General features: G+C 40.4%; 5 protein-coding genes and 3 pseudogenes across 9 annotated transcripts; 5 read left to right on the forward strand and 3 right to left on the reverse strand.

Annotated features, from left to right (window-relative positions):
• Positions 1-8,796: 8,796 nt before the first annotated feature.
• On the forward strand, positions 8,797-12,973 carry LOC136386487 (zinc finger protein 449-like). Its single transcript, XM_066357885.1, has 3 exons — positions 8,797-9,150; positions 11,239-11,443; positions 12,921-12,973. The coding sequence occupies exons 1-3, from the start codon at positions 8,797-8,799 to the stop codon at positions 12,971-12,973; spliced, it is 612 nt and encodes a 203-aa protein (XP_066213982.1).
• Positions 12,974-14,391: 1,418 nt separating this feature from the next.
• On the forward strand, positions 14,392-17,535 carry LOC136386488 (zinc finger protein 449-like). The gene is made up of 3 exons (XM_066357886.1): positions 14,392-14,575; positions 15,967-16,068; positions 16,802-17,535. Exons 1-3 carry the CDS (start codon positions 14,392-14,394, stop codon positions 17,533-17,535), a joined length of 1,020 nt encoding a protein of 339 aa, XP_066213983.1.
• Positions 17,536-20,723: 3,188 nt separating this feature from the next.
• LOC136386489 (zinc finger protein 75D-like) lies at positions 20,724-51,684 on the reverse strand (annotated as a pseudogene).
• On the forward strand, positions 51,683-55,591 carry LOC136386491 (zinc finger protein 75D-like; annotated as a pseudogene).
• A 3,188-nt stretch (positions 55,592-58,779) lies between these two features.
• LOC136386492 (zinc finger protein 449-like) lies at positions 58,780-61,920 on the reverse strand. The gene is made up of 3 exons (XM_066357887.1): positions 61,737-61,920; positions 60,245-60,346; positions 58,780-59,513 (listed from the first exon to the last, which is right to left on the reverse strand). Exons 1-3 carry the CDS (start codon positions 61,918-61,920, stop codon positions 58,780-58,782), a joined length of 1,020 nt encoding a protein of 339 aa, XP_066213984.1.
• A 1,418-nt stretch (positions 61,921-63,338) lies between these two features.
• LOC136386493 (zinc finger protein 449-like) lies at positions 63,339-67,515 on the reverse strand. The gene is made up of 3 exons (XM_066357888.1): positions 67,162-67,515; positions 64,869-65,073; positions 63,339-63,391 (listed from the first exon to the last, which is right to left on the reverse strand). Exons 1-3 carry the CDS (start codon positions 67,513-67,515, stop codon positions 63,339-63,341), a joined length of 612 nt encoding a protein of 203 aa, XP_066213985.1.
• A 33,031-nt stretch (positions 67,516-100,546) lies between these two features.
• ZNF449 (zinc finger protein 449) lies at positions 100,547-120,176 on the forward strand. 5 transcript variants are annotated; one of them, XM_066357190.1, is made up of 5 exons: positions 100,547-100,614; positions 102,637-103,082; positions 104,693-104,897; positions 116,691-116,804; positions 116,991-120,176. In XM_066357190.1, exons 2-5 carry the CDS (start codon positions 102,729-102,731, stop codon positions 117,872-117,874), a joined length of 1,557 nt encoding a protein of 518 aa, XP_066213287.1. In that variant the 5' UTR covers positions 100,547-100,614; positions 102,637-102,728; the 3' UTR covers positions 117,875-120,176. The 5 variants fall into 5 exon arrangements, with proteins under 5 accessions (XP_066213287.1, XP_066213290.1, XP_066213291.1 ...); XM_066357193.1 differs by lacking the exon at positions 100,547-100,614 and adding an exon at positions 100,712-101,107; XM_066357194.1 differs by lacking the exon at positions 100,547-100,614 and adding an exon at positions 101,308-101,364.
• A 12,375-nt stretch (positions 120,177-132,551) lies between these two features.
• Positions 132,552-133,117, forward strand: LOC136386494 (cAMP-responsive element modulator-like; annotated as a pseudogene).
• The last annotated feature ends 11,062 nt before the right edge of the window (positions 133,118-144,179 follow it).

The raw sequence follows: 144,179 nt of genomic DNA on the forward strand, positions 1-144,179 counted from the left end.
CCTCTCCCCTTCTCCTTCCTCTCCGACTCTCTCTTCCCCTCTCGCAGCGGAGGCTCCATTGGAGCAAAGTTGGCCCGGGCACTGAGGATGGCTCCATGGCCTCTGCCTCAGGCGCTAGAATGGCTCTGGTCACAAAAGAGCAATGCCCCAGATGGGCAGAGCATCGCCCCCTGCTGGGCATGCCGGGTGGATCTTGGTCGGGCGCATGTGGGAGTCTGTCTCCCTGCCTCCCCGTTTCCAACTTAAGAAAAATACAAACAACAACAAAAAAAAGGAGGATATGTTGAAATAGCAGATACTTTTTCAAAGAAGAGCAATTATGATCTAGGGCACTTTATTTATTTATTCAGAGACAAAATTAACATATCACAAATTTCTCCTTCTGAAATGTAAAATTTTGTTGTTGTTGTTTTTAGTATATTCACAAAGCATATTCATGTGCAAGCATGAATCCAGAATCTTTTCATCACAACCGAAAGAAAACAGATACCCAACAGTAATCATCACCATTATCTTCAACCTCACCAGCCCTGAAAACGACCAATCTGAGTTTTGGCTTTACGGGTTTGACTATTTCATACATGTCCTACACCTGGAGTCATACAATGTATAGAAGAACTTTGTGACGGGCTTCTTTCAGGTAGCAGAATGTTTTCAAAATTCACCCATGTTGTAGGAGGCATCACTACTTTATTCTTTTATTTGGCCAAGTATTCCTCGCTTGCATGGATCTACCATTTTATCAAGGAATCAATGGATGGACATATGTGTTGTTCTTCCATTTGGCTTTGATGAATAAAGGTGCCATGACTATTTGGGTAAGATTACTTGTGTCAAGATATGTTTTGAGTTGTCTTGGATATGTACTAGGGAGTGGAATTGCTGGTTCACATGGTAACTATTTAAATTTTTGAGACATTTGAATAAATATTTTGAATAACTTAATAATTCTTTCGCGTCCTATATTTCTCTCAGGTTTCAGGTCTCTCGTGTTTCGTAAGGCATAAAGTCCAAAAGAGCCGAAACACAAATTTTAGAAAAACAACGGAGCAGTCAATTCTCGCCAACACTTATTCAAGTGCCTTCATCAGAGCCCGTGCGAGTGTCAGGTTTCGAGGTGTGGCCCAGAAATTGGAGTTTTTAACGAGCTCCCCTGTGAAATTCTCCCACCACACGGGGTAGAGAATCTAAAGCCCTGCCACAGGAAATTCTCAAGCGGTCCCACCCCTACACGCACCACTGACCTCCCTGGGCTGAACTTGCCCTGGAGGCGGACCTGCTCGCCCCTCCCCCAGAGCCACGAGGAAGAAAATGTCCGTCTGCTTTAGTGGCATGTGGTTAGGCTGAAGCCTCGCGGTCTGTACGTCCACTGCAGCCGGCACCAGGGCCTGCCAACGGCATCAGACGGGAAGGGAGTCCGAGATAGCCGGGGGTGCGTCCTCCAGTGGGTGTGAGGAGCGGAGCGGGCTGCAGAGGGTCGCCTCCCGCACCTGCCTGGCCGAGGGCCTGGGAGCAGCACCCGCACCGGGTCTCTGTTCCTCCACCAGGTCGCTGTTCCTCCACCGGGTCGCTGTTCCTCCACGTGTGCAGGAAGGTAAGCAACCGCGAGTGAGCGCCGGTTCCTGTCCCAGCGTAAGCGCGGGTATGGATGTCGCGCTGGGTGACCAGCACAAAGGCTACTACTGCCCCGTCGCGGGTGCCGACCACGGAAGGAGCAGTGGGCACCTGCCCTGGCCCCTGAGTGGAAGGGAAACGAAGGAGCGCCAGGTGGCGGCCACCAGGCGACTGTCCCTTCACTGGTGGGGGGCATGGAGAGAGCAGCCGGCGGGCACACGCCCCCGACCCTCAACCGGGGCTGGAAGAGAAGGAGTGGCGGGCATCAGACCCCATATCTCCAAGCGGGACGAAACATGGAAGGAGCCGCCGGCTTCCTTCGCACCCAGAAGCCGCAGCGACCACAGACGACCACCCCTGGTCCACGTGGTTCCAGAGCGCGAGGGAGAGAAGGCCGTGCGTCCCGGAATTCCTTCCGCTCAGCGCAGGCGGGTAGGAACGAAAGGTGGCGGGTCCCTGTCCCGCCCGCATCCCCGACTTTACTCCTTGTCCCCGCCGGGGCCTTCCGGGGGTCTTCCGGGCTGGGCGGTGCCCCTCCAGAGAGCCGGACATTTTCACCACGGGACAGCGCTGCGGATTCCGACTTGAAACCAGCTTCTAGGCGGTGTGAGACTTGTCCCCTTGCCTTTCCCCTAGTGCCCTCTTTCCTCGACGCCCGGTGCCTGTTTCCCCACGGGCCCTGGGAGCGCGCGTTCATTCAGGCGGGTTTGGAGAGAAGCCATCAGCCCCGAGGGGAAGTGAAGTTTTCTTCCGGAAGGGCGAATGGAAGGAAATCTGGCGAGTCAGTTCCGTGGGAGACGGGGGTAACGTGTGGGTCAGTATGGGGAGAGCGGCCACCTGTGAGGCTGGAGTAGGGGAAGGTGGGGCCCAGCCTAAACCATGGATGCCCTCCAGCGACCCTTAGGTGCCTAGACAGGGGAATAGAAGCTCCCTAGGAATGAGTTCTTGCGAGCAGAGCCGCCTCTGAGCTGGGCACACTGCTGTTCCCTTTCCGTGCGACTGGATCCGCCAGACGCATTTTATGAAGAGGATGTTACAGAGACAGGCACTAGGTGTCATTGAACAAATGAGGTGGGAACACTGTGTCGTTTTTTGGTGACTGGACAGGAAGACAGGCATAAGTATTTTTTCTCCCCTTGATACCGTCCAGAGAAAAAGGCAAGTATATGAGTTGTGTGGGCAAATGCAGAGAGGACTCAGCACATGGGCAGGTACCGGTCTTCACACGTATGGACACATGTAGGTGACCGCCCATGTGACCTCAGAGATTGCTCTTAGAACAGTTGGCTGTTTTTAGACTATGTGATCACTGCGTGAGTCTGTGGTTTCAAACTTCATCACCATTTCCCTCTGGCGTTTGCTATGGGTCCCGGGACATGTTAGGCAGCCCTCCTGAGCCTCAAGCTTAAGTGCCCTCATCTGTATTTAAAGCACAATACTAGTACCCACCTCCTCACACTGGGTGAGGGCTAAATTACCTAATCTATGGAGGAGGCTTGAAACAGCACCTGGCTTATAGTGTGCTGAACGTGATAGCGCACTTTGTTATTAAGGCCGACCAGATCCCTGATGGCCTTCCCTGTGCGGTGTGTTTTTCTCATGAGAAAGCCATTGGAATGTCACTGCACGGTGAGGTTCATCGTGAAGCTGGCTGAACTGCACATACCCGGAGTGCAGAAGAATGAGGGATGTTGTAGAGCATGGCTCTCACTGAGATAGCCATGATTGAAGGTGGCTGAATGTTCCTAAAAGCTAGATGGCCTTTCAGGGTTACGCACTAGTATAGTAAGTATATTCCTCTCCTACTTCTTCTGGGACCTGCCTATGTTAAGACATACAAGAAGGTGTGTATATATATATATATATATATATATATATATATATATATATATATATATATATATATATATATATATATATATATTAGACTGGGAGTGGAGATACAGGCTAGCACATCTATGGAGAGTTCTCAAAACTGGCAGTGTTCTTAGCCCTGCTCAATGGAACGCTATAGCAGAGCTGTCCGGTACAGCTCTCCTCTCTGCACTTGTGGTTGTTGAGCACTTTAATGTAGCTAGGAGCTGAGTTTATTTTTTTTCTTTGTTTGTTTGTTTTTTTATAAAGTGTGATGTCAATGTCCACATGGCTCTAGTGCCCACTATGTTGGACAGCACAGATGTAGAGGATTTGTGGATGGGTTCGGACATTTTATACAGTTTTTTGGCAAATTGGATGCAGAATTGGAAGTGTATGTGTATTTTTCTAGGAAGTGAGTCCTTGGCTTTCATCCGGTTCTTTTTTGTTGTTGCTTTATGTTGTAAGATGTCTCACCATAAGTCAAAATTTTCCTACGTATAAATAGGCAGACTTCAAGCAATGTGAATGATTTTTAAACAACTTGTCTAAAATTTTCAGCCAAGGGAAGCTCTTTTCTTTACCAAGGACACTTTTATTTAAATTAATTGCATTTACAGTTTTTACATTCCTTCCTTTTTCTTTTTACTACTGTTTACATTTAATATTATTTTGTATTCCTTTCAGGTGTAGAGCTTAGTTGTTAGAAAATCATGTACTTTACAAAGCGTTCCCCCTAATACTTCCAGTACCCACTTAGCACCATACACAGTTATTAAAGTATTATTGATTATTTTTTTATGCTGTACTCTACATCCCTGTGATTATTTTGTAATTACCAATCTGGACTTCTCAGTCCATTCCCAGTTTTCACCCAGTCCCGCAGCCTTCCTTCCTTCTGGTAAACGTTAGTCTGTTCTCAGCATCTATGTGTCTCTTTGTATTTTGTTTGTTTGTTTATACTGTTCTTTAGTTTCCACACATGAGTGAAATCATATGGTATTTGTCTTTCTCTGACTTATTTCACTTAGCATAATAACCTTTATGTCCATCTATGCTGTCGCAAATGGTAAGCTTTCGTTCGTTTTTACGGTTGGGTAATATTCCATTGTATAGATAGATAGCAACACTTTTTTATCCACTCTTCTATTAATGGGCACTGGGTTGCTTCTGTATTTTGGTTGTTGTAAATAATGCTGCAGTGGACATAGGGGTGCATATAATCTTTCAAATTAGTGTTTTGGGTTTCTTCGGATATATACCCAGAAGTGGAAATGCTGGGTCATAAGGCTATGGTACCATCTTTGATTTTCTTGAGAAACCTCCAGACTGTTTTCTTTTAATTTTTTATTTAATTTATTGGGGCGACATTGGCTAATAAAATTCTATACGGTTCATGTTTACAAATCTATAATACATTATCTATATAGTGTATTTACTGTTTTCCGTCCTGAGAGCCATCCTGTCAGGTGTGAGGTGGTATCTCATTGAGGTTTTCTTTTGTGTTTCTCAGGTGATTAGTGACACTGAGCAATTGTTCCTATGTCTTTTGGCCATCTGTCTGGACTCTTAGGGGTTTTTAAACAGAGTTTGGATATGAACCCCTTATCGGATATATCACGGGGGAATATCTTTCCCCATTCAGTAGATGGTCGTTTTGGTTTGTTTATAGCTTTCTTCACCATGAAAAAACTTTTTGGTTTGATTGAATCTCATTTGTTTATTATTATTGTTTATTATTACTACTATTATTTTGGTTTCCCTTGTCCGAGAAAATATATCAGAAACAAATACTGCTAAGAGAAATGTCCAAGATTTTATTGCCTATATTTTCTTGTAGGAGTTTTGTGGTTTCGAGTCTTAATTTAAGTCTTGAATCCACTTAGAGTTTATTCTTGTCTATGGTGTTAGGAGGTGGTGTAATTTCATTTTCCGCATGTATCTGTCCAGATTCCCCAGTACCGTTATTGAATAGACTGTCTTAACCTCATTGCATGTTCTTGCCTCCTTTGTCAAGTGGTAACTGACCATATAGGTGTGGGTTTATTTCTGGGCTGTCTATTATGTTCCATTGATCTCTGTGTGTGTTTTTATGCTGGTCCCATGCTGATCTGATTACTTAGCTTGGTAGTATAGTTTGATGTCAAGTGACGTGAGACCTCCAACTTGGTTCTTTCTTTCTGCCGCGGGGACAATGAACTACTCGGAGGCCAGATAACACGCTCCGCGGGGCCCGGGGGAGGCAGCAGGTCCAAGGACTGAAGCCCCGTCCACAGCCTTGCTCAGATATTTATTAGCCAGTACAAATAACTCAAGGAAGTGGACACCAGAAGTTTTCAGGGGGTGAAGTAAAGGACAAGGAACATGCTGACTTTTAATCTCTGTTCCTAGAGGCTAAACTATATCTGTTGCTGAATCCTATCCCGCTGTTTTGCGTTTGCAGTACGGGATCAGAGAGGCCCCTGGACTCTCGTCTGCTCCGGGCTTTTGCCCTAGGATGCCTCTGTCTCTGATTGTTTACCCTAACTCTGCAAGTCTTCACAGCATATTCCTACATTTGCCCCCAAATTACTGCATTGTTTGGGGATTTTGTGGTTGCAGATACATTTCTGTATTATTTGTTCCAGTTCTGTGAAATGCACAATTGGTATTTCGATAGGAATTGTATTGAATCCATAATGCTTCGAGTAGTATGGACATTTTAAAGATGCCAATTCTTCTTATCCATGAGTACCATATGTGTTTCCATTTATTTGTGTCTTCTTCAATTTCTTTCTATTTCTTCCTTCAGTGTCTTATCATTTTCCAAGTATAAGTCTTTTACTTTATTCCTCAAATTTATTCCTAGGTATTTTGTTTGGTGCCACTGTAAATGGGATTGTTAGTTTCCCTTTCTGTTAGTTAATTATTGGTGTATAAAAATGCAACCAGTTTCTTGGTGTTTATTTTGTATCCTGCTTTACTGAATTCATTTATCAGTTCTAATATGTATATTTTGGTGGATGCTGTAGGGTGCTCTATGTACAGTATTATGACAGTTTTACTTCCCCCTTTCCAATTTGGGTGCCTTTTATTTCTTCTCCTTTCCTGATTGCAGTGGCTAGGATTTCCAGTACTATGTTGAATAAGAGTGGGGAAAGTGGGTATCCCTGTCTTGTTCCTGATCTTAAGGGAAATGATTCTATTTTTCCCATTGAGTATGATGGTAGATGTGGGTTTTTCATATATGACCTTCATGATGTTGAGGTATCTTCCTTCTTTTCTCACTTTACTGAGATTTTTGTTTTGTTTTATCGTAAATGGGTGCTGGATTTTGTCAAGCTTTTCTGCATCTGCTGCTATAATCATGATTTTTATACTTTATGTTTATGTGGTCTATCATGTTAATGGGTGAGGATATTGTACCAGCCTTGCATCCCAGGAATAAATCCTATCTGATCATGGTGTGTGAGCTTTTTTTTTTTTTTTTTTTTTTTTTTTTGTGTGTGTGTGTGTGTGTGTGTGTGTGTGTGTGTGTGTGAGCTTTTTAACGTATTGCAGGATTCTATTTGCTAATACTTTGTTGAGGATTTTTGCATGCATATTCAACAGGGATGTTGCCCCATAATTTTCTTTCTTTGCGGTGTCTTTATCTGGTTTTGGAATGAAGATAATGCTGGCCTTGTAAATGTGCGTTGGAGTCTTCCCTCCTCTTGAAGTTTATGGAATGGTGCTTGTTTTCCTTTGAATGTTTGGTAAATTTTACCAGTGGACTTATCTGGTCCAGGCCTTTTGTTTGTTGGAAGTTTTTTGATTACTGTTTCAGTTTCATTAGTTATAATCCTTCTCTTCAAATTTCCGGTTTCTCCTCAATTCAGTGGTAGAAAACTATGTTTCTAGGAATTTATCCATTTCTTCTAGATTATCCAATTTGTTGGCACGTAGTTGTTCATAATATTCTCTTAAAATCTTTTGTGTTTCTGTGGTTTCAGTTTTTACTTCTCCTCTGATATTCATTTCTGATATTATTTATTTGGGTCATCTCTCTTTTGTTTTTGCTGAGTCTGATTAAAGGTTTGTCAATCTTGTTTATCTTTTCAGTGAACCAGGTGTTGGTTTCATTGACCTCCTGTATTGTTTTATAGACTCTTTCATTATTTCTGTTCTGTTCTTTATCATTTTCCTTCTTTTATTCACCTTGGGCTTTGGTTGCTGTTCTTTTCCTACTTCCTTTAGGGGAAAGATCAGATTTTTTGAAATTTTTCTTGTTTCTTGAGGTAGCCGTATAAAGCTATGAATTCCATCTTAGGACTGCTTTCGGTGTGTTCACCAGATTTTGGTTTGTTTTATTCCCATTTTCATTTGCCTCAAGGTATCTTTTGATTTCTTCCTGATCTCATTGTTAACCCGTTTATTGTTCAGAAACATGTAATTTAGCCTCTATTAGTGTGTTTTTCTGTTTTGTTTTATTTCCTTGTAATTGATTTCTAGTTTCACACCATTGTGGGTCAGAGAAGATGCTTGATATTATTTCAAACTCCTTTAATCTACTGAAACTTGTAGAGTTTCCTAACATGTGGTCTACCCCAGAAAACCTTCCATGTGTACTTGAAAAGGAAGTATAGTCCTGCTTTGGGGTAAAATGACCTGATAATGCCAATTAAATCTATCTGATCCAGTGTGTCATTTAAGGCCACTGTTTCTTTGTTGATTTTCTGTCTGGAAGGCCTACCCATTGACCCTTTTATCATTATGTAGTGTCTTTATTATCTCTTACTATATATAGTCTTCGTTTTAAAAAGTGTATTATTTAAGATATAAGTATTGCTGCCTCAGGTCTTTTTTAAAAAATTCTATTTGCATGAAATACCTTTTGCCATCTCTTTACTGTCAGTCTGTGAGTTTCTTTTCTTCTGTGGTGGGTCTCTTGTAGACAGAATATATACTGGACTTGCTTTTTTACTGATTCAGCTACCTTAATGTCATTTTATAGGAGCATTTAAACCATTTTCATTTAAAATGATAGTTGATAGGTATGCATTTATTGCTATTTTATTCTTTATAACGATGATTCTCTTTTTCTTTCTTTCTTCTTCTTGAAGAATTCTCCTTAACATTTTCATCAGATCCTAAAAACCATCCAAACGATGACAACTGCTACTTTAGGGCTTTGCTGGAAAGCAAGCAGTTAATGGAGATAAGGATGACCTCTGGTAACCACTGCTGTTTCTCCTTTCTCACTTGCCTTGTCCTCTGCTGTAGGTGTCTCCCGCAAGAAGTACACAAAGAAACAAATTGGAATCTGAGACTTCAGCTGCCAGGAACCTTGTACACTGCTGGAAGGGGGCAATGGATACTGTCTTCCGTTGTGCAATGCAGGCCGCCTTGAATCTGGGCTCGACGTTTCCAGAGTATGATATTGACTCGGAAGTCTTCCGTCAGCGCTTCAGGCAGTTCCGTTTCAAAGAAGCAGCTGGGCCTCATGAAGTTTTCAACAAACTCCGGGAGCTTTGCTATCAGTGGCTGAAGCCAAAGCTGCGATCTAAGGAACAAATCCTGGAGCTTCTAGTGTTGGAGCAATTCCTAACAATTCTGCCCCGGGAGCTAGAGACCTGGGTGACAGAACAACGCCCAGAGACTACAGAAAGAGCAGTGTCACTATTAGAAGACTTACAGACTGAATTTGAGCTACCAGAGCCACAGGTGAGAAAAGAGTCAGGGATCTGGGTAATTAGACTAAAGGGTACCAGAGACAGGTGGGATTGGATCGGACATTTGCCCCGTGTCTTTCTTCAGCCCCACGATTTCACCACACTTCTTTTCATCTCTCTCTTCCAGTGGAGAAAACATGTGGGTCAGTGGTTTTCAACCTCCTCAGACTCAATCCCCCTCTGTAACAAGTATTTTCTAATGTCCCAGTAAATGTACCTAGATGAAATTCATAGATAATAGAACCTACCTACAAGCACTCATCAGAAACACCAATATTACACTCTAGTGTCTGCAGACCAAATCTGGCTGCAACCCATTTTGTATGTGAGCTAGTCATGGTTTGGACCTGTTAAAGCATTGTTAGAAAACCAAAGAGGAAGAAGGTGAGTAAATCGCATTCTGAATGTGGCACACAAAGCGTAAAATATTTACTGTCTGGCTCTTTGCAAACAAAGTAGGCCAACTTTGAGTCAAGTAGAGTCTCGGAGGAATTTAAATAAAAGGAACAGAGTTGACTAGAAACCAAAAAGCATTTCAGCGTGCACATGTCCTGGCTTGAGTGGCTTCAGAAGACCTTATGAAGTTGTCAGACGCTTGCCTCTACTCAGACTCCCTGTGAAGGCTACAGGCAGTAATTCAGGCCAGCAGAGCTCAAACACTATGAGCAGTGTTACTGCTGGTCATGTGATTTTCCAGAGTGGCAAAGAAATCTTGGTGAACCTGAACAATTAGTAGTATAGTCTTTCTTTGAAAAGAAAAGAAAGAAAGAAAAAGTAAGAACACTTTTTTTTTTAAATTTACACCTTACATTCAGTATTACTTTTTATTAGCTCTAGGCACACAGCATAGTGGTTAGACAGTCATAGAGTTTACGAAGGGTTCCCCCGATAATCCCAGTACCCACTGGGCACCATACATAGTTATTACAGTATTGACCATATTCCCTATACTGTACTTTACATCCTCACCATGACTTTCATTTCCAAAGCAGTGCTTGCCTAGAAAAGTTAAGTCATGCTAAGGTGTGCAATAACGTTTTGAGATTATATGACGAACAATGTGAGGGTGTCGATTGGTTCTTTTTACCTATGTCAGTGGTCGGCAAACTCATTAGTCAACAGAGCCAAATATCAACAGAACAACGATTGAAATTTCTTTTGAGAGCCAAGTTCTTTAAACTTAATCTATATAGGTAGGTACATTCCTTATTGAGGTAGCAGCCGCACGTGGTATTTTGTGGAAGAGCCACACTCAAGGGGCCAAAGAGCTCGTGAGCCACAGTTTGCCGACCACTGACCTATGTGGATATTTGAGGGGGACAGTCCAAAGTTGGTAGGGACCTGGAGTTCTGCACTGTGCATTATCTATACTCCCATCTCTGCCCACTCAATTGTGATAGCCACCACCTGCCACCGTATTCTAGACACCTAGGGGCGGTGGCCTGGCCCTCTGCTCAGAACCCCCGAGGAAAACCTGTTGGAGGCTTGCGATAGCTGAGCACAGGCCGTCATCTTTGGAGAAGGGAGGAAGTGTTTCTAGTTGGGCATGAGGGGCGCTGCAGTCTTGTGTGTTGATGGGATTTGGTAGTTAGCCTGTACGGACAGGACTCTGTTCCAAAGTTTCCTGCCTCCAAGATGGAATGCCTTTATGGTTTCCCTTCCCTTCTGTGTCTCTTTGTTTGGCTTATGCATGAGATTTTTTTTCTTCGTGTGGTCTTATCCTGCATTGTCAGTATGACAGGCACCAGCCAAGTGTGGCTCTGGAGCACTAGAAGTGTGGCTGGTCCAGATTGGGTAGGCTGCGAGGATAAATGCATACAGCACTCAGAAGACTTAGGGTGAACAATGAGGTAGATGACATAGCTCATTAATAATTTTGAATGCTGTTTACATTATGAAATTATGCTATTTAGATATATGTTGTTAAATAATGGATATTGTTAAGATTGACTTTACCTATTTCTTCTATTTTTCATATGACTGCTGGAAAATTTAAAATGACTTTGGTGGCTTGCATTTTATTGCTACTGGGCACAGCTGGTCTAGACTTTAGAGTGATGGGCTCTGGCATTTCCTCCAGATCTTTACCCCGGACATGCTTTTGGATGACCTGGCAGCAGTTGGAATGGCAGACATACCACCAAACATCCACGTGGAGGTACCCCCTCTCCAAGCAGTGGGACCTGTCTCCGAGGCCCCAGTGGCAGAGGCGTGGATCCCACCGGCAGGGTTGCAGGAGCTGAGCTATGGTGCTGCTGGGGAAGGCCAGCCCCTTCTGGACCCTGGTAAGACACGGGTTTTATTTCCTTTCCTTGATTTCTGTTTTTGGAGCTCAGAAGCTCTCCAGGGTTGAGGTTGTTTAGAAACACCGAATATCCAATGAAAATGGACCACTCTGTTAAAGACTAGGAGGAGGAAATTAGATTGAACACATTAGATTGAACAAGATTCAACATCCCTTAAGCTAATGAGCCTGCTCATGAAAGAGGCATCGGCCGAGAATGTTGCACAGGAAATCGATGGGAATTTTGGTAGTACGAATAAAGATGAATTTCCCCCAGCAAGTTTTTGTCAATGACATCTGTGGCGGTGTGAGTCCCAAGGGCCTTGGTTGCTCTTATGGCTTAAGAGCCACATTCAAACATGATACCTTATTAATGTACTCGCTTCAGATCCTTTAAGAGGATTTAATTGATTACTACAATAAAATGAATATGTATCTTATCCCTAAAAAGCTAGAGCAGTGTTTCTGCAAGTATAGCAAGCAGCTTCTCCTATCAGGATCACACAGGCTGGGTTCATTTTTCACAAGCTCTCCAGGTGAGTGCTGTGCATACTATGGTTTCAGGACCACTGCCCCAGACAGCACAGGAGTTAGTCCCAGGAGAGAAATTCCAGGGTAAGAAAGGTTCATAGAAGTTCGTGGAAGTCTCAAAGGTGATCAGGGACTTTCCAAAACTGTACAGAAGGAGAAACCACAGGGTTCTCCGGCCAGGCCCTGGGAGATACCATGTTAGAAAATATTGTCGTACATGAATTCAAAAATCTTGTGAACTTTTAGGTACCTTGCCTGGGTTCCTTGCTTTTCCGTGTCCTGACTAGGTGCGTGAGAATGGATATCCAGACACTTGGACCCATTTGCTCTTGAAGCCAATAGAAATTCCAGCTCTAGTGCTTCCTGTACCCCTCTCTTGTGGTTTCTATTCCGAGTGCTCTCTCTCTTCTCGGGGTGTCGGGCAGACAATGAAGAAGGGTACATGTGAGACTACACTGTCTTTTTGGAAAGGATGATTTGGTCCATTCCAAGCACACCTGTACGACCATATGTTATTTATATGTGCAATGCTACCCACCCTTACACAGTTCATCTCATAATGTCACAGTGTGGTTATTTGGTCCTGAACTTGTCTCCTTTTCTGTATTCATCCTGTTTGTCTGGTACCAAATCTTGAACTTTGCTCTGGCAAGTGCTGGGCATATAGAAGACACGGGCTTGGTCTTGTTTGCAATAGCGGTGGGTGACCAGGAGGAAACACCCAAAAGGAGAGATATATAACCATTAAGGTCAAAACCAAACTATATAGAATATTGTCGTTTATACTCCAGTCTTTATTTTGCCTACATCTCTTATCTGTTAACAAGCTTTTACAAACCTGTGTTTCTGTTTATGCCTGCAACAAGTGGCAGAACCTTGCCAGTCGTGTTGAATTATGAATCATTCTGCATGAGTTCCCATCACATGTGCGGATTTGCTCCTCTTAGCGGCAGTGCTGGGTGCAGAGAGCAGCACTGTTGCTCTTGATTTGCGTACTTGAGTCTCTAAAGCACAGGAACGTCCGGTATGTTCAACAAGGGAGAGAGAGAATGATGTAACAAGTGAAGTATATCTGTTAGGAGGAGAGGAACCTACTCCTTTCTCAACACTGTTTAAAGTGATATAATATGCTTTGTCTTCCGGACTGGGAGGTCTCCATGTCTACTTCCTGGTCACCAAAGTCTCATCCTCTTTACCACTTGTAGAGGGCCCAAGGGGTCTGCAAGCAGAGCTAGGAGAGAGATATGACCAGCAGGTAGGTGGCAGGAGTACGCACAAGCTTTGCTGGGCAACTCTGTCAGGTGTGCCTGTGTAGGAAGTCAGGAGGAGGACCAGGGAACTCCACAGGGAGTAAGGGCTCGAGAGGGGGCTTGCCTGTCTAGGTGAGGATGTAGCCCATTAGCAAGCACACTGGGAGTCTCCAGGTCATAGAATGCCAATGGGCAGCAGCAGCTTGGGGTCATATAACCACAAGGCTCCACCTTTTCAGTGCCTAACAGATGTGGGGTGATAGTTTCTGGGCTATGCAAAGGAGGCCGGCTCTAAGTGGCTAAAAATCTGCTTCTGGGAGCTGATATTTGAATGCTTGGATGTGTGAGAATTTGAGTTTGCAGCATGCAAGCTTTTGAGTAAGGAGTCCCAGTGAGAGTGAAGAAATGAGCAGACTAGAGCCCAATACAAAGAAGGCTCGTCCATACCCTTAGGCTCGTTTCCAGCACAACCTCTTGGGTCCTCTCTGTGGCGTTTAAAGGTAAAGAAAAGAGCCCTGTCCACAGAAGGTGGCATAGAGGCATGACTTCTGACTGACTGATGTTCAGTGTCGGCCAAAATATCGTGGAGCCAAGCTATAAAACACACAGTGAGCATCCTTCTATGTGCATGTGCCAGCAGGACAGATTTCTAGGTTAGGAACGATTGGTTAGGGAGCCTATGCATTTAAAACTTGAATAGATATGGACAAATGTGCTGCAAAATTATTGCACCAATTTACCCTCCCACCACAGCATGTGAGTGCGAGTGTCTGCTTGCCTCCACTCACAGCCGTGCTTTGTGATGAGCACCAGGGCTGTTCTCCCTTTATTGGCAGACAGATGGAGGGCTGATACCTGTGAAAATCCTTTCAATCATTGTCCAGTTCATGCCGCATTTGTGGTAGCATTTTATGGAATGGGTGACTAGAGGGTGGCAACTGAAATCCGAAGGGTGGGAGATGGCTCAGAGGAGGATGGTTAGCGGCCTTAGCTGACACGGGCTGTGAGCTTAAGCTGGGGAATACAAGCTCAGAGTAGTGGCAGGAGCAGACCCTTGAGAGTCCAGAAAGTGGAGGCTGAGTGCACCTGAGCCAAAAAAAAAAAAAATCAGAATGTCACACAGGAGAGAGGTGGGTGGCGGTAGGCTTGGTGCACAGTGAAGAAGTACATGACGTTGACATCCAGCAAGGTGCTCCAGATTGGGCCAGCTTCTTTGAAGGCTGGCACTGGCACCAAGGAGTACTGTGCCAGGCTGAGGAAGCAAGGGGACAGTTCTCAGTCTCTTTCGGTTTGGTGCTACACAAAAAGGGGCAGCTGGACTGACGATGATACTCCTGGCCTTGTTCTCATGGGTGCTAGATTCTGCTCCCGGGGCTGCTTCAGTCCTTGACTAGTCACATCTCTAGCTCCCTACTTTCACCCAAGGGGCACATGTCTGGGTTGCTTTCATGGTGACCTGCGATGAATCTACAGCCTGAAGAGTTTCAAGTCCATGCTTTATGTATCAGATGGGAACTGCCATATGAACATATCCTGCCATTCTGAACTTGTTTTCATGTCTCTCTTATGGGGAAATTCTCCGCCTTCAGGTTTCTGCCACCCTAAGGCTGTGCTGCTGTCCGCTCCACCCCCCCACCCCCGCCATGACCTTTCACATTGCTCACACTTTTGCTTGATGGCAACTATCCTTTGACCCATGACATCCAGTTTTATTTGACCCGGGGCTTATACGCTCTCATCCCAACCTTACCTTTGAAGTGGAAGCATAACCAAAATGAAGAGTTGTATTTTGAATCCCTTCATTTGAAATATATGGTATTTTAGTCGACTTCCTATGCTTCTCAATATATGTTCTAAAAGCTCAATTTTCTTTCGGGTTAACATTAGTCAAACCAACTTCCTAATGTCTGTTTACTAATTCTGATATTTAAGCATTGCCCTGTATTTCATTCTGAAATGAGCCACTTCCAACTCACACTTGATTGCAGACCCGTCAACTTGGCCAGAACTGAGGTGGGGGTTGGAAAGAGGACCGAGCCACTGTGGCCTTCACTGAGGAGAGGCGTGGTAGAACACAAGGGGACAGCGAGTTTAGAAACTTCTCCTGGTTGTCCTTACATAGACACCGAGAAACATTGTTTGGTGATTATTTCGGTTTGCTTCAAGAGACTCTACTTCTAGACTTCAGCTGAAACAAACAGATTATTTGTTGCCCATTGCCGACCTACCTCAGTTGCCATTTTAATTTGAATATCTCTTTAAAAAATTCTTCCGGTAACCATTTTCCTAACCCCCACTTTGGCCTCTCATTTTCTTCACTTGGCAGTCAATAAAACAGTGTTTCTCAGCTTTAATCTGCCAACACTTTAGGAAGGTTGAGTTCGTGTTCTGGCCCTCACCTACGTAATTCCATTCTCAAAACAGATGTGGAATTCATTCAGTGCATTGATTTTGCACCAGTATTGATTCACTTCCTTCTGTAAATTGGAGGAGAGTAGCTTTGAACTGAGCACAATAGGATCTCCCCTCCGCCCTGCCATTTGGCTTTCTTCTTATCTTGAAAGCGCGTGCGCGCGCACACACAGACACGCACACACAACTTGTCAGAGGCTCCTGGAGAAGCACTGCTGAGAAGGGTAGTAGGCAGATATTGAGAGGCCACGTGTCCAAGAAAGAGACCTGGACTCTGAAAAATCCGGTGTGGATTCAAACTATCCTTCCTCCAATCTCTCCTTATGGCCAGGACACCCACAATCAGAGCCTGACCCTGCAGCGGCCTCGGAGAGAGACCTACAGGATTGCAAGGAAGTGCAACAACTGTTGGAATTGCTTGACTTCAAGATAGGTAGGTGAGGGTTTGTGAAATGTTTGGGAAGAAATGAAAGTAAAATTCGTCCTGACTCCCAGGATAAAGAGATTTGGGATATACACTTGGAATTATTTCCATCTTCCCACTAGCTATTGATTAGAAACCTTCTCAGTCTGTCTCTTCATTCCCCTTGGGACATGGTGACACTTGAAATTCCTATCCACGTTCCTGATTTTGATATTGGGAGAAAAGAAAAATGTCAAATCACAGAAAAACTGAAAAGTATATAACCATTTTCTGGGTTTTTGTTTGTTTGTATTTTACTGATAGAAACACACACACAGAGAGAGAGAGAGAGAGAGAGAGAGAGAGAGAGAGAGAGGCAGGCAGACAGGAAGGGAGAGAGATGAGAAGCATCAATTCTTCGTTGCAGCAGTCCAGTTGTTCACTGATTGCTTTCACATATGTGCCTTGACCAGGGGGCTACAGCAGAGAGAGTGACCCCATGCTCAAGCCAGTGACCTTGGGCTCAAGCCAGGGGCCTTGGGCTTCAAGCCTTTGGGTTCAATCCAGTGACCATGGGGTCATGTCTGTGATCCCCCACTCAAGCTGGCGACCCTGTGCTCAAGCTCGTGAGCCTGCACACAAACCGGATGAGCCCTTGCTCAGACCGGAGACCTCAGGGCTTCGAACCTGGATCCTCAGCATCCCAAGCCAACACTCTATCTGCTGCACCACTACCTGGTCATCCTATTTTCTCTTTCTTTAGACAGAAATGCACTTCTTGGTCCCAGTTCACCAGAAGACTCTGAAGAGCCAAAAACTCAACTGGAAAATCACACAGAGCAGCTACCCGGAGACCACGCATTGCCTGTTGATGACTGGAACCCCTTTCCAGGAGACAGAGCTCAGAGATCCAACAAGGAACAACCCCTCAGCTCCAGTGCCCTTGAGCAAAACAGTGTCCAAAAGCAAGCACACCGATGTATTCAGTGTGGGAAATGTTTTGTTTCCAAGAAGGTACTTAAAGGGCACCTAAGAATTCATTCAGGAGAGCTCCCTCATGAGTGCCTTGAATGTGGGAAAAGATTCCTTCGTAAGTCCAACCTACAACGGCACCTCCGAGTTCATTCAAGGGAGGCACCCTATAAGTGCAGTGCGTGTGAGAAGCGATTCACTCGGGCGTCACAACTCATGGAACACCAGGAAACCTCTTCTCCTCAAGGAGTGTACACTTGCCCTGACTGTAGGTCGCAATTTTGTGTTAGAAAATATTTTATGCAACACCAAAAAAGCCACACAACTGTAAAACCCCATAAATGTCACAGTTGTGGGAAGAGATTTAGTCAAAAAAGAGACCTTCATGTGCACCACATGGCACACACTGCAGAGAGACCGTTTGTGTGTGAGCAGTGTGGGAAAAGCTATAGACAGAAATCAAGCCTTGCTTTTCATTTAAGAAACCATCCTAGGGGAGAAGCCATTGTTCTACAAGCTTCTTAAAGATAGCACACTATCATATGCACCAAGCTACTCACTTTAGGGAAGAATGCTTTGAGAATTTGTTGAGGGAAACAGCTCTTTCACAAACTGACACTCCTATATCAGAGCTTTAACCTGCAGTAGGCTATCTTGGAAGAACAGTGTTCAGGCTTATTTATAAGAACAGCTTTCTGTTTTGCGATGCTTAAAATGCATCTTCTGCGTCATACACATTCTAGAGTATTCACTAACTCTTGCTACTGTCCTAGACGTGAGTTTTCTTTCTGTTTAGGCAAGTTTTGTTTAATCCTTATGATGAAAGTGTCTTTGTCCCAAGCCAACCACAGCATAGGTGTAAGTAAGGAGCATATCAAGGTCGGCATTCCTTTGGCATCTAGGGTCAACATTCCTGTAGACGGGTACGTGCCCAGTTGACCTGTATCTGTGCACTGTTTTACTCACATGGACATAGATACGCTGTTCTTGTTGGATTGCCACTGACTAGTAATTGGAGAAACATGCAGATGCTTCCCTGATGGTGCCAACGAGCACTTCCCTTGACTCTCTCTTCCACCATGTGTCAGAATCTCTTGTACACCCACTGCTGTGTTTATACATCATCTGAGCCTTGAACACAGTTCGTTTTTGAAATGGGGAGCACTTCCAAAAGATAGGGGTAAGGGAAAATGTCCAATCCTAAGGTTCTGTGCAGGGCAGAGAACAGTGCCCACCTCACAAGTACTAGCAAGAGTGAGTGGATTATATAAATGTCAAAACCCTACCTGCAGTGGACTTCCAGTAAATACCGTATTTTCTTTCTTTGTTCTGTGAAATGATGAAAGCGTTGAAGGCCACAAACTTAACTTTAAGTCTAGCTTCGGTCACCTCCCACACATCTTATGCAATGTTCTTATTTGTGATGTTGCAAGTGTTCGTTATTGCAGTTTTCATTTTATTTCTGTTCTTCCCTAAGAGTCAGACATTGTTGATAATTTCCTGCCAACTTTTGGTTATAATGCAAAGTTTGTTAAGTAACATGGCTCATTCTTGTTCTGCTTTGAAGTGTATTTACATTTCCTTGAAGACTTAGGTTCTCCGACCATACAGACTAAGGGTTCCACTGTAGGGAACACCCTAGGAAAGGAATGGTTGTGCCATTGGATTATAGCTACTCACCTTTCTAAATACTTCGAAATTGTACGACACATATGTTTTCCCACGCCTTGGCTTGCGGTTTCACTCACTTAATGGTGTCCCTTGATGAAGAGAATTTCCCAGGAGATACATGGTTGAATTGATCATTTCCCCTTTATTATTCGTGCTGTTTGAATCCTGGTGGTGAAGAAAATTTTTGTCTACACCAAGATCATAAACATATTTTCTATGTTTTGATTTAAAAGTTGTATTATTTTCCCTTACACATTGTGACACATTTCACCTGGAGTTGATTTCTTTTACAAACGGTATGAGGTGTAAGGTTCAAGAAAACTTTTTTTACTTATTATTTATTTATTTGTTTGTTTACCTATTTATTTATTTTTAAATTTTAAATTTTATTTAGAAAATTAACTTTAAGAGGGTAGCATTGATCAATAAGAGTACATAGGTTTCAGGTAAGAATTCTAGAGCATTGAACTGTTGATTATGTTGTATACCCATCACCAAAAGTCAGATCATTTTCTGTCACTTTATATTTGTCTCTCCTTCCCCCCTTCCCCACACCCCTTCCCCCTGGTAACTGCTTCAGTTTTATCTATGTCCATGACTCTCAGTTTTATATCCCACCTATGTGTGAAATCATACAGTTCTTAGCTTTTTCAGATTCACTTATTTCACTCATTATAATGTTCTCAAGGTCCATGCATGTTATCATAAATGTCACTATGTCATCATTGCTAATGGCTGAGAAGTATTACATTTTATATATATACAGAAAACATCTTCTATAAGCAATCTTCTATCGTGGGACACTTTGGTTGTTTCCATGTCTTGGCCACTGTGATTAATGCTGTGATGAACATGGTGGTGCCTGTGTCTTTACGTACCAATGTTTTCAAGTTTTGGGGCATAGATACCCAGTAGAGGGACTGCTGGGTCATATGGTTATTCTATTCTTAATTTTTTTGAGGAACCACCATACTTTCTTCCATAATGGTTGTGCTAATTTGCATTCCCACAAGTAGTGAATAAGGGCTCCTTTTTCACCACAGCCTCCCCAACACTTGTTATTACCTGTCTTGTGAGGTGGTATTTCATTGTAGTTTTGATTTGCATTTCTCGAATAACTAGAGAAGAGGAACATCTTTTCATATATCTGTTGGCCATTTGTATGTCTTCTTAGAAGAAGCATCTGTTCAGGTACTCTCCCCTTTTCTTAATTGGATTGTTTGCTTGTTTGTGGCTGAGCTTTACGAGTTCTTTCTATATTTTGAGTATCACACCCTTATCGGAGCTGCTGTTTGCAAATATCATCTCCCACTTAGTTGGCTGCCTATCTGTTTTGTTGTCAGTTTCCTTTGCTGGGCATAAGCTTTTTAGTTTGATACAGTCCCATTCATTTATTTTTGCCTTTACTTCCCTTGCCTTTGGGGTCAAATTCATAAATGTTCTCTATGGCCAAGGTCCATGAGCTTAGTACCTATGTTTTCTTCAATGTAATTTATTGTTTTGGATCTTATATTTAGGTCTTTGTTCCATTCTGAATTAATTTTTGTGCAGGGGGACAAAGTGTAGTCAAGTTTCATTCTTTTGCATGTGGCTTTCCAATTTTCCCAGCACCACTTATTGAAGAGGCTTTCTCTTCTCCATTGTGTGTTTTTGACTCCTTTGCTGAAGATGATTTGTCCATATAAATGTGGTTTTATTTCTGGGATCTCAATTCTTTTCCATTGGCCTATGTGTGTGTTTTTCTGCCAATACCATGCTGTTTTGATTATCGAGGCTCTATGTTATCATTTGAAGTCAGGCAGTGTGATATCTTCTGGCTGTATTTTCAGTTTTTTATTTATAAAATACCCATCATGTATCTTTCTCCTGCTTGGCACTGAAGATACAATGCTGAATAAGAGACAGTTCAGATTCCTTTATGTAAAGCATGGCACGTATCCCCCATCCAATTCTCTATTGATGACAGAACCTTGTCATTAGGTGCCTCATACTTTTGTATTATTTCATCACTTCCAGGGTCAAGCTCCATATGGTGACTTTCTTCAGACTGGAGATCCTAGATGTGATTCCCTTCTCCTATGGAGCTTCTGGTGACTAAGAAGGCTTGACGGCCTGCTGAAGTTTGTCCTGCATATGCTACAGGAATAAGGCTGCTCACCTGTGTGGGTTCTTTGGTGTTTAATAAGGTGTGAGTTCTGAATGAATCTTTTTCCACATTCATGACATTTAAAGGGCTTATCTCCTTTCTGAATTCTTACGTGACACGTGTGTGTAGGTTTGTGTTATGACTGAAGCTTTTTCCCACACCATGAGCATCTATATGGTTTTATTCCTTGGTGTGCCATTAGGTGCTTATTTAGATCTGAACTCCATCTAAACCTCTTATCACATTGTTGACATTTATAGGGTTTCTCTTCAATGTGAATTCTCTGATGCTTAATAAGGTCAGAGCTGACTCTGAAACCTTTCCCACATTCCTGACACTTAAAAGGTTTCTGTCCTGCATGGCTTTTCCCTGAAAATCCATACGTTTTGGGAGCTCTTGTTTACAAGTTGAATGTTTCTTTCTCTTCTTCCCTAGAAAAGCTTGAGGCTGTTTCTGTACCCTGTGTGTACCACCATGATTTTCTTTGCCTGTTTTTTTTTCTGGGCAACTGTCACTCTGGCCTTTCTTAATATTTTTCATCCTGATGCTTGTATTTCTAATGTAGAAGTAGATATAGGTGGGTCATTTTCAGTGTCACTTTTGAGCTTTGACCTTGTTGGAATAAACAGAAGAATCAGCCATCTGTATCCCAGAACAAGAAAACTAGGAATGGAACAACAACAACAAGAATTCAATTATGACTGCTTTTAAAATACAGGAACAAGTGATTTTTGGTCCAGTCACAACAAAAATGCATGGGTCCACTTCTCCCTGAGTCTCCCTGCTAGCCCTCCCCCCCCCTAAAACCCATTAAAGAATGCAAGGCAACACAGAGAATTTTAAAAAGTGGTAAAAAGAATGGAAAATAGTTTGTGACCCCAGAATTAGGAGAATAACATAGCAAGATGTCTTACACCCCCACACCCAACAGAAGAAGGCAACCCAGATCTAATGTTTTCTAAGTGTCAACCTAGCAACAGAAGGCTTCCTGGATAGGTTTATTCCTTCCCCAGTCTGAACGGGAAACCTTATGACACATTTAGAACCCATTAGAAGACACCAAGTGGGCAGGCAGGACTAGCAAGAGGTACCTAGGCACAAGTGGCATGACCCAGGAAGCCTGTTTATCTCTGTTGGTCTGAGACTCCCCATTCCCACTGAGAGACACTCGAGCCTAGGAGAAATACCTTTCTTACCCTCAGGGAGCACCTGCAGGGACACATGGGTTCCCTAGCAGTACCACATAAACCAAGGAAATACCAAAAGCTCTCTGAAAATTAAGCTGTCACCAGAAGCATACCCCACAAAAGTAGGAAGGACTCTATGTGCTAAAATAAAGCACGGTGACTTCCCATTGAGTTAAGATATTTAAATATTATCCAGACTTTCCTAATATAATGTGCAAAATGATCAAGGCATAATAATAATAAAAGTCACCCATCAGACTAAGAACTTATAAAAATCACAACGTGAGTGAGAAAAATGCAATCTGACAAAAATGAAATCAGATGAGAATTTAAAAAGAAACAAAAATCAAAAACAAAAATAAAACATAAAATTAAACTATACTTCAAAATAATCCATGGTTTAAAGAGAAGGTCTCAAAGAAAATTTGAAAATACATGGATGAATGAAAATGAAATTACAATATATCAAAATATGTGCCACAAAGCTAAAGAAGTGCTCACAGGAAAATGTATAGACGAAAATGTTTACAATAGAAAAGGGGAAGGGTCTGAAATCAATAATCTAAGGTTTCTACACCAAGGAACTAAAAAAAAAAAAAAAAAAATCCAAAGCAAACTGAAGAAAGCAAATAAATATCAGAGCAGAAATCACAAACAAATGCTTGTACTTAAATATAAATAAATAAATAAATTGATAAGCCTCTACCACAACCGACAAAAATAAAAGAAGACACAAATCACCAATATCAGGAAGGAAATTGGGTATATGACTACACATTCAGCAAATATTACAAAGATTATAAGGGAGTACTATAAACAACTTTATGTTCATAAATTTAAATTTAGGTAGAAATGGACCAATTCCTCAAAAACTATAAACTATGAGAATTCAACCAATATGAGATACATATTCTGAATAGCAATATTACCATTAGAGAAATTGAATTCATCATTAAAAAACTTCCAGAAAAAAAAGAAATCTCCAGGTCCATAAGGTGTTACTGGAAGAAGGTGTTACTGGAAGATTCTACCAAATATTTAAAGAATTTCCACCAATTGTATGCAATCTCTTTCAGAAAAGAGAAGAGGAAATACTACCCAACCCCTAGGGCCAGCAGTACCCTGATAGCAAAATCATACAAACATAGTACACTAAAAATGAAAACTACAGACTAACACCTCCCATGAACTTAAATGCAAAGTTCCTCAGCAAGATATAGGTAAACTGAAATGTAACAGTATGTAAGAATTACATACCATGATCAAGTAGGATTTATTGCAGGTATGCTAGCTGGTTCTACATTTGAAATCGACCAACATAACCCACCATATCAATAAGCTTTGAAAGATCACAACCCTATCAACTGACACAGTAAATTATTTGACAAATCTCACATCCACTCGTGATAAAAAACACTAAGAAACTTAAGAATTATATAGACTTGATAAAGACCGTGAACAACAAACCCTGTACTAGTATCACAGGTAATGTTGAAAGACTTAGTGTTTTCATGAAAATGGGAAACAAGTCAAGGATGTGTACTCTCATCACTCCTTCTCAACATAGTCCTGGATGTTTTGTCTACTGCAATAAGGTAAGACAAAAAAATAAATAAATAAAGGTGACTTCTGGGCAAGATGGAGGCATAAGTAAATGTACTCACCTTCTCCCACAAGCACATCAAACTGACAAACTACGGGACCACCATCATTCAGAACCATCTGAAATTGGGATAAACGGAAGTGCTACAAGTAGGTAATTAAAGAGAAGCCACGTCAAGACTAGCAGGAGGGGTGGATATGCAGAGAGCTGGTCTCACCCATGCGCAGCAGATACAAGTAGGGAGGGTATCTCAGCTGTAGTGGTCTCCTCTGATGAGCAAAGGGTCCCAGCCTCAGTCCAGGTTCCCCTTTCAGGGTTTCAGTGTCAGAAAAAGAAGTCCCCATAACTTACAGCAGCATAAACCTGTGGGAATTTAGGCTGAGGGAGATGGAAGCCTTCTGGAGTCCCAGGCAGTTCCTCTTAAAGGGCCCACCCACAGACTTACTCAGACTTACACCTCTGAGCTATAGCACTGGGGTAGCAGCTTGAAAGGCACCAGAGACATATAGGGAGGAAATTGAGACCTGGGTAGGCCACTTTCTCCCAGACAGAAGTGCTGGCAGAGGCCATTTTTCCTTTGATGAGCCCTCCCCCACAGAGCCTGCAGGTGAGCCCTATATATGAGTCTCCAGCAACCTGGCTCACACTGTTTGCCTCACCCTGGTGATTCCCTGAGACCCCACTCTACCCAACTTTCCAGGAAATACCCAAGCTATTTGCAGTGGTTTTTCCAAACCAATGGCCTGTCTTGGCTCATGCTTTACACTTTCCTAAAATCTCTCAAACAAGCAGCATCTGTACTCAATGTGCCCTATACTCTCACTAAGTGTCCCCAGGCCTGGCACTAGCAACAGCCGGTCTTGGTACGCAGTTTAGCCTCACCTGGGCACCTCCAGCCTAGAGCAAGTAGCAGCCGCCTGCAAGTCACGGAACTCATGCCAGGTGGTCCCAGGCAGAACACAGGCAGCAGCTAACTATGACTTACACATCCAGGAGGCCCCAGAGCCAGCCCACCATGTCGATAGCTTTAGACCATGTCGAAGCGCTACCATCCAACTACTTCAACAAGCAACACACTCAAAGGTTGGACTCAGTGGGCACCAGATCCCCACTAAAGTAAGTCTTGCCCTGTGGGGGTGGGTCCATGAACAGTTGATCCTCCATGGTACTCAGAGGTTAGTGGTTGGTGGTCACAACAATCCTTGCAGCTGATCAGCCTGGGGGTAAATTCCTCCCACTGATGTGCCAACAGCAATCAAGGCTCAGCTACAAGAGGAGGGTATGTACACAGCCCACTTGGGGGAGGAAGCACATCGAGTGCCCAGCTTGGGTCTACGGCCATACCACTCTGAACGCGCCCGATCTCGTCTGATCTCGGAAGCTAAGCAGGGTCGGGCCTGGTTAGTACTTGGATGAGAGTGCCCAGCTTGGGTGATCAGGAAGACTGTGCCACAGGACCCTACAGAACACTGACTACATTAGGCCACCCTACCAAGCCTGGGAGAAGTAGCAGCTTTACCTAACACATAGAAGCAAAACACAAGGAAGCTGCAAAAATGAGTCGACAATCATGTACCAAATGAAAAAAACAGTACAAAACTCTAGAAAAAGAACTCTACAAAATGGAGACAAGCAATCTACTAGATGCAGAGTTCAAAAACACTGGTAATTAGGATAGTCAATGAACTTAGAACCTCAATGGCATAGAAAAGGACAAGTCAGAAATGAAGGATACACTAACCGAAACGAAGAAGAATAATTTACAGGGAATCAACAGTAAATGAATACAAGAATCAAATCAGAAATTTGGAATATAAGGAAGCAAACAAACAAACACCAAATCAGAATAGCAAAAAGGAAAAAAGGATAGTCTAAGGAGCCTCTGGAACAACTTCAACCATACCAATATTGACATCATGGTGGTGTCAGAAGGAGAAGAGAGCAAGAAATTGAAAACCCATTTGAAAAAATGACAGAAAATTTCCCTAAATTGGTGAAAGAAATAGACATACATGTCCAGGAAGCACAGAGTCCCAAAGAGGCCCACACCAAGGTACAACATAATTAAAATGCCAAGGGTTAAAGACAAAGAGAGAATCTTAAAAGCAGCAATAGAAAAGCAGTTAGATACCTACAAGGGAACTCCCATAAAACTGTCAGCTGATTTCTCAACAGAAACTCTGCAATCCCAGAAGAGATTGGCAAGAAATACTCCAAATGATGAAAAGCAAGGACCTACAGCCAAGATCACTCTACCCAGTAAAACTATCATTTAGAATCAAAGGACATAAAAAGAGCTTCCCAGACAAGGAAAAGCTAAAGGAGTTCATCACCACCAAACCAGTATTATATGAAATGTTAAAGGGTCTTCTTTAAGAAAAGAAGAAAAAAGATTGAAAAATATGAACAGTAAAATTACAATAAATACATATGTACACAACAGAGTTTAAACAACAAAATAAATGAACCAGTAGAACAGAAACAGACTCAGTAGATAATAGAGATCATTTTGATGGTTGCCAAATGGGTGGGGGGTTTGTGGGGATGGGTGACAAAAATGATGAGAGTAAGAAGTTCAAATTGATTGTTTTCAAATACTGATGGGGATGTAAAATACAGCCTAGGGTATATAGTCAATAATATTCTAATAACTATAGTGTTAAATGGTGCGAGATTTATGGCATAATCAGTAAGTTACACAATGTCTATTTACTGGAGTGTACACCTGAAACTAACATAATAATGTATGTCACTGTTAATTTAAAAATAAAATGATCTAAAAGTGAAAAAGTAACAAAAGGCATTGCATATTATGATTGCCCATATAGAGAAAGCTCAATGAATCTACGAATACTCTTAGAACTAATAAGTGATTTCAGTAGGGTTAAAGGATACCAAACCAAATCAAAATCAATGAAATTATTATATAAACAGAATGAACATGGTACAACCAAAATTTAAAATAATACCATTTACAATTGCTCTAATAAATTAAATGCTTTGGCATATACTTAAGAAAACGTGGAGGATTTTACACTGAAAATGACAAAAAGTTGATGAACGAATTCAAAGACCTAAATAGAAAGACATACTGTGATCACTGACTGAAAAAATCAACCTAGTAAAAATATTAATCTTCTTCAAACTAATATATATTTAAAGTAATTTTTATCAAAATCCCAACATAGTTTCTTATAAACATAGAAAGCTTATTCTAATTGTACATGGAAAGGAACAGATCGTAGAATAGCTAAAATGAAATTTTATATTGACAAAAAAAGAATAAATTAGGAAGAATCACTCTACCTGATAGGTATTAAGGTTTATTATATTATATAGCTACAATAATCAAGATAGTGCCTGACCAGGTGGTGGCACAGTGGATAGAGTGTAGGACTGGGATGCGGAGGACCCAGATTTGAGACCCCGAGTTGCCAGCTTGAACGCAGGCTCATCTGGTTTGAGCAAGGCTCAGCAGCTTGAGCCCAAGGTTGCTGGCTTGAGTAAGTGTCATTCAGTCTGCTGTAGCCCCCCAATCAAGGCACATATGAGAAAGCAATCAATGAACAACTAAGGTGCCGCAACAAAGAGTTGATGATTCTCATCTCTCTCCCTTCCTGCCTGTCTGTCCCTATATGTCCCTCTCTCTGTCTCTGTCACACACGCACACACACACACACTTGCACACACAAGTAGTGTGGTATTGGCAGAGGGACAGACACAGCTCGATGGAACAGAACAGTTGCATACAAATATGCACAACTGATCTTTCACAAAAGTACAAAAACTGTTCAATGGTGGTAGGATAGCCTTTACAACAAATATTGCCGAAACAATTATACCTCCACAGGCAAGAAAAGTGAGCCTTGACCTAATCATCATACTTTTTATAATAACTGAAAATGGATCATAGAGTGAAATGTAAAACTATAAAACTTTTGTGAAAAAACATAGGAGATAATTTTAGGGATCTAAGCTCCTCACAGTTGTAACATTGACACACAAAACAAACAATCTACAAATGGAAAAAATGAAAAATTGGTTCTTATCAAAATTAAAAACTTTCACTGTGTAATCTTATAGGCAAAGGATAAAAAAAAACTATGCAGACTTGTAGAAACTATTTGCCGACCATATTGTCACAAAGTACTGGAATCTAGAACACAAAAAGAACTCTCAAAACTCAACAGTTAAAATCAATTTCATTAAAATATGGGCAAAAGACATTCCACTGAAGGAAATATAGAGATGGGAAACAACACATGAAAAAGTAACACAACATCATTTGCCATTAGGGAAATACAAATCCAAACCACAAGGAGATAATACCACATATCTATTAGAATGAGGTGGGGAAAAAAGATGGCAGGAACTGAATCATTCACCCATTGCTGGTGGGAATGTAAAATAGTAGTCACTATAAAAACAATTTAGCAGGTTCTTATAAAACTAAACATGCAATTATCATATGTAACCAGCAAATGCATTTTTAAGGCATTTATCCAGAGAAAACTTATCTCTACATGAAACTGTATACACAAATGTTCATGGCAGCTTTATCCACAATAGCCAAAAACTGTAGAAAACAAAGATATTTTTCAGTAGGTGAATGGTTAAATGAACTTGACGTATCAATAACGTGGAATGCTACTCAGCAGTAAAAAGTGGTGAACTGCTAATACACACAATTTGAAAAATTCCTGGAAATAAGTCCAATAGAAAAGTGAATCCCAAAAGGTTACATTAAATTCTATTCATATAACATTAAATGGAAAAATTATATAAATGTAAAACAGATTAGAGCTTGACATGGGTAGGTAATGAGGTGAGGTATGGGAGGGAAGTGTATGCGGTTATAAAAGGGCAACAGGCGGAATCCTTGTGGTAATGTGACTGTCTAGTATCTTGACTTGGTAGTAAACACAAACACCCACACATATGATAAACCTTTGAAGAACTAAATACAGGCACACATTAACAAGTATAAGTAAAAGGAAAAATAAATAAGGTCAGTGGATTATATCAGTATCAATATCCTAATTGTGATATCATAAACTTTCACAAAGGGTATCATTGAGGGAAACTGGACAAAGTATACATGGATTTCCTTTGTATTACACTTTAAATCTGTATGTGAATCTAATTATTTCAATTAAATGTTCAATCAAAAACATAGTAGCAGAATCTTAAAAATATTAAGCCTTTGTAAATGTTTATATCAAGGAACATTTCTCCTCTTCAAATGCATATATTTACCTGTATGGGACTCTCCAAATTTGTCCTTGAATTATTGGGACCTTGGACCTAAGGTTATTTTTTTTGTGTGTGTATTTTTCTGAAGTGAGAAGGTGGGAGGCAGAGAGACAGATTCCCGCATGCGTCCAACCAGGATCCACCTGGCAAACCCACTAGAGGGCAATGTTCTGCCCATCTGGGATGTTGCTCCATTGCAATCGGAGCCATTCTAGCACCTGAGGTGGGGGCCATAGAGCCATCCTCAGTGCCCATGCCAACTTTGCTCCAATGGAGCCTTGGCTGCGGGAGGGGAAGAGAGACATAGAGAGAAAGGAAAAGGGGAAGGGTAGAGAAGAAGATAGGTACGTCTCCTGTGTGCCCTGGCTGGGAATTGAGCCCGGGACTTCCAGGCGCTGGGCCGACGCTCTACCACTGAGCCAACCGGCTAGGGCTGGGTCTATGGTTCTTATACTTGTTCTAACAGATCACTTTAAGTTTACATGTAACAATAATATTCTCAGAATAAAACCTTGACGTCATGGACTCCCATCTTAATTCTAGACTATTTTCAGGAAGAGTGAAGAATTCTTATACTTTCATTTACTGCATATGTTTAAATGGGCAAGAATCTTTGATTCTTTATACTATACTGTGTTTTGGGGTGAATATGCAGTGAGGAAGCTAAGAAGAAAACCTAAGGAGAATCTATCAAAACAATATGGGAAATGAGAATCCAGTGCTATTGAAGTAGACTTGGTTAGTGATAACAGAAGCTTAGACTAGGATGATAAAGGTGGAAGAAGGTTGAGAATATTATGCTAAGTGAAGTAAGTCAGAAAAAGCTAAATTGTTGGGATGATGTCAGAGTAATGGCAGTGTGAGAGATACTCCTGATCTCTCTCCTTGAAATTTCAACAAACTGAACAACTATAACATGGTGAAGTAACCCCATATGGGCTCACAGCCATGCCTCAAAGATACATGCACCAAATGGACTAAAGATGGGACAGGTTAGGAAAGGGGGCAAAAGATAAAACACATTTGCACTGGGCTTTGGGAAGGAGCCAACCCTAATGTGACTGGGTTTTTTTTTCCCCTCTACTGGACTATGGGGAGGAGAGAAGCTCAGACTGTCTGGATTTGGTCTGAGGGGTACAGAAAGGGAAACCTGGAGTGACTTGGTCTCCTTCTGCCTTGAGGAGCAGTGAGACAGAGGGGAAGAGGGGGAGAAACAAAACCAAAGTAGCCAGAGAGCAGGATCACTGCCAGTGTTCCCATGGTCTGCTTGCAGCCTGCACTTGGCAGAGGCAGAGAAAACTAAACTGCAGCTCCCCAGATTCTGCCTTCATCTCCTCACAGTACAGAGAGTGGCAGAGACAAACCCCACATCTAGCTCTCTAGAGCCACTCTCTCCCCTGTAAAACAACAGAGCTCCATGTCCAATCCTGGAGTCTGTTGAGAAATGGGGAGGAGCACCAGGAAGCCTGAGATTGCCATTGCTAGAGCCATAAAGCCCAAAAGCCAAAACCAGAAAGCTGAAGCCATAAAGCCCTCAAAACAACCCTACCACCAACGTGACTATGGCCCTGCCTACATCATTGCAGCAGCAACATCTCAGTGGAGGACAACCCCAGAATTTCATGAACTAAAACTTGTAATGCTGTGATATCTACTGGAAGAAACCAATCAAAGACGAAATTTTTCCGTTTAAAATTTGGGTTTTTTTTTTTAATCTTCTGAATTTTGTTTGCTTTAATTTTTATAGTTCTTATTATCTTTTTGTGGATGTTTTCTTTTTTATTTTATTTTATTTTGGGGTTTTTTGATCTTTGCTGTGATTTCTCTTAATTATATTTTTATTGTATTTTTAAATTTAAATTTTTCATTTTTAGTTGTTCTTTTTAACTTTTCTTAATTTTTAAATTTTATGTAGAAAATTTAAGAGGGTGACATTGATCAATAAGAGTACATAGGTTTCAGGTGAACATTTTTATAGCATTTGAAATGATCATTACATTGTATACTCATCACCCAAAGTCAAATCATTTTTTGTCCCCTTATACTTGTCCCTCTTTACACCCTTAGCCTTCCCCTCTCCACTCCCCTACATTCCCTTCTTCCATGAACCCTTCCCCCTGATAACTACTTCACTTTTATTTGTGTCCATAAGTTTCAGTTTTATATCTCCCCTATGTATGGAATCATACAGTTCTAAGCTTTTTCGGATTTACATATTTCACTCAGCATAATGCTCTCAAGATCCATGCATGTTGTATTAAATGTCACTATATCATTTCTTATGGCTGAGTAGTATTCCATTGTATATATATACCACCTTTTCTTTTTTTTTTTTTTTTTTTTTTGTAAATTCACATAATTGACATGCCTGGAAGGCTGTCATGGGTGCTAATTCATCTTTTTTTTTTTATTAAATTTAATGCAGTGACATTGATAAATCAGGGTACATATGTTGAGAGAAAATATCTCTAGATTATTTTGACATTTGATTGTGCTGTATACCCCTCCCCCAAAGTTAAATTGTCTTCTGTCACCTTCTATCTGGTTTTCTTTGTGCCTCTCCCCTCCCCTAACCCCTCTCTCCTTCTTCACCCCCTCCCTCCTCCCCCAACCTCTCGCCCCTGTTGCCATCACATTCTTGTTCATGTCTCTGAGTCTCATTTTTATGTCCCTTCTATGTATGGATTCATCTTAGTTTTTTTTTTTTTTCTGATTTACTTATTTCACTCTGTATAATGTTGTCAAGGTCCAGCCATGTTATTGTAAATGATCCGATGTCATCATTTCTTATGGCTGAGTAGTATTCCATAGTATATATGTACCAAAGCTTTTTAATCCACTCATCCTCTGACGGACACTTGGGCTGTTTCCAGATCTTCGCTATTGTGAACAATGCTGCCACAAACATGCGGGTGCATTTCTCCTTTTTGAGCCGTTCTATGGTGTCCTTGGGGTATATTCCTAAAAGTGGGATAGCTGGGTCAAAAGGCAGTTCGATTTTCAGATTTTTGAGGAATCTCCATACTGTTTTCCACAGTGGCTGCACCAGTCTGCATTCCCACCAGCAGTGCAGGAGGGTTCCCTTTTCTCCACATCCTCGCCAACACTTATTCTGTGTTGTTTTGTTGATAAGCGCCATTCTGACTGGTGTGAGGTGATATCTCATTGTGGTTTTAATTTGCATTTCTCTAATGATTAGTGATGTTGAGCATTTTTTCATATGCCTATTGGCCATCTGTATATCCTCTTTGGAGAAGTGTCTATTCATCTCTTTTGCCCATTTTTAGATTGGGTTGTTTGTCTTCCTGGTGTTGAGATTTACAAGTTCTTTATAAATTTTGGTTATTAACCCCTTATCAGACGTATTGTCAAATATGTTCTCCCATTGTGTAGTTTGTCTTTTTATTCTGTTCTTGTTGTCTTTAGCTGTGCAAAAGCTTTTTAGTTTGATATAGTCCCATTTGTTTATCCTGTCTTTTATTTCACTTCCCCGTGGAGATAAATCAGCAAATATATTGCTCCGAGAGATGTCCGAGAGCTTACTGCCTATGTTTTCTTCTAAGATGCTTATGGTTTCATGGCCTACATTTAAGTCTTTTATCCATTTTGAGTTTATTTTTGTGAGTGGTGTAAGCTGGTGATCTAGTTTCATTTTTTTGCAGGTAGCTGTCCAATTTTCCCAACACCATTTGTTAAAGAGGCTGTCTTTACTCCATTGTATTTCCTTACCTCCTTTGTCAAATATCAGTTGTCCATAGAACTGTGGGTTTATTTCTGGGTTCTCTGTTCTGTTCCATTGATCTATATGCCTGTTCTTATGCCAGTACCAGGCTGTTTTGAGTACAACGGCCTTGTAGTATAACTTGATATCAGGAAGTGTGATACCTCCCACTTTATTCTTCTTTTTTAAGATTGCTGAGGCTATTCGTGTCCTCTTTTGGTTCCATATAAATTTTTGGAATATGTGTTCTATATCTTTGAAGTATGTCATTGGTATTTTAATTGGCATTTCGTTGAATTTATAGATTGCTTTGGGTAATATAGACATTTTAATGATGTTTATTCTTCCTAACCATGAGCACGGTATATGCTTCCACTTGTTTGTATCTTCCTTGATTTCTTTTATCAATGCTTTGTAATTTTCCGAGTACAAGTCTTTAGTCTCCTTGGTTAAGTTTACTCCTAGGTACTTTATTTTTTTGGTTGTAATTGTGAAGGGGATTGTTTCCTTAATTTCTCTTTCTGACTGTTCATTGTTGGTGTATAAAAATGCTTCTGATTTCTTATACCACCTTTTCTTTATCCAATCCGCTATCGAGAGACAATTTGGTTGTTTCCATGTCTTGGCCACTGTTAATAATGCTGTGATGAACAAGGGGGTGCATGTGTCTTTACATGCTGATATCGAGTTTTGGGGTTAGATACCCAGCAGAGAGATTGATGGGTCATATTGTAATTTTATTCTAAATATTTTGAGGAATCATCATATGTTCTTCCATAATGGTGGTTCTAATTTCCATTCCCACCAGCAGTGAATAAGTGTTCCTTTTCCTCCACAGCCTATCCAACACTTATATTATCTGTCTTGTTGAAAATAGCCAATCTAACAGGTGTGAGGTAGTATTTCATTATAGTTTTGCTTGCATCTTTTGAATAGCTAGTGAAGATGATCAGCATCTTTTCATATACCTGTTGGCCATTTATATGTCTTCTTGGGAGAAGTGTCTGTTCATGTCCTGTCCCCATTCTTTAATGGGATTTTTTGCTTATTTGTTGCTGAGCTTTGATCATTCTTTATATATTTTGCAAATTAACACTTTATCACAGCTGTTCTTTGCAAATATCATCTATTTATTTAGCTGCCTATTTTCTTTTATGAGAGTTTCCTTTGCTGTGCAGAAGCTTTTTAGTTTGATATAGTGCCACTCACTTATTTTTGCTTTTAATTCCCTTACCTTTGGGGTCAAATTCATAAATTGTTTTCTACAGCCAATGTCCATGAGCTTAGCACTTATGTTTTCTTCAATATAATTTATTGTTTCAGGGCTTATATTTAGATCTGTGATACATTTTGAATTAACTTTTCTACAGGGGGACAAACTGTAGTCAAGTTTTATTCTTTTGCATGTGGTTTTCCTACTTACCCATGACCATTTATTGAAGAGGTTTTCTCTTCCTGATTATGTGTTTTTGGCTTCTTAGTTGAAGATGATTTGTCCATACATATATGGTTTTATTTCTGGGCTCTCGATTCTGTTCCATTGGTCTGTATATCTGTTTTTCTGCAAATACCATGCTGTCTTGATTATCGAGGCTCTCTAGTATAATTTGAAGTCAAGTACTGTAATACCTCAGGTTTCATTCTTTTCCCTCAGGATTTCATTGGCTATTCAGGTTTTTTTATGATTCCATACAAACCTGGTAAATTTTGTTCTATTTCTTTTAAGCAGGGGTCAGGAACTATTTTGGCTGAGAGAGCCATGAATGCCACATATTTTAAAATGTAATTCTGTAAGAGCCATACAATATGTTTAACACTAAATACATTGTATGTAAGACCAACACTTTTAAAGTACAATAAGTCTCTGAATTCTTTTTAATAATGTTGTTATGCTTTTGCAAACCAATGATGAATAAAGTACTTCTTACCATTAATGTGACTTCTGGTGCTGCATGGTTTTGCTGATGGCTTTGTAGTCTGGTTGATACATGGTGAGGTTAAGCTTCATGCAGGCGTTGAGACTTCCATCCATTAAACGTGACTGTAGGTTGGTCTTAACATTTTTTGATGTGAGAAAGACTGTTCACATGCATATGTAGAGCCAAACATTGCTAGTACAACAATACTCACACGCTGCAGTGTGTGGTATATGACGGGAAGTTCATTCCAAGTTTTGACAATCAGCTAGTCCACGGGTTGAAGTTTTTTCATTTCTCCCCACTGTGTTTGCTCACCAACTCTGCTTGCTGTCGTGCAAGTCTTTCCAAATCTTCATTCCATGACTTGAACTTATTCACCCCCATGTCTGAGGCCTTCAGGTCAGCAGCTTGTAGCTCAAAACCTCTGACGGAGACACTGGGGATGTAACTCAGGTCAGCGCTGTTCACTGCACACTTGTGTGGATGGGTGATGAACTTAAAAAAAACAAGAGCACTCACGAAATTCTCCAAAGCATGCTTTGAATGACTGCAGGAGGCTAGATGTGAAGCCCACTAACTGCTGGAAATCAAGATGTTGAGCAGGGTCACTTGCTGTGCATGCATCTTTAAACTCTCCCAGTTTTTCAAAGTGTAGTAAATGACCTGTTTCAATGTCGGTGATGAAGAGTTCCAGCTTGTTTTCAAATGCAAGCACTGCTTGTTGAAGAGATAAGACTGTATTTCCAATGCCTTGCATTTTCACATTGAGCTGGCTCAGATATTCAGTCATGTCCACGAGATAGTAGAACTTTGGGAGCCACTCAGTATTAGCTAACTCAGGATGCCCGATGTTTTTCATTTCAAGAAAAGTCTGGATGTCACTCAGACAAGCCACGAAATGACTGAGCATCTTCCCTCTTGACAACCAACATGCATTGCTGTGCAGAAGCAGACCAGGATAATTATTCCCAACTTCATCCAGCAGTGTTTTAAACTGGCGATCATTTAAAGCTCAGGCAACAATAAATTTGACCACCCGAATGACCAGCAACATCACCTCAACAAGCTGCTCACCACACATCTGAGCACAAAGCGCCTCTTGATGTAGGATGCAGTGAAAACTTAGGATGGGTCTCTTTTCATGTTCACGAAGAAGCGCTATGAATCCTCTGTTTTTCCCCACCATGCACAGAGCAACATCAGTACACACCAAAATATGTTTATCCATCAGCAGATTTTTTTTTCTTTAGCAAACTCAGTGAAAGACTTGAATAAATCCTCCCCTCTTGTTGTCTCTTTCATAGGCAAAACAGCAAGACTTTCCTCACATAGTGTGTCACCAACATCATACCTTGCAATCACACTGAACTGGGATAAATGGCTTACGTCTGTTGACTCATCCAAAGCGAGAGAAAAGAATGGTGTTGCATTTATGTCCTTCACTTGTGTTGCCTCAATTTGATTTGCCATCATGATGGTACGATCATGAACAGTTCTTGCCAACAGAGGCATGTCTTTTATTCGTTTGATTATCTTGTCTTTATCCAAAAAGTCATCAAAAAGTTCATTAGCAACATCAAGCATGAATGTTTTGGCATACTCCCCATCTGTGAATGGCTTTCCGTTTCTCACAATTGCTAAAGCACCAGCAAAGCTAGCTGAATTCCAGTCACCTTGTTGGGTCCAAACATGGAGTTGCTGCTGACTAGCTTGCACTCTGCACAGTAGCTCTTGATGTGCTTTCTTCCTGCTGTCCCCCGCTGGATATTTCTATGCAAATGTAGTATGGCATGTGCCGAAGTGCCGCTTTACATTTGACCGTTTCAGCGATGCAGTTTTATCAATGCATATTAGACACACTGCAGAACCTGCTCTCTCCACAAAGGCGAATTCCTCTGTCCATTCCTGCTGAAAAGTACGATACTCCTCATCTTTTTTTTTTTTTTTTCTGAAGCTGGAAACGGGGAGACAGTCAGACAGAATCCTGCATGCACCCGACCAGGATCCACCCAGCACGCCCACCAGGGGTGACGCTCTGCCCACCAGGGGGCGATGCTCTGCCCCTCCGGGGCGTCGCTCTGCCAAGACCAGAGCCATTCTAGCACCTGAGGCAGAGGCCAAGGAGCCATTCCCAGCGCCCGGGCCATCTTTTCTCCAATGGAGCCTTGGCTGCGGGAGGGGAAGAGAGAGACAGAGAGGAAGGAGGGGGGCGTCGAGAAGCAAATGGGCGCTTCTCCTATGTGCCCTGGCCGGGAATCGAACCCAGGTCCCCCGCACGCCAGGCTGACGCTCTACCGCTGAGCCAACTGGCCAGGGCCCATCTTTTTTTCTTTTTGCCATCTTCTTCGTCAAAAGGGTTTCTGCAATTAGCTAGCTGACTACCTGATTAAAAGGAGGGATGTTTACTTCCTGACCTCACAACAACCCGTGTACATTATGCATCATCCAGTAAAAATTTTGTGTTGTCCTGGAGGACATCTGTGATCGGCTCCAGCCACCCGCGACCATGAACATGAGCATTAGGAAATGAATAGATTACAATGCATGAGAATGTTTTACATTTTTAACATTTTTTATTAAAGATATATCTGTGAGTCAGATGCAGCTATAAAAAGAGCCACATCTGGGCCCTGGCCGGTTGGCTCAGTGGTAGAGTGTCAGCCTGGCATGCAGGAATCCTGGGTTCGATTCCCGGCCAGGGCACACAGGAGAAGCACCCATCTGCTTCTCCACTCCTCCCCCTCTCCTTCCTCTCTGTCTCTCTCTTCCCCTCCCGCAGCTGAGGCTCCATTGGAGCAAAGTTGGCCCGGGCGCTGAGGATGGCTCTGTGGCCTCTGCCTCAGGTGCTAGAATGGCTCTGATTGTGGCAGAGCAACGCCCCAGAGGGGCAGAGCATCGCCCCCTGGTGGGCATGCTGGGTGGATCCCGGTCGGGCGCATGCGGGAGTCAGTCTGACTGCCTCCCCATTTCCAACTTAAGAAAAATACCAAAAAAAAAAAAAAAAAAAGCCACATCTGGCTCGCAAGCCATAGGTTCCCAACCCCTGCTTTAAAGAATGACATTGGGATTTTGATGGGGATTGCATTAAATTTGTGTATTACTTTGGGTAACATGGCTATTTTAATTTTAACTATGTTGATTTTTACAATCCATGAACATGGAATACTTTTCCATTTATTCCTTTTTCAACTAATTTCAATAATGTTTTTAGTTTTCAAGATATAGGTCCTTCACATCCTTTGTTAAGTTTATTCCTACGTACTTTTTTAATGGTGCAATTGTAAAAGAAATTGATTTTCTGAGTTTATTTCCCATATTTCATTGTTGGTTTACATAAGAGCAGTGGACTTTTGTATATTGATTTTGTATTCTGTGACTTTACTGTATTTTGGTGCAGGCTTTGTCGTTTTCTCTATACAGGATCATGTCATCTGCAAAAAGTGACACCTTTACTTCTTTCCTGATAAGAATGTCTTTTCTTTCATTCTCTTGCCTGATCTCTCTGGCTAAAATGTCCAGAACTATGTTGAATAAGAGTAGTGAGAGAGGTAGCTCTGTCTTGTTGCTGAGTTTACAGGAATACTCTTCATCCCCCCCCCCCCATTTAGTATAGTATTAGCTGATGGTTTTCATATATGGACTTTATTATCTTGAGGTACTTTCTACTCCAATTTTATTGAGTGTTTTAAATGTAAACAGATGTTGTATCTTATCGGATGGCTTTTCGGTATCTGTTGATAAGATCATATGGTTTTTGTTCTTTGTTTTGTTGTGGTGGTGTACTATGTTGATCAATTTCTGGATGCTGAATCATCCTTGTGCTCCAAGATGAATCCCACTTGATAATGATGTATTATTTTTTTAATGTGTTGCTGTATTCAATTTGCTAGTATTTTGTTTAGGATTGTTGCATCTGTATTCATTACAGGTATTGGCCAGCAGTTTTATTTTTTTGTGTTGTACTTGCCAGATTTTGGTATGAGGGTTATGTTGGTCTCATAAAATGTGTTGGGGAGTGTTTCTTCTTCTATTTTTTGAAGACTTTGAGAAGGATTAGGAACCAATCTTCTTTGAATGTTTGGTAGAATTCACTTGTACAGCCATGTGGTCCTGGACTTCTCATTTTGAGGAAGTTTTTGATAGTTGTTTCAATTTCCTACCTGCTTATAGGTCTATTAATGTTTTCCACTTCTTCATGACTCAGTCTAGGAAGAATGTATAGTTCTAGGAATTTATCCATTTCCCCTAGGTTGTTGAATTTGGTGGCATATGATCTTTCATAATGTTCTACTATGATCCTTTATATATCTATGATGTCTGTGTTGATTTCTCCTTTTTTATTTAAGATTTTGTTTATATGAATCCTACCTCTTTTTTCCTTTGTGAGTCTAGCCAGTGGTTTGTCGATTTTATTGATCTTTTCAAAGATCCAGCTCTTTGTTTTATTATTTTCTATAGTTTCTTTGTCCTCTATTTCATTTAGTTCTGCTCAAATTTTTACTATTTCCTTTATTCTGCTAACTTTGGGTTTTCTTTGTTCTTCTTTCTCTAGTTCCCTAAGATGTGATGTTAGGTTGTTTACATAGGATCTTTTTCTTAATAAAAGCCTATAATGATATAAATTTCTCTGTTATTACTTCTTTCACTGCATCCAAGAAATTTTGATATGTCATGTTGTCATTTTTATTTGTCTACATATTTTTTATGTCATTTACTTCTTTGCCCCATTCATTATTTAGTAGTATGCTGTTTAATTTCCACATTCTTGTTGATTTCTTTACTACCTTTTTACAGCTGAATTCCAATATCAAAGGCTTGTAATCATAAAATATGCTTGGTGTAATTTCAATCTTCCTGAATTTGTTGATGTTAGTTTTGTGGCCCAACATATGGTCTATACTCAAGCATGTTCCATGTACCCTGGAGAAGAATGTGTCATCTGATGTTTTAGGATGAAATGTCCTATAATTGTATATTATGTCTGTTTGTCCCAGAGTGTCATTTAAGGCCAATATTTTTTTTTTGTGACAGAGACACATAGAGTCAGAGAGAAGGACAGAAAAACAGGAAGGGAGAGAGATTAGAAGCATCAATTCTTCATTGAGGTATCTTAGTTGTTCATTGATTGATTTCTCATATGTGCCTTGACCAGGCGGCTGCCACACTGAGTGGCCCCTTGCTCAATCCAGTGACCTTGGGCTCAAACTGGTGAGCTTTGCTCAAACCAGATGAGCCTACGCTCAAGCTGGTGACCTCAGGGTTTCGAACCTGGGTCCTCCACGTCCCAGTCCAACACTCTATCCTCTGTACCACTGCCTGGTCAGTCTAAGGCCAATATTTCTTTATTAATTTCCTGTTTGGATGATCTATCTAAAGCTGTTAATATTGTGCTAAAATTTCCAAGTATGATTAGGTTTTTGTCTGCTTCTATTTTTAGGTCTGTTGGTAGATGTCTTAAATATTTTGGTGCTCCTAGTTCAGGGCGTGTATATTAAGAAGTGTTATGTCTTCTTGATACAATGTCCCTTTTATCATTATGAAATGTCCATCATTGTCTCTGGTTACTTTTGTTCTCTTGAAGTCAGTATTGTCTGATATGAGTGTGGCTACAACTGAGTTTCTTTGGATATTTAGTTGCTTGGAAAATCATTTTCCAACCTATCACTTTAAGTCTAGTTTTGTCCTTGCAGCTTATGTGTGTCTCCTGAAGGCCTCATATGGTTGTGTTTTGCTTTTTGATCCAATCTCCTACTCTGTTCCTCTTTATTGGTGAGTTCAATTTATTTTCACTTAGGTTAATTATTGACACTTGAGGATTTTCTATAGCCATTTTATGTTTTGTTTACTGGTAGCTCTGTGTCTTTTTCCTCTCCTTTTTGTTTTACTCAGTTGTTTCTGTTTGGTGATATTCCATAGTTCTTTCCCTCGTGTCCTCCTTTTTTAAACTGTGTGTTTCAGAAGTGGCTTTTTCACAGCTGGTTACCATTAAGTTAAGAAAAATATGTTCATATGTATAAGATTCCTTTGTCTTATAAGTGCCTTTGCATTCTATCCTCCTTTGCTACTGGAGATCTTTATCCTCTCCCCTTTTATGTTATTTTTTGTCACAAATTATCCTTGCTTTTATTGTGATCTTGTTGGAGATTTTACTTATACGTTTTATTTGTTGTATATTTGTGTCTGATTGAATAATTGCCTTCTGTTATTTCCTGCAGTGGGAGTTTTCTAGTGACAAATTCCCTCAATTTCTGTATGTGTCTGAAAGTTTTTATTTCTCCTTCACATTTGAAGGATAACTATGTTGGATACAGTATTCCTGGCTGGTAATTCCTCCCTTTCAGTACTTTGAATGTTGGGCTAAACTTGCTACCTCAGTTTTCAATTCATGTATTGAATTCTTCACCTCTGTTATTAAAGTTTCCATCTCCATTCTGAATTTATTAAGTTGCCTATTGGTGTTTCTTCACATTTCACTGAGTATTTTCACAACTTCAATTTTGAATTCTCTATTATCTAGCTCCAAGGTTTTTATATGATTCATATTTTTTCTAGTGGTTTTTTATTTTCTTTCTGAACTAGGTCTCTGTCTTGTGTAGTCATGCTATTCGATTTCTTCTTCCTTGATGGCACCAAATAAAAGGAAAACTCTCTCAGTTTCATACCTATTCAGTGCAGTTTGATGTGGGCTCACGCACAGATTTTTTAGGGCTCCTTAGGTAGCTATCCCGTATAGCCTCTACAGACTCTTCACTGACTGATGGCCTACCAGAATGGGTTTCTCCACCAAACTGCCGGTTTCCTTCAACTGCTTATCCCACCGAGTAATGTTATTCCTATGTGGTGGCACTTCGTTATAAATGCGCCGATATTCACATTGCACTTTGGTCACAGATTCGAATTTAGCGAGCCACAGAACACACTGAACTTTCCTCTGTACCGTCTACATCTTGACTGGCATGGATGTGGGCTGCTCCGCTATATACACGGTGTTACGTCATCATCTGTGCATGTGCACATGCTGCCACATCATCCTACAGAAACTGGGAGGGTTTTCCTTTTATTTGGTGCAGATTTCACATTTCTATCGTCTTTTGTTGCTTTCCTGTGACCGGTCAAAAGTGCACCATGACTTTACAGACACACTGTATTTGTCCCTCTCTGCACTGTTCCCTCCTCCCCAGCCCCCACACCCCAATTCACCGGGTAACCACTTCAATTTTATCTATGTCCATGTTTTATATCCCATCTGTGTGTGAAATCATACAGTTGTTAGCTTTTCCTGATTTACTTATTTCACACAATATAGTGTTCTCAAGATCCATCCATGTTGTCGTCAATGGCACTGTGTCATCATTTCTGATGGCTAAGTCGTATTCCATTTCATATATACATATGTACCACATTTTCTGTAGCCAGTCCTCTGTAGAGGGATTCTTTTTGTTTGTTTGTTTGTTTGTTTGTTTTTGTTTGTTTTTTTTGGTATCTTGGCCACTGTGAATAACACTGCAGTGAACATGGGGGTACATTTGTCTTTAAGTACCAATGTTTTGGTTGGGTTTTTTTTTTTGGTTTTCTTTTTGTATTTTTCTGAAGTTAGAAGCAAGGAGGCAGTCAGACAGACTCCCGTATGCACCTGACTGGGATCCACCAGGCATGCCCACCAGGGGTCGATGCTCTGCTCATCTGGGGCATTGCTTCTTTGAGGCCAGAGCCATTCTATAGCCTGAGGACAGCCATGGAGCCTCAGTCCCCGGGCCAACTTTGCTCCAATGGAGCCTTGGCTGTGGAATGAGAAGAGAGAGATAGAGAGGAAGGAGAGGGGGAAGGGTGGAGAAGCAGATGGGCGCTTCTTTTGTGTGCCCTGACTGGGAATTGAACCCGGGATCTCCACATGCTGTATCAACTCTCTACCATTGAGCCAATAGGCCAGGGCCTAAGTACCAATGTTTTTGATTTTTTGGGTTAGATACCCAGTACAGGGCTTGATGGGTCATATTGTATTACTAGTCTTAATTTTTTGAGGAACCACCAAACTTCCATATGGTTGTACTAATTTACATTTCCACCAGCAGTGAACGAGTGTTCCTTTTTATCCACAGCCTATCCAACACTTATTATTATTTTTTTTTCTTTTTTCTTTCTGAAGCTGGAAACGGGGAGAGACAGTCAGACAGACACCCGCATGCGCCCGACCGGGATCCACCCGGCACGCCCACCAGGGGCGAGGCTCTGCCCACCAGGGGGCGATGCTCTGCCCCTCCGGGGCATCGCTCTGCCAAGACCAGAGCCACTCTAGCACCTGGGGCAGAGGCCAAGGAGCCATCCCCAGCACCTGGGCCATCCTTGCTCCAATGGAGCCTTGGCTGCGGGAGGGGAAGAGAGAGACAGAGAGGAAGGGGGGGCGGTGGAGAAGCAAATGGGCGCTTCTCCTGTGTGCCCTGGCCGGGAATCAAACCCGGGTCCCCCGCACGCCAGGCCGATGCTCTACTGCTGAGCCAACCGGCCAGGGCCCCAACACTTATTATTACCTGTCTTGTTGATAATAGCCAATCTACCTGGTATGAGGTGATATCATTGTATTCTTGATTTGCATTTCTCTCATAGCTAGTGAAGAGGAGTGCTTTTTCATATATCTGTTGGCTATTTGTTTTCATTTTGTTTGTTTTTTTGTGTCAGACACAGAGAGAGAGAGACAGAGAGAGAGGGACAGATAGGGACAGAGAGGCAGGAAGGGAGGGAGATGAGAAGCATCAATTCTTCCTTTCAGTTCCTTAGTCTCCTTAGTTATTCACTGATTGCTTTCTCATATGTGCCTTGACTTGAGGCTACAGTAGAGCAAGTGACCCCTTGCTCAAGCCAGCATCCATTGGGCTCATCAAGCCAGTGACCATGGGGTCATGTCTATTATCCCATGATCACACCAGGTACCCCACACTCAAGCTGGTGAGCCAGTGCTGAAGCCAGATGAGCCTACACTCAAGCCAGTGACTTTGGGGTTTTGAACCATGGTCCTCTGTATCCCAGTCTGACACTCTATCCACTGCACAACCCTAGTCAGGCTGTTGGCTATGTGTATGTCTTCTTGAGAGACGTGTCCTCTTCCACTTTTTAATTAGATTGTTTGCTTGTTTGTTGCTGAGTTTTGTAAATTCTTTATATATTTTGCTTATTAACCCCTTATTGAAGCTGTTGTTTGCAAATATCCTCTTCAATTTGGTTGGCTGCCTATTTGTTTTGTTGTCAGTTTCTTTTGCTGTGCAACTTTTTAGTTTGATATAGTCCCATTCATTTACTTTTGCCTTTATTTCTCTTGCCTTTGAGGTCAAATTCATAAATTGTTCTCTACAGCCAAGGTCCAAGAGTTTAGTATCTATGTTTTCTTATATGTGGTTTATTTTTTTGGATTTTATATTTAGATCTTTGTTCCATTTTGAATTAATTTTTGTGCAAGGGAACAAAGTGTAGTCAAGTTTCATTCTTTTGCATGTGGCTTTCCAATTTTCCCAGCACCATAAATTGAAGAGGCTTTCTTTTCTCCATTATGTTTTTGGCTCCTTGTCAAAGATGATTTGTCCAAATATATGTGATTTTATTTCTGGGCTCTCAATTCTGTTCCATTGGTCTGCATGCCTGTTATTCTGCCAATACCATATTGTTTTGATTACTGTGGCTCTATAGTATAACTTGAAGTCAGTTAGTATGATACCTCTGGTTTCATTCTTCTTCATCAGGATTGCTTTATCTATTTGAGTTTTTGATGATTCCATACAAACTGGGTAATTTTTTGTTCTATTCATATAAAAAATGACACTGCCATTTTGATGGGGATTGCATTAAATTTGTCTATTGCCTTGGGTAATATAGCCATTGTAACTGTTGATTCTTCCAATCCATAAACACGGAATGTTTTCCCATTTCACTGTTCTTTTTCAATTTCCTTTAGTAATGTTTTATAGTTTTCAGTATATAGGTCTTTCATATCCTTCATTAAGTTTATTCTTAGGTATTTTCTTTTTTGTTGTAATTTTGAAAGGAATTCTTTTTAGTTCAGTTTCTGAAGTTTCATTGTTGGTGTATAGAAAAGCAGTACACTTTTCTATATTAAATAAGTATTCTGCAATTTTACTGTATTGGTTAATTGTTTCTAATAGTTTTTTGGTGTAGACTTTAGGGTGTTCTGTAAAGAGGCTTATTTCATCTGCAAAAATGATACCTTTACTTCTTCTTTCCCAATATGATGCCTTTTATTTCTTTTTTTGCCTGATTACTCTTGCTAAACTGTCAGAAGTATGTTGATTAAGAGTGGAGAGAGTGGGTAGACTTGTCTTGTTCCTTACTTTAGAGGAAAAGCCTTCATTTTTTCCCCATTTAGTTTGATAATAGCTATTGCTTTGTCATCTATGGCCATTATTATGTTTTAGTTTTGATTTGTTTTGTTCCTTGTGTTTGGTCAAATAACCCCCTTGAGAATTTCCTATAGTCAGGGTTTTCTGGTGATAAATTCCCTCAGCTTCTCTATGTCTGAAAAAGTTTTTATTTCTCCTTCATATTTAAAGAAGTAACTTTCTTTTAGTACTTTGAATGATTGGGTCTGCTCTCTTCTGGCTTGAAGATTTTCTGCTGAGTACTCTGATAATAACCTAATGGGTTCTCCTTTATATGTTATGTTCTTTTCCTTAGCTGCCTTGAGGATTCCTTCTTTGTCATTGATTTTTGACAGTTTTATTATGATGTGCCTTGGAGTAGATCTGTTTGGGTTGTGGTAACTTGGCATTCTGTTTGCTTTTTGGATTTCCAGCTTCTAACTTCTTTCATAGGCTTGAGAAACTCTCATCCATTATTTGTTTGAATAAGCTCTACATTTTCTTCTCCCTCTCTTCTTCTTCTCATATACTCATTATTCTTATCTTGGCCTTTCTGATAAAGTCATGCAATTCTTGTAGAGCTCTCTCAGTTTTTTTAATTTGTGAATCTCTCTCCTTTCTGTAAGCATCTCTAGTTGCCTGTCTTCAATGTCACTGATTATTTCCTCTATCTGGATTGTTTTATTAGCTAAACTTGCTACCTCAGTCTTTAAGTCGTGTATTGAGTTCTTCGTCTCTGTTTTAAAAGTTTCACTCTCCTTGGTGAGGTATTTGTTTTGTTTATTTATTTGTTTTCTGAGCACATTAAGTTGCTTATTGGTGTATTCTAGCATGTTGTTGAATATTTTCAGAACTTCAATTTTGAACTATCATTTAAATCCAAAGTTTCCATGTGATTGAATTATTTTCTGGATATTTTTCATTTTATTTCTGAACTATGTCTCTGTCTTGTGTAGCTATGGTATTCACTTTCTTTTTCCTTGATGGCATTTGAGAGTGGTATTGTTAAGAACCCTAACAGAAAAACAACTAAAAATATTGAATAACTATAAAAATATATACAAAAAATCAATTAGGCATTAACAATATTGAAGTATGCCTCCCTTTTTCAATAGTGGATCGAAAGGAGCAGGAGTCAGATACATGGGACATCTTGTAATTGTATCCAAAGTGAGAAGTTATGACTTCCATAGGAGGGTGATAAATGCAGTGAAAATATAAAACTGGTCAAACAGCACAAACTTGTTGAAGAATCTGACCAGTAAGATAGGTTCCTAGATCACTGTGGACTTCGAGCAGAGTTCCCCAAATAGGGACTTGAACAACGGAAAAAGCAGTAGTTGTCTACAAGGCAAAATTTCATTCCTGTGATGGGGCATTCCTTTCCTTCACAAAAAGGAACAAGGGAACCTAATCATTGGGAAATATAGAGCAGATGGGTTTACTAAACTCCCCTTTAAGGCTTTAAAGGCTATGTTTTTCCGTTCTTCCCAAACATTGGTCAAGACTGTCATTCTTAAGTAAAACACATAGAAGTTTTACCATAAGGGAAAGATTTGGGATCCAATTTCAGCAATATCCAACAAGCCCAAGAAAGCCTCACAATTGATGCTTAGTTTTGGAAAAATTAGGTCTCCATGAAGCCTATCTGGAATCAGGCATAGTCCATGTTCCAATATCAGATGTCTCAAATATGGGAGCTGAGTTTGGACAAACTGTAATATTTCTTTAGAAACCTTATGTCCCTTTAAGGCCAGAATTTCTAACAGATGGATCCTGTCTTCCTATGAGGGGACCTAAGAACATGAGCAAACAAGTAAATAATCCACACATTTCAATGTAGAGCTTTTTAGGGAAAGTTATATAGAGCCTGACCTGTGGTGGTGCAGTGGATAGGGGCGTCAACCTGGAACGCTGAGGTCGCCAGTTCAAAACCCTGGGCTTGCCTGGTGAGAGCACATATGGGAGTTAATACTCTCTGCTAATCATTGGGAAATATAGAGCAGATGGGTTTACTAAATTCTCCCTTTCTCTTTCTGTCTCTCTCCTCTCTCTAAAAATGAATAAATAAAATCTTTAAAAAAGGAAAGTTATATCATCCAAAGCAGCCTTCAGGATTTGTGAGAAATAAGAAAGGCTTTTAGTAAAACCCTGAAGTGTTACTGTTCAAGTAAATTGTTTCCTTTTTCAAGTGAAGGTGCAAAGATATTAGCTAGCTTCATCCACTGGAGTGGTAAAAAAATGCACTGTGTACATTAATTATAATGAATAATTTACTTCCAGTTGGGATAGATTCCAGCAGCAGGAGGGCTAAGAACTGCAGGGTGTCAGGGGATAATAATGTTGTTTATTTCTCAGAGGTCCTGAACAAATAACCATCCTTGTGCCTTAGGCTTTCTCACAGGTAAAAGGGAAATATTGCATGGACTAGTGCAAGGAATAATAAGGCTTTGAAGGGCCTCTTTACTTATAAGAGTATTGATTAATTCTGGGAAGAAGTTTTCAAGAATATATTTTCATTTTAATAGGAGGTACACGGTGGAGTTCTGCAAATATCAATAGATTTTATCTAAAAGAGAATGATGGTTGACCCACTAGGGATAATTAATCAGCGCTCCTAGATTAAGCTAAAGTGCTATCAGAAATTGAGAAAAAATAAAGTTGAAAAGTTATTTAATTCACCTGATGGGATGTTCTGATAGCTACTGCCAAATTCTAGTATTATTTCCCCATTTTAGGAAAAATAATTTCTGGCATGATACTTCTCTGGAAGTCTTGGCTTAATTAATGATTAGTGGCATAATAACAAAGGAGAAACGTCTGTGTATCTCTTAAAGGGCCTAAGAAAAAAGTAATAGGTGCAGAGACAGGAACTTGTTGAATTTTATTTGAAATCCCCACCATTTAAACTATTTTATTACTCTGAGGCAGAGACTATTTTATATCTGTGGGTTAGAACACCAAGAATGTAGCACCAGTGTCAGTAAGGACTGATTGATTCATTACCAATTTGAAGAAAAGTTTCTCCAAGATGATTAAGGAGGACTGGGTATAGCTCCGGTAGTTTCTTGGAATCCCATCACTGGGGACCAGAAGGATATTTGAGAGGCTGGTTAGAAATCTGAGAGTGCCTGAAGTGCTTAAACTTGCAACAACCCTTTTTCTAATGCCCCAGATCTTTGCAATAAAAGTAGAAGCTTGGAGTCTTTTGGTTTCATATAGGGCCTTCATTGAGCAGGGCTGCAAATTTAAAATCTTGGCAATCTTACCTCTAGGCAGCTCAGGTAGAGTACAAGCAAGCTTATGGGACAGTTTAACCAAATCTAGGCTGGAAATCTAGGGCAAGATCTCAGTTCACCCCATAACACACAAAGAGTTAAAGGTTAAGCAAGTGGAATAAGTGTCTGAAGGAAGACCAAAATTTTCCTTTAAGATGAACTGAAATTGATTATGATAGTCATAAATGAATTTGTGAGACTTTTGTGAGAAACTCTGAATTTTGCTCCAGTCAACAGACTTTGGGATTGCTACTGTAATTACTCAAAGCTAATCTTTTAGCTTCTTCCCCAAAATTAGAGCTTTGTTTTTCTAAACCCCCTTTGAGATATTCCCATCAGGAAATTGTCATCCAATGGCAAGCCTGGCCTTCATCAACTAGCATACGAATTAGCGGCTATAAATCAGAAAACTCAGTCTGAGAAGTCTGAATAACAATATCAAATTCTTCAGCAAACTTGTGAGGATCCTCACTTACTTAGGAAATGTTTAACAATGACTCATAATTCAGCTTTAGTCTAGGAAACAAATTAAACTTGAAGTCTGTTAGGATTCTCAGAGAGGTTAACATTAAATGGAAAAATACTGATAGGTTCAGAAGAGGAAGGAGTGAGAGAATTCAGGGGTATAAGCAGAGGCAGATTAAGGTCAGTTGAGGGCCCAGGTGCAGGAGAATATATTGGGCCCCTTATAAAAAAGAGACAGGGAAAATAAAAACAGATGTTAATCACATTTTTAAATAAATAAAAATATTATGTACCATTAAAATTGCACATATGAAACCAAACTTGGTGTCATTAGCAAATAGTGTGAAGTTGGGGCTTGGCAGGACCCTTCAGAAGTCAGGTCCCAGGGCACACACCTGGTGCACCCACCATTAAATCTACCTCTGGGAATATGGCACCAGAGTCAGTGGTAGGGATAACAATCCCATTTATAAAATATTACTGAAATAATAAAATTATAAAATGTGAGAACAGATTAGTGGTTGCCAGAAGTGAGGAATCTTGGAATGGGTAGGAGAGAGGTATATGGGAAGGAGAGGATGTGGGTGAGTCTATAAAAGAGCAACAGAGGGATCCCTGTGGTGATGAACTTTTCTGAATCTAGAATGTATGAATGTCAGTATCCTGATTGTATATTGTACTATAGTTTTGAAAGATGTTACCACTGGAGAAACAAGGTGAAGGGAAAATGAAGACCCCTCTTTTTCTTTCAAATGCATGTTAATCTACAATGTCAAAATTAAACGTTTAATTTAAAAAAGGACACTACTAAGAGATTTCCCCTCCTCCAGAAAAATCCAAATCACCATTTCTGAGGTCTTTCACTCCATAATAAAACCTTAACTTCAAGATGACATTAGATTAATGGCAGCATGAGAGATAATCCTGATCTCCCCCCTTGAAATGTCAACAAATTGAACTACAATAACATAGCAAAGGAACCCCAGCTGAGCTCATGAGTGCACCCGAAAGATACACAAACTGAATGGACTAAGGGTGGGATGGGGTGAAAAGGGGGTGAAAGATAAAACACATTCATGGTGGGCTTTGGAGAGGACAGGGGATAAACCTGGAGTGATTAGGTTTGTTTCTTTTTTTCTTTGCTGGACTATAGGAAGGAGGGAAACTCAGGCTCTCTGGATTTTGTCTGAGGAGTTCAGAGAGGGAAACGCAGAGTGACTGGGTCTCCTACTGATGGGAGGAGCAGTAAGATAAAAGGGTACAGGGAGACATAAACGAAAGCAGCAGGTGTGAGGGGTCATGGCCAGTGTTCCCATGGTCTGCCTGAAGCCCACAACTGGCAGAGACAGAGAAAGCTAAACTGCAGCCCTTCAGCCTCCCAGATGCAACCTCCCTCACCTTGTAGTACCCCAGAATGACAGAGACAAACCCCACAGCTGGCTCTCCAGAGCCACTCTCTCCCCTGAAGAACAGACGTGTTCCAAGTCAGGTCCACAGATCTGTGAAGATGTGGGAGGAGTACGCAGAATATTAAGATCACCAATATTGCAGCCAAATATTTGGCAACCATCAAAATGATCTCTATTATCTACTGAGTCTGTTTCTGTTCTACTGGTTCATTTATTTTGTTGTTTAAACTCTGTTGTGTACATATGTATTTATTGTAATTTTACTGTTCATATTTTTCAATCTTTTTTCTTCTTTTCTTAAAGAAGACCCTTTAACATTTCATATAATACTGGTTTGGGGGTGATGAACTCCTTTAGCTTTTCCTTGTCTGGGAAGCTCTTTTTATGTCCTTTGATTCTAAATGATAGTTTTACTGGGTAGAGTGATCTTGGCTGTAGGTCCTTGCTTTTCATCATTTGGAGTATTTCTTGCCAATCTCTTCTGGGATTGCAGAGTTTCTGTTGAGAAATCAGCTGACAGTTTTATGGGAGTTCCCTTGTAGGTATCTAACTGCTTTTCTATTGCTGCTTTTAAGATTCTCTCTTTGTCTTTAACCCTTGGCATTTTAATTATGTTGTACCTTGGTGTGGGCCTCTTTGGGACTCTGTGCTTCCTGGACATGTATGTCTATTTCTTTCACCAATTTAGGGAAATTTTCTGTCATTTTTTCAAATGGGTTTTCAATTTCTTGCTCTCTTCTCCTTCTGACACCACCATGATGTCAATATTGGTATGGTTGAAGTTGTTCCAGAGGCTCCTTAGACTATCCTTTTTTCCTTTTTGCTATTCTGATTTGGTGTTTGTTTGTTTGCTTCCTTATATTCCAAATTTCTGATTTGATTCTTGTATTCATTTACTGTTGATTCCCTGTAAATTATTCTTCTTCGTTTCGGTTAGTGTATCCTTCATTTCTGACTTGTCCTTTTCTATGCCATTGAGGTTCTAAGTTCATTGACCATCCTAATTACCAGTGTTTTTGAACTCTGCATCTAGTAGATTGCTTGTCTCCATTTTGTAGAGTTCTTTTTCTAGAGTTTTGTACTGATTTTTTCATTTGGTACATGATTGTCGACTCATTTTTGCAGCTTCCTTGTGTTTTGCTTCTATGTGTTAGGTAAAGCTGCTACTTCTCCCAGGCTTGGTAGGGTGGCCTAATGTAGTCAGTGTTCTGTAGGGTCCTGTGGCACAGTCTTCCTGATCACCCAAGCTGGGCACTCTCATCCAAGTACTAACCAGGCCCGACCCTGCTTAGCTTCCGAGATCAGACGAGATCGGGCGCGTTCAGAGTGGTATGGCCGTAGACCCAAGCTGGGCACTCGATGTGCTTCCTCCCCCAAGTGGGCTGTGTACATACCCTCCTCTTGTAGCTGAGCCTTGATTGCTGTTGGCACATCAGTGGGAGGAATTTACCCCCAGGCTGATCAGCTGCAAGGATTGTTGTGACCACCAACCACTGACCTCTGAGTACCATGGAGGATCAACTGTTCATGGACCCACCCCCACAGGGCAAGACTTACTTTAGTGGGGATCTGGTGCCCACTGAGTCCAACCTTTGAGTGTGTTGCTTGTTGAAGTAGTTGGATGGTAGCGCTTCGACATGGTCTAAAGCTATCGACATGGTGGGCTGGCTCTGGGGCCTCCTGGATGTGTAAGTCATAGTTAGCTGCTGCCTGTGTTCTGCCTGGGACCACCTGGCATGAGTTCCGTGACTTGCAGGCGGCTGCTACTTGCTCTAGGCTGGAGGTGCCCAGGTGAGGCTAAACTGCGTACCAAGACCGGCTGTTGCTAGTGCCAGGCCTGGGGACACTTAGTGAGAGTATAGGGCACATTGAGTACAGATGCTGCTTGTTTGAGAGATTTTAGGAAAGTGTAAAGCATGAGCCAAGACAGGCCATTGGTTTGGAAAAACCACTGCAAATAGCTTGGGTATTTCCTGGAAAGTTGGGTAGAGTGGGGTCTCAGGGAATCACCAGGGTGAGGCAAACAGTGTGAGCCAGGTTGCTGGAGACTCATATATAGGGCTCACCTGCAGGCTCTGTGGGGGAGGGCTCATCAAAGGAAAAATGGCCTCTGCCAGCACTTCTGTCTGGGAGAAAGTGGCCTACCCAGGTCTCAATTTCCTCCCTATATGTCTCTGGTGCCTTTCAAGCTGCTACCCCAGTGCTATAGCTCAGAGGTGTAAGTCTGAGTAAGTCTGTGGGTGGGCCCTTTAAGAGGAACTGCCTGGGACTCCAGAAGGCTTCCATCTCCCTCAGCCTAAATTCCCACAGGTTTATGCTGCTGTAAGTTATGGGGACTTCTTTTTCTGACACTGAAACCCTGAAAGGGGAACCTGGACTGAGGCTGGGACCCTTTGCTCATCAGAGGAGACCACTACAGCTGAGATACCCTCCCTACTTGTATCTGCTGCGCATGGGTGAGACCAGCTCTCTGCATATCCACCCCTCCTGCTAGTCTTGACGTGGCTTCTCTTTAATTACCTACTTGTAGCACTTCCGTTTATCCCAATTTCAGATGGTTCTGAATGATGGTGGTCCCGTAGTTTGTCAGTTTGATGTGCTTGTGGGAGAAGGTGAGTACATTTACTTATGCCTCCATCTTGCCCAGAAGTCACCTTTATTTATTTATTTTTTTGTCTTACCTTATTGCAGTAGACAAAACATCCAGGACTATGTTGAGAAGGAGTGATGAGAGTACACATCCTTGACTTGTTTCCCATTTTCATGAAAACACTAAGTCTTTCAACATTACCTGTGATACTAGTACAGGGTTTGTTGTTCACGGTCTTTATCAAGTCTATATAATTCTTAAGTTTCTTAGTGTTTTTTATCACGAGTGGATGTGAGATTTGTCAAATAATTTACTGTGTCAGTTGATAGGGTTGTGATCTTTCAAAGCTTATTGATATGGTGGGTTATGTTGGTCGATTTCAAATGTAGAACCAGCTAGCATACCTGCAATAAATCCTACTTGATCATGGTATGTAATTCTTACATACTGTTACATTTCAGTTTACCTATATCTTGCTGAGGAACTTTGCATTTAAGTTCATGGGAGGTGTTAGTCTGTAGTTTTCATTTTTAGTGTACTATGTTTGTATGATTTTGCTATCAGGGTACTGCTGGCCCTAGGGGTTGGGTAGTATTTCCTCTTCTCTTTTCTGAAAGAGATTGCATACAATTGGTGGAAATTCTTTAAATATTTGGTAGAATCTTCCAGTAACACCTTCTTCCAGTAACACCTTATGGACCTGGAGATTTCTTTTTTTTCTGGAAGTTTTTTAATGATGAATTCAATTTCTCTAATGGTAATATTGCTATTCAGAATATGTATCTCATATTGGTTGAATTCTCATAGTTTATAGTTTTTGAGGAATTGGTCCATTTCTACCTAAATTTAAATTTATGAACATAAAGTTGTTTATAGTACTCCCTTATAATCTTTGTAATATTTGCTGAATGTGTAGTCATATACCCAATTTCCTTCCTGATATTGGTGATTTGTGTCTTCTTTTATTTTTGTCGGTTGTGGTAGAGGCTTATCAATTTATTTATTTATTTATATTTAAGTACAAGCATTTGTTTGTGATTTCTGCTCTGATATTTATTTGCTTTCTTCAGTTTGCTTTGGATTTTTTTTTTTTTTTTTTAGTTCCTTGGTGTAGAAACCTTAGATTATTGATTTCAGACCCTTCCCCTTTTCTATTGTAAACATTTTCGTCTATACATTTTCCTGTGAGCACTTCTTTAGCTTTGTGGCACATATTTTGATATATTGTAATTTCATTTTCATTCATCCATGTATTTTCAAATTTTCTTTGAGACCTTCTCTTTAAACCATGGATTATTTTGAAGTATAGTTTAATTTTATGTTTTATTTTTGTTTTTGATTTTTGTTTCTTTTTAAATTCTCATCTGATTTCATTTTTGTCAGATTGCATTTTTCTCACTCACGTTGTGATTTTTATAAGTTCTTAGTCTGATGGGTGACTTTTATTATTATTATGCCTTGATCATTTTGCACATTATATTAGGAAAGTCTGGATAATATTTAAATATCTTAACTCAATGGGAAGTCACCGTGCTTTATTTTAGCACATAGAGTCCTTCCTACTTTTGTGGGGTATGCTTCTGGTGACAGCTTAATTTTCAGAGAGCTTTTGGTATTTCCTTGGTTTATGTGGTACTGCTAGGGAACCCATGTGTCCCTGCAGGTGCTCCCTGAGGGTAAGAAAGGTATTTCTCCTAGGCTCGAGTGTCTCTCAGTGGGAATGGGGAGTCTCAGACCAACAGAGATAAACAGGCTTCCTGGGTCATGCCACTTGTGCCTAGGTACCTCTTGCTAGTCCTGCCTGCCCACTTGGTGTCTTCTAATGGGTTCTAAATGTGTCATAAGGTTTCCCGTTCAGACTGGGGAAGGAATAAACCTATCCAGGAAGCCTTCTGTTGCTAGGTTGACACTTAGAAAACATTAGATCTGGGTTGCCTTCTTCTGTTGGGTGTGGGGGTGTAAGACATCTTGCTATGTTATTCTCCTAATTCTGGGGTCACAAACTATTTTCCATTCTTTTTACCACTTTTTAAAATTCTCTGTGTTGCCTTGCATTCTTTAATGGGTTTTAGGGGGGGGGAGGGCTAGCAGGGAGACTCAGGGAGAAGTGGACCCATGCATTTTTGTTGTGACTGGACCAAAAATCACTTGTTCCTGTATTTTAAAAGCAGTCATAATTGAATTCTTGTTGTTGTTGTTCCATTCCTAGTTTTCTTGTTCTGGGATACAGATGGCTGATTCTTCTGTTTATTCCAACAAGGTCAAAGCTCAAAAGTGACACTGAAAATGACCCACCTATATCTACTTCTACATTAGAAATACAAGCATCAGGATGAAAAATATTAAGAAAGGCCAGAGTGACAGTTGCCCAGAAAAAAAACAGGCAAAGAAAATCATGGTGGTACACACAGGGTACAGAAACAGCCTCAAGCTTTTCTAGGGAAGAAGAGAAAGAAACATTCAACTTGTAAACAAGAGCTCCCAAAACGTATGGATTTTCAGGGAAAAGCCATGCAGGACAGAAACCTTTTAAGTGTCAGGAATGTGGGAAAGGTTTCAGAGTCAGCTCTGACCTTATTAAGCATCAGAGAATTCACATTGAAGAGAAACCCTATAAATGTCAACAATGTGATAAGAGGTTTAGATGGAGTTCAGATCTAAATAAGCACCTAATGGCACACCAAGGAATAAAACCATATAGATGCTCATGGTGTGGGAAAAAGCTTCAGTCATAACACAAACCTACACACACGTGTCACGTAAGAATTCAGAAAGGAGATAAGCCCTTTAAATGTCATGAATGTGGAAAAAGATTCATTCAGAACTCACACCTTATTAAACACCAAAGAACCCACACAGGTGAGCAGCCTTATTCCTGTAGCATATGCAGGACAAACTTCAGCAGGCCGTCAAGCCTTCTTAGTCACCAGAAGCTCCATAGGAGAAGGGAATCACATCTAGGATCTCCAGTCTGAAGAAAGTCACCATATGGAGCTTGACCCTGGAAGTGATGAAATAATACAAAAGTATGAGGCACCTAATGACAAGGTTCTGTCATCAATAGAGAATTGGATGGGGGATACGTGCCATGCTTTACATAAAGGAATCTGAACTGTCTCTTATTCAGCATTGTATCTTCAGTGCCAAGCAGGAGAAAGATACATGATGGGTATTTTATAAATAAAAAACTGAAAATACAGCCAGAAGATATCACACTGCCTGACTTCAAATGATAACATAGAGCCTCGATAATCAAAACAGCATGGTATTGGCAGAAAAACACACACATAGGCCAATGGAAAAGAATTGAGATCCCAGAAATAAAACCACATTTATATGGACAAATCATCTTCAGCAAAGGAGTCAAAAACACACAATGGAGAAGAGAAAGCCTCTTCAATAAGTGGTGCTGGGAAAATTGGAAAGCCACATGCAAAAGAATGAAACTTGACTACACTTTGTCCCCCTGCACAAAAATTAATTCAGAATGGAACAAAGACCTAAATATAAGATCCAAAACAATAAATTACATTGAAGAAAACATAGGTACTAAGCTCATGGACCTTGGCCATAGAGAACATTTATGAATTTGACCCCAAAGGCAAGGGAAGTAAAGGCAAAAATAAATGAATGGGACTGTATCAAACTAAAAAGCTTATGCCCAGCAAAGGAAACTGACAACAAAACAGATAGGCAGCCAACTAAGTGGGAGATGATATTTGCAAACAGCAGCTCCGATAAGGGTGTGATACTCAAAATATAGAAAGAACTCGTAAAGCTCAGCCACAAACAAGCAAACAATCCAATTAAGAAAAGGGGAGAGTACCTGAACAGATGCTTCTTCTAAGAAGACATACAAATGGCCAACAGATATATGAAAAGATGTTCCTCTTCTCTAGTTATTCGAGAAATGCAAATCAAAACTACAATGAAATACCACCTCACAAGACAGGTAATAACAAGTGTTGGGGAGGCTGTGGTGAAAAAGGAGCCCTTATTCACTACTTGTGGGAATGCAAATTAGCACAACCATTATGGAAGAAAGTATGGTGGTTCCTCAAAAAAATTAAGAATAGAATAACCATATGACCCAGCAGTCCCTCTACTGGGTATCTATGCCCCAAAACTTGAAAACATTGGTACGTAAAGACACAGGCACCACCATGTTCATCACAGCATTAATCACAGTGGCCAAGACATGGAAACAACCAAAGTGTCCCACGATAGAAGATTGCTTATAGAAGATGTTTTCTGTATATATATAAAATGTAATACTTCTCAGCCATTAGCAATGATGACATAGTGACATTTATGATAACATGCATGGACCTTGAGAACATTATAATGAGTGAAATAAGTGAATCTGAAAAAGCTAAGAACTGTATGATTTCACACATAGGTGGGATATAAAACTGAGAGTCATGGACATAGATAAAACTGAAGCAGTTACCAGGGGGAAGGGGTGTGGGGAAGGGGGGAAGGAGAGACAAATATAAAGTGACAGAAAATGATCTGACTTTTGGTGATGGGTATACAACATAATCAACAGTTCAATGCTCTAGAATTCTTACCTGAAACCTATGTACTCTTATTGATCAATGCTACCCTCTTAAAGTTAATTTTCTAAATAAAATTTAAAATTTAAAAATAAATAAATAGGTAAACAAACAAATAAATAAATAATAAGTAAAAAAAGTTTTCTTGAACCTTACACCTCATACCGTTTGTAAAAGAAATCAACTCCAGGTGAAATGTGTCACAATGTGTAAGGGAAAATAATACAACTTTTAAATCAAAACATAGAAAATATGTTTATGATCTTGGTGTAGACAAAAATTTTCTTCACCACCAGGATTCAAACAGCACGAATAATAAAGGGGAAATGATCAATTCAACCATGTATCTCCTGGGAAATTCTCTTCATCAAGGGACACCATTAAGTGAGTGAAACCGCAAGCCAAGGCGTGGGAAAACATATGTGTCGTACAATTTCGAAGTATTTAGAAAGGTGAGTAGCTATAATCCAATGGCACAACCATTCCTTTCCTAGGGTGTTCCCTACAGTGGAACCCTTAGTCTGTATGGTCGGAGAACCTAAGTCTTCAAGGAAATGTAAATACACTTCAAAGCAGAACAAGAATGAGCCATGTTACTTAACAAACTTTGCATTATAACCAAAAGTTGGCAGGAAATTATCAACAATGTCTGACTCTTAGGGAAGAACAGAAATAAAATGAAAACTGCAATAACGAACACTTGCAACATCACAAATAAGAACATTGCATAAGATGTGTGGGAGGTGACCGAAGCTAGACTTAAAGTTAAGTTTGTGGCCTTCAACGCTTTCATCATTTCACAGAACAAAGAAAGAAAATACGGTATTTACTGGAAGTCCACTGCAGGTAGGGTTTTGACATTTATATAATCCACTCACTCTTGCTAGTACTTGTGAGGTGGGCACTGTTCTCTGCCCTGCACAGAACCTTAGGATTGGACATTTTCCCTTACCCCTATCTTTTGGAAGTGCTCCCCATTTCAAAAACGAACTGTGTTCAAGGCTCAGATGATGTATAAACACAGCAGTGGGTGTACAAGAGATTCTGACACATGGTGGAAGAGAGAGTCAAGGGAAGTGCTCGTTGGCACCATCAGGGAAGCATCTGCATGTTTCTCCAATTACTAGTCAGTGGCAATCCAACAAGAACAGCGTATCTATGTCCATGTGAGTAAAACAGTGCACAGATACAGGTCAACTGGGCACGTACCCGTCTACAGGAATGTTGACCCTAGATGCCAAAGGAATGCCGACCTTGATATGCTCCTTACTTACACCTATGCTGTGGTTGGCTTGGGACAAAGACACTTTCATCATAAGGATTAAACAAAACTTGCCTAAACAGAAAGAAAACTCACGTCTAGGACAGTAGCAAGAGTTAGTGAATACTCTAGAATGTGTATGACGCAGAAGATGCATTTTAAGCATCGCAAAACAGAAAGCTGTTCTTATAAATAAGCCTGAACACTGTTCTTCCAAGATAGCCTACTGCAGGTTAAAGCTCTGATATAGGAGTGTCAGTTTGTGAAAGAGCTGTTTCCCTCAACAAATTCTCAAAGCATTCTTCCCTAAAGTGAGTAGCTTGGTGCATATGATAGTGTGCTATCTTTAAGAAGCTTGTAGAACAATGGCTTCTCCCCTAGGATGGTTTCTTAAATGAAAAGCAAGGCTTGATTTCTGTCTATAGCTTTTCCCACACTGCTCACACACAAACGGTCTCTCTGCAGTGTGTGCCATGTGGTGCACATGAAGGTCTCTTTTTTGACTAAATCTCTTCCCACAACTGTGACATTTATGGGGTTTTACAGTTGTGTGGCTTTTTTGGTGTTGCATAAAATATTTTCTAACACAAAATTGCGACCTACAGTCAGGGCAAGTGTACACTCCTTGAGGAGAAGAGGTTTCCTGGTGTTCCATGAGTTGTGACGCCCGAGTGAATCGCTTCTCACACGCACTGCACTTATAGGGTGCCTCCCTTGAATGAACTCGGAGGTGCCGTTGTAGGTTGGACTTACGAAGGAATCTTTTCCCACATTCAAGGCACTCATGAGGGAGCTCTCCTGAATGAATTCTTAGGTGCCCTTTAAGTACCTTCTTGGAAACAAAACATTTCCCACACTGAATACATCGGTGTGCTTGCTTTTGGACACTGTTTTGCTCAAGGGCACTGGAGCTGAGGGGTTGTTCCTTGTTGGATCTCTGAGCTCTGTCTCCTGGAAAGGGGTTCCAGTCATCAACAGGCAATGCGTGGTCTCCGGGTAGCTGCTCTGTGTGATTTTCCAGTTGAGTTTTTGGCTCTTCAGAGTCTTCTGGTGAACTGGGACCAAGAAGTGCATTTCTGTCTAAAGAAAGAGAAAATAGGATGACCAGGTAGTGGTGCAGCAGATAGAGTGTTGGCTTGGGATGCTGAGGATCCAGGTTCGAAGCCCTGAGGTCTCCGGTCTGAGCAAGGGCTCATCCGGTTTGTGTGCAGGCTCACGAGCTTGAGCACAGGGTCGCCAGCTTGAGTGGGGGATCACAGACATGACCCCATGGTCACTGGATTGAACCCAAAGGCTTGAAGCCCAAGGCCCCTGGCTTGAGCCCAAGGTCACTGGCTTGAGCATGGGGTCACTCTCTCTGCTGTAGCCCCCTGGTCAAGGCACATATGTGAAAGCAATCAGTGAACAACTGGACTGCTGCAACGAAGAATTGATGCTTCTCATCTCTCTCCCTTCCTGTCTGCCTGCCTCTCTCTCTCTCTCTCTCTCTCTCTCTCTCTCTCTCTGTGTGTGTGTTTCTATCAGTAAAATACAAACAAACAAAAACCCAGAAAATGGTTATATACTTTTCAGTTTTTCTGTGATTTGACATTTTTCTTTTCTCCCAATATCAAAATCAGGAACGTGGATAGGAATTTCAAGTGTCACCATGTCCCAAGGGGAATGAAGAGACAGACTGAGAAGGTTTCTAATCAATAGCTAGTGGGAAGATGGAAATAATTCCAAGTGTATATCCCAAATCTCTTTATCCTGGGAGTCAGGACGAATTTTACTTTCATTTCTTCCCAAACATTTCACAAACCCTCACCTACCTATCTTGAAGTCAAGCAATTCCAACAGTTGTTGCACTTCCTTGCAATCCTGTAGGTCTCTCTCCGAGGCCGCTGCAGGGTCAGGCTCTGATTGTGGGTGTCCTGGCCATAAGGAGAGATTGGAGGAAGGATAGTTTGAATCCACACCGGATTTTTCAGAGTCCAGGTCTCTTTCTTGGACACGTGGCCTCTCAATATCTGCCTACTACCCTTCTCAGCAGTGCTTCTCCAGGAGCCTCTGACAAGTTGTGTGTGCGTGTCTGTGTGTGCGCGCGCACGCGCTTTCAAGATAAGAAGAAAGCCAAATGGCAGGGCGGAGGGGAGATCCTATTGTGCTCAGTTCAAAGCTACTCTCCTCCAATTTACAGAAGGAAGTGAATCAATACTGGTGCAAAATCAATGCACTGAATGAATTCCACATCTGTTTTGAGAATGGAATTACGTAGGTGAGGGCCAGAACACGAACTCAACCTTCCTAAAGTGTTGGCAGATTAAAGCTGAGAAACACTGTTTTATTGACTGCCAAGTGAAGAAAATGAGAGGCCAAAGTGGGGGTTAGGAAAATGGTTACCGGAAGAATTTTTAAAGAGATATTCAAATTAAAATGGCAACTGAGGTAGGTCGGCAATGGGCAACAAATAATCTGTTTGTTTCAGCTGAAGTCTAGAAGTAGAGTCTCTTGAAGCAAACCGAAATAATCACCAAACAATGTTTCTCGGTGTCTATGTAAGGACAACCAGGAGAAGTTTCTAAACTCGCTGTCCCCTTGTGTTCTACCACGCCTCTCCTCAGTGAAGGCCACAGTGGCTCGGTCCTCTTTCCAACCCCCACCTCAGTTCTGGCCAAGTTGACGGGTCTGCAATCAAGTGTGAGTTGGAAGTGGCTCATTTCAGAATGAAATACAGGGCAATGCTTAAATATCAGAATTAGTAAACAGACATTAGGAAGTTGGTTTGACTAATGTTAACCCGAAAGAAAATTGAGCTTTTAGAACATATATTGAGAAGCATAGGAAGTCGACTAAAATACCATATATTTCAAATGAAGGGATTCAAAATACAACTCTTCATTTTGGTTATGCTTCCACTTCAAAGGTAAGGTTGGGATGAGAGCGTATAAGCCCCGGGTCAAATAAAACTGGATGTCATGGGTCAAAGGATAGTTGCCATCAAGCAAAAGTGTGAGCAATGTGAAAGGTCATGGCGGGGGTGGGGGGGTGGAGCGGACAGCAGCACAGCCTTAGGGTGGCAGAAACCTGAAGGCGGAGAATTTCCCCATAAGAGAGACATGAAAACAAGTTCAGAATGGCAGGATATGTTCATATGGCAGTTCCCATCTGATACATAAAGCATGGACTTGAAACTCTTCAGGCTGTAGATTCATCGCAGGTCACCATGAAAGCAACCCAGACATGTGCCCCTTGGGTGAAAGTAGGGAGCTAGAGATGTGACTAGTCAAGGACTGAAGCAGCCCCGGGAGCAGAATCTAGCACCCATGAGAACAAGGCCAGGAGTATCATCGTCAGTCCAGCTGCCCCTTTTTGTGTAGCACCAAACCGAAAGAGACTGAGAACTGTCCCCTTGCTTCCTCAGCCTGGCACAGTACTCCTTGGTGCCAGTGCCAGCCTTCAAAGAAGCTGGCCCAATCTGGAGCACCTTGCTGGATGTCAACGTCATGTACTTCTTCACTGTGCACCAAGCCTACCGCCACCCACCTCTCTCCTGTGTGACATTCTGATTTTTTTTTTTTTTGGCTCAGGTGCACTCAGCCTCCACTTTCTGGACTCTCAAGGGTCTGCTCCTGCCACTACTCTGAGCTTGTATTCCCCAGCTTAAGCTCACAGCCCGTGTCAGCTAAGGCCGCTAACCATCCTCCTCTGAGCCATCTCCCACCCTTCGGATTTCAGTTGCCACCCTCTAGTCACCCATTCCATAAAATGCTACCACAAATGCGGCATGAACTGGACAATGATTGAAAGGATTTTCACAGGTATCAGCCCTCCATCTGTCTGCCAATAAAGGGAGAACAGCCCTGGTGCTCATCACAAAGCACGGCTGTGAGTGGAGGCAAGCAGACACTCGCACTCACATGCTGTGGTGGGAGGGTAAATTGGTGCAATAATTTTGCAGCACATTTGTCCATATCTATTCAAGTTTTAAATGCATAGGCTCCCTAACCAATCGTTCCTAACCTAGAAATCTGTCCTGCTGGCACATGCACATAGAAGGATGCTCACTGTGTGTTTTATAGCTTGGCTCCACGATATTTTGGCCGACACTGAACATCAGTCAGTCAGAAGTCATGCCTCTATGCCACCTTCTGTGGACAGGGCTCTTTTCTTTACCTTTAAACGCCACAGAGAGGACCCAAGAGGTTGTGCTGGAAACGAGCCTAAGGGTATGGACGAGCCTTCTTTGTATTGGGCTCTAGTCTGCTCATTTCTTCACTCTCACTGGGACTCCTTACTCAAAAGCTTGCATGCTGCAAACTCAAATTCTCACACATCCAAGCATTCAAATATCAGCTCCCAGAAGCAGATTTTTAGCCACTTAGAGCCGGCCTCCTTTGCATAGCCCAGAAACTATCACCCCACATCTGTTAGGCACTGAAAAGGTGGAGCCTTGTGGTTATATGACCCCAAGCTGCTGCTGCCCATTGGCATTCTATGACCTGGAGACTCCCAGTGTGCTTGCTAATGGGCTACATCCTCACCTAGACAGGCAAGCCCCCTCTCGAGCCCTTACTCCCTGTGGAGTTCCCTGGTCCTCCTCCTGACTTCCTACACAGGCACACCTGACAGAGTTGCCCAGCAAAGCTTGTGCGTACTCCTGCCACCTACCTGCTGGTCATATCTCTCTCCTAGCTCTGCTTGCAGACCCCTTGGGCCCTCTACAAGTGGTAAAGAGGATGAGACTTTGGTGACCAGGAAGTAGACATGGAGACCTCCCAGTCCGGAAGACAAAGCATATTATATCACTTTAAACAGTGTTGAGAAAGGAGTAGGTTCCTCTCCTCCTAACAGATATACTTCACTTGTTACATCATTCTCTCTCTCCCTTGTTGAACATACCGGACGTTCCTGTGCTTTAGAGACTCAAGTACGCAAATCAAGAGCAACAGTGCTGCTCTCTGCACCCAGCACTGCCGCTAAGAGGAGCAAATCCGCACATGTGATGGGAACTCATGCAGAATGATTCATAATTCAACACGACTGGCAAGGTTCTGCCACTTGTTGCAGGCATAAACAGAAACACAGGTTTGTAAAAGCTTGTTAACAGATAAGAGATGTAGGCAAAATAAAGACTGGAGTATAAACGACAATATTCTATATAGTTTGGTTTTGACCTTAATGGTTATATATCTCTCCTTTTGGGTGTTTCCTCCTGGTCACCCACCGCTATTGCAAACAAGACCAAGCCCGTGTCTTCTATATGCCCAGCACTTGCCAGAGCAAAGTTCAAGATTTGGTACCAGACAAACAGGATGAATACAGAAAAGGAGACAAGTTCAGGACCAAATAACCACACTGTGACATTATGAGATGAACTGTGTAAGGGTGGGTAGCATTGCACATATAAATAACATATGGTCGTACAGGTGTGCTTGGAATGGACCAAATCATCCTTTCCAAAAAGACAGTGTAGTCTCACATGTACCCTTCTTCATTGTCTGCCCGACACCCCGAGAAGAGAGAGAGCACTCGGAATAGAAACCACAAGAGAGGGGTACAGGAAGCACTAGAGCTGGAATTTCTATTGGCTTCAAGAGCAAATGGGTCCAAGTGTCTGGATATCCATTCTCACGCACCTAGTCAGGACACGGAAAAGCAAGGAACCCAGGCAAGGTACCTAAAAGTTCACAAGATTTTTGAATTCATGTACGACAATATTTTCTAACATGGTATCTCCCAGGGCCTGGCCGGAGAACCCTGTGGTTTCTCCTTCTGTACAGTTTTGGAAAGTCCCTGATCACCTTTGAGACTTCCACGAACTTCTATGAACCTTTCTTACCCTGGAATTTCTCTCCTGGGACTAACTCCTGTGCTGTCTGGGGCAGTGGTCCTGAAACCATAGTATGCACAGCACTCACCTGGAGAGCTTGTGAAAAATGAACCCAGCCTGTGTGATCCTGATAGGAGAAGCTGCTTGCTATACTTGCAGAAACACTGCTCTAGCTTTTTAGGGATAAGATACATATTCATTTTATTGTAGTAATCAATTAAATCCTCTTAAAGGATCTGAAGCGAGTACATTAATAAGGTATCATGTTTGAATGTGGCTCTTAAGCCATAAGAGCAACCAAGGCCCTTGGGACTCACACCGCCACAGATGTCATTGACAAAAACTTGCTGGGGGAAATTCATCTTTATTCGTACTACCAAAATTCCCATCGATTTCCTGTGCAACATTCTCGGCCGATGCCTCTTTCATGAGCAGGCTCATTAGCTTAAGGGATGTTGAATCTTGTTCAATCTAATGTGTTCAATCTAATTTCCTCCTCCTAGTCTTTAACAGAGTGGTCCATTTTCATTGGATATTCGGTGTTTCTAAACAACCTCAACCCTGGAGAGCTTCTGAGCTCCAAAAACAGAAATCAAGGAAAGGAAATAAAACCCGTGTCTTACCAGGGTCCAGAAGGGGCTGGCCTTCCCCAGCAGCACCATAGCTCAGCTCCTGCAACCCTGCCGGTGGGATCCACGCCTCTGCCACTGGGGCCTCGGAGACAGGTCCCACTGCTTGGAGAGGGGGTACCTCCACGTGGATGTTTGGTGGTATGTCTGCCATTCCAACTGCTGCCAGGTCATCCAAAAGCATGTCCGGGGTAAAGATCTGGAGGAAATGCCAGAGCCCATCACTCTAAAGTCTAGACCAGCTGTGCCCAGTAGCAATAAAATGCAAGCCACCAAAGTCATTTTAAATTTTCCAGCAGTCATATGAAAAATAGAAGAAATAGGTAAAGTCAATCTTAACAATATCCATTATTTAACAACATATATCTAAATAGCATAATTTCATAATGTAAACAGCATTCAAAATTATTAATGAGCTATGTCATCTACCTCATTGTTCACCCTAAGTCTTCTGAGTGCTGTATGCATTTATCCTCGCAGCCTACCCAATCTGGACCAGCCACACTTCTAGTGCTCCAGAGCCACACTTGGCTGGTGCCTGTCATACTGACAATGCAGGATAAGACCACACGAAGAAAAAAAATCTCATGCATAAGCCAAACAAAGAGACACAGAAGGGAAGGGAAACCATAAAGGCATTCCATCTTGGAGGCAGGAAACTTTGGAACAGAGTCCTGTCCGTACAGGCTAACTACCAAATCCCATCAACACACAAGACTGCAGCGCCCCTCATGCCCAACTAGAAACACTTCCTCCCTTCTCCAAAGATGACGGCCTGTGCTCAGCTATCGCAAGCCTCCAACAGGTTTTCCTCGGGGGTTCTGAGCAGAGGGCCAGGCCACCGCCCCTAGGTGTCTAGAATACGGTGGCAGGTGGTGGCTATCACAATTGAGTGGGCAGAGATGGGAGTATAGATAATGCACAGTGCAGAACTCCAGGTCCCTACCAACTTTGGACTGTCCCCCTCAAATATCCACATAGGTCAGTGGTCGGCAAACTGTGGCTCACGAGCTCTTTGGCCCCTTGAGTGTGGCTCTTCCACAAAATACCACGTGCGGCTGCTACCTCAATAAGGAATGTACCTACCTATATAGATTAAGTTTAAAGAACTTGGCTCTCAAAAGAAATTTCAATCGTTGTTCTGTTGATATTTGGCTCTGTTGACTAATGAGTTTGCCGACCACTGACATAGGTAAAAAGAACCAATCGACACCCTCACATTGTTCGTCATATAATCTCAAAACGTTATTGCACACCTTAGCATGACTTAACTTTTCTAGGCAAGCACTGCTTTGGAAATGAAAGTCATGGTGAGGATGTAAAGTACAGTATAGGGAATATGGTCAATACTGTAATAACTATGTATGGTGCCCAGTGGGTACTGGGATTATCGGGGGAACCCTTCGTAAACTCTATGACTGTCTAACCACTATGCTGTGTGCCTAGAGCTAATAAAAAGTAATACTGAATGTAAGGTGTAAATTTAAAAAAAAAAGTGTTCTTACTTTTTCTTTCTTTCTTTTCTTTTCAAAGAAAGACTATACTACTAATTGTTCAGGTTCACCAAGATTTCTTTGCCACTCTGGAAAATCACATGACCAGCAGTAACACTGCTCATAGTGTTTGAGCTCTGCTGGCCTGAATTACTGCCTGTAGCCTTCACAGGGAGTCTGAGTAGAGGCAAGCGTCTGACAACTTCATAAGGTCTTCTGAAGCCACTCAAGCCAGGACATGTGCACGCTGAAATGCTTTTTGGTTTCTAGTCAACTCTGTTCCTTTTATTTAAATTCCTCCGAGACTCTACTTGACTCAAAGTTGGCCTACTTTGTTTGCAAAGAGCCAGACAGTAAATATTTTACGCTTTGTGTGCCACATTCAGAATGCGATTTACTCACCTTCTTCCTCTTTGGTTTTCTAACAATGCTTTAACAGGTCCAAACCATGACTAGCTCACATACAAAATGGGTTGCAGCCAGATTTGGTCTGCAGACACTAGAGTGTAATATTGGTGTTTCTGATGAGTGCTTGTAGGTAGGTTCTATTATCTATGAATTTCATCTAGGTACATTTACTGGGACATTAGAAAATACTTGTTACAGAGGGGGATTGAGTCTGAGGAGGTTGAAAACCACTGACCCACATGTTTTCTCCACTGGAAGAGAGAGATGAAAAGAAGTGTGGTGAAATCGTGGGGCTGAAGAAAGACACGGGGCAAATGTCCGATCCAATCCCACCTGTCTCTGGTACCCTTTAGTCTAATTACCCAGATCCCTGACTCTTTTCTCACCTGTGGCTCTGGTAGCTCAAATTCAGTCTGTAAGTCTTCTAATAGTGACACTGCTCTTTCTGTAGTCTCTGGGCGTTGTTCTGTCACCCAGGTCTCTAGCTCCCGGGGCAGAATTGTTAGGAATTGCTCCAACACTAGAAGCTCCAGGATTTGTTCCTTAGATCGCAGCTTTGGCTTCAGCCACTGATAGCAAAGCTCCCGGAGTTTGTTGAAAACTTCATGAGGCCCAGCTGCTTCTTTGAAACGGAACTGCCTGAAGCGCTGACGGAAGACTTCCGAGTCAATATCATACTCTGGAAACGTCGAGCCCAGATTCAAGGCGGCCTGCATTGCACAACGGAAGACAGTATCCATTGCCCCCTTCCAGCAGTGTACAAGGTTCCTGGCAGCTGAAGTCTCAGATTCCAATTTGTTTCTTTGTGTACTTCTTGCGGGAGACACCTACAGCAGAGGACAAGGCAAGTGAGAAAGGAGAAACAGCAGTGGTTACCAGAGGTCATCCTTATCTCCATTAACTGCTTGCTTTCCAGCAAAGCCCTAAAGTAGCAGTTGTCATCGTTTGGATGGTTTTTAGGATCTGATGAAAATGTTAAGGAGAATTCTTCAAGAAGAAGAAAGAAAGAAAAAGAGAATCATCGTTATAAAGAATAAAATAGCAATAAATGCATACCTATCAACTATCATTTTAAATGAAAATGGTTTAAATGCTCCTATAAAATGACATTAAGGTAGCTGAATCAGTAAAAAAGCAAGTCCAGTATATATTCTGTCTACAAGAGACCCACCACAGAAGAAAAGAAACTCACAGACTGACAGTAAAGAGATGGCAAAAGGTATTTCATGCAAATAGAATTTTTTAAAAAAGACCTGAGGCAGCAATACTTATATCTTAAATAATACACTTTTTAAAACGAAGACTATATATAGTAAGAGATAATAAAGACACTACATAATGATAAAAGGGTCAATGGGTAGGCCTTCCAGACAGAAAATCAACAAAGAAACAGTGGCCTTAAATGACACACTGGATCAGATAGATTTAATTGGCATTATCAGGTCATTTTACCCCAAAGCAGGACTATACTTCCTTTTCAAGTACACATGGAAGGTTTTCTGGGGTAGACCACATGTTAGGAAACTCTACAAGTTTCAGTAGATTAAAGGAGTTTGAAATAATATCAAGCATCTTCTCTGACCCACAATGGTGTGAAACTAGAAATCAATTACAAGGAAATAAAACAAAACAGAAAAACACACTAATAGAGGCTAAATTACATGTTTCTGAACAATAAACGGGTTAACAATGAGATCAGGAAGAAATCAAAAGATACCTTGAGGCAAATGAAAATGGGAATAAAACAAACCAAAATCTGGTGAACACACCGAAAGCAGTCCTAAGATGGAATTCATAGCTTTATACGGCTACCTCAAGAAACAAGAAAAATTTCAAAAAATCTGATCTTTCCCCTAAAGGAAGTAGGAAAAGAACAGCAACCAAAGCCCAAGGTGAATAAAAGAAGGAAAATGATAAAGAACAGAACAGAAATAATGAAAGAGTCTATAAAACAATACAGGAGGTCAATGAAACCAACACCTGGTTCACTGAAAAGATAAACAAGATTGACAAACCTTTAATCAGACTCAGCAAAAACAAAAGAGAGATGACCCAAATAAATAATATCAGAAATGAATATCAGAGGAGAAGTAAAAACTGAAACCACAGAAACACAAAAGATTTTAAGAGAATATTATGAACAACTACGTGCCAACAAATTGGATAATCTAGAAGAAATGGATAAATTCCTAGAAACATAGTTTTCTACCACTGAATTGAGGAGAAACCGGAAATTTGAAGAGAAGGATTATAACTAATGAAACTGAAACAGTAATCAAAAAACTTCCAACAAACAAAAGGCCTGGACCAGATAAGTCCACTGGTAAAATTTACCAAACATTCAAAGGAAAACAAGCACCATTCCATAAACTTCAAGAGGAGGGAAGACTCCAACGCACATTTACAAGGCCAGCATTATCTTCATTCCAAAACCAGATAAAGACACCGCAAAGAAAGAAAATTATGGGGCAACATCCCTGTTGAATATGCATGCAAAAATCCTCAACAAAGTATTAGCAAATAGAATCCTGCAATACGTTAAAAAGCTCACACACACACACACACACACACACACACACACACAAAAAAAAAAAAAAAAAAAAAAAAAAAAAAAGCTCACACACCATGATCAGATAGGATTTATTCCTGGGATGCAAGGCTGGTACAATATCCTCACCCATTAACATGATAGACCACATAAACATAAAGTATAAAAATCATGATTATAGCAGCAGATGCAGAAAAGCTTGACAAAATCCAGCACCCATTTACGATAAAACAAAACAAAAATCTCAGTAAAGTGAGAAAAGAAGGAAGATACCTCAACATCATGAAGGTCATATATGAAAAACCCACATCTACCATCATACTCAATGGGAAAAATAGAATCATTTCCCTTAAGATCAGGAACAAGACAGGGATACCCACTTTCCCCACTCTTATTCAACATAGTACTGGAAATCCTAGCCACTGCAATCAGGAAAGGAGAAGAAATAAAAGGCACCCAAATTGGAAAGGGGGAAGTAAAACTGTCATAATACTGTACATAGAGCACCCTACAGCATCCACCAAAATATACATATTAGAACTGATAAATGAATTCAGTAAAGCAGGATACAAAATAAACACCAAGAAACTGGTTGCATTTTTATACACCAATAATTAACTAACAGAAAGGGAAACTAACAATCCCATTTACAGTGGCACCAAACAAAATACCTAGGAATAAATTTGAGGAATAAAGTAAAAGACTTATACTTGGAAAATGATAAGACACTGAAGGAAGAAATAGAAAGAAATTGAAGAAGACACAAATAAATGGAAACACATATGGTACTCATGGATAAGAAGAATTGGCATCTTTAAAATGTCCATACTACTCGAAGCATTATGGATTCAATACAATTCCTATCGAAATACCAATTGTGCATTTCACAGAACTGGAACAAATAATACAGAAATGTATCTGCAACCACAAAATCCCCAAACAATGCAGTAATTTGGGGGCAAATGTAGGAATATGCTGTGAAGACTTGCAGAGTTAGGGTAAACAATCAGAGACAGAGGCATCCTAGGGCAAAAGCCCGGAGCAGACGAGAGTCCAGGGGCCTCTCTGATCCCGTACTGCAAACGCAAAACAGCGGGATAGGATTCAGCAACAGATATAGTTTAGCCTCTAGGAACAGAGATTAAAAGTCAGCATGTTCCTTGTCCTTTACTTCACCCCCTGAAAACTTCTGGTGTCCACTTCCTTGAGTTATTTGTACTGGCTAATAAATATCTGAGCAAGGCTGTGGACGGGGCTTCAGTCCTTGGACCTGCTGCCTCCCCCGGGCCCCGCGGAGCGTGTTATCTGGCCTCCGAGTAGTTCATTGTCCCCGCGGCAGAAAGAAAGAACCAAGTTGGAGGTCTCACGTCACTTGACATCAAACTATACTACCAAGCTAAGTAATCAGATCAGCATGGGACCAGCATAAAAACACACACAGAGATCAATGGAACATAATAGACAGCCCAGAAATAAACCCACACCTATATGGTCAGTTACCACTTGACAAAGGAGGCAAGAACATGCAATGAGGTTAAGACAGTCTATTCAATAACGGTACTGGGGAATCTGGACAGATACATGCGGAAAATGAAATTACACCACCTCCTAACACCATAGACAAGAATAAACTCTAAGTGGATTCAAGACTTAAATTAAGACTCGAAACCACAAAACTCCTACAAGAAAATATAGGCAATAAAATCTTGGACATTTCTCTTAGCAGTATTTGTTTCTGATATATTTTCTCGGACAAGGGAAACCAAAATAATAGTAGTAATAATAAACAATAATAATAAACAAATGAGATTCAATCAAACCAAAAAGTTTTTTCATGGTGAAGAAAGCTATAAACAAACCAAAACGACCATCTACTGAATGGGGAAAGATATTCCCCCGTGATATATCCGATAAGGGGTTCATATCCAAACTCTGTTTAAAAACCCCTAAGAGTCCAGACAGATGGCCAAAAGACATAGGAACAATTGCTCAGTGTCACTAATCACCTGAGAAACACAAAAGAAAACCTCAATGAGATACCACCTCACACCTGACAGGATGGCTCTCAGGACGGAAAACAGTAAATACACTATATAGATAATGTATTATAGATTTGTAAACATGAACCGTATAGAATTTTATTAGCCAATGTCGCCCCAATAAATTAAATAAAAAATTAAAAGAAAACAGTCTGGAGGTTTCTCAAGAAAATCAAAGATGGTACCATAGCCTTATGACCCAGCATTTCCACTTCTGGGTATATATCCGAAGAAACCCAAAACACTAATTTGAAAGATTATATGCACCCCTATGTCCACTGCAGCATTATTTACAACAACCAAAATACAGAAGCAACCCAGTGCCCATTAATAGAAGAGTGGATAAAAAAGTGTTGCTATCTATCTATACAATGGAATATTACCCAACCGTAAAAACGAACGAAAGCTTACCATTTGCGACAGCATAGATGGACATAAAGGTTATTATGCTAAGTGAAATAAGTCAGAGAAAGACAAATACCATATGATTTCACTCATGTGTGGAAACTAAAGAACAGTATAAACAAACAAACAAAATACAAAGAGACACATAGATGCTGAGAACAGACTAACGTTTACCAGAAGGAAGGAAGGCTGCGGGACTGGGTGAAAACTGGGAATGGACTGAGAAGTCCAGATTGGTAATTACAAAATAATCACAGGGATGTAGAGTACAGCATAAAAAAATAATCAATAATACTTTAATAACTGTGTATGGTGCTAAGTGGGTACTGGAAGTATTAGGGGGAACGCTTTGTAAAGTACATGATTTTCTAACAACTAAGCTCTACACCTGAAAGGAATACAAAATAATATTAAATGTAAACAGTAGTAAAAAGAAAAAGGAAGGAATGTAAAAACTGTAAATGCAATTAATTTAAATAAAAGTGTCCTTGGTAAAGAAAAGAGCTTCCCTTGGCTGAAAATTTTAGACAAGTTGTTTAAAAATCATTCACATTGCTTGAAGTCTGCCTATTTATACGTAGGAAAATTTTGACTTATGGTGAGACATCTTACAACATAAAGCAACAACAAAAAAGAACCGGATGAAAGCCAAGGACTCACTTCCTAGAAAAATACACATACACTTCCAATTCTGCATCCAATTTGCCAAAAAACTGTATAAAATGTCCGAACCCATCCACAAATCCTCTACATCTGTGCTGTCCAACATAGTGGGCACTAGAGCCATGTGGACATTGACATCACACTTTATAAAAAAACAAACAAACAAAGAAAAAAAATAAACTCAGCTCCTAGCTACATTAAAGTGCTCAACAACCACAAGTGCAGAGAGGAGAGCTGTACCGGACAGCTCTGCTATAGCGTTCCATTGAGCAGGGCTAAGAACACTGCCAGTTTTGAGAACTCTCCATAGATGTGCTAGCCTGTATCTCCACTCCCAGTCTAATATATATATATATATATATATATATATATATATATATATATATATATATATATATATATACACACCTTCTTGTATGTCTTAACATAGGCAGGTCCCAGAAGAAGTAGGAGAGGAATATACTTACTATACTAGTGCGTAACCCTGAAAGGCCATCTAGCTTTTAGGAACATTCAGCCACCTTCAATCATGGCTATCTCAGTGAGAGCCATGCTCTACAACATCCCTCATTCTTCTGCACTCCGGGTATGTGCAGTTCAGCCAGCTTCACGATGAACCTCACCGTGCAGTGACATTCCAATGGCTTTCTCATGAGAAAAACACACCGCACAGGGAAGGCCATCAGGGATCTGGTCGGCCTTAATAACAAAGTGCGCTATCACGTTCAGCACACTATAAGCCAGGTGCTGTTTCAAGCCTCCTCCATAGATTAGGTAATTTAGCCCTCACCCAGTGTGAGGAGGTGGGTACTAGTATTGTGCTTTAAATACAGATGAGGGCACTTAAGCTTGAGGCTCAGGAGGGCTGCCTAACATGTCCCGGGACCCATAGCAAACGCCAGAGGGAAATGGTGATGAAGTTTGAAACCACAGACTCACGCAGTGATCACATAGTCTAAAAACAGCCAACTGTTCTAAGAGCAATCTCTGAGGTCACATGGGCGGTCACCTACATGTGTCCATACGTGTGAAGACCGGTACCTGCCCATGTGCTGAGTCCTCTCTGCATTTGCCCACACAACTCATATACTTGCCTTTTTCTCTGGACGGTATCAAGGGGAGAAAAAATACTTATGCCTGTCTTCCTGTCCAGTCACCAAAAAACGACACAGTGTTCCCACCTCATTTGTTCAATGACACCTAGTGCCTGTCTCTGTAACATCCTCTTCATAAAATGCGTCTGGCGGATCCAGTCGCACGGAAAGGGAACAGCAGTGTGCCCAGCTCAGAGGCGGCTCTGCTCGCAAGAACTCATTCCTAGGGAGCTTCTATTCCCCTGTCTAGGCACCTAAGGGTCGCTGGAGGGCATCCATGGTTTAGGCTGGGCCCCACCTTCCCCTACTCCAGCCTCACAGGTGGCCGCTCTCCCCATACTGACCCACACGTTACCCCCGTCTCCCACGGAACTGACTCGCCAGATTTCCTTCCATTCGCCCTTCCGGAAGAAAACTTCACTTCCCCTCGGGGCTGATGGCTTCTCTCCAAACCCGCCTGAATGAACGCGCGCTCCCAGGGCCCGTGGGGAAACAGGCACCGGGCGTCGAGGAAAGAGGGCACTAGGGGAAAGGCAAGGGGACAAGTCTCACACCGCCTAGAAGCTGGTTTCAAGTCGGAATCCGCAGCGCTGTCCCGTGGTGAAAATGTCCGGCTCTCTGGAGGGGCACCGCCCAGCCCGGAAGACCCCCGGAAGGCCCCGGCGGGGACAAGGAGTAAAGTCGGGGATGCGGGCGGGACAGGGACCCGCCACCTTTCGTTCCTACCCGCCTGCGCTGAGCGGAAGGAATTCCGGGACGCACGGCCTTCTCTCCCTCGCGCTCTGGAACCACGTGGACCAGGGGTGGTCGTCTGTGGTCGCTGCGGCTTCTGGGTGCGAAGGAAGCCGGCGGCTCCTTCCATGTTTCGTCCCGCTTGGAGATATGGGGTCTGATGCCCGCCACTCCTTCTCTTCCAGCCCCGGTTGAGGGTCGGGGGCGTGTGCCCGCCGGCTGCTCTCTCCATGCCCCCCACCAGTGAAGGGACAGTCGCCTGGTGGCCGCCACCTGGCGCTCCTTCGTTTCCCTTCCACTCAGGGGCCAGGGCAGGTGCCCACTGCTCCTTCCGTGGTCGGCACCCGCGACGGGGCAGTAGTAGCCTTTGTGCTGGTCACCCAGCGCGACATCCATACCCGCGCTTACGCTGGGACAGGAACCGGCGCTCACTCGCGGTTGCTTACCTTCCTGCACACGTGGAGGAACAGCGACCCGGTGGAGGAACAGCGACCTGGTGGAGGAACAGAGACCCGGTGCGGGTGCTGCTCCCAGGCCCTCGGCCAGGCAGGTGCGGGAGGCGACCCTCTGCAGCCCGCTCCGCTCCTCACACCCACTGGAGGACGCACCCCCGGCTATCTCGGACTCCCTTCCCGTCTGATGCCGTTGGCAGGCCCTGGTGCCGGCTGCAGTGGACGTACAGACCGCGAGGCTTCAGCCTAACCACATGCCACTAAAGCAGACGGACATTTTCTTCCTCGTGGCTCTGGGGGAGGGGCGAGCAGGTCCGCCTCCAGGGCAAGTTCAGCCCAGGGAGGTCAGTGGTGCGTGTAGGGGTGGGACCGCTTGAGAATTTCCTGTGGCAGGGCTTTAGATTCTCTACCCCGTGTGGTGGGAGAATTTCACAGGGGAGCTCGTTAAAAACTCCAATTTCTGGGCCACACCTCGAAACCTGACACTCGCACGGGCTCTGATGAAGGCACTTGAATAAGTGTTGGCGAGAATTGACTGCTCCGTTGTTTTTCTAAAATTTGTGTTTCGGCTCTTTTGGACTTTATGCCTTACGAAACACGAGAGACCTGAAACCTGAGAGAAATATAGGACGCGAAAGAATTATTAAGTTATTCAAAATATTTATTCAAATGTCTCAAAAATTTAAATAGTTACCATGTGAACCAGCAATTCCACTCCCTAGTACATATCCAAGACAACTCAAAACATATCTTGACACAAGTAATCTTACCCAAATAGTCATGGCACCTTTATTCATCAAAGCCAAATGGAAGAACAACACATATGTCCATCCATTGATTCCTTGATAAAATGGTAGATCCATGCAAGCGAGGAATACTTGGCCAAATAAAAGAATAAAGTAGTGATGCCTCCTACAACATGGGTGAATTTTGAAAACATTCTGCTACCTGAAAGAAGCCCGTCACAAAGTTCTTCTATACATTGTATGACTCCAGGTGTAGGACATGTATGAAATAGTCAAACCCGTAAAGCCAAAACTCAGATTGGTCGTTTTCAGGGCTGGTGAGGTTGAAGATAATGGTGATGATTACTGTTGGGTATCTGTTTTCTTTCGGTTGTGATGAAAAGATTCTGGATTCATGCTTGCACATGAATATGCTTTGTGAATATACTAAAAACAACAACAACAAAATTTTACATTTCAGAAGGAGAAATTTGTGATATGTTAATTTTGTCTCTGAATAAATAAATAAAGTGCCCTAGATCATAATTGCTCTTCTTTGAAAAAGTATCTGCTATTTCAACATATCCTCCTTTTTTTTGTTGTTGTTTGTATTTTTCTTAAGTTGGAAACGGGGAGGCAGGGAGACAGACTCCCACATGCGCCCGACCAAGATCCACCCGGCATGCCCAGCAGGGGGCGATGCTCTGCCCATCTGGGGCATTGCTCTTTTGTGACCAGAGCCATTCTAGCGCCTGAGGCAGAGGCCATGGAGCCATCCTCAGTGCCCGGGCCAACTTTGCTCCAATGGAGCCTCCGCTGCGAGAGGGGAAGAGAGAGTCGGAGAGGAAGGAGAAGGGGAGAGGTGGAGAAGCAGATGAGCGCTTCTCCTGTGTGCCCTGGCTGGGAATCAAACCCAGAACTTCCTCACACCAGCCAACGGTCTACCACTGAGCCCATTCCTTTTTTTACCCATCTTCCCACCCCTTCCCTTCTGCTTATCATCCGTTTGATCTGTGAGTCTATGAGTCTGTTGTGTTTTGTTTTTTAGATACCACGTGTAATTGAAACCATAAGGCATTTGTATTTGTTTGACTTCTTTCACTTAGCATAGTACCTTTTAGGTCCGTCCATGTTATTGCAAATGGCAAGATTGCATTCTTTTCTTTTGCTGCACACTATTACTGTGTGTGCATGTGCATGTATGTGTGTGTGTGTGTGTGTGTGTGTGTGTGTGTCTGTGCATGCACGCAGATATCACAAATTCATTATCCATTGATCTATTGATGGACACCTAGGCTCCTTCCATATCTTGGTTATCATAAATCATGCTGCAATGAACATAGAAGTGCATCTATATTTCTAAGTTAGTATTTTTTTCCTGTTGAATAAATACTCAGGATTGAAAATGATGGTTGTATGGTATATCTATTTTTACATTTTTGATGAATCTCCATACTGTTTCTCCATAGAGGCTGTACCAGTTTGCAGTCCCACCCACAGTGCACAAGGGTTCCCCATTTCTTCACATCCCCACCAACACATCTCATTACTGGCTTTTTGATAATAGCTATTTCAACTGGTGTGAGGTGATATCTCATTGCTGTTTTGATTTGCCTTTCCTTGATGATTGGTTATGCTGAGCATCTTTCCATATGTCTGATGGCTATCTGTATGTCTTCTTGGAAGATATGCCTTTTTGTGTCCTGCACTCATTTTTTGACTGGGTCTTTATTTTTATTTTTTGTTACTGGGTTTTAGGAATTCCTTGTATATTTTGAATTCCAACCCCTTATTTGATAAAAATATTTTAAAATATATTCTCCCATTAAATTGTCTCTTTATGGTTTTTTGTTTTTTGGTTGAAGGTTGAAGGTTTCCTTCTCAGTGCAGAAACCTCTTAGTTGGATGAAGTCTCATTTATTTTGTTTTGGGTTTTTTTGGTTATATTTCCCTTACTTGAGGGGATTTATTAAATAACATATTACTCAGACTGATGTCAAAGAGTTTACATCCTAGTTTTCTTCTAGGACTGTTATGATTTCTGGCCTTATTTTTAAGTCTTTAACCCATTTTGAGTTTAGTTTTGTATATGGCATAAGAGGTTGGTTCAGTCTTCTCTTTCTCTCTCTCTCTCTCTCTCTCTCTCTTTCTCTCTCTCTCTCTCTCTCGCATGTATCTTTTCACTATTCGCAACATCACTTGTGGAAGAGACTGTCATTAATCCAGTGTATACTTTTACCTCTGTTTTCATGAATTAGTTGACCATGTAAGTGTGGGTTTATTTCTGGGCTCTCTATTTAGTTTCGCTGATCTATGTGTCTGTTTTTGTGCCAGTACCATCATGCTTTGATATTATAACTTTGTAGTATAATTTGCGATCAAGTAGTGTGATATCCCCAACTTTGTTCTTCTTTGTCAAGGTTGCTTTGACTATTTAGGGTCTTTTTTTGTTTTGTTTTGCTTCATATACATTTTAGGATTATTTGTTCTAGGTATGAGAAGAATGACATTGGTATGTTGAAAGGAATTGCCTTGAATCTGTAAATGACCTTGGGTAATATGGTCATTTCAACAATGGTCATTAATCCTACCAATCCATGAGCACAATATCTACTTGTGTCCTCTTTAATTGATTTCTTCAATGGCTTTTAGTTTTAGAGTACAGGTCTCTCGACTCCTTGGTTCAGTTTATCCCTAGGTACTTTACTTTCTTTTTTTACCTTTTTTCGATGCAATTCTGAAGATATCCTGCTTTGATTGGAAAATTCTCCTTTCTTCCTGATAATCTCAGATTAATGCTCAGAAGACTTGCTTGGCCTGTTAATAGGCAGCTCCAGGAGCCCACAGTTTTTAGTATGTAAGTTTTGTTACATGGTCTTGTCATTGGTCTATATAGTTGTTTTTCTCAGACACCAGAGGTTGACTGTTAGTTAACGGTCTTCAGGGTTTTTACAGTGCTTGTTGGCCCTGGTGAGAAGCCAGTAAGTAATTTCTGGTTCAACCTGAGAATTTCACATATCTGCTATTTGTTCTATCAATACCTTTCTGGGTACATGCATTTCCAGGAAATATACTGGGCTCAGGTGTTACTGTATTAACACTGTCCAGGGAACTCAGTATTGAAGCTATTAGGGGGGTGAATACTGTCAAGTCCTCAAAGAAATATAAAACACATGCACCACCTGAACAGTAGAGAGATGCAACCAGCCGGAACTCCTAAAAACCTTGATTCCTGTCCAGTCACACACAAGGCTTTTTGTCCATCCAGGCATCAGAACTTTGTAACTGAGATGTAAGAGTACTAAGCATGGCTCATTTTGAGATTCATATATGTGCAGAAAAAGTGACATTCATAATTCATGACTAATAAAATAGTGTTTCTCTCCCAGGGGGAAAATATGATCTAACAGTGAATAGAAAAAAAAAAAAAAGGCTCAGGAACTTGATTGATCTGGGTTTGAATTCTGGCTCTGGGCAAGGCACTCAATTTTTCTATATTCAGGTTTTTTACTGCCATATGAGGATGGTAACTTTTCTTGGCAGGGGAACTGCAGAGGTGTTAGGACAATAATGTATGTATGACATGTAAACAGTGCCTGGCATAAACACTTATGAAATAGTAGTTGAAATACCATATAATATATATAAGATTTTCTGGTGTCATGCTGGTCCAGGGTGTTGGCGGTGGGGGCATAGAGACCATGGGGGCCTTTGAGCGAAGGATGCCAGGGGACCTGAGGCTCTTCAACTTCGGGCTATGAGTTAGCTGTGGGTGAAAGGTCTGGCCCATGCTCTGACTGCAACAGTGGCAGTCTGTTTGGATGCCGTCTCAAACCATCCTGGCTACTGGAATCCTTGGTACTTAGAGTTAAATGCTCAAGGCTTTTCAGCACAGACCATGGCTACTACTGACTTTCAGTTTAGGTTAAGCACTCCTAACTTCTCACATAAGGCCACTGAGCTTGCTTTAATGCTGTTTTCCCTTGGCGCTTTAATCATAGGCTCCCTCCTGCAGGTGGTGGTGTGGCAATGGGTGACTTTCTGTCCCCACTTCTAGATTTTACCATCTGGGCATCCCCTGCTGTACATGAAAGACCACCGGGGTTACTCCTCACACTCCAGACTTTGAGGACTTGTACCGATTTTAGCTCTAGGAGTGTCATACATGGGACAGTTCAGCTTTAAGACACTTACCAGAAACAATGGCTAATGGCTAAGGAATTCTGCATATTGCAGATGTTTAACAAACCACAGGCAGATTGTATGAGCCCCTCTTAGCTAATTGATACTCAGTTAACATTTTTGAAGAGACTGAGCTTACAATTAGCTAAGCAAGACACTCTATTTTTCATCTTCTGGCAAAAGATACTTCCTGCCCCTGGCAAATGCTCCTAACAGGTTTTCCCACTTTAATACACACACACACACACACACACACACACACACACACACACACACACACATATGGCTAGTGTTCCATATATATGTATGGAAGAGTAGCAATCTTCTTCTAGGTTAAAGCTGAAGGATATGCTACAGTAGAAAATGTTGCTGCCACCAGCCTTTTTTAGAGTAAAGCATTTCTTTTAAATAGCCCTTGTTAATTGGTTCTTGTAACAAGTGGACAAATGCAGTATGTCAAGGTTCTTTATTACTAAGTAATTTATACTGAAAATACCCACATATCTTGTCCCTGCCACTCATCTCTAACTTTGTGTACTAGTGGAAGACCTGAAAACTCAAAATCAATTTGGGTGCATCTGTAATGGTTTTTACTTGCTTTCTTCCTGACAGTAATCAGGAATTTCTAAATCCTTTGATCAAGTATTTAATATGTAAACAAATTACCTGTTCACCAGTCCTTGTTCAACAATGATCCGGTTCACCAGTATGTTGTCCAGCATATAATTGGGGCCGTTCTGTTCTCTGTAGGTCAAGATGCATACCATGCCTTTACAGACTATACTTTGGGTGTATCCTAGGAAAAGGGTGGGAAACTGTTTATTATTTAGAGATTATATGCCTGTTGTTAGCAACTTGTATTATGATGTCACTCTGCTGAAGATGGCAAAACTCAGCATAGAAACCCAAAGGACGACACTGCCAGTTTGATTCTGATGAAAAGTGACTTCTGTACAAGAGTATGTAACCTGTCAAAATGTGAACAAACAAAAAAACCTCACAACATCTCTAAGCTGAATGGTTCAAGAGAAGTGCAAATAATTTGATCCATGATGAACAAACGATGCCAACTAACAGATAGATAAGAAAAAGACCTTAAAAGCATCACCTTTTTTAAATACCTGTATAATAATTTACTTAGGACAAAAGTATTAATGGATGCTAAAATCATTGGGTGAAAACTTGTAGGAAAATAAGACATTTACATTTGTCATATTACTTATTTATGTAAAAAGGAAATTCCCAATTAATTAAAAATGGAGAGATCTTGAGACACTTTAATGTTTAACTTCAGTCTAATAATGAAAAAAGATTCAGACAAATTAAATTTAGAGGCAGTCTGCTTGAAATTAACTTTTTTAAACATCACTATTTTCTAAAAACAACAACAATAAAACCCTAGGAATGTGTTCTAGATGAAATCAGACTATGGAGACATGACAAGTAAATTATAATCTCTGATTAGACACAGGGTACAAAGCGTGATTTGGGAGCAACTGAGGAATTTTGTGCACTTGTAGTAGAATTGCAAATATAAAAACTAGGTCTGTGGCCTGACCTGTGATAAAGTGTCAACCTGGAATGCTGAGGCCGCCAGTTCAAGACCCCAGGCTTGCCTGGTCAAGACACATATGGGAAGCAAGGTGATGCTTCTGGACCCTTCCCCATCCTTCCTCTCTTTCCCTATCCTCTCTCTAAAATCAATAAATGAAATCTTAAAAAAGAAGAAAATTAAAAGAAAAACTATGCCTGTATGAAAGAGAGAGAGAAAGAGAGAGAGAGTCAAAGAGACAGAGAGACAGAATGAGAGAAGATCAAATAAAGTTGAAACAGTTCCTTAATCTAGGTAAATGATATATGAGTGTTTATTGTACTATTATCTCAACTTTTTGGTAGTTTGAAAGCTTTTAAGCCTATACGTTGAAGGGAAATTCAGGCTCCACAGAAAGAAGATGCAGGTAACTGAGAAGTGAGCTCATCCTTCATATAATTTCCTGTTAACTTCGGGGCCACCTTAGGACTGTACACTAGGTTGTGAGCTCTGGTGCCGGGGTCCTGCCCCGGGGGGGATCCAGGGGTCCCACAGGAGGAGACAACGTCGGCAAAAATGGAGTGAGAGAGCCAAATTCTTTTCTTTCTCTTTATTTTTCGGTTAGCATTTTCTGCCAGGCATCTCTGCCAAATGCTAGTATAGCTCCCTTTTTATACACGCACACTGAGTTACAATCACATGGTGTTAATTATTGCTTTTGTTTCACTATGTTTTCATGTTTCCGGATAACAGTTAATTTACATCTATGAGCAAATCATACAAAATACAAAATAACTTGAATAGTGATAACAACATCAGTAAAAGCTTTTAAAGTATTAGTATGTTGTGAGTTAAGGGGCAGAGAGAGATTTAGCAGATGACTAACAATGGACCACCGCTTGCTCAGGTAAATGGCCTTGAGTTTATGCAGTGTCCTACTTTTTCTCACAAGATTCTGAAAGGCTTGCCTCTAAAGAAATTAACATAACATTAAGAATAGCTTTCACCCAAAGATATGCAGAGTGCACTTGCAAGATAGCCCAGCAGCAACACAAGACATTCCATGGATTTCCCTACATTTTATTTAAACACTAGTTAAGTTCTGACTCTACTCTTCTCAGAATATACCACTATTTGCAGATCAAATAAGCAGGAAGAAAGGAATGTGTCTCTACTTATCACATGAAAAGGCTAGGGAGGAAAAATGTTAATTGAAGGCCTAAGGGTGCTCTGTGCACAGCCACTGCCTCCTAACCATTCACAAGTCACAATCTATTCTTTTTAACATGATTAAGAAGGAATTCTCCTACAAACTTAACCCTTTACGAGGGATATCATAGCCAGCCTCTTATGTCTATGAGCCCAGTTCAAGGGGCTTACAGGCTTTTCTGTGGAACTCACACCCTCTGTCTCATTTCCAAAGAAATCACTATGAATCTACAGGAAAAGCGTGGTACTATTATCCCTGTGCCACAAATAATAGCACACACCCAGAAAAAGGGGGGATATAAGGCCAGATTAATTCAAAAAGTCAAAGGGGGAAGTATCGTTGTGCCTTTCCTTTACAGTGACTTTGTCACCCCATAGCCATTGGTCTTCACTGCAGTGACTTTGTCACCCCGCAGCCATTGGTCTTCTCTGCTGTGACTTTGTCAATCAGCAGTTTTTGATCTTCTTCTGCTGTGACCTTGTCAGCCAGCAGTTGTGGGTCTTCTCCTGCTGTGACCTTGTCAGCCAGCAGTTGTGGGTCTTCTCCTGCTGTGACCTTGTCAGCCAGCAGTTGTGGATCGGCTCCCGACACTCTGGAGAATGACTCATGCCCTTTTCAAACTAGAAACAGACTCATAGGTGTAGAGAACAGGCTGACAGCAATTAGAGAAGAGGGACATTGTAGGGGCTGGGTGAAAAAAAAGTTCAGTACTAAACAAATAAGGAAACAAAAACAAACAACTCATAGACACAGACCACAATATAGTGATGATCAGAGGAAAATGGTGGGGCAGGTAGAAGAGGATAAAGGAGGTATATATGGTGTCAGAAGGATACTTGACTTTGGGTGATGAATACACTGTACAAACATACAGATGATGCAATATAGAATTATACACCTGAAACCTATATAATTTTACTAACCAATGTTACCAAAAAAAACTGAATAAAATTTAAAGAAATTTGTGTCTCCAGCATCCTGGAAGTTACCAGAATATATACTTAGTACATGTTCATGGAAGGGTGCTTTCTTTCCAAGATATGTTCCCAAGGAGCAAGGGTAGAGTCAGCTCTGGGGACAAACATACCACATGGTATTCCCAGGCATCATCTCAAGGCTTTCAGTTTTCTGAAAGAATCCGATGACTGGAATTGCAACAACATAGATGCCACCACGCAGCGTGAGTGTGTTTGGCTGGAGATTGTTCCATGGAAATGTGCTTTGATCCTCACCTGCCTGCTTGAGCAGGAAAGAGCAGAACTTTCAAGGTTGTCTTTGATGTCCCTCTTTTTCCTGCCATTGCCCCTTGAGGGCCCATGAACCCCCAATTTGGCTATAATGGCTGATGTTCTTTGCGGAACCCTCCAGTATGGCATCAGGTGTTCTGTTTCCACCCCTTATCTTAGAAGGAATGGATTACATTACTCAGTCTTCAAATGATGAACCAGCCTTTCATACCCAATTTATGGTTTTGGTGTTTACGAGCCAAGAAATTCCCAGAGATTTTTACCTGATTGCCAGAAAACTTGGATAAGAACTTTTTATTGCTGCTGTTGGTTGTATCAGATGGCCAGATCATTGGCAATGGCCAAAGAGGCTGCAATAATTTCAGATTCAAGAGGTTGTTTTCATGGGCATCCTATGCTATGAAAATGGCCTGAAATCCAATCAGTTGTCCTGATCCTTGAGTCCCGTTCTTTTTAGAAACTCTTGGTCAAGCTCTGTGACATATAATGGTGGTGATAAGCTGTACGACTCCCCTTGCCTTTCAGTCAGTTGATCCCAACGGCCTTCCAATCAAGTCAAGGGTTCCAAGAAGGAGGGATGACCTATTGAGCACAGTGGCATCGGGCAAAAAACAAACAAACAAAAACCATGAGAGCAGAGAAAATCACTCTCTCTTGCACGTGAGAGATGCCAGAGGTGCCAGGATTAGCCCTATCATGTAGTAAGGATACATTGGTATTTATGCCACCCTTCTGGGGTGCTGCTTGCATGACCCAAGACATATGCTAGCTGGATATGGAGAGCCGCAGACTTAGGGTTTATTCCAGGAGAGCCCAGCATGAAGCTACCAAGTACCTCTCTTATGGCATATAGCATGGGGCCAAGTGTTTACTTCAGAAGATCATGGGTGACTTAGGGGGTCCAGACACTCCCCGAGGCAGAAAAGATAGTGTCTAAAGCTTCTACACTGAAATTGTCTCTGAGGAGACACTAATGAGGGTGCTCATTATACAGCAATTTGGAGGAGGTCCCATTCATGGAGCATTTATTTGAAAGCATCAGCATATATCAATTTAAGTACAATTTCTTTTCTTTTATACTTTTTTTGTCAGATAGAGAGAGAGACAGAGAGACGGACAGATAGGGACAGACAGATAGGAAGGGAGAAAGATAAGAAGCATCGATTTTTTGTTGCGGCTCCTTAGTTGTTCATTGATTGCTTTCTCATATGTGCCTTGATGGGGGCAGGGGCTACAGCAGACTGAGCGACCCCTTGCTCAAGCCAGCCACCTTGGATCCAAGCCAGCAACCATGGGGTCATGTCTATGATCTCAAGCTCAAGCCGGTGACCCCGCACTCAAGCTGGTGAGCCTGAGCTCACGCTGGCGACCTCAGGGTTTGGAACCTGGGTCCTCCGTATCCCAGTCCAATGCTCTGTCCACTGCGCCACAACCTGGTCAGGCTTAAGTGCAATTTCTAAGTGAGAAACATGTCTCCATAATCCAAAAATTACTAAAATATGTTGAATTTTTAAAAATACTGTGGGTACTAACAGTGTTGGTCAGTACCTATGTCAGCGTCAGAGCAGAAGGGACCATAGAAGCAGAGGTTGGAGTGATGGAAACTATGAGTTGCTGAATGTGTGAAGCTTATAGAAGCTGGACAAACATGAGAATGGATTCTTCTCTAGAGTGCCAAAAGGAACACAGTCCTCCACTACATTTAAACTTCTGACTTTCATAACTATAAGACAATACATACGTGTTATTTTAAGCTAATATGTTTGTGTTGATTTGTTACAGCAGTAATAGAAAACTAATACAGGGGACTTAATGAGTGGACCTTGACATCAAGGTTGAGGAAATTCACTATGAAAGGCGATTTATTTTTTCCCCAAGTTTAAGAACAGGCCAAATTAGACTGTTAAATAGAGAAACAATTGGAATGATTACCACTTCTATCAATAGATCCTGCATGCATACTTAGTTTCAATTTTTAAAAGGCCTGTTTTTAATTTATATTGGGCTTTGTCAACTATTTCAGGGAAGGGAGGAGGGGTTTCACGCGGTTCCATTTTTTCAGGCTAATTGTAAGTGCTTAAGACTTTATTGTATTCTTATTTTTTATTCAGTGGGTCAGAGTGTCCATGCCAACTTAAGAGTTTTGGGGGGCAATGCTCACTGTGACTATGGAAAACTTAGGCAAGGAAAAAGTTCCAGTTTTTAGGGTGAGTTATACTTATACAGTCTCTACTTTATGTTTGGTGACTGCCCTCAGAGTGCAGGGGGTTACTTTGCTTAAATGTAGTGGGATACCCAGGTACAACTGTACTTTAAGCTCAAGTACTGATTAAAGTCATAAATGGTTACCAGTTAGTGCATTTCAGCAGATGCTAAACTTAATGCTGAACTCAGAGGCATAAAAGCCAATCAACATCCTTTTATCTTTTTGTTGTACAGACAGTCCCCAACTTTGATGGTTCAACTTAGAATTTTTCAGCTTTATGATGGTGCAAAAGCAGTGCACATTCAGTAGAAACCATAACACAAATTTTGAATTTTGATCTTTCCCAGGGCTAAAGGTATGGAGTACGATACTCTTCTCTTGATGCTGAGCAGCAGCAGTGAACCTCAGCTCCTGGTCAACCACATGATCAAGAGTATAAACAGCCTGACCAGGAGTTGGTGCAGTGGATATAGCATTGGACTGTGATGCAGAGGACCCAGGTTAGAAACCCCAAGGTCACAGGCTTGAGCGCGGGTTCATCCAGCTTGAGTGCTAGCTCACCAGCTTGAGCGTGGGGTTGCCGGCTAGAATGTGGGCTCATAGTCATGGCCACATGGTTGCTGGCTTGAGCAAAGGGTCAGTCACTATGCTGCAGCCCCCCAGTCAAGACACATATGAGAAAGCGATCAATGAACAACTAAGGTGCCGCAAAAAAGAATTGATCCTTCTCATCTGTCTCCCTTCCTGCCTGTCTGTCCCTATCTGTCCCTTTCTCTGTCTCTGTCACACACAAAAATTTATACTATATTCAAGGACCAACACCCCCTTCAAAAGAGAGAGACAAACAGAGAGAGAAAGAGAGAGAGAGAGAGAGAGAGAGAGTTGCCATGTTCACTTCTCTCTGCTAAAGACAGGCCAAATAAGAGGTTTGGTGGGAACAAAGTAAACTGATGAAAAAACAGACCCCAAGGAGCTCGGATCTCCTGACCCTCCCTGGGCCTCTGTACTAGAGGAATGCCTGATCTAGGAACACTCTCATTCACCATTGAGCCTGAGAATGCCCTCTACCTCCCAGAGAGACACTTTGTTGCTGGGAGGTTTCAGCAGAGGGAATCATGCCATAAGTGCCAGGCTTAAAAAGTATTCTCCATCCTCTAATGGCAGGACTCCTGCCTCCAGCAGCTCCCAACACAGGAAACATTCTTCCAGAAGTTAGCTGAATCCCTTCCCCCATCACTAGGTGTCCCGGCTTCAGCAAACTACTTTTCACACCGTCAAGCAACATCAGCTCAACATAGCACCACATAATCTCTGAAAACCATACTGTCATTACAACCATAGTCCACAACAGTAGGCCAGGACCTGCATGCCAAACCTAAATACTGGTACTGCCTAGTAAAGTAAAAAAAGAAAAACATAGAACCCAGTATTGTCTCCTGACAATACTCAAAATGTCCAGGATGCAATAAAAATCAAAGAACCTGTAAGGTCACAACTTAAATAAGAAAAGACATCAGATTGACCTCAACACTGAGATAATTCAGATATCATAATTCTCTGACAAAGATTTTAAAGGAGCCATCATAAAAAATAATTCAAAAAAGAAGTTACAAATTCTCTTTAAAAACACATAAAATCTCAAAAAATAGAATTTATATATATATAAAAGAAATGAATGAGAATTATAAAACTGAAAACCACAGCAACAACAGTATAGCCACAGTGCAGAGATTTCTGAAACCTATAATTCTGCTAGTGGCTAAATTACAATGAGTATTAAATTCCAAACTTCACAAGGTGTCTTCTGTTAAAGTGAGGACACTGCTTGGAAAAATATGGGATCCTCAATATTGGAATGGGGGCATATGGACATATTCCAATAAAACTGGGGACAGTGAACCCCTGAATTCTGTTGAGTCTTCTCTGTCAATAGAAGCGGCCCTTCCACCCCTTTCTGAAGAGGTTAATCCTGCTGTGCCTGAAAAACTTAAATGGTTTCCCCTGAGGTAGCTGACTTCCAAACATTGCTGATGTCCTCATAATTGACCCCTCAACACCTGTCTTTGCTTCTTGACTGATAACTACCCTTGAGTCCCAGCAGGCTCCAAAAAGTGAAGTGCATAGTGTGGCCCATGAGGAGGCACACTACACACCAAAATAACTATGTGACTTTTCAAATGATACAGACAGAAATCTGGAAAAATTGTGTGGAAATGAATATTAAGAGTATAAGATAGTGTGAAGAACATACCATTGTATCAGGCTGGATATATAGATATGGGCCTACTAAGCACAGATTCTAGACACAAACATGCAGATCAATGGGTTAGAAAAGGCATTATCACCTTCATTGGTTGGTTGGTTGTTTTAGGACGGTTAATTGGTTAAAACATAAACCAAAAGACACTAAACAATTTGAAATGCTAGAAATGCCTGATATAGTAAGGTATACTAGATCTTAAGCTTAGGGATATTGTAATGTAAAAGTGGATTTATCATGTAAGACCTGTTCACCAACCCTAAAAGAACATACCTTTCATGAGTGAGAGAAATACATTTGTGAGAGGAACCCCAACAACTCTGAAGAGCTCTGTGCTCTCTCTTCTCTATAGGTCAGAAGTTACAGCAGTAATTACTGACACTGAACTAGTATCCTTAAATGCAGTGGCGAGAACCAAATCCCAGGGTAGCAGGGGTCAAGTGAGGGCAATTAATCAACAAAATACAAGGTGTGTAGTTACTATAACAGACAGCAGAGTCAAAGAAGTAGTATGAACAGACTGATTCACAGATATTTATGATGTTGGCTAGTTGATCACATTGTACCTTGAAGAGAAATAATAGATTACCAGTCTATTAAATTCTTACTTTAGCTATATAAGCAAAGAGTTCTAGGTCAAGTCCACTGAAGTCTAATTTGAATTATCAGAACAGAGAGTCACAGTCCCCAACCAATTCCAATACCTGAGCCACTTTATAGACCTAGAATCACATGAATTAAGGGGAGGCCAGGTCTCCTAAGGAAGGACCGCCTCAATAGTGTCAAATATATATGCTATTAATCTTTTTTGTGAGCTTCCCCAAAGGGACCTGTGGCCACTTACCAGGTTGATTGTGCATCAGGAAAAAGGAAATATTCAGACTTCTCAGGTCATACTGAACCTAGCTTTTTAATTGACACTAATTTTAGGAGAGCCAAAGCATTACTGGGGTCTACTATTTAGAATAGAGCTTTATGCAGGTGAGGTGATCCATAGAGTCTCACAGTGAGTCTGTTACTTCTCCAAACTTATCCAAAGGTATTTCCCTAGTTCCAGAATGCATAATTGGAACAGATATGCTCAGGAGATTCTAATATGGTGACTGAGTAAGCAGACATTCCAACTGCCATTTCCCAGGACCAAATTGGATTACAACTTAATTTAAGAACAATAATCTTGAAAAACCAACTTTGGACTAAACAAAGAGGAGTCTATAACCAAGCATCACAGAAGAAGCCACACCAAGACAGGTAGAAAGGTCGGAGGCATGGAGGGGCTGCCCCTTGCCCAGGAGTGAGAAACAGCTGAGGGTCCGGAGGGATTTCTACATAGGGGAGGGTCACTTTGAGAAGTGTGGGTGCTCACCCCCAGGCCTGGATACCCATAGCCTAGAAGAGGCACCCACACCTTATTTTGAGGTTAAAAGAGCCAAGTTTCTGTCTGTGAGAAGGAGACAAAGCTGTCAGAGGTGCAGGCTCTACCTTAAAGGGTCCACGCAAAAATGTCTTGTTCACAGCCACTTACCCAGGACTCTGGTAGAGGGAAAGCTGACAGGACTTGAGTTGCATTAGGAGAGTGTAAAGCTGGACTGACCTGTGGTGGCACAGTGGATAAAGTGTCAACCTGGAATGCTGAGGTTGCCGGTTCAAAACCTGGGCTTTCCCAGTCAAGGCACATATGGAAGTTGAAGCTTCCTGCTTCTCTCTCTCTCTCTCTCTCTCTCCTCTAAAATGAATAAATAAATAAAAATAATTTTTTTAAAAAAGGAGAGTGTAAAGTTGGAGGTTCAGGGAGAGACACAGTGGGAATAGCCACTGGATCCCCTGTACTGAGTCATTCTCCAATACTGCAGTTACTATCTTTCTTGGGTAGAGCAGTCCCCTCTGAGTGGCATCAGCCTGGGGGAAAGCAACTGCTCCTCTCTCCGGAGTTTCTCCTGCTCCAGTCATAGTGACTTGGTTGTGCTCAGAAATCAGGAAGCAAAGGGCACATCAGTGACTCAGTCTTCTACTGTTGAGGCCAGAGCTATTTCCACATGCTCCTGAGTCTAAGACTGATAATTTCACTGCTTGGGAGACTCAGCAGAAATTGTCCATAGTGTGGACAGCGAACACTTCTGAGTCTCAGAGGCCACAACCACCAGAATCCTGGGGACCACACCCACTGAGGTGTGTGCAAAAAGTCTGTACAGACTTACAACTGGGGCCAAGGGGTAGAGCCATATCCACCATCCTTCCTAATCGCTGAATTGCCACAGGCTCTAGTCTAGACTATACCACAGGTTTTTTCAGTGGCTGACACCAACAAACAGCCAGCACACAGAGGCTGCAGGATGCAGGACACAGGGCACCTTAACTTTTTAAGCAGAACTTCTCCCAGGCCGAGTGTGGGTAAAAGGCAGCATAGGTGTGCAGCTTGGTATTTTTGTGTGCACCTGTGCCCAGCAGAGGCAGCCACAAACTCTGGGTTGCTTGTAGCTCCAAGAATGTTTCTTTGGGCAAGTTACGGACAGTGTCTCCCACTGGTCTGAGCTGGGTTCCTTCCAGGGAGGCCTGAGGCTGGCACATCCAGTGGCCACCTGTGGAGAGCATTGGTTCAGGACTTAACAACCCTTGCTAGAGTGGTATCCTAAGGAACAGCTCCTCACACCTGGCCCAGCTGAGATGAATTCTGCTGTCTCTAATCAGCACCAGCACAGCGGATTGTGTGCAATATAAATAGGGTGGAGCTTCACAGTCAGCTGGTCCAGGTGCTGGATATCCTGCCCTGCTGGGCTAGATTCCACAGCAGGAATGGAGAGGCTTGGAAAATGGATATTTAACATGTTAGTCTCTGTGAGCCAATTGTTGGATCTGTTCAAGGGGCATAGCCAATTTCTGGGGGAGAGGGCACAGACAGGCCCAGGAGAGGACTCTTCAGTCATCCTCTCTGAGACCAGGGTCTCATCAGCTGTAAGAATTTCTGCAGAGGGGACTGTCAGCCCCACTCAATTGAAACCTGCTGCTCACCTTCTTGGGAAAAAATAAAATTTGAGTATCCAGCAGTGGATGAGTGATTAGGCTCTGGAGTAGGGACCACATTCCTTGTAATGAGCTCCTGACCAAGAGACCCCTAAGGTAGGGGGTCCCACTAATGTTGTATTCCCAATTTCATCTTCCCTAACCCAACAAGCTTGCAACCTGTGGAGGTGTTGATTGAGTGACACCAGTCTGGGCCCACAGTACAGTCTTTCTACAGAAGACTCTGTGGGAAGACCAGGCAGCTGCAAGAACAGGGGAGCAACTGAAAGGTGGAGACAAATCTTACAGAGCTTAGGGCTTTTATGGAGCTGCAGTCATCTCTAAGCAGAAGAAAGCTGATCCTTATACACAGGTTGGCCCCTCCCACACTGCCCAGGCACAGAAAATGCAGAAACAAACAGTGAAAGGAGCACTAGCTGCAAACAAGGATCCCAAAACGGGTTACAAATAAGAGCTAACACCAACCCAATAAGATCTAGAAACAACACAGCTGGTAGTGGGGTGGCAGACAGCAACTACCCTAAACTCAGCTAGCTACACAAGCAGCACGCCCAAAGGAGAAGTCTGGTAGGCACCAGACACTGTGGAAAATAAATATGCCCAACAGGACAGACGTTGCACAGTGTATAATACACAGCATCAAGGTTGACCTTTAGAGCCAGCCAGCCTGAAGGAATAACCGTACCAACAAAAGGACCAAATGCATTCAATACTCACCTACAACATGAGGGAAAGTAGTACCCTCAAGAAGAATTCCCAGAACAAGGAAAACAGGTGGCCTGGAGGTCAGTACCACAGAGCCTGTCTTCCTCATAAAGATCCCCCCCAAAAAAATTTCAAAGTCACACATCACAATGTAATACAAAGCCAAAATGGGCAGACAAAGATATGTGACCCAAATGAATCAACAAGAGAAAACCCCAGAAATGGAGAAAACTACCAAATGAAATGGAAGTAAGCAATCTACCAGATGCAGAGTTTAAAATAATGATTTTTAGTATGCTCAAGAATCTTAAAGCAACAATGGATGGACATAATGAACACCTAAATAAAGAGATTGCAAGCATCAAAAAGGACACTGAAGTCATAAAGAAGAGCCAGTCAGAAATGACAAATACAATACCAGAAATGAAGACTGTGCTAGAAGGAATGAAGAGCAGTTTGGATGAAGCAGAGGATCGAATCAGCGATTTAGAAGACAAGATAAACAAAAGCACAGAAACAGAGCAGCAAATCAAAAAGAGGCTCAAAAAGACTGAGGAAATTCCAGGAGACCTCTGTGACAACATGAAGAGAAACAATATCCACATCACAGGGGTTCCTGAAGGAGAAGAGACAAACAAGGGATAGAAAACCTGTTTGAAAAAAATCCCAGCTGTCAAGTTTCCTAAATTGATGATGGAAAAAGTCACACAAGTTCAAGAAGCACAGAGAGTAACATTAAAGAGAAACCCAAGGAGACCTATAGCAAGACACATCATAATTACAGTGCCAAAGTTAAGAGACAAAGAAAGAACACTAAAAGCTGCAAGAGTAAAGCAGTTAATTACCAACAGAGGAGGCTTCATAAGGATGACATCAGATTACTCAACAGAAACATATGAGGCCAGAAGGGATTGGTAAGAAATATTAAAAGTAATGCAAAACAAGAACCTACTCCCAAGACTACTTTCTTCAGCAAGGATATTATTTCAAATTGAAGAAGAAAAAAAAAATCTTCCAAGAGAAAGAAAAGACTCAAAGTACGCATTACAACCAAACCAGTATAGCAAGAAATATTAAGAGGCCTGCTGTAAAAAGAGCAAAGAAAAAAAAAAAAAGGAAATCAAGAAAAAGAGGAATGTAGAGTCAAAGAATAAAATGGCAATAAGTAAGTACATATCAATAATAACCTTAAATGTAAATGGATTAAATGTTCCAATCAAAAGACATAGGGTAGCTGCATGGATAAGAAAACAGGACCAGTACATATGCTGTCTACAAGAGACCCACCACAGAACAAAAGATACACATAGACTGAAAGTGAAGGAATGGAAAAAAGGACATCAAGCAAATGGAAATAATAAAAAAAAAGCTGGTGTAGCTATACTTATATCTGATAAAATAGATCTTAAAACAAAGGCTATAGGAAAGCACAAAGAAAGTAACTTCATAATGATAAAAGGAGGAAGCCAACAGGAGGATATAACCATTGCAAATATTCGTGCACTCTATACAGAAGCACCTGGATATCTAAAGCAGATTTTGATGGACATAAAGGGCAGGATCAACTGCAATACTATAACAGTAGCAGATTTTAATACCCCAGTAACATCAATGGATATATCCTCCAGACAGAAAATTAACAAAGAAACAGCAGCCTTAAATGACACACTAAATCAATTGGATTTAATAGATACTTTCAGAACCTTTCACCCCAAAGCAGCAGAATATACATTCTTTACAAGTGCTCAAGGTACATTCTCTAGAATAGACCGCATATTAAGACACAAAACAAACCTCAATAAATTTAAGAAGATTGAAATCATATTAAGCATCTTCTCTGATCACTATGGCATGAAACTAGAAATCAACTACAATAGAAAAACTAAAAAACATTCAATACTTGCAGGCTAAAGAGCACGTTAGTAAATAACAAATGGGTTAACAATGAGATCAAGGAAGAAATTAAAAATTTCCTTGAAACAAATGAAAATGAACATATAACAACTGAAACTTTATAGGGCACAGCAAAACCAGTCCTGAGAGAGAAGTTCATAGCATTACAGGCATATCTTAGGAAGCAAGAAAAAGCTCAAATAAACAATTTAACCTTGCACCTAGAATAAGTAGAAAAAGACAAACAAAGCCAAGAGGAAGTAGGAGGAAGGAAATAATAAAAATCACAGAGGAAATAAGTGACATAGAGGCTTAAATAAAAAAATACAAAAGATCAATGAAACCAAGAGCTGGTTCTTTGAAAAAGTAAACATGATTTATGAACCTTTAACCAGACTCATCAAGAAAAAAAAGAGAGAGAATTCAAATAAATATAATTAGAAATGAAAGTGTAGAAGTAACAACTGACACCGCAGAAATATGAAGGATTGTAAGAGAATACTATGAAGATCTGTATGCCAAAAAATTGGATAGCCTAGGCGAAACAGATATATTTTTAGAAACATACAATGTTCTAAAACTGAATCTGGAAGAATCAGAAAACCTATACAGACTCATTACTATAACAAATAAAATTGAAACAATTATCCAAAAACTCCCAGCAAACAAAAGTCCTGGATCAGATAGCTTCACAGGCGAATTTTACCAAACCTTCAAAGAAGAACTGACACCTACCCTGCTCAAGCTATTTCAAAAAATCCAAGAGGACATAAGACTTCCAAGCGCCTTTTAAGAGACAAGCATTATCCTCATTTCAAAAGCAGGTAAAGATAGTACAAAAAATAAAACTATAGGCCAATATCCTCGATGAACTTAGATGCTAAAATTCTCAACAAAATATTACCAGACCGGATACAGCAATACATGAAAAAAATTATACATTGTTTTCAAGTGGGATTTATTCTGGGGAGGCAAGGCTGGTACAACATTTGCAAGTCAATCAAATGTGATTCATCACATCAACTAAAGGAAGGATAAAAATCACATGATAATATGAATAGATGCAGAAAAATCACTTAATAAAATCCCACACCCGTTTATGATCAAAACTCTCAGGAAAGTGGGAAAACAGGGAACATACCACAAGATGATAAAGGCCATCTATGACAAGCCCATGGCCAACATCATACTCAATGGGCAAAAATGAAAAATTAATAGCAATCCCCTTAAGATCAGAAACAAGGCAGGGCTTCCCCCTTTAACCACTCCTGTTCAACATAGTTCTGGAAGTCCTAGCCACAGCAATCAGACAAGAAGAAGAAATAAAAGGCATCCAAATTGGAAAAGAAGAAGTAAAACTATCATTATTTACTGATGACATGATACTGTACATAGAAAACCCTAAAGTCTCAGTCAAAAAACTACTAGGCTTGATAAGTGAATTCAGCAAGGTGACAACACATAAAATTAATATTCAGAAATTAGTTCCATTTTTATACACCAACAATAAGCTTTCTGAATAAGAAGTTAAGAAACAATCCCCTTCATTATGGCACCAAAAATAAATAAATAAATAAATAAATAAATAAATAAATAAATAAATAAATAAATAAAATACCCCGTAATAAATTTAACCAAGGAGGTAAAAGACTTGTACTTGGAAAATTATAACACATTGATAAAGGAAATCAAGGAAGATACAAACAAGTGGAAGCATATACCGTGTTCATGGATAGGAGAATAAACATCATTAAATTGTCTATATTAACCAAAGCAATCTATATATTCAATGCAATTCCTATCAAAATGCCAATGGCATACTTCAAAGATATAGAAAAAATACTCCAAAAATTTATATGGAACCCCCCTCCCAAAATAAAAACACACACAAAACCAAATAGCCTCAGCAATCTTGAAAATGAAGAATAAAGTGGGAGGTATCACAGTTCCTGGTATCAAGTTATACTACAAGGCCATAGTGATCAAAACAGCTTGGTACTGGCATAAGAACAGGCATACAGATCAATGGAACAGAAAAGAGAACCCAGAAATAAACCCATGCTTTTATGGTCAATTGATATCAGACAAAGGAGGTAAGAGCATACAATAGAGTAAAGACAGTCTCTTTAATAAATGGTGTTGGGAAAATTGGACAGGTACATACAAAAAAATAAAACTAGACCACCAAATTATACCAGTCACAAAAATAAACTCAAAATGGATAAAATACTTAAAAGTAAGTCGTGAAACCATAAACATCTTGGAAGAAAACATAGGAAGTAAACTCTCCAATATCTCTTGTAGCAATATTTTTACCAATTTAAGTCCACGGGCAAGTGAAATAAAGGACAAAATAAACAAATGAGACTATATCAAACTAAAAAGCTTTTGCACAGTAAAAGACACCATTAACAAAATAGAAAGACAACCCACACAATGGCAGAACATATTCACCAATACATCTGATAAGGGGTTAGTACCAAAATTTATAAAGAACTTGTAAAACTCAACACCAGGAAGGTAAATAATCCAATTTAAAAATGAGCTAAAGAACTAAAGAGATACTTCTCCAAAGAAGACACACAGATTGCCAATAGGCATATGAGAAAATGTTCAATGCCACTAATCATCAAAGAAATGTAAATAAAAACGACAATGAGATACCACCTCACACCTGTATGAATGGCGCTCATTAACAAATCGACACACAGGAAGTGCTGGCGAGGGTGTGGGGAAAAGGGAACCCTCCTGCAATGCAGACTTGTGCAGCCACTGTGGAAAAAGATATGCACTCCTATGTTTATTGCAGCATTTTCTATAATAGCCAAGATCTGGAAACAGCCCAAGTGTCCAACAGTGGATGAGTGAATTAAAAAGCTGTGGTACTTATACAAAATGGAATACCATGCAGCTGTGAAAAAAGAGGAAATCTTACCTTTTGCAATGGCATGGATGGACCTGGAGATTATTATGCTCAGTGAAATAAAGCAGGCAGAGAAAGACAAATATCATATGATCTCACTTATATGTGGAATCTAATGAACAAAGTGAACTGAAGAACAGAATAGAGGCAGAGGTGGGGTCACAGGGAGCAGAGGGACAGCTGTTAGAAGGAAGGGGGATGAGGGGATGGGATCAGAGAAGGTAAAGGGATTAGTGTTACTATATATACATAACAGAGAGATACAGATAACTGGACAGCAAATCTTAGAGGGAAGGGGGGCAGGAGTGAGTGGTAGGGGGCAAAGGCGGTATAAATAGGGATATGAGTGTATGGGGTTGAGGGTGTTATATTCAGTGGGAGAGGACACTTAAATCCATCTTAACACAATAAATTAAAATTAATAAAAATTTAAAAAATAGAATAGATATGCTCAGTATCTGGCATCATTCCCACATTAGATCTCTGACCTGTGGAATGAGAGGTAATACAGTGAGAAAGGCCAACTAGAGGCCACTAGAACTTACTTTCCCTAAGAAAATAGTATTTAAAAAAAAACAATACCACATTCCTGGAGGTATTTTAGAGATTAATGATACCATCTAGAACCTGAAATGTGCAGGGATGGTGATTTCCACTACATCCTCATTCAACTTACCTATTTAGCCTGTGTAAATACAAGGTGGATCTTGGAGGCTAGGACAGTAGTTTATTATAAACCTACTCTGATTGTAGCTACTATTCTAAACGTGATCTCATTATTTGGGCAATTTAACAAATCCCTTGGTACCTGTCATGCAGCTTATTGATTTGACAAATGCTTTCTTTTTCCTCTACATAACTGTTAGTATAACCATCAGAAGCAGTTTGCTTACAGCTGGCTAGGCCAACAATTCATCTTCATTGTCTTACCTCAGGAATATATCAACCTCCCAACCCTATGCCACAATTTAGTTTGTGGCGATCTTGAGATCTTGGTCACTCTTCCCTTCTTCAAGACATCACAAAGTTCTATTATATTGATGATGATAAACTGATTGGACCTACTGAGCAAAAAGTAGCAACTACTCTAGACCTCAAGGGTTCCTTGAGTGTCCCTGGGCCCCAGCTTGAAGTTCAGTAATTTCCATGCAGTTAGCTAAAATAAAGGCTTCTTCAAAAGCACTTCTGTTCCCAACCCATTGTTTGTAACCTGGACCCAACCTGCACTCATAATAACAACAGGGCCCAGGGAAATGATTATGGGAATCTGAGGGTAAACCTTCAACAGGAAGACAGTCTATTTGTTTGGATCCAACAAGATAAAAGGATGGTTTAAACTAGGAAAGGTTTTGGACACCTTGTCTGTGACTGAAAATGGGTGTATGTGATTGTGTCTGGAGAGTGTGAAGAGAGGGTTCTTTCCAGTGCACACCTTACCCTGCATCTCATCTGATATACTTCACTTTCCCTTTCACTCCCCATTTTTCCAAGACACTCCCATTTCTCACTTCTGGATAAGCTAACTTGGGGGCACTGAACTCAAAGCCTCAGTTCCAAACTGTTTTTCTAAGTTTACCATTAACTGAGACCCAGCTCTTCAGAGGCCAGACTGCTGACCCTAGTATAACAAGAACTAACAGTTTAAGCATTAACTACGTGCCAACAGTGTGATCAAAACATACATGCTATGCTACTCTCCCTTTAATCCTCAAAACAATCCCCCAAGCCATTTTACCAAGAAAGAAATTGAGGCCCAAGGAGGAACTGCAACTTGTAAAAATTCACATAGCTAGTAGTGAGCAGCCAGCAGAGCCAGGATTTGAACCCCTTTTATCTAACTTCAGAGCTAACACTAACTATTGCAGCAGCAACAAGGACTCTTTGGAAACAGCCACCTTTCACTATTCACTCTGTGTGCTTGGCAGGAAACATGTAGGATGAAAGTTCCAGACTAAACTACAAAAAGTCACGTAGCCATGGAAAATCAACTCAGGACAATTAAGACATCTGAATGGGGAAGTAAGACTCTATGATGTTGCAGTCTTTGGGGCTAACCAACCACATGTGAAACCCCTCTCTCTCACTCATCTATTTCCCACAGGCTCTCTCTGTGTTAACTGTAAGATTCAGAGCTTCTTTGCAGCTCTGCACCCTGCAGTGGGCCTCCTAGATGGGATGGTCAGGAATTTTTACAACACCAGCAGATCCAGAATCTGCTTTATGGTGTGCATCTCAGGCCAAAGCCACCCACCCATGGTAAAGCTCCAGGAGCTGCCTGAGGGTTTCTCAGGGACCAACAGCAGAACCCACAGAAACATAGGTGGGAAGCCTCTGTGCTAGGCCTTTGAATGGCAACACCTCCTGGTTCCAGATGCAGGAATGCCTTCATTTCCACAATCAGGAGCCGTTTTTGTTCCTGAGAGCCAGAGCCAGATGTCATCATCAGACTCCCAGACTACTTTGGCCCTGAAAGCAATCACAACTGCCAAGAAAATTGCCCCAACACCTCTTGCAACAATGAACAGCATGTGCAGGAGTTGGCATGCCCTAGGCTCCATGTTCCAGTTCAAATCAAGCCCTCGCGAAGCTGTTTCCAGAACTTTGGCTTCTGTAAGTTTGGGAAGGTGGTGAACCTACTCCCTTGTCTCATTTCCACCAGGGCCTGTGGAAGACACAAGGGCAGGCTGCTCTCTCCTCTCTCTCTTCAACCCATACAGGTTAGATTCTGGTCCCATGTAAGAAGTAACAGCACTAACGTTTGGCATCCAAAATCAACAGTACTTCTCTGAACCAAAGGGACGACAAGTTTACCAAATGACAATATAGAATCTGGCTGCCCTTCAACTCGCACTGACCACCCAGACAGGAAATTTTGACTCCAGGGGTTGGACCAACAAGGGACCAATTGGAAGACAATGAGGAAAGAACATCGGGCAAACCCAAAAACGTAACCTTCTGGTGGCAGCTGAAGGGTGAGAGAAATACAAAGAGTAGGTAGGTAGAACTTCTGGTCCTTAAGAGCAGAAAATAAAAAGGTAGATCAAGGCTATTATGACCTGTGAGCCAAAGACAAGTCACAAAGAAGGCTTATTAAAATGTGAATTCTAGAGCTATTGGGAGATTCAGTGCATCAGAGTGTTGAGATGGGAGCCCCTAAAAATATGATTTTCTAACAAGCTCTGCCTAGAAATTCTTCCTACATAGAGAGGTTTGAGAATCACTGGCAACTTTATAACAGATTTACAGGAGGTCAATGTGGACCACAAGTATGAATTTACCTGCTGAGATGGACTCTCTATGCTCAAATCAGGACATACATTTTATAAATAATAAGAGCTTAGCAGCCATTTGCTGACAGGGGGTTTACGCAGGGGAGTTCAGACTAAACATTGAGCTTCCCACACTCTTCTTGGTTTGGTTAGGCCATCTGAGTCAACCACTACAGGGAAACTCTGGTTTTCTCTTTCCACCATTGGACTGAGTCCTGCCCCTTCCTATCAAAATTGCATATTTGGATACCTCATTTACATAAAGCACACTTCATTGAGAACCTGAGCAAGCAGTTTCACGATAAAAGGCAGCTTCCCCTTTATCTCAGTGGAAAACAAATTAAGTTGCTAAGTAAATCTGTGTCTCCTGGGCTTCAGCTCATTTGGGGGCAAATAAAAGCCTTCTATTCTTTATTACAGTCCAAAATTTATTTTGGTTTACATCCCCAACCGTTCCGGTTACTCTTCGGCTGATGGGAGAGAAAGCCTGGCTAGAAGCAAGAACAGGACAGGCACCACCCAATCCCCTGGGATTCAGAAGCCTCTATGACCGGAAATGAAATCTCTTCCAAAGAAAAGCCCTAACCCCAATCACGTCAACAAGCTTTTGCCCACCCCACACTCAGAGGCGGTTGGCCTGAAGGCTGCCGGGAGTCGTAGTCCGCTGCGTGGCCTCGCGCCTGCGCATTGGGCAGTGCACCCAGTGAGCTGCGAGAGCTGTGGACTCCGAGGCGGTAAGTCCCGCAGCGTCCTAAGGGCGTGGCTGTCTCTGGGGCGCGGGGAGTGGGGCTCCCATCCCGTTTAGGCTATAAGAACTGGCCGCCTCCAGGCCTGAGCCAGCAGTGGTCCCCTGTCCCGCCAAGGTCCCCGCTGCCACTACTTCCAATCCAGCAGGGCCTTCCCGGGGGTCCTCCGAGTCTGGCGGCGCCCCTCCAGGAAGCGAGAAGTCTTCGCCCGGGAGAGCGCTGGGGCCGCGCCTTTGCCACCAGCATCCAATTTTAAACTAGGTTTTAGTCATTTAGGGAATTGTCCCCTTGCCTTTCCCCTAGTGCCCTCTTTCCTCGACGCCCGGTGCCTGTTTCCCCACGGGCCCTGGGAGCGCGCGTTCATTCAGGCGGGTTTGGAGAGAAGCCATCAGCCCCGAGGGGAAGTGAAGTTTTCTTCCGGAAGGGCGAATGGAAGGAAATCTGGCGAGTCAGTTCCGTGGGAGACGGGGGTAACGTGTGGGTCAGTATGGGGAGAGCGGCCACCTGTGAGGCTGGAGTAGGGGAAGGTGGGGCCCAGCCTAAACCATGGATGCCCTCCAGCGACCCTTAGGTGCCTAGACAGGGGAATAGAAGCTCCCTAGGAATGAGTTCTTGCGAGCAGAGCCGCCTCTGAGCTGGGCACACTGCTGTTCCCTTTCCGTGCGACTGGATCCGCCAGACGCATTTTATGAAGAGGATGTTACAGAGACAGGCACTAGGTGTCATTGAACAAATGAGGTGGGAACACTGTGTCGTTTTTTGGTGACTGGACAGGAAGAGACTCATGAATATTTTTTTTCTCCTTGATCGCGTTCAGGAAAGAGGACAGGCACATGAGTTGTGTGGGTAAATGCAGAGAGGACCCATAGCACATGGGTAGGTACCGGTCTTCACACCTGTGGAGACATGGTGGAGACATGTGGGTGACCGCCTATGACCTGAGGGATTGCACTAAGAACATTTGGATCTTTTTAGACATGAGCACTTCACGAGTCTATGGTTTCAAACCTCATCACCATTTCCCTCTGGCGTTTGCTATGGGTCCTGGGACACGTTATTCAATCCTTCTGTGCCTCAGTGCCCTCATCTGTATTCAAGGCATAATACTAGTACCCACCTCCTCACACTGGGTGAGGGCTAAATTAACTAATATATGGAGGAGTCTTGAAACAGCACATGGCTCATAGCATACTAAATGTGATAACTGTACTTCGTTATTAACGCAGACCAGATTCCTGATGTCCTGCTGTGTGCAGTGTGTTTTTCTCATGAGAAAGCCACTTGGAATGTCATTGCATGATGAGGGTCATGGTGATGTTGGCTGAACTACACATACTTGGAGTGGAGAAGAATGAGGTATTGATGAGTTGCTGCCTTTGGAAGGCTCTTACTAAGATGCTGGTGATTGAAAGTACTGAGAGTTACTCAAAGCTAGGTGAACTTTCAGGGTTACTCACCACTGTTGTAAGTATTACTCCCCGGTATTTCTCCTCTGGCTCACCTATATTCAGAAACACCAGAAAATTATTATTAGATTAGGAGTGGGGGTCTAGGCCACCAGATCTATAGGGGTTAATTTAAGGGAAAGGATTCTTAGCTTTGGGTCCAAGGAATTCTGGAACAGAGATGTCCAAAAGAACTTGCAACAATGTCTACTGAGCACTTGAAATGTGAATAGTATGAATGAGAAACTGAATGTTTATAGTTAAATAATTTAAACTTAAATTGTCACATGGTACTATTGACTACCATGTTGAAAAGAACAGTTCTAAAAGGTCCATGGATGGTCTTGAAGATTTTGTGAACTTTTTGAAACTGGATGCAGAATTTGAAGTGTTATGTGCATTTTCCTAGGAAATGAGTCCATGGCTTTCATGAGATTCTCAAAACTACTGAAAAGATGACAAGCTGCTACTTTAGGACTTTGGTGAAAAGTGAGCAGTTAAGGGAGGTAAGGATGACCTCTGGTAACCACTGCTGTTTCTCCTTTCTCACTTGCCCTTTCCTCAGCTGTAGGTCCTCCACCCAAGAAGTACACAAAAAGACAAATTGGAGTCTGACACTTCAGGCCCTGCGAAATTAAACATTGCTTGAAGGGGGCAATGGCTGTTGCCCTGGGGTGTGCAATCCAGGCCTCCTTGAATCAGGGCTCGGTGTTTCAAGAGTACGACACTGACTCGGAAGTCTTCCGTCAGCGCTTCAGGCAGTTCCAGTACAAAGAAGCAGCTGGGCCTCATGAAGCTTTCAACAAACTCTGGGAGCTATGCTGTCAATGGCTGAAGCCAAAGCTGCGATCTAAGGAACAAATGCTGGAGCTTCTGGTGTTGGAGCAATTCCTAACAATTCTGCCCACAGAGATAGAGACCTGGGTGAGGGAACATTGCCCAGAGAATAGGGAAAGAGTTGTGTCACTGATAGAAGACTTACAGAGAGAACTTGAGATACCAGAGCCACAGGTGAGAAAAGAGTTGGGGATCTGGGTAATTATACAAAAAGAAGTAGCAAACATATCTGGTACTGGATTAGATGTTTTTTCTTTTTGTAAGACAGAATTTCCCTGCGGTGATTTTCATGTTTTTGTTTTTTGGAATCAGCATATGGGTCAGTGACTTTCAACTATTAAAGCCAACACCTCATATATTTGGTAATGTCACCTTTACTATCCTAAGATGAAATTTATAGATAATCTACTAATAGATACTAATTCAAAACCAGTGCTGTACGGTCTGTGGGCCAAAAACAGCCCAAGGCCTGTTTTTATGCAGCTCATGAGCTAATAATGGTTATTACCTTTTTAAAGTGGTGTTGTTGTTTTTTTGTTTTTTTAAAGAATACACAACATGACCCAGGAAGCTTAAAATATTTACTATCTGGTTCTTTCCAAAAAGATCTGCCACCAGAAGTCAAAGCAGGGTTTAGAAGTAATAGAAAAGCAACATACTGTTTTACAGACAAATAAGCATTTCAGCATACACCTGTCTGGTCTTGATCGCACCGGAAGTCCTTACGAAGTTGTCCGATGCTTGCCTCTCTGCCTAAGCTCACTGTGAAGGGGACAGGCAGAAACTCAGACCGATACAGCTTGAATACTATGAACTGTGTTGCTGCTGGTCATGTGATTTTCCAAAGTGGCAAATAACTCTTGAATCTGAACAGTTAGTAGTATAGTCTTTCTTTGATTTCCAAAGTAATGCTTTCCTAGAAAAGTCAAATCAAGCTAAAATTTGTAAAAATATTTTGTGATTGACTAAAAAGATGAGGTTCTTGACAGGTTCTTTTTACCTATGTAGATATTTGAGGAGGGCAGTCTAAAGTTGGTAGGGACCTGGAGCAGCTCCGCACTGTGTATTATCTATACTCCCATCTCTGCCCACTCAATTCTGATAGCCGCCACCTGCCACCGTATTCTAAGAACCACCGAGGAAAACCACCGTATTTCCTCATAACCTCCGAGGAAAACCTGTTGGAGGCTTGCGATAGCTGAGCACAGGCCGTCATCTTTGGAGAAGGGAGGAAGTGTTTCTAGTTGGGCATGAGGGGCGCTGCAGTCTTGTGTGTTGATGGGATTCGGTAGTTAGCCTGTACGGACAGGACTCTGTTCCAAAGTTTCCTGCCTCCAAGATGGAATGCCTTTATGGTTTCCCTTCCCTTCTGTGTCTCTTTGTTTGGCTTATGCATGAGATTTTTTTTCTTCGTGTGGTCTTATCCTGCATTGTCAGTATGACAGGCACCAGCCAAGTGTGGCTCTGGAGCACTAGAAGTGTGGCTGGTCCAGATTGGGTAGGCTGCGAGGATAAATGCATACAGCACTCAGAAGACTTAGGGTGAACAATGAGGTAGATGACATAGCTCATTAATAATTTTGAATGCTGTTTACATTATGAAATTATGCTATTTAGATATATGTTGTTAAATAATGGATATTGTTAAGATTGACTTTACCTATTTCTTCTATTTTTCATATGACTGCTGGAAAATTTAAAATGACTTTGGTGGCTTGCATTTTATTGCTACTGGGCACAGCTGGTCTAGACTTTAGAGTGATGGGCTCTGGCATTTCCTCCAGATCGATAGGCAGGAAATACTCTTGGAAGACTTGGCAGCAGTTGGAATGGCAGACATACCGCCGAACATCCAACTGGATGTACCCCCTCTCCAAGCAATGGGACCTGTCTCCGAGGCCCCAGTGGCAGAGGCGTGGATCCCACCGGCAGGGTTGCAGGAGCTGAGCTACGGTGCTGCTGGGGAAGGCCAGCCCCTTCTGGACCCTGGTAAGACACGGGTTTTATTTCCTTTCCTTGATTTCTGTTTTTGGAGCTCAGAAGCTCTCCAGGGTTGAGGTTGTTTAGAAACACCAAATATCCAATGAAAATGGACCACTCTGTTAAAGACTAGGAGGAGGAAATATCTGGGAATAACCAGCCACAAAGTATATTAGATTGATCAGGATTCAAAACCTGTTAAGCTAATGAACTTACTCAAGAGGCCTATTTTTCTTTTTTTTTCTTCTTCTGTGTGTATGTGTGTTTGTGTGTTATACACATATCTTGGATTAACTTCTTAGCCATTTTTGCATGTACACTTCAGTGATAATGTTGTGAAATCATCACCACCAACCATGCCCACTATTTTCATCCCTTATACTTATCTCAACAATAACTGCCCATTTCCACCTCCTCCCAACCCCTGAACCATCATTCAGCTTTCTGTCTCTATGAATTTGATTACTCTGTGTACCTCATATAAATGGAATCATGCAGTACTTGTCTTTTTGTTACTGGATCATTTCACTTAGCATATTGTCCTCAAGGTTCATCCATGCTGTAGCATATGTTAGAATTTCTATGCTTTTAAAAGCTTAATAAGCCTTATCAGGCAGTCGCACAGTGGTTAGAGCATCGGACTGGGACACAAAGGACCCAGGTTTGAAACCCCGAGGTCGCCAGCTTGAATGTGGGCTCATCTGGTTTGAACGAGGCTCACCAGCTTGAGCCCCAGGTTGTCGGCTTGAACAAGGGGTCACTCAGTCTGCTGTAGTCCCCCTGGTCAAAGCACATAGGAGAAAGCAGTCAGTGAACAACTAAGGAACTGCAACAAAGAATTGATGTTTCTCATCTCTCTCTCTTCCTGTCTGTCTGTCCCTATGTGTCCCTCTTTCTGTCTCTCTCTCTCTCTTGCACACAATAAAAAGCTGAATAATATTTCATTATGTGTATATACTGTACTTCGTTTATCCATTTTATACTTGGGTTGCTTCTGTGTTTATCATAAATAATACTTCTCTGAATATGGGCGTACAATTATCTCTTTGAGACCCTGCCTTTACTTCTTTTGAGTATTGTATAGCCAGAAGTACAGTTGCTTGATCATATGATTTATTCTATTGTTAATTTTTTGAGGAACCACCATACTTGTTTCCCACAGTGAATGTACCATCCAACAGTCTTTCCAGTTTCTCCACATCCTTGTTAACACTTGCTATTTTCTGGTTTTTTTATACTGACATTCCTAATGGTGTCAGGTGGTATCTCATTGCAGTTTTGATTAGCACTTTCTCAATGATTACTGACGTTAAACATCTTTTCATGAGATTGTTGACCATTTGTATAGCTTCTCTACTTTTTTTTTCCTCAGTCTGGATGAACATACTTTATTTAGTTATTTTGTTTGTTGGTTGGTTGGGTTTTTTATTTTAATTGGATTTATTGGGGTGACACAAATTAATAAAATTAGGTAGATTTCATATATAATTCTATAATAGATCATCTCTATACTGTATTGTGTGTTCAGCACCCAAAGTCAAGTCTCCTTCTATCATCATTTATCTACTCTTCACCCTCTCCTACCTCCCCACCCTTTTTCCCTCTCGTAATCACCATACTGTTGTCTGTGTCTATGAGTTTTGGGGATATTTTTTTGCTTAAGAATATCTGTTCACGCCTGACCAGGTGGTGGCACAGTGCATAGAGCATCAGATTAGGACATGGAGGACCTAGAGTGGAAACCCTGAGGTCGCCAGCTTCAGTGTAGGATCATAGACATGATCCTATGGTCGTTGCCTTAAGCCCAAAGGTCGCTGGCTTGAACCCAAGTTGCTGGCTTGAGCAAGGGGTCACTCAGTCTGCTGTAGCCCCCTGGTCAAGGTACATATGAGAAAGCAAGCAATGAACAACTAAGGAGCCATAACGAAGAATTGATGCTTCTCATCTCTTTCCCTTCCTGTGTGTCCCTATCTCCCTCTCTGTCACCAAAAAAAAAAAAAAAAAGAATGTCTATTCAAGTCTTTTGCAATTTTTTTTTGTATTTTTCCAAAGTGTGGGGGGCCAGACAGACTCCCGCATGCGCCCAACCAGGATCCACCCGGCATGCCCACTAGGGGGCGATGCTGGACCCATCTGGGGTTGTTGCTCTGCTGCAATCAGAGCCATTTTAGTGCCTGAGGCTGAGGCCATGGAGCCATCCTCAGCTCCTGGGCCAACTTTTCTCCAATGTAGCCTTGGCTGCAGGAGGGGAAGAGAGAGACCGAGAGGAAGGAGAGGGAAAAGGGTGAAGAACCAGATGGGCGCTTCTCCTGTGTGCCCTGACTGGGAATCGAACCCAGGGCTTCCACACACTGTGCCGACACTCTACCACTGAGCCAGCCAGCCAGGGCCTAGTCTTTTGCACATTTTTAAGTGGGTGTTTTGTTTTCTTTGTTGAATTTTAAAGTTCTCTATTATGGATATTAATCCCTTATCAGATATATAATTTGAGGATATTTTTGCATTCTGTGGCTTGCCTTTTTTACTGTTAATACTGTCTTCGTGGACAAATTTTTAAATTTTTTATGAAGTACTGTGTCTACTTTTTCTTTCTTTTATTGCCTTTTTTTTTTTTTTACAGAGACAGAGAGAGAGAGGGATAGATAGGGACAGACAGACAGGAATGGAGAGAGATGAGAAGCATCAATCATCAGTTTTTCCTTGCGACACTGTAGTTGTTCATTGATTGCTTTCTCATATGTGCCTTGACTGCGGGCCTTCAGCAGACCAAGTAACCGCTTGCTCGAGCCAGCAATCTTAAGTCCCAAGCTGGTGAACTTTTTAAGCTCAAGCCAGATGAGCCTGCGCTCAAGCTGGTGACCTCGGGGTCTCAAACCTGGGTCTTCCGTATCCTAGTCCGAGGCTCTATCCACTGCACCACCGCCTGGTCAGGCTATTGCCTATTTTCTTCTTGTCACATTCAAGAAGTCATTGCCAAATCTAATGCCATTAAGCTTTTGCCCTATACTCTTGTTAAAAGGTTTATACTTCTAGGTCTTCTGTTTAGGTCTTTGATTCATATTGAGTTAATTTTTGCAGATGGTGTTAGATAAAGGTCCAACTTTAATTTTTTGTAAGTGCATATTTGGTTTTTCCAACACCATTTCTTGAAAACTGTCTTTTTTCCATTGAATAATCTTGGTATCTCTGTTAAAAGTCATTTGATGATATATTTGAAGGTTTCATTTTGGGCTCTGTTTTCTATTCCGTTTGTCTATATGTCTGTCTTTATACTAGTACCAAACTGTTTTGATTACTGTAACTTTGTAGTAAATTTTTGAAATCAGGAAATGTGAGTCTTCTGGCTTTGTTCTTTCTTTTTAAGGTAATTTTTATCTATTTGAAATCCCTGGAGATTCCGTATGAATTTTAAAGTGACTCATCTATTTATGCAAAAAATAATTATTTGAACTTTGATAGAGACCACATTGACTCTGTAGATTACTTTGGATGGCATTAACATCTTAACAATATTAAGTCTTCTAATCCATGAGTGTGGAATGTATTTCCATTTTTTATGTCTTCTGTAGTTTATTTTACCAATGTTTTGTAATCTCTATTGCACATCTTTCACCTACTTGTTTAAGTTAGTTCTTAAGTGTTTTATTTTGTTTGATGTTGTTATAAATGGAGTTGTTTTCATAATTTCCAGAAATGTTCTTTGTTCGTTGTTTGTGTGTAGAAATGAAACTGATTTTTGCATGTTTGTTTTGTGACCTGGTACTTTGTTTAATTCATTTATTAGTTATAACAGTTTTTTAAAATAAAATCTTTAGGGTTTTCAGGTCATATAATTTACTAATAGAGATAATTTTACATGTTTCTCTCCATTTTGAACACCTTTTATTTCTTTTTCTTGCCTAATTGTTCTGGCTACAACTTCCAGTACTGGGTTGAATAGAAATGGACAAAGCAGGCATCCTTACCTTCTTCCTGATCTTAAAGAAAAATATTTCATTCTCTCATAATTGAGTATGATATTCCCTGTGTTTTGTTTTGTTTTTTTTCATATATGGTTTTCATTATGTGGAGGTAATGTTCTTTTCCTATTTTATTGAGTGTTTTATCATGAAAGGATATTGAATTATGGAAAATACTTTTTCAGCATCAATTTAGATGATCGTGTTTTTTATTCTTCATTCAGTTAATGTGGTGTATTATATTGATTGGTTCTCATATATTGAAACATTTTTGTATTCTAGGAACAAATACCACTTGGTCATGGTGTATACTCCTGTTTTTAAAGTTATTTTTTATTTTTCAATTACAGTTGGCATACGGTATTATATTAGTTTCACGTGTATACCACAGTGAGTAGACATTACATAAGTTACTAAGTGATCTTCCCTATAAATGATATGCCCATCTCATACTATACATAGTTATTTATTATAAAATTATTGACTGTATTCCCAATGGTGTACTTTATATCCCCATGACTACTCTGTAATAACCAATTTATACTTCTTAATCCCTTCACCATTTTTACCCATCCCCAGCCCCCATTCTGATCTGGCAGTTGTCAAAATGACCTCTGTATCTGTGAGTCTGTTTCTGTTTCACTTGTTCATTTATTTTGATTTTTAGATTCACGTGTTGATAGGTGTGTTTTTATTGCCATTTTATTGTTCATATTTTTTATCTTTTTTTTTCTTAAAGAAGACCCTTTGACTTTTCACGTAATACTGGTTTGGTAGTGATGAACTTTAGCTTTTCCTACTGGGCAGAATAATTTTGATTATATGTCCCTGCTTTTCATTGTTTTGAATATTTCTTGCCAATTCCTTCTGGCCACAAAGCTTCTGCTGAGAAATTGACTGACACTATGGGAGCTCTCTTGTGGATAACTAACTGCTTTTGTCTTGCTGCTTTTAAGATTTTCTCTGTCTTTAACCTTTTCCATTTTAATTATGATGTGTCTTGGTGTGGGCCTCTTTGGGTCCATCTTGTTTGGGACTCTCTGCACTTCCTGGGCTTGTATGTCTATTTTCTTCACCAGATTAGGGAAGTTTTCTGTCATTATCTTTTTCAAAGTGGTTTACAATTTCTTGCTCTCTCCATTCTTTTCCTGGGACCCCCATCATGCAAATGGTGGTATGTTTGAAGTTGTCCCAGAGGCTTCTTACACTGTCTTTTTTTCTTTTTTTATTCTTTTTTCTTTTTGCTATTCTAACTGGGTGTTTTCTGTTTTCTTATATTCCAAATCACTAATTTGATTATTGATGTCATCTACTATATTGTTGATTCCCTGTAAATTATTCTTCGTTTCAGTTAGTGTATCCTTCATTTCTGACTGGTTCGTTTTTTATGGTTTCTGTATCCTTTTTCATGCTGTTGAAGTTCTCACTAAGTTTCTTGAGCATCCTTATAACAATTGTTTTGAACTCTGTATCTGGTAGTTTGCTTGTCTCCATTTCATTTAGTTCTTTTTCTGGAGATTTCTACTATATTTTCCTTTGAGACTTTTTTCTTTGTCTCACATTTTGGCTGTTTCCATATAGTAGATAGAGTTGCTTCATTTCCCAGACTTGATAGAGTGGCCTTCTGTAGTAGGTGTCCTGTAGGGCCCACTGGCACACCCTCCTCAGTCACTCGAGCTGGGTGCTCCAGGTGCACCCCTGTGTGGGCTGTGTGCACTATCCTGTTGTAGTTGACCATTGATTGCTGTTGGCATCCCTGGGAGGGACTGACTCCCAGGCTGATGGAGTGCTAGTACCAGCTGTGACTACAGCAGAGGAGCTGCTCTGTAGAAGTCGACCCTATGGCCAGGACTTTCTTCAGTGGGGCTCTGATGCTCACTGAGTCCACCCCTTGAGTGTGTTATACATGGAGGTGGTAGGGTTTTAATTCAGCATTCTGTGAAGCTGTCCACTGGGTGCACTGGCTCTGGGGCTCCTCAGTAGGTACCCTCGATAGGGGCCCCTCAGTTAGATACCACCTGTTCCAGGCCTAGGGCCACCCAGCATAAGCTACAGAGCAATCTACAGATGACTGCTACTTGTGCTGGGCTTGGAGGTGTCCAAAATATGCCAAACAGTGAGCCAAGGCCAGCTGCCACTAGTGCCAGGACTGAGGCCACTTAGAAATAGGTACAGGATACTCGGAGACCAGATACAACTCGAGAGATTTTAGAAAAGTCCAAAGCATGAGGTGAGAGGCCAGTTGTATGGAAAAGCCACTGTAACTGGCTTGGGTGGGCCTGCAAGTTGTTTGGGGCAAGGTCTCAGGGAATCATTTGGCCAAGGCGAATAGTGTAAGCCAGGTTGATGGAGACTCAGATATGGTGCCCACCTGTCACCTCTGTCAGGATGAGGAGGTCTTAGAAAGTAACAGTGGGCTTTGCTAGCACTTTTGTCTAGCACAAAGCTTCCCCACCCCAGCTCTTACCTTGATGCAGAACAATTCAGTTCCTTTCTGGTTTCTTTCAAGATGCTGCCTCAAGTGTTGGATCTCAGAGAAGTGAATCTATATAAGTCCATGCATGGGCACTTTAAGAAGAACTGCCTGGAACTCTAGCAGCTTCCTCCTCCCTCAGCCTCAACCTCTGCATGCTTTTACAGCCATAAGTCATGGGGACTTATATACCTGTCACTGGAACCCTGGGCTGGGACCCCTTACTCTTCAGTGAGGACCTCCACAGAGATATCCCCCCTGATTTTAAACCACCACATGTGGATATGAGACCAGATCATCCCTCTTCTCTACCCCTTTTACCAGTCTTGATGTGGCTTCATCTTTAAACTTCTAGTTGTAGCACTTTCTGTTCATCTAGATTTCAGGCAACTCTGAATAATGGTTGTTTTATAGTTTAGTTGTAATTTTGATGTGGTTGTCGAAGGATCTGAGTATTGCATTTAACTGTGCCATCATCTTAATCAGAAATCTGTATATTGCTTTTAATATGCTGTGGAATTTGGTTTACAAGTATTTTGTTCAGGATTTGTACATCAGTGTTCGGTGGGGGAGGGATTGTTGTGTATTTTTGGTTTTTTGTTTGTTTGCTTTTCTTTTCCCTTAATAATGTCTTTTTCTGGCTTTGGTATCATGGCAATGCCAGTCTCATAGAATGAGTTAGGAAGAGTTTCTTCCTCTAATTTTTTTTAATAGTTTGAGAAACATTGGTATTAGTTCATCTCTAAACGTTTAATAGAATGCACCAGTGAATCCATCAGGCTCAGGGTTTTTCTTAATCAAATTTTTTTATTATGGAGCGAAAAATACGGTAGTTTCTGATTCTCAGTACTCTACCAATGCTATTCAATTTCTTGAAACTCTTACCTTATCTATATCTTCTGTTAATAATACACTTTTTTTCTCTTTTCTCTGACTTATAAAATATTGTTCACACTTGTTCTATTCCTGTCTATATAACTCATATTTGTTCTCATTCTAATTTACCAGGTCCTTTGGCTGTAAGTAATCAATTTGTGAATCAATTGCTTATAGGTAATGTCTCCTCAACTACAAATTTTCACACATGTACTCATCTTAATTCTGCTGGCCTCCACAAAAGGATTTCTTTTACTAGACAACAGGATCAAAACATTGTGAGCCATTGCCCAACCTGTAGTCCTCTTACCATTATACCCTTTTCAGAAGGAATTAACCCTCATGACTTGCATCCTAATCAGGTTTGACAAACAAGTATAACCCATGTTCCTTCATTTGGGAAACTCTGCTATGTTCATGTTTCCATGAACACTTTCTTATAATTTTTATGGGCCATACAAGCTACTGGGAAATAAACACATCATGTTATCCAATACTTTTTAGAAACATTTGCTGTCATAGGCATCCCTTGAAACATTAAAACTGACAACAATCCTGCATACACTTCCTCTACATTTTATCAGTTTTGTCAACAATGGCAAATTAAACATACAGCAAGCATCCCTTATAATCCTCAAGAGCAAGCCATTTTTGAAAAAGCTCATCATACATTAAAGCCATATTACTTAAACAAAAAAGGGGGAATAAGGGAGAACCCCCTAGGATACAATTAGAGCTCTCTTTACTTTAAATTTTTTAGACATCATAAATGATGCCACTGATACAGCTGCTGAAAGACACCACCTGAAACAGCCTTTAACTATTATATCACAGCCCATTTATTGGAAAGATGATAATGGGCAATGGAAAAAGGGATTAGTCAGAATATGGGGGCGAGGATTTGCTCTTATCTCCACAGATACAGGAGAGCAGTGGATACATTCCAGAAGATTGAAGCCTTGGCATGAGTCAGAAGTGGAAGAGAGGGAGATTTGACATCTTTGAACTGCCGGAAGAAGAAATGGAGAGGCTAAGCCTAGAGCCAAAGGTTATCAGAGAAGTGAAGATGAAGACAACCACAACACAAAAAGCTGAACCGCCTACCTAGGGCAACTGAAGAAACTTACCCAGGAGGCTGAAAATGTTTTAATAGGACTAAGACTCCAAAAATGTCCTCGACTCTGTTTCTGGCCATGTTGGCCGTTCTGTCTGTAACAGAAAGTGGAACTAACTATTCTTACTGGGTTTATTTTCCTAATCCTCCTTTAAATAGACCTTGTAGTTAGGAAGACACCCCTTTTTCTGTTTGGCTTCCGGGACCATTTGATGGCTGTGGACCCTTAAGGCCTGAAGAAGAGGGTTGGGTTATATCAAATTATACTGTGGGCTCAGATAGATTACCCATTTGTATAGGTGCAGGAAATTATTTTTTAAAGATAAAATCACAAGGTTGTTTATCTACTGTAAACAATGGGTCACTTCACCTTATTCTTTATATATCATATTATAAGGGTGGACCTTTCAGAAGGAGTCATCAAATTGCACCACTGATAGTGCTCCCACTCTTCCTAATTGTCAACAAAAGTGTGCTAATGGTATAGATGGTTGTATAATGTGGAAAAAATGTAAAGGAGAAATTGGAAGAGTACTTCTTAATACTTCCTATGGGAGCGACGTTGATTGGGCCCTGGTTAGCTCTGCTTGGACCAAGTACTCTTTACATATGTTAACTTGGGAAAGAGAGAATAGCACCCTATGTACCAATAGCACTGAAGAGCCTATTGTATGGCACAGTGGAGGAATGTATCCGCTGGCTCCTCACTTTATAGGAGGACCTATACATACAGATTTATGGAAAATTAGAATAGATTTATATCATACGAGTGCATGGAAAGGTTCATACATTAAAAGTCAACCAGGAAACTATTCGTTGACATTTACATGCAATGAATCATAATATATAGGCTTGTGTATGTCTACTTTATATGTTCATTATCGGCCCTGTGTTCTGGAATCAATGAATCTCATTACTTGTGTGAATTGTTCTTTTTATACATGTCTCATTTTCTCTATTAATATCAATATGTTGATTCTGTTTATATACTTAAAGCTAGAACAGGAGTCTGGATCCCTGTTCAGATACATAGACAATCGCAAAACTAGCCTGAAATGTATTTAATCGATGAGGCTCTAAAAAAATATTACATAGGAAAATGTTTCATAGGTATGTTAATTGCTGCTATGATTGGAATTATAGCTATCACAGCCACTGCGGCAGCAGCAAGAGTTGCTCTTCGTCAATCTATACAAAACACAGAGTTTGTACAAAACTGGCATGAACACTCTGAAAAATTATGGAATAGTTAAAGATTGATTGATAAGTCATACTGAGTCAAATAGAGGATTTACAACAGGCGGTAGTACTATTGGAAGATCAATTGGTAAGTTTAAAACATCAAATAAAACAAATGTGATTGGAACATTACTACCTTTTATGTAACCCTGCATCCATATAATGAGACTAATTTTCCTTGGGATAAAGTTAGAGGACATTTGCTTAATCAAGGTAATATATCTATGAAAATACAACAATTGCAACAAGATATATATGACACTTTCAGAGAAGGATTGGAATTGCTTTCTGGTGCACCTTTATTAAGTAGTATTGCTGATGGAACTAAACCCTGTTAAACATTTACAATTATTAGGAGCTTCTACAATAAGCACATTAATTGTCATTGCTGTTTTATGTTTTTGTATTTGCTTAGTCTGGAGAAGGAGCAGAAGCAACTTGCACATTCTGAAGGACGAGCCTCCTTGTACACCATAATGTTGCAGAATGAAATAAACAAAAAAAAAGGGGTAAATGTTGGAGGAAAACCAAAGCACCGAGTGACTTTCTGTTCCCATCCTGAGGAAGTGAAGGTTGAGGCCAAGTACTCATGACTGAAAGCAGTCACGTCCAGGGAAGACCCAAGGACATGAGTGTTCAGCCCAACTGGAGCTTTCTGCAGACCAGGAATCAGACAGACAGATGGTGTTTGTCTCAGAAAGGGCAAGAGAGATCTAGTCAGTTTTGCAAAACAAAGTAATAAAATTGTACACTGTATTCTGCTTGTTAGTTTCTCACACAAAATGACATATTTCTCCTTAATAAATTGGATAACTGATCTCTCTAAGGCATCTCAATCCTTGAGAGATTGGTGTCTTCCACTTTCAGTATCATTGCTGTCTCATTTCTTTGTGGCTCCTCTTCATGAAACCCTGAACGTTAACAACAATATGTAAACATCCTGCATTTCGATACTCAATCGTCAGTTTCCAACCCACACTTTACTGCATGCCAATATTCTTTGTCAGAGCTGAGGAATACAAATAAGGGGTATGACAAGAGCATTTGAGCCACAGGGACTGTCAATGAGGAGAAGGGTGGTAGGATGTAAGAGGAGAACTTCTGATTGTCCTTAGATTGAGAATGAGAAACAAGAAAACACTGTTAGGTGGCTATTTGGGTAATATCAAGAGAATATACTTCTAGACTTCAGCTGAAACAAACGTAAAGACTGATTTTGCTGGTTGCAAATCCAGTCAATATCCATTTTAATTTGAAAAATCTCAACTGAAATTATCCCAGTAAAGTTTCATAACTCCTACTTTTACCTCTGTCTCTTTACTTGGTGCTCAATAGTAGCGTTTCTGGTTTTCTGTTTTGTTTTGTTTTGTTTTTTGTATTTTTCTGAAGCTGGAAACGGGGAGAGACAGTCAGACTCCCGCATGCGCCTGACCGGGATCCACCCGGCACGCCTACCAGGGGCGACGCTCTGCCCACCAGGGGGCGATGCTCTGCCCCGCCGGGGCGTCGCTCTGTTGCGACCAGAGCCACTCTAGCACCTGACCAGAGCCACTCTAGCACCTGGGGCAGAGGCCAAGGAGCCATCCCCAGCACCTGGGCCATCTTTGCTCCAATGGAGTCTCAGCTGCAGGAGGGGAAGAGAGAGACAGAGAGGAAGGAGAGGGGGAGGGGTGGAGAAGCAGATGGGTGTTTCTCCTGTGTGCCCTGGCCGGGAATCGAACCCGGGACTTCTGCACACCAGGCCGACGCTCTACCACTGAGCCAACCGGCCAGGGTCGTGTTTCTGTTTTAATATGCTAAAACTTTATGGAGATTTACTTCATAGTTTTGCTTTAACCTAATTAAATCTATTATCAGAATAGATACAGAAGCAATTCAGTGCAGTGATTTCAGCACAGAGTTGGTTCCCTCTTCTTTCGTAGATTAGAGGAGAATAGTTTTGAATGGAACACAAAAGGATGTTCTGTCATTTCTGTTTTATTATTTTTTTTAAAAGACTCTTGTAAAAGATTCCAGGTGAAATAATACTAATTGAGGTAGAAATATATATTAAACATCCATATGTCCAAGATATCAGTCTGACCTCTGGAAAAACCACTGGTAACCCAAACAATTATGCTTCTTGTCTCTCTAATGACCAGGATATTCAATACCAAAGCTTGATGTGAGCTTTCCATTGGAGCACAGAGAAGAGGCATGGGTGAAGGAACTACAGGATTCCAAAGAAATTAAACAATTACTTGAGTCCAAGATAGGTAAGTAATTGTTCACTGATACTAGAGAAAAAAGAAAAAAAATTCAACCTTAATCAGGGTAAAGAGTTTAAATTCTATTTAGGGATTTCTGTATCCCTACTGGGAGTTTAATAAAGCTTTTCATTTTTCCTCATGTTGTTCTCTGTGGGACACAGTGACATTTGCCGTTTCTGTTTCTTCTCCCAGGTTTTGAGATTGGGATAGAAAATGAAGAAGATACTTCAAAACAGAAAAAACTGGAAAATATGTACCCATTTCTTGTTACTTTAGAGGGAAATGCTCTCCATGGTCCTGGTTTGCAAAAAGACTATGTACAGTTAGAAAATCAATGGGAAAAGCCCCCAGAGCATTTACAGACAGATTTGACAAAACTTGTACATCATCAGAATCCTTCTGCAGGAGAGAAACCTGAGAGCTCTAGCTTGGAAGAACCTCTCAACCCTAGAACCCATAAGAAAAAGAGCCCAGGAGACAAACCTCACCGATGTTCTCAGTGTGGAAAGTGTTTTGCCCGGAAGTCGCAACTTACAGGGCACCAGAGAATTCATTCAGGAGAGGAACCTCATAAATGCTCTGAATGTGGAAAAAGATTCCTTCGCAGTTCAGACCTTTACAGACACCAACGACTTCATACAGGGGAGAGACCTTATGAATGCACTGTATGTAAAAAGCGATTCACTCGGCGCTCACACCTCATAGGACACCAGAGAACCCATTCTGAAGAAGAGACATACAAATGCCTTGAGTGTGGAAAAAGCTTTTGTCATGGATCAAGTCTTAAAAGACATCTGAAAACTCATTCAGGTGAAAAACCTCATAGATGTCACAATTGTGGGAAAAGTTTCAGTAGACTGACAGCTCTTACTTTGCACCAGAGAACTCACACTGAAGAGAGACCTTTTAAATGTAATTATTGTGGGAAAAGCTTTAGGCAGAGACCAAGCCTTGTTATTCATTTAAGAATTCATACAGGGGAGAAGCCATACAAATGTAGTCATTGTTCTAAAAGCTTTAGACAGAGAGCAGGCCTAATTATGCACCAAGTCACTCACTTTAGAGGACTTCTTTAAGAATTATTAAAGGAAAAAAAATTATTAAAGGAAACAGGTCATACAGAAATTGGCACTAACCCAAAATAACTTAACCTGAAGCAGTCTTGTTTGTCTTGGAAGAATCTTTCTTGTTTGTGCTTATAAGAACAGCATTTTTTTTTTTTACTATTTGAAAAACCCATCTTCCAAGGTATGTGAATTATATAGTATCCATCTACTATTGCAACTTTCCTAGATTTGATGTATTCTTTTTTAATGACAATGAAAACTGTGTCCCAAGCCAACTGTATCATAGATGTAAGCATAAAGCTTATAGGGTAGGGTCAGTATAATGGATAACCATATCTATCTGACATATCTATTATAGCAACACCATAATTATTCTGCTGTCATTATTAAAAGTGGTTGTTAGTTTAAAGCTTTGTGTTCCAAGTGGCAAGAAAGGAGACAGTGTATTTTGTCAAATAATAAAAATGTGTCAGGAACACATGGATAAAGAGGATTTCATTTGCCTCGTTATAACTGGGTTATTTCCATTGAAAATTTTTATGTTTAAGGAATTAAGATTTTAACCTTTACTTAAGAATTTTACGAAGTTAACATCTGCTTATGTGGCTGTCTGGAGTGAAGCTGCTTAAAGCTATTAATATAATGATTTATTTTGTTCACAGAATGAGTAAGCTCTATGTGGAAGAATCCATTTGACAGTTGCAGTGATACATGTAGAATCTAATTCAATTTAGATTGACAGAAGAGCCGGTATCCATTGCTTTTTACTCACCTCTGGTATTGATCCGTATATCTCTCAGTGCTTTTTAAGTTTTACTCATTCTTTAATTTGGTGTCTCCCTAAGTGTGTATCATAGAACACTTAGTTCTATAAGATAATCTGCAGGTAAGCTTGTGAATCCCTTCCTGCTGTTTCTTTCTGATTTACAGTGTGCATCAGCATATGACGATCTTGGAGAGGTCCTTCATAAAGGTAGAAAAAGCATCTCTGTTGGCTCAATGTTTTGCAACCTATTTGACCCCAGAACATTTTTAAATGTACACCCAGGTAATAACCCACAGAACTAGTATTCTACAAGTATTCCTTGGAACACATTACCTTTAACATATATTTCTATAGTTATCGATATAGTGTTAATACTCTTGTGCCTAGTTGTCTCCAGTCATTTGAAGGGTATTATGAAAAATTCTTTACACATACGTCTTTTATGTAATACACACATACACATGCACACACATCATTTTAAGGAGGTGAGGGTCACTAATTCAGATACTTTAAGTTGTTCCATGATTCTCAACCTTTTTGAATTTTACTTATCACATGCACATACATTGCTGTTCATATAAATGTTCTTGTTTAATCATGTACTGACTCAAATTCCTGTAGCAAGGGAAGAACTCTTTTTTCTAAAGTTGTTAATACATGAAAATATTCATTCAACCTAGTTTCTTGTTATAAAATACAAGAAATAGGACATTGGAAAGAAAGGGAAAATAGGTATTTTCCCTTTATGAAGATACCAGTCAGCCTTTCCTGAAACTAGAATTAGGGAAAGTATATTTTATCTATTCCACCCAAGTTCTTGGAAGTCATATTTAATATAAGTATTGGGGGGGTATCTACTTTGTGCCTAACTAGTCCTGTTATAGGCTTAATGGAAACTAGTAAATTAATTTATGGGTCAGGTTCATAAAGAGTTTATAACATCTGGTTAAACAAGAGTTGGGAAACAAATGGAAAACAATGCAAGAGAGTTTGTATTAAGTGCCAAATCCTATCAAGTGCTAGAGCCAGGATGTCTCTTTAATTCTTGTCATCGTGGTCTCTGTGTGATGCTGCTATAAGTGCAGGGTTAAAACTGAGATCCCAGTAGGAATAGAATGTAATATGGGAGGAGTCTGAATGTAGAGATGGAAAACACTGAATGTTAATGGCTTCTCTTTTCTCTCTTGTGGAATTGCATTTTAACCAGAATAGTGCCTTAGAATGGATGTGCCCAACTGCTCTGTATCTATGCAATATTTTAATAAAGTGGAAATATATATGTTCTATCTGCTTCAGTCACATTAACTAATCGTTTTCACAACTTAGAGCTGCTTCCATGAGCAGTGGCAACAGGCACCCCAATTGACTCCTGCCCCCACTATAAGCTAGAATCACTTTACTGTCTGCAACCATGGTGTTGGGTTGATGCATCATTTTTAGCATTTAATACAGTCAATATTAGTTCGTAGGGTTAGTTGCAGCCATAATATGAGCTACAGCCTGCCCCTCAACTGTATCATAAACACACATGACTGGGTTTTACAGGATAGAGAACATCCACTTTTTATTTTTTGTTACAGTATGCTCTAATATATATATATATACATATATATATGTACACACACACACACACACACACACACACATTTGCGGCACTGAATCAAGAAATACGCGAATTAGTGTTTGGAAAAAGAGATCACAGAACATTGTGTGGATGTGCCTTATTATACTTCAGAAAGATAATGGGAAAATATAGTACCTACCTCTTAAGTAATACAAAGGGCAAAAATAGTACTTATGTTATCAGTACTATGAAGATTAAATGAAATATATTTTGCCCAGGCCCTATACAGTGTAAGCTTTCAATAAATATCCAACATACTAAATTTTAATTCTTTTGTTGTTTAGTAATAAAATCATTTAAGGCTATGGATTTTCTTCCAAATATGTTTTTTTTCCATTCCATAATTTTTATATATGGTGATTGTATTAATTAGGATTCTCCAGAGAAACAGAAGCTAAAGTGTGTGTGTGTGTGTGTGTGTGTGTGTGTGTGTGTGTGTGTGTGTAGAGGGAGCTTATTATAAGAATTGACTGACATGGTTATGAAGATTCAGAAGTCCCATAATCTACCATCTGCAAGCTGGAGAAAAAGAATGCCAATGGTATCCTTCAGTCTTGAGTCTGAAGACCTTAGAACAGGGGTCAGGAAATGTTTTGGCTGAGAGAGCCATGAACGCCACATATTTTAAAATGTAATTCCGTGAGAGCCATACAACGACCCGTGTACGTTGCGCATTATTCAATAAAAATTTGGTGGTGTCCCAGAGGACAGCTGTGATTGGCTCCAGCCACCCGCAGCCATGAGCATGAGCGGTAGGAAATGAATGGATTGTAATACATGAGAATGTTTTATATTTTTAACATTATTTTATTAAAGATTTGTCTGCGAGACAGATGCAGCCATCAAAAAGAGCCACATCTGGCTCGTGAGCCATAGGTTCCCGACCCCTGCCTTAACACCAGGGGTTCTGATTATATAACTTAACCAAAGGCCTGAGAACTGGGGGTGGGGTGGGGGAATGGGTGTAAATCACGAAGTCTGAAAGCCAGAGAACCAGAAGCTCTGATGTCTGAGGGTAACAAAAGATGAAGGTATCAACATAAGAGGTGAGTGAGGGAGTTCACCCTTGTTCTGCCTTTTTGTTCTATTCTGACTCCCAAGAGATTGGATGATCCCCCCTACATTGGTAACAGTAGATCTCTGTACTCAATCTACTCAATCAAATGCTAATCTCTGGAAATACCCTCACAGACACACCCAGAAATATTTTACCAGCTATCTGGGCTTCTCTTAGCCCAGTCAAGTTGGTACATAGAATTAATCATCATGATGTCATTGATAATTTCAAAATTGTTTGTTATTACACTTTTCATTAATACTTCCTTTAACCCAAGAGCTGTACAATATTGCCATTTTCCACTTAATTTTTGGTTTTGCTGAATTGTGATTAGAAAATGAGGTTCACATACACTGTTGGTGGGAATGTAAAGTACAACCATTATGGAAGAAAGTATGGAGGTTCCTCAAAAAACTGAAAATAGAACTATCTTATGACCCAGCAATCCCTCTACTGGGTATATACCCCCAAAACTCAGAAACATTGATACGTAAAGACACATGCAGCCCCATGTTCATTGCAGCATTGTTCACAGTGGCCAGGACATGGAAACAACCAAAAACCCCATCAATAGATGACTGGATAAAGAAGATGTGGCACATACAAACTATGGAATACTACTCAGCCATAAGAAATGATGACATCGGATCATTTACAGCAAAATGGTGGGATCTTGATAACATTATACGAAGTGAAATAGTAAATCAGAAAAAAACAGGAACTGCATTATTCCATACATAGGTGGGACATAAAAGTGAGACTAAGAGACATTGATAAGAGTGTGGTGGTTATGGGGGGGAGGAGGGAGAGGGAGAGGGAAAGGGGGAGGGGGAGGGGCACAAAGAAAACTAGATAGAAGGTGACAGAGGACAATCTGACTTTGGGTGATGGGTATGCAACATAATTGAAGGACAAGATAACCTGGACATGTTATCTTTGAATATATGTATCCTGATTTATTGATGTAACCCCATTAAAAAAATAAATTTTTTTATCCACCCCCGCCACACTTCCGGAAGGGGCACCTCTTTCATTGGTCAGTGAGAGGAGCACATTGACCATCTCATTACCCAAAGCAGGCCCATAGGTCCCATTGAAATACTGGTCAGTTTGTTGATTTAAATTTACCTGTTCTTTATTTTAAATATTGTATTTGTCCCCGTTTTGTTTTTTTCTTTAAAATAAGATATGTGCAGTGTGCATAGGGATTTGTTCATGGTTTTTTTATAGTCCGGCCCTCCAATTGTCTGAGGGACAGTGAACTGGCCCCCTGTGTAAAAAGTTAGACTGACCTAGACTTTACACACCAGGCAGAGAAAGCTCTCCCTTGGGGTTCTATACTGGTTTGTCCTGAAAGCAGAGAGAACCTGCCATGGGACTCTTAGGTTTCTTCTGAATCAGTGGGGATTGTTTCATAGTGTGCTTAGAAGGTTGTGTAAGCTGAAGTTTAGGTAATCAGGGAACACACAGTTGAATCAACCCCCAAGTGACTCACCATCAGGTCAGGGAGGAAAGACATTATACTGCCCTCTTGCATCTGCAGTCACCATGATATTCTGAAGAGAAACATTCTGGGAACCTCCAGGAAACTGCATGATCTTCCTTTCTGAAACCCTCTCGTTATAGCCTAGTCCTGTTGGCTGAACATTCTTTTTTTATTTATAAATTAAATTGAACAGGATGATATTAATAAGAGTACATAGGTTTCAGGTAAACATTTCTGTAACATTTGAAAAGTTGATTGTGTTGTGTGCCCATTGCCCAGGGTCAAATCATTTTCCATCACCATATATTTGTCCCTCTTTTCTCCCCTCCCCCTGGTAACCACTGCACTTTTATCTATGTCCATGAGCCAGTTTTATATCCCACCTATCTGTGAAATCACATAGTTCTTAGCTTTAACTGATCTACTTATTTAACTTGTTATACAAAGTTCATCCATATTGTCATAAATGGCAAGATATCATCATTTCTTATGGCTGAGTAGTATTTCATTGTATATATATATATATATATATATACCACACCTTCTTTATCCAGTCCTCTACCAAGTGAAACTTTGGGTGTTTCCATATCTTGTACACCGTGAATAATGCTGTGATGAACATGGGGGTGCATGTGTCTTTGTGTACAAATGTTTCTTGAGGTTTTTTGGATAGATATCTGGTGGAGGGATTGCTGGGTGATATGGTAATTCTATTCTTAATTTTTTGTGGTACCACCATACTGTCTTCCATAATGGCTATACCAGTTTACATTCCCACCAGCAGTGAATGAGGGTTCCTTTTGCTCCCCCAATTCTCCAACACTTGTTATTATTATCTGTCTTGTTTATAACAGCCAATTTAACAGGTGTGAGGTGGTATCTCCTTGTAGTTTTCATTTGCATTTCTCTAATAGCTAGTGAAGATAAGCATCTTTTCATATATCTATTTGTTGTTTGCATGTCTTCATGGAAGAAGTGTCTGTTCAGATCCTCTCCCCATTTTTTAATTGGATTGTTTGCTTGTTTGTCGCTGACCTTTGTGAGTTCTTTATATATTTTGGATATTAACCCCTTATCAGAGCTGTTTGTGAATCTCAACTCCCATTACATTGGCTGTGTTTTTGTTTTGTTGCCAGTTTGTTTTGCTGTGAAGAATATTTTTAGTTTAATATACTCTCATTTATATATATATATTTTTCTTTACTTCCCTTGCTTTTGGGGTCAAATTCATAAATTGTTCCCTACAGCCAAGGTCCAGAAGTTTAGTACCTATGTTTTCTTCTATGTATTTTATTATTTCATATCTTATATTTAGACCTTTGAATTAATTTTTGTGCAGGAGGACAACCTGTAGTCAATATTCATCTTTTTGCATGAGCCTTTCCAATTTTCCTAGTGCCATTTATTGAAAAGATTTTCTTCTGTGCATTGTGTGTTTGGGCTCCTTTGTCAAAGATTATTTGTCCATAGGTATGTGGCTTTATTTGTGAGCTCTTGATTCTGTTCCATTGGTCTGTATGTCTGTTTTTCTACCAATACCTTGCTTTTTGATTATTGTAGCTCTGTAGTATAATTTGAAGTCAGGTAGTATGATACCTCCAGCTTTATTCATTTATCTTAGGACTGCTTTGGCTATTCAGGATTTTTTATAGTTTTATATACAAATCTGGTGATTTTTTGTTCTATTTCTTTTAAAAATGCCATTGGGCCTGACCAAGTGGTGGTGCAGCAGATAGAGCATCAGACTGGAATGCGGAGGACCCAGGTTTGAGACCCCAAGGTCGCCAGCTTGAGTGCAGGCTCATCTGATTTGAGCACAGCTCACCAGCTTGGACCCAAGGTCACTGGCTTGAGCAAGGGGTTAGTCGGTCTGCTGAAGGCCCATGGTCAAGGCACATATGAGAAAGCAATTAATGAACAACTAAGGTGTTGCAATGAAAAACTGATGATTGATGCTTCTCATCTCTCTCCGTTTCTATGTGTGTGTCCCTATCCCTCTTTCTCTCTCTCTCTGTCTCTGTAAAAAAAAAAAAAAAAAAAAAAAAAGACATTGGAATTTTAATGGGGATTGCATTCAATTTGTATATTGCTTTGGGTAATATGGCCATTTTAAATATGTTCATTCTTTCCATCCATGAACATGGGATATTTTTCCATTTCTTTCAGTAATACTTTATAGTTTTCAATATAAAGGTTCTTCTCATCCTTTGTTAAGTTTATTCCTAGGTTGAGTCTTTGAGGTTTTGTATATACAGGATCATGTCATTTGGAAATAATAATACCTTAACCTCTTTCCCAACATGGATGCCTTTTATTTCTTTATCTTGCCTGATTGCTCCTGCTAAGAGTTTCAGAAGTATGTTAAATAATAGTTGAGAGAGTGAGCAGTCTTGTCTTGTTCTTGATTTTAGAGGAAAAACTTTCAGTTTTACACCATTTATTTAGTATGATATTGCCTGATGGTTTGTCATATATGGCCTTTATTATGTTGAAGTACTTTTCTTCTATACCCATGTTAAGTGTTTAAAAACAAATAGCTGTTGTATCTTATCAAATTCCTTTTCTGCATCTATTGATAGGATCATATGATTTTTGTCCTTTGTTTTATTGATATGGTTTATTACATTGATCAATTTACATATATTGTACCATTCTTGTGCTCCAGGAATGAATCCCACCCAATCATAATGTATTATTTTTAAATGTGTTTTTGTATTCGATTTGCTAGTATTTTGTTTAGGATTTTTGCATCTCTATTTATTAGAGACACTGGTCTGTAGTTTTCTCTCTTTGTGTTGCTTTTGCCTGATTTTGCTATCAGGGTATGTTGACTTCATAAGATGTGTTAGGGAGTATTGCTTCTTCTATTTTTTGGAAGACTTTGAGAAGGATACATGTAAAAACTTCTTTGAATGTGTGGTACACTTCACTAGTATAGCCTACTGGCCCTGGACTTTTGTTTCTGGGGTGGTTTTTGATAGTTGTTTCTATTTCCTCCCTGCTTATATGTCTATTTAGGTTTTCCACTTCTTCGTGATTCAGTTTAAGAAGATTGTATTGTTCTAGGAACTTAGCCATTTCTTCTACATTGTTGAATTTGGTGGCATATAATCTTTCATATTATTCTAATATGACCCTCTTGTATATCTGTGATGTCTGTTAATTTCTCTTTTGTTTTTTGTTTTTATGAGTAATTTCTCCTTTTCCCTTAGTGAGTGTAGCCAGTGATTTGTCAATTTTCTCAATCTTTTCAAAGAACCAGCTCATTGTTGTAATATTGTTTCTATAGATTTTTTATTCTCTACTTTATTTCTTCTCTAATTTTTACTATTTCCTTTCTCCTGCTGACTTTGGTTTGCCTTTGTTCTTATTTTTCAAGTTCTTTAAGATGTAATGTTAGGTTGTTTACTTGGGATCTCTTGTTTCTTGATATAAGCCTATAATGATATTAACTTTCCTCTTCTTATTGCTCTCTCTGCATCCCAGAAGTTTTTATATGTCATGTTGTCATTCTCAGTTGTCTGTATATATACTTTTTTTTTTGTATTTTTCTGAAGTGAGAAGCAGGGAAGCAGAGAGACAGACTCCTGCATGCACCCGACCAGGATCCACCCGGCATGCCCACTAGGGGGTGATGCTCTGTTCATCTTGGGCATTGCTCCATTGCAACTGGAGTCATTCTAGCCCCTGAGGTGGAGGCCATGGAACTATCCTCAGCCTCCAGGCCAACTTTGCTCCAATGAAGCCTTGGCTGTGGGAGGGGAAAAGAGTGATAGAGATAAATGAGAAGGGGAAGGATGGAGAAGCAGATGGGCACTTCTCCTGTGTGCCCAGGCCAGGAATCGAACCTCAGACTTCCACATGATGAGCTGATGCTCTATTGCTGAGCTAGATGGCCAGGGCCTCTATATATCTTTTGATCTTTGCTTCTGTTTCTTCTTTGACCCAATCATTTTTTTAGAAATATGTTGTTTAATTTCCACATTTTTGTAGGTATTCTTACTTTTTTTTTTTCTTTGCAGTTGAATTCTAATTTCAAAGCCTTATTGTCAGAAAATATGCTTGGTATAATATCAGTCTTCCTGAACTTGTTGATGTTAGTTTTGTGACCCAACATATCTTTGAAAATGTTCCGTGAACACTGGAAATACATGTATAATCTGATATTCTAGCACTTAATGTGCTGCAAATATCTATCATGTCCATTTGGTCTAGTGTGTCATTTAAGGCCGATAATTCTTTATTGATTTTCTGTTTGGATCGTCTATCTAAAACCGTCAATGGTGTGTTGAGCTCTGCAACTATGACTGTGTTTTTGTCTGTTTCCTCTTTTGTGTGCTGTTAAAAGATGTCTTACATATATTTTTACACCTTGATTCAGTGCATATATATTAAGAAGAGTTATGTCTTCTTGATATACTGTTCCCTTTATCATTATTAAATGTACATCTTTGTCTCTTGTTACCTTTGTTGTCTTGATGTAAGCATTGTCAGGGATTAGTATGGCTACACCTGCTTTTCTTTGGGTATTATTTGTTTGGAGAACCATTTTTACCTTTTACTTTAAGTCTACTTTTGTCCTTGTAGCTAAGATATGTTTCCTGAAGGCAGCATATTGTTGAGTTTTGCATTTTAATCCAATCTTCTTTTCTGTTCCTCTTTATTGTTGAGTTCAGTTCATTTACATTTAGGGTAATTATTGACACTGCAGTATTTCCTATAGCCATTTTATGTTTTGTTTTCTACTACCTCTGTGTCTCTTTTGGTTCTTCTACTTTGTGTTTCTGTCAGTTGTTTTTGTTTGGTGGTAGTCCATACTTCTTTCCTCTGGTTCCTCTTTTTTTTAAGCTATGTGTTTCAGTATTGTTTTGTTGTTGTTGTTGTTGGTGGTGGTGGTGGTGGTTAACATTAGGCTATTAAGAAAAAATTTTCATAAATATAAGGGTCCCTTATCTTATGAGTGACCCTACACTCCATCCTCCTTAGGTATGACAGATCTTTATACTCTCCCCTTTTATGTTATTGTCACAGGTTATCCTTGTTTATATTGTAAACTTGTGGAGCTTTTACTTGTAGTTTTGTTTTGTTTTGTTCTTAGTATCCAGTGGAGTAACCCCCTTGAGGATTTCCTGCACTGAGAGTTTTCTGGTGATAAATTCCCTCAGCTTATGTATGTCTAGAAAAGTTTTTATATCTCCTTTGTATGTGAAGGATAACTTTAATGGATATAATATTCTTGGCTGGTAACTCCTCTCTTTCAGAACTTTGAATGTTTGGGTCCACTCTCTTCTGGCTTGTAGAGTTTCTGTTGAGAAATCTGATGATACCCTGATGGGCCTTCCTTTATAGTTATGTTCTTTTCCCTAGCTGCCATAAGGAGTCTTTCTTTGTCATTGATTTTTGAATATTTTATTCCAATGTGCTTGTAGAATGCCTGTTTAGATTTAGACAACCTGGCATTCTGTTTGCTTCTTGGATTCAATGATCTGATTCTTTCCTTAGGCTAGGGAAATTCTCATCAATTATTTGTTTGAATAGGCTCTACATTCTCATCTCCCTCTCTTCTTCTGATATACCCATTATTTTTATATTGCTCTTTCTGATGGAGTCAAAGAATTCTCGTAGAACTCTATCACTTTTTAAAATTCATGAGTCTCTCTTTTCTTACCTCTGTATCATCTCTGGTTGCCTATGTCACTGATTTTCTTCTCTAACTGGCCTGTTTTATTAGCTAAAGTTGCTAATTCATTGTTCAATTTATGTATTAAGTTCTTCAGCTGTTTTTAAAATTTCAGCCTCCTTGATGAAGTACTCATTTTATTCATGAATTTGTTTGCTGAGCTCATTAAATTTCCCATCAGTGTTTTATTGCATCTCATTGAGTATTTTCAAAACTTCAATTTTGAGTTCTCTATCATTTAACTCCAATGTTTCCATGTGATTTAATTTGCTTTCTGGAGATATTTTATTTTCTTCCTGAACTGTGTTTCTTTCTTGGTTAGCCATGGTATAGTTTTCCTCTGCCTTGGTGGCATTTGAGCATTGTATTGTTAAGAAATTTAAAAAACAACTACAAAAATAAAAACAAAAAATACAAGAGAAAAACCCCAAGAAAACAGAACAAACCCAAAGAAAACAATACTCAAAAACAAACAAAAGACCCACCAAAAATAAATAAATCAAAAGAAAAAATGCAAAGGCAGTGACATTCCAGTTCCAAGAGGATTTTCTGTGTTTTTTTTAATTCCCATAGGTGGCACTGTATTACAAGTTTTAGCTGTAGGAAATTCCCAGGTTGACCTCCATAGAGATGTTGTCTGATAATGGAGGCTGTGCTGCATTTGCAATGATGGGTGGGGTATGTAGTGAGGGCTTTATGGCCTTAACAGTGTCAATCTGAGGCCTCTGGGTGATCCTCCTCATGTCTCAACAGATCACGGTATGAGAGACAGGGCACCTCTCTTCAGGGGGAAGAGAGGCCCTGTATTATTAACTTTGGGGTATGTCTCTGCCACTGTTCATACCCCACAAGGGAAGGGAGATGAGATATGAGAGGCTTGGGGGCCACCCCTTGTATTTCTTTGTCTCTGTCCTGAGTGCAGGCGACCAGCAGTCTGCAAGAACACTAGCCATGAGCCCCTCATTCTGCCACCTCTTTGTTTCAGTACCTCTGCAACTGACCCCCCCCCCAAGTCTCTCTGCTTCTCCTAGCAGAAAAAGATCCAGTCACTCCATTCTCCCCTCTCCGAAGCCCCTGCAGATTAAAGCCTAGACAGTCTGGGCTTTTTCCCTCTCCAGAACTTGGCTGTGAATGCTTTTCTTTTTGCTCCTCATTTTCACCCTTCCCACCTTTAGTTGATTCAATTCACAAATCTTTTCAGGCAAGCCTGGGAGCCCATCTGGGATTTCTTCAAACTGCCATTATAGCTGTTCAGTTTGTTGAAATTTCAAGGGGAGAGATCAAGGGTATTTTTCATGCTGTCATTACTCTGACATCCAGAACATTCTTATAAAGAACCAAAGTTCATGGCCCTGGCTGGTTGGCTCAGCAGTAGAATGTTGGCCCAGCCTGTGGAAGTTCCGGGTTTGATTCCCAGTCAGGGCACACAGGAGAAGCAGCCATCTGCTTCTCTACCCCTTCCCTTCTCCTTTCTATCTCTCTCTTCCCCTCCTTCAGCCAAGGTTCCATTGGAGAAAGTTAGCCCCGGTGCTGAGGCTGGCACCATGGCTTCGCCTCAGGTGCAAAAATGGCTCCAATTGCAATGGAGCAGCGGTCCCAGATGGGCAGAGCATCTCCCCCTAGTAGGCTTGCCAGGTGGATCCCAGTTTGGCACATGCAGGAGTATGTCTCTGCCTTCTCACTTCAGAAAAATACAGAAAAAGAGAAAACAACCAAAGCTCACACTTAAATCTTAGGCAGCCCGTGCTTTTCTCCCCCCTAGTCATCTGTGAATATATTAAATGAATATTCAATAGTGTGACACTAAGAAATGACTGTCACAGCTCATCTCTTAGTCTGTTCTTAGTATTAGTATCTGTTTACTCAGCCCTCTGACTCTGGAATTTTAACTACTGAGATTGGGCATGGTAGTAGATTCTTTTCTCACCAGAATGAGGTATAGGTTGGTCTCTACCCAGCTTGCATCTTTTCCAGCTTGCATTGTAAGACAGGACTTCTCAAACAACTAGAAAAATCCAAGTTCAAATTTTTAAGAGTCCAAAGATATTAAAATATTATATATTTTTCTTCTGAACGAGTGATATCAATCTCAATCCTCAACAGACATGATACATTGATTTTCAAAAACAAAATTTTATCTCCAAGGATTACCTGGCAGCTTGATTCTTATATTAGAGAACCACTTTACAATCAAAGAATATATAACTACTGAGTCACTGAAGAATTTTTCTATATTTTTATTTGAAATAAATAATATGAGTAGTTCATGTTGAATGTATGCAGACTCTTACTACTGCACTCAGAATTTCCTTTCAACAGAGCAATGGCATGTTCCATCCATGATCTTTCTCCTGGATACTCCTACCATGATCTTCACCTTTTGATATGGCCTGCATTTTGAAGTGCTATTTTGTGAAGGGAAGAATGTCCAAGATGAATAATACTCTGTACTTCATGCCAGACCCTTTTTCATTCCTACTACCTGCTTCTTTACACATCTTTTCACCTTTTCAAAACAAAATTTCTTTAATCTTCAGTCTTACCGAAGCTCATGCTATGACTCCTACATAAACTGACCTAGATTTCATGTTTCTAGAGAAGTGAAAAAAAATAAAATAGAGAACACGAACCACCCTTCTAAATGCAACTTTGACATTATCCTTTAACTGCTCCAGCTGCTGAAGAACTAGGAAGTTGAATAAATCTCTTTCTGTTTTGTCCACCACACCTTGTATGAGAGTGATGAATTCAAACCCAAATGCTTTATCTACCTTAACAATCTTCAGGGTCCACGTAGACCTCCTTCTTTGACATACCGAGTTCTGAACAATAAAATCCCCAAGCTTTGAACTCTTGTTTTACCTTAGTGGGAATTGAATTAACTTTATCACACCACTACATTCTGATTCAAATCTTTAAAGACTCCTAAGATTAAGAGCATCAGAAAGCTCTTGGATTAGTATAGCTCTACCAATGTTTCATACACAAGGTGAGGACTCACCCTTATGGGTAAAAGTGGGACTCAAAACTCAATTTTTTCATGTGATGCCAGAAAGCTTCAGTACACGTTATAGTAAAAAAGCATGTCTACAGATTTAGCTGCCAAACATCTAACATATGAAGAAATTGATTTACCCTTAAGAAAATGGTTCATTTTCCCCTAATCTAGGAGAATGATGGGCATTTAGTTGCATTTACAGATGCCAATTAGGATTCAAAGTTCACCAGCTTGAAAAAGGATTAAGTTTCACTAGAAGACACAACATGAAGCTGACCTTGGCAAAAGTTTAAAAGTGAAATAAGTATGAGGATGTTCAGTGGAATAAGTTTAAGGTTTATTATAAGAATGACAATACCTGGAACTTTTATTGACCAGGATGTTACCAAATTCAAGGGGTTCACCACTTGGAATATTCTATTCAAGAATGAGACATAGCTGTCAATAGATAGTTTTATTTACTTGCAGCAGGTAAAGAAGACAGGGGATTCACATCTAAAGCTTTGTCTTCTACTGTGAGGCTTAGCCATTTCTTATATACAGTATTTGGTTAATTATATGTTGATTTCTTCTTTGAGGTTAGTTAATATTATCCAGTTGGGATTCCAGTCAAGCTCATCAGTTGCAGCTGTAGCTGCAAAATACTGTACTACATTTTATTATTTAGCAAGAATAGCATTTAGTAAGAAGAGCCCAGACCTTCAGATCCTTGTCCTGTCTAATAAGGAGACACAAAACATTAAGGCAAAGAGTCAAACAATGTTAGTGCCTAGTGTGTGGCAACAGCATAAAAAATTACTACTACAGAATCCAACTAGGCAGAGAAGCCAGCTGCACAACAGAGGTGACCGGAGGCCACATGGGGCTGACTGCAATAGGATACTGTGTAGTGGTGAAGCTCCTGAAGACCTGGGGCTCATCATTTCCACCTTGCCCTATCTGTAATCAGTGGGGTGGTCTGCTAGAGAAATCACATCATAGACAGTTATATGTAGAAAGAAGGGGAAGGAGCCAATCATTTATTACAAATGTCTTAATAATGAAAAAATGTAGAAGGAAAAATATATTAAGACAAATGGTCAGGGAAACAATTGAATCCCAGCAGGATGGAAGAGATTCTGTGTAATATTCCATGACAGAGAGCAAATCTGCTCAGATGCCAACTCAGACTGATAAAAATTCAATCTCTGCATTCTGTACCTAGATCAGGTACCAGAAGCAGCTCCACAGCTGTAACTCTAGTGTAATTGCCCTCAAGCCAAACCATACTTGTCCAGGGAGTAATTGAGACACTACAAACATCAGTTTTTCAGTTGCCACAAATACAAACTGGCCAAGTAGCAGCGATTGGAGAAGCAGGTGAATCTGCAGAATCAAAAGGTGTAATCAAACCTCATAAATATAGACAAATCATTTCACAAAGACCTTTTATTAAAATATTCTGACTGAACTTTCCTCTGATGTGCCTGGTGTTTCTAAGACTGAAGAAGAAAAATTGGAGGAGTGAGGAATACCACCTGACAACATTACCATGGGATTAGGTTACCAACTAGCATATATCAGATTGGAACGGGGCAATACAGTATGCATGCTGGGATAAGATTTGATACAATGCCATATTTAAGTCTTCTCCAGTTATAGCAAAGCAACACAGGTTTTGGCATTAAATTGTTTTATTTAAAAATGTATCATTAATACCTAACCTGTGTATTATAAAATGAAAGCTACATTTTTTTGTTAAAGTGAGAAATTTTTTATATCTATCACATACCTTTAAAAAGTAAAAATTTTGTTACTGAATATAGAAGACAATTCAGAGTGAAAATAAGCAAGGACAAGTTTTTCCTATTTATATGTTTGTTTGTATTTATCTCTTGTAAAAGTTTAAAACTTATTTTTGTTGTCTTTATGATGCATGCAAACATGGTAAGACACAAATGTCTTTACTTGTTTCTTGTTGGCTTTTGTTACCAGAAATTATAAATCCTACTTACTCATCTAGAAGAAGTACATTTGTTTTCTAAATTATGTTTTAAGTGTAATTATGTTTTCACTGCTATCTACGAAGTTAATTTGTGCTGCAGTATTTTTCCCAAGAGAGAATGGGAAGATTATTTTTTACCATAACAGTCAGACAAATCATTGTATTTAAAATATTAATAACTAAACAGAAAGTCACATTTAGCTTTTTAAGTGACTTACATGAATTATATTAAGGGTCAGAGTGAGACAACAAGCATAGATGACACTTGAATAAAACTGGAGTTCAATATTTGATAACAAGCATATATAATAGATCTGACTAATGCAGGAGTAGTCAACCTTTTTATACCTACCGCCCACTTTTGTATCTCTGTTAGTAGTAAAATTTTCTAACCGCCCACCGGTTCCACAGTAATAGTGATTTATAAAGTAGGGAAGTAACTTTACTTTATAAAATTTATAAAGCAGAGTTACAGCAAGTTAAAGCATATAATAATAATGATTACTTACCAAGTACTTTATGTCAGATTTTTGCTAAGTTTGGCAGAATAAATCTTTATAAAACAACTTACTCTAGTTAAATCTATCTTTTTATTTATACTTTGGTTGCTCCGCTACCGCCCACCATGAAAGCTGGAACGCCCACTAATGAGAGGTAGGGACCAGGTTGACTACCACTGGACTAATGGAATGATTTTACTTTCAAGCATGAAACAATACACTGTAGCAAAGTTAAGATTCAGTTTGAAACCACAAACACAAAGACAAATATTTGTTCCATGTAAGACAAAAACCGGAAATTTTCACTGAGAATGGTTATGGTTCATTGTGAGATACCATGTATGAAGACTGCCAGAATAAGGTTCTTCTCAGTGTGAGAAACAATCCTGAATAAGACTGTTTGAATGAGGTTAAAGTTCACTGGGCAACACAAGCAATTAGATGCTACTCATATAATATTATGTTTCAGTTTAACACAACAAGCATAACAATGAATGCCAGAGTGAAGTTATTTATCAGTGTGAGACAAAAAGCATCAAGATGACTGGTGAATGAGGTTAGGTTCGATATGCAACAAAAAGAAAGAAGATCACTGTGGGGGGGGAATTTAAAATTCAGTGTGAACACCTACCATAAACATGGCTACTGGAATAAGGTAATGACTTAGAGTGTGACAACAAGCTAGAACATAATTGTGGGAATAGGATAACATTCAGCATGGCACAACAACCAAGAAAATGAATGACAGATTATGGTTAAGTGTAAAAGTGAGACAGTAGTATGACAATGACCTTTGGAATAAGGTTAAAATTTAGTGTGAGACGATGATGACAGCTGGAATAAGTTTAGTGTCTTATAACAACTATGAGGATGACCACTGGAATAAGTTTGTTTCAGTGTGTGACAACAAGCATGATGATGAATACTGAAAAAGACAATTATTCAGTGTGAGACAACAGACACAAATATTACTACTTCAAATAATTATATTGCAGTATGAGAACAAGAATGAAGATGACTACTGCAATAAAGTTAAGAAGTATGGTCTCTACTACGGAGCAAGTCAGAAGTACCCAGGAGTGAACCAGCCACTACTGGTAATTCTTGTCTCTAGAGATCCAGGGAAGGGATTTCAACATCATCTTAAATGATGGCACAGGGGATGAAAAGAGGAGGCTGTGCTCTGCCAATCCCCCAACCAATGCACACTAAATAGAGGCACTAACTTGTCTGGCTGGTCTTGGCAATTAGTTCTGTTTTCACTCTTCATGCTACAAGCCCATGGGCTGACCAGTACTGTACTTTTCCCATCAACAGTTCTTGAAATAGATGACTGTTATATATGCTATGCACATATGATTATCTTTACATGCTATGTGTCCTTTAAGGCTGACACTTACAGACTGCATTACCTGTGGTCCCATGCTCTCTGTCTGGTAGTTAGGTTTGGCCACTGGTAAGCAACTTCATGAAATTCAAGGTTGGAAGAGTAAGGGAAAGGTGTTTACTTCTCACCACAACCTTTACTGACAGTGTGTCTCTGATAGTGGTTGTGTCCCTTCCCAATTGTAGCTCCTGGTGAGTGGCCCTTCCTCCATGAATCTAGACCAGTGGTAGTCAACCTGGTTCCTACCACCCACTAGTGGGCGTTCCAGCTTTCATGGTGGGTGGCAGCGGAGCAACCAAAGTATAAATAAAAAGATAGATTTAACTAGAGTAAGTTGTTTTATAAAGATTTATTCTGCCAAACTTAGCAAAAATCTGACATAAAGTACTTGGTAAGTAATTATTATTATATGCTTTAACTTGCTGTAACTCTGCTTTATAAATTTTATAAAGTAAAGTTACTTCCCTACTTCATAAATCACCATTACTGTGGAACCGGTGGACAGTTAGAAAATTTTACTACTAACAGAGATACAAAAGTGGGCGGTAGGTATAAAAAGGTTGACTACCCCTGATCTAGACTAACAGAATATAGTATAGATGAGTAGTTGCTTAGGTGTGGAAATAAGGAAAGCCTGGGAGGAAGAAATTATAAAAGGGCATGAGGAGACATGAGGGTGATGGATGTATTCACTTCATTGCATTGATGGCTTCAAGAGGGTATACCTTGGTCAAAACATATTAAATTATAAACTATAAATATGCTCCATGTATTGTATGCTAATTATGGTCTGCCTCAATAAAGGTGCCTAAAAATGAAATGAATATTGTCTCTTATCTCATGTAATACACACACAGTTTTTTTATGCTGGAGGATGAAAGTTTTCTCTCTGTATGAAGACACTTCCTGCAGATCCACTCTCCTTCTCTCTGGCATTGTGAGCCAGAAGCTGCCACTCTGACCCACTAGAAGAAATCCAAAAATTATCTTGAAATGAACAACAGATCAAAATGCAAAACAAAATTATAAGATTTTAAAAATAAAGCATTGGAGAAGATCTTGATAACTTTGGGACAGGCACATATTTTTTCAAAGGAACAAAACCCAAGAACCAGAAAGAAAATACTGATAAATTTTATCAAAATAAAAAACTTCTGGTCTTTGAAATTTACATTGGGAAAATCAGTAGGCAAGCCATAGACTGGGAGAAAATATATATTTTGCAAAACATATGTCCCGTAGAAGCTTTGTATCTCAATATATCTCACAACTGTTGGGGAGAGGAATAATCCCCCCCTTCTTCTTTAGTTCTTGCAGATGGACTAGTAATAAAATAATAAAGTTAAATTAACCAGAATAAAATCAATTGAATATAGGTGCATGGGAAAATCACAATATGATGCTCAGAATATAAAATGAGGCTCAAATAAATTATGTAACCAGGCAACTTTTTATACTTTTTAAAGAAAGAAACAATAAATTTGTGAGAAATTGACAAGACAAAAAAAGTTAGTGCTCATTAGAAAGAAATCTAAGCGAAGTTTGAATATTCATTAATGATGAATTTAAAGACATTCACAAGTGAAGGGAATCTAAGAGAATGGGTTGCCAGCAGACCTATCCTTAAAGACGGGCTAAAGGAAATTCTCTATCTGGAAAGGAAATTGTAGCACAAGGATGATAGGACTTCATGAAAGAAAACAAGCTGATGAAGTGAGTAAAAGTCATGGTCAGTATAATAGAATAATCATCTCCTCATATGAATTTTTAAGATCATGTTCTATGGTTAAATCAAAAACTATAACATCATCTGATGTAGGTTCAGAATACATAGAGGAAATACTTAAAAGTTATTCATACAGGTTGGCAAAAGTAGGTTTACAGTTGTGGGCACCTGAAAGTTTATTTTTGTATTATTATTTACTACTTATTGTATTACTTCCATACAAGTAACTGTAAACCTAATTTTGCCCCCACTCTCTTTTTTTTATTTATTTATTTATTTATTTATTTATTTATTTATTTCAATTTATTTTGGCTTCACAGAAATTTTATTTTTATTTATTTTTAATTGAATTTTATTGGGGTGACTGGTTAAAATAACTATACAAGTTTCAGTGGCTCAATAATACATCATATCTCCATAGACCCTATGGTGTGTTCTCCTTCTCCCACCAAGTCAAGGCTTCATCCATTACCATTTAATACCCCTTATACCTTCCTGTACCTCGCCCCCTGGCAATCACCACATTGTTGATTGTATCCATAAGGGTTTCTTATTTTGGGGGCTTTTCATTTTTTTTGCTCTGGCCACTCAACTACATACAACTTTTTGATGGTGTATAACTATTTTTATGTCTCTGACTTCTGTTTTCTAATATTTTGATAATGATTTTGCATATATATTTATTATATTGGCTAATTTTTTTAATTTTTAAATTTTATTTAGAAAATTAACTTTACAGGGTGCCATTGATCAATAAGAGTACATATGTTTTAGGTGAACATTTCTATAACATTTGAACTGTTGATTATGTTGTGTACTCATCACCCAAAGTCAAGTCATTTTCTATTAATTTATATTGGTCCCTCTTTACACCCTTCCCCCAATCTCCTCCCCCATCCCTTTCTTCCAGTAACCACTTCACTTTTATCTATGTACATGAGTCTCAGTTTTCTATCCTATCTATGTGTAAAATTATACACTGCGTAGAGTTTTCTGATTTACTTATTTCACTCAGTCTAATGTTCTCAAGGTTCATCCATGTTGTTGTAAATATCACTATGTCATCATTTTTAGGGCTCAGTATCCATTGTATATATGTACCACATCTTTTTTATCCAGTCCTCTATTGAGAGGCACTATGGTTCTTTCCATGTCTTGATCACTGTGAATAATGCTGTGATGAACATGGGAGTACATGTGTTTTTACATACCAATGTTTTTGAGTTTTGGGGGTAGATACCCAGGATAGGGGTGGCTAGGTCATATGGTAATTCTATTCTTAATTGTTTGAGGAACCACCATACTTTCTTCTATAATGGTTGTACTAATTTGCATTCCCACCATCAGTGGATGAGGGTTCCTTATTCTCCACAGCTTCTCTAACTCTTGTTACTACCTGTTTTATTAAAAATAGCCAATCTAACAGGTGAGTTGATACTAAAATGAGATCATTTTAGTATCAATTTGCATTTCTTGAATAGTTAGTGAAGAAGAGCATTTTTCATATATCTGTTGGCTAGTTGTATGTCCTCTTGGGAGAAGTGTCTGTTCACATCCTCTCCCCATTTTTTAATTGGATTGTTTACTTGTTTGTTGCTGAGCTTTGGTGAGTTCTTTATATATTTTGGATATTTATCCCTTATCAGAGCTGTTGTTTGCAAATATCTTCTCCTATTTAGTTGGATTCCTATTTGTTTTTTTGTCAGTTTCCTTTGCTGTGCAGAAGCTTTTTAGTTTGATATAGTCATTCATTTATTTTTGCCTTTAGTTCTCTTGCTTTTGAGGTCAGATACATAAATTGTTCTCTACCGCCAAGGTCTCTACCGCCATGAGTTTAGTACCTGTGTTTTCTTCTATGTAATTTATTTTTTTCAGATCTTATATCTAGGTCTTTGAACCATCTTGAATTTTTGCATAGGGGGACAATCTGTAGTCAAGTTTCATTCTTTTGCATGGGCTTTCCAATTTTCCCAGCACCTTTTATTGAAGAGGCTTTCTTCATTGTATGTTTTTGGATCCTTTGTCAAAGATGATTTGTCCATATTATGTGGTTTTATTTCTGGGCTCTTGGTTCCGTTCCATTGGTCTGTATGTCTGTTTTTCTTGTTGTTGTTGAAATTGTGAAAGAAATTTTTTTTAAGTTCATTTTCCAATGTTTCATCGGAATAGCAGTGGAGTTTTGGTATTGATTTTGTATCCTACAACATTACTGTATTGGTTTATTTAATTGTTTTTTGGTGTAATCTTTGGGGTTTTCTATATACAAGATCGTGTTATGTGCAAAAAGTGATACCTTTACTTTTTGTTTCCTGATATAGATGCCTTTTTTTTTTTTCTTGCCTGATCACTCTAGCTAAAACTTAAAGAACTATGTTGAATAAGAGTAGTGAGAGAGATCCTGGCCAGGCGGTGGTGCAGTGGATAGAGCATTGGACTGGGATGCAGAGGACCCAGGTTCGAGACCCCAAGGTCGCCAGCTTGAGAACAGGCTCATCTGGTTTGAGCAAAGCTCACCAGCTTGGACCCAAAGTCGCTGGCTTGAGCAAGGGGTTACTCAGTCTGCTGAAGGTCCACGGTTAAGGGACATATGAGAAAGCAATCAATGAACAACTAAGGTGTCACAACAAAAAACTGATGATTGATGCTTCTCATTTCTCTCCGTTCCTGTCTGTCTGTCCCTGTCTATCCCTCTCTCTGACTCTCTCTCTGTCTCTGTAAGAAAAAAAAAAAAAGAGTAGTGAGAGGAGTAGCATTGTCTTGTTCCTGATTTTAAAGGAAAAGCCTACATTTTTTCACCATTTAGTATAATATTAGCTGATGGTTTGTCATATATGGCCTTTATTATGTTTCCTAATTTTCTTCTACTCTGATTTTATTGAGTGTTTTAAACATAGAGGGATGTTTTATCTTATCAAATGCCTTTTCTGCATCTATTGACAAGATCATTTGATTTTTGTTCTTGTGTTGTTGATGTGGTGTATTACATTGATTGATTCTGTACGTTGAACCATCCTTGTGCTCCTAGAATGAATCCCACTTGATTGTGGTGTATTATTTTTTTAATGTGTTGTATTTGATTTGCTAGTAGTTTCTTAAGGTTTCTGCACCTGTATTCATTAGAGATATTGGTCTATAGTTTTATTTTTTTGTGTTGTTCTTGCCAAGATTTGGTATGAGGGTTATGTTGGCCTCATAAAATATGTTGGGGAATATTGCTTCTTCTTCTACTTTTTGGAGTACTTTGAGAAGAATAGGTACCAAATCTTCTTTGAATGTTTGGTAGAATTCACAAGTGTGGCCAACTGGTCCTGGACTTTTTTTGGGGGGGGAAGTTTTTGATAGTTGTTTCTATTTCTTATGTGATCATGAGACTATTCAGGTTTTCTACTTTGTGACTCAGTCTAGGAAGATTGTATAGTTCTAGGAATTTATCCATTTCCTTCATGTTGTTGAATTTGGTGGCATATAATTTTTCATAATATACTATGATCCTCCTTTGCTACTGCAAATCTCTGTCTTCTCCCCTTTTATGTTATTGTTGTCAATGATTATCCTTGTTTTTATTGTGACCTTGTTGGAGGTTTTACTTGTAGTTATGGTTTCTTTTATTTTTTTATTCTGGTTGAATAACCCCTTGAGTATTTCTTGCAGGGGATGTTCTGGTGATAAATTCCCTTAACTTCTGTATGTCTGTAAAAGTTTTTATTTCTCCTTTATAGCTGAAGGATAACTTAGATGAATATAGTATTCTTGGCTGATAATTCCTCTTTTTCAGTGATTTGACTATTTGGGTCCACTCTCTTCTGACTTGTAGGATTTCTGCTGAAAAGTCTGATGGACATTCCTTTATATGTTATGTTCTTCTTTTCCCTAGCTGCCTTGAGGATTCTTTCTTTGTCATTGATTTTTGACGATTTTTTTTATGATGTTTCTTGAAGCATGTCTATTTGTTTTGCAGTAACTCAACATTCTGTTTGCTTCTTGGATTCGAGGCTCTAACTCTTTCCATAGTTTTGGGAAGTTCTCATCAATTATTTGTTTGAATAGGCTCTCTATTCCCTTCTCCCACTCTTCTTCTTCTGATATGCCCATTATTCTTATATTTCTTTTTCTGATGGAGTCAATTTTTGTAAATCTCTCTGTTTTTTAATTCATGAGTGTCTCTCCTCTTTTCTCTGTAGCATCTCTAGTTGCCTATGTTTGATGTCACTGATTCTTTCCTTTATCTGGCTTGTTCTATTAGCTAAACTTGCTACCTTAGGCTTTAATTCATATATTGAGTTTTTCATCTCTATTTTTAAAGTTTCAATCTCCTTGGTGAGGTATTAATTTTGTTCATTAATTTGTTTTCTGAGCTCATTATGTTGCCTGTTGATGTCTTCTTGCATCTCGCTTAGTATTTTCAGAACTCCAATTTTGAATTTTCTATTATTTATCTCCAGGGTTTCCATATGATTGATATTTTTTTCTGGAGGTCTTTTCTTTCTAAACTCCATCTCTGTGTTATGTAGCCATGGTATTTGATTTCTTCTTCCTTGATGGCATTTGAGAGTGGTATTGTTAAGAACCCTAAAAAAACAACAAAAATGAAAATAAAAATAATACAAGAAAAACTATAAAGATTTTTAAATTATGATAAGAAAAAACACAGAAAAAATATCAAAAGCAAACAAAAAATCAAAAACAAAACACCCATGAAAAAATAAGACTAAGAAATATAAAAATTAAAGAAAATGAAATAAAAAAGAGAAAAAGTAAGAAGAAGGAACAAAGGGGGGAATAAAAAAATAAATTTAAATTTTGGGAGATTTCTTCCAGTAGGTGTCTCTGTATTGCAAGTTTTAGCTCTTTGAATTTCCTGAGCTTTCCTACACTGAGATATTGCTGTCGCAATCATGTAGGTTGGGCCGCAGTGTGTTGGTAGGTGGGCCATCTTGTGAGGGTTTTATGGCTTTGACCTTACAGCTTCAGCTTTATGGCTTTGGTTTTCTGGCTTTCTGGCTCTAGCAACAGAGATATAAGGCCCCTGGTTCTCCTTCCCACATTTCAACAAGTCTGGGGACTGAACGTGGAGCACCTCTGTATTTCAGAGGAGAGAGTAGCTCTCGAGAGTTAGCTGTATATTTTGTCTCTGCTACTCTCCATACCATGAGGTGAGGAAGGCAGAATCTGGGAGGCTGGAGGCTACATTTTTTCTTTCTATGTCTCTGCTGACTGTTAGCTGCAGGCAGTCAGCAGGAGCATTGGCTATGACCCTGCACTCTGACCGCTTTGGTTTATCTCCAATTCTGCCCCTCTATCTCATCACTTCTCCTGGCAAAAAGAGGCCCAGTCACTCCATGATTCCCTCTCCATACTCCTCATTCAAAATCCATAGAGCCAAAGCTTTCCTCCTCCCCATAGTCCAGCAGAGAAAAAAATATCCAGTCACTCCAGGTTTGTCTCCTCTCTTCTCCAGAGCCCACTGTGAATGCATTTTATCTTCTGTCCCCCTTTTCACCCTGTCTCACCTCCGTTCAGTGCATGGATCTTTCAAATACACCTGCAAGCCCAGCTTCAGTTCCTCTGATGCATTATAGTAGTTCAATTTGTTGAAATTTCAAGGAGAGACATCAGGAGTATTTCTCACACTGTCTCTGACATCATCTCCCTGAAAATCTTTAGTTTTCTTGTGATGTTTCTGTCTACTTTGTTATCAAGGTAGTACTGATTTCATAGAATGAGTTGAGAGGTGTTCCCTGTACCTCTGTTCTCCAGAGATTATGAAGAATTGATATTATTTTGAATTACTTAATGAAATATACCAGTGAAATCACCTAGACCTGAATTTCTTTTTTGAGCAATTTCTAAGTATAACTCATTTTTTGTTATAGTTATATTCATATTTTCTATTTCTTCCTAAGTCAGTGTTCAGAATTTGTCTTTCTAGTATATTTTTTCATTTTATCCAAGCTGTCTAATTTGTTGCCATTATGTTGTTTATAATATCCCTAATAATCCCTTAAATATTGGTATGATCAGTAGTAATATCCTCTCTTTTGTCCTGATTTTGGTCGTTTATGCCCTCTTTCTTATTTTCTTGACCAGTCTGAGATGTGGGAGGTGGAAGAGAGTATAGGGGGGATAAATGGTGATGGATGCGGACATGACTTGGGGAAATTGATTATACAATATAGTGCACATATTTTCTGTATTTTTTTCAGTTCTGTAACTTTTATTGTAATCATTATTCCCTTCCTTTTGTTTTCTTGGTTTAATGTTCTTTTCCTAATTTCTTAAGTTGGAAGTTTAGATTATAGATTTGAGACCTTAATTATTTTCTGAAATTAGATTTTCTACTTATTTGATGATATCTCTTAACAAATTCAATGAAAAATTACCAGACAAATCAGAACTTATTTGTGAAAATTATACTGTATTTGAATTTATTAGGGTGATACTAGTTAACATAATTATACAGTTTTCAGGTGCCCAATTCTATAACATATCTCTGTGCACTATATTGTATATTCAATTCCCCAAGTCATGTACTCGTCCATCACCATTTATCCCCCTATACCCTCTGCCACCTCCCACATTTCAGCAATCACCACAAAGTCATCCATGTCCATAAGTTATTTTTGTCTTTTTTGCCTATTCCTCTAACCTCCCTCACTTATCCCACCCCTTAAAAGCTATGAGCCTGCTCTGTATATATTAGTCTGTCTCTGTTTTGCTTGTTAGTTAATTTTGTTCATTAGATTCCACTTATAAGTGAAATCATGTGGTTCCTGTATTTATCTGACTGGCTTATTTCACTTAGCATAATGTCTCTAGGTCCATCCATGCTGCCACAAAAGGTAAGATTTTCTTCCTTTTTTTTAAGTATTTTTCCAAAGTTAGAAGCAGGAATATAGTCAGACTCCTGCATGTGCCCAACCGAGATCCACCCAGCATGCCCACTGGGGGCGATGCTCTGCCCCCTGCAATAGACAAAAGTCCGCAAAGTACCAACCTTATATTTATTTTACTATTTATATATATTTTAAAACTTTATAACCCCTTCCAACACTCTTATAAATATTTCCCACACTGTTATTAACCTTTCCCACACTCTTATAAACATT

Source organism: Saccopteryx leptura, chromosome X (assembly GCF_036850995.1).
Source record: "Saccopteryx leptura isolate mSacLep1 chromosome X, mSacLep1_pri_phased_curated, whole genome shotgun sequence".
Classification (NCBI taxonomy): domain Eukaryota; kingdom Metazoa; phylum Chordata; class Mammalia; order Chiroptera; family Emballonuridae; genus Saccopteryx; species Saccopteryx leptura.

Excerpts from the sequence above, each read along its gene's own strand:
- LOC136386487 (XM_066357885.1), top strand. The coding sequence starts at position 8,797 with ATGGATACTGTCTTCCGTTGTGCAATGCAGGCCGCCTTGAATCTGGGC. Across the intron at positions 9,151-11,238 it reads TTGAGCTACCAGAGCCACAG|ATCTTTACCCCGGACATGCT; the intron begins GTGAGAAAAGAG and ends CATTTCCTCCAG. Across the intron at positions 11,444-12,920 it reads CCAGCCCCTTCTGGACCCTG|CGGCAGTGCTGGGTGCAGAG; the intron begins GTAAGACACGGG and ends TGCTCCTCTTAG.
- LOC136386488 (XM_066357886.1), top strand. The coding sequence starts at position 14,392 with ATGACGTTGACATCCAGCAAGGTGCTCCAGATTGGGCCAGCTTCTTTG. Across the intron at positions 14,576-15,966 it reads TCCTGGCCTTGTTCTCATGG|GACACCCACAATCAGAGCCT; the intron begins GTGCTAGATTCT and ends CCTTATGGCCAG. Across the intron at positions 16,069-16,801 it reads ATTGCTTGACTTCAAGATAG|ACAGAAATGCACTTCTTGGT; the intron begins GTAGGTGAGGGT and ends CTCTTTCTTTAG.
- LOC136386492 (XM_066357887.1), bottom strand. The coding sequence starts at position 61,920 with ATGACGTTGACATCCAGCAAGGTGCTCCAGATTGGGCCAGCTTCTTTG. Across the intron at positions 60,347-61,736 it reads TCCTGGCCTTGTTCTCATGG|GACACCCACAATCAGAGCCT; the intron begins GTGCTAGATTCT and ends CCTTATGGCCAG. Across the intron at positions 59,514-60,244 it reads ATTGCTTGACTTCAAGATAG|ACAGAAATGCACTTCTTGGT; the intron begins GTAGGTGAGGGT and ends CTCTTTCTTTAG.
- LOC136386493 (XM_066357888.1), bottom strand. The coding sequence starts at position 67,515 with ATGGATACTGTCTTCCGTTGTGCAATGCAGGCCGCCTTGAATCTGGGC. Across the intron at positions 65,074-67,161 it reads TTGAGCTACCAGAGCCACAG|ATCTTTACCCCGGACATGCT; the intron begins GTGAGAAAAGAG and ends CATTTCCTCCAG. Across the intron at positions 63,392-64,868 it reads CCAGCCCCTTCTGGACCCTG|CGGCAGTGCTGGGTGCAGAG; the intron begins GTAAGACACGGG and ends TGCTCCTCTTAG.
- ZNF449 (XM_066357190.1), top strand. The coding sequence starts at position 102,729 with ATGGCTGTTGCCCTGGGGTGTGCAATCCAGGCCTCCTTGAATCAGGGC. Across the intron at positions 103,083-104,692 it reads TTGAGATACCAGAGCCACAG|ATCGATAGGCAGGAAATACT; the intron begins GTGAGAAAAGAG and ends CATTTCCTCCAG. Across the intron at positions 116,805-116,990 it reads ATTACTTGAGTCCAAGATAG|GTTTTGAGATTGGGATAGAA; the intron begins GTAAGTAATTGT and ends TTCTTCTCCCAG.